Below are 144179 nucleotides of genomic sequence, written 5' to 3' on the forward strand. Positions count from 1 at the left end.
CCAGCTTGGTATTCCAAGCCAATTAAAATTCCTATTTGCTAGCTAAGAGACAACACATAAAAATGATAACTGATTGAGAATGTGTAAACTACAACTACATTTTATGAAAGTGAAAGTAGCGTTCAGCTTCAGCCATAGGGTGATGAAGGTTCAAGGAAACAACATAGGAGACGTGTGATGGGAAGAGTACAGTATCCAGGATTTGCAGTTCAAAGGTCAAACTTCATAGCCATCCGATGAAGAAATATTGAGAATGCCCATTTGCATTTTGCCAAGGACTTATTCAGGTTGGACCGAATATAAGCAAAGCCCTGCAGAGCCCAGATCTTGGTCTCTCGTCTTACACTATTCCACACAGCCCAATTTTCTAAACTGGGCTTTCATTGTCTAACTAGGTTCATCGCCAGAAAAGAAGAACCCAACAAATAAAAATAAGGTTAATTGCAGCTATCCAGCTAAACTAGGGGGAAATGGGCTTTTTGCCCTTATTTTTTTTAATATCTAGCATAATGTCTTAGTTTTGAAATTATTAAGTAGCATGTCTTTATTTTGAAACTCAATTTTAAAAAAATTGAGTTACAAGTGAAACTCGACATTAGCAATATCGAGCTCTATGCATATTTTGTTACTTAATTTTTTTTTGAAAATTTAAATGAAACTCGACATTACTAATTTGAAACTCAATTTTAAAAAAATTGAGTTACAAGTGAAACTCGACATTAGCAATATCGAGCTCTATGCATATTTTGTTACTTAATTTTTTTTTGAAAATTTAAGTGAAACTCGACATTACTAAAGTTGAGTTTACTTAAAAATATACATATAATTTGATTTTGAGGATATCGAATTTTATACAAAACTCAGTTTTGTTAAAATCGAGTTTCAAAAATAAGGACATTCTACTAAATAATTTAAAAAAGGGACATTGTGCTAGATATTTTTAAAAATAAGGGCAAAAGCCCATTTTTCCTGCTAAACTATATAAGGTATTTCATATTTGTAATTTTGACTTTTGTACTGTGGACCTCAAACTTCAAATATTTGCAATCAGCTTCCTAATTCAAAAAACTATCTTCTTGTTTCGCCGTAAATGTTTTTAAAAAAATTAGACATTTTCAAAAAATAGTTTTTATAAAACTATCTCATTTTTCTATGTCTAATAGCAACCTTAAATGAGGTGGAAAAAAAATCTTCTAACTTTCTTTATTTAGTTTACTATGAGATAGATTGATAGGGTTGTTTTCAAAAAAAAAAAAAAAATTAGTGGAAAGTAACCTCTAACAGATAAGCCTTACTTTTTCTATTGACTAAAGATAATTTTCTTTTGACTCTTTTTTTCTTATGCTACTAAACACTAGAAAACTATATTCACACGAGGTTTCCTATTGGAACAGATAAATATAGCCCAAATTAGTGGTGTTCAACGCAAATATATGCATAGTTTATGATGCATATTACAAATTCTCTCATAATTTAAGCTAGATAGTTGTCTGCTAAACCATTATTAATTTTGATACTAATTTTTTATAAACATTTTGATACTAATTTAGAGGTTGAGATCAACGATTCAACAATACAAATTCATATCAAATTAGGTGTTAATTACAAAATTTTGAAGTTTAGGTAATACGTGCAAATACTTTTTATGGTTCAAGGTGGATTAGTGTAATTTCCCCATAAAAAAATAAGTTGAATAAAACATTTTTCTTAGATGCTTACCTGTGTTGATCATTGTCATTGGCGTGACACAGACAAATTAACTTTGTTTGGATGAACTTGCTTTTAGATCATTTAGAATCTTTAGATGAGTTTTATGTTCATCAAGGGTGGCAATGTTTGACATGACTCATGAATAAGATATGATTTTTGTGGGTTAGTGTCAAAACAAGTCAATCCACTTTGTCGCAATTAATAAATTGGTCAATTTTGTGTTGACATATTAATCCAAAATCAACCTGAAAAATTATTTGGCTTATTATTCATGTCAAGACAACCTGTTTATACAAATTCAAAAAATACAAATAAATGACATTATTATCTATCATAAATTTGAATTTCAAATATAGAATTGAGTGATTTAAAAGTATTGTAATGGTTATTTTATGAAATTCTTTACTGAAACTCTGAAGTCTTTAACCTTTTTACTAAAAAAAATTCTCTCTTATTTATTTATTTATTTAAAATTTGTGCATTTCTAAATTTAGATGGAACTTCATTGGTAAATAAGAACTTTTAGATTAAATGTTATTAGTACTTTAATTGATGTTATTATGAAATAAAGCTTGTATGGAATTTATTTGTTTATAATTATTATAACTTATGTGCTTACCAAATATAAAAATATATTAATCATTTTGAGTCATTTTTTTAAATGGGTTATGTGTCACCCAACACAAGTTGCATTACTTGAGGTGTGTTACGTTAACTCGCTTAATATAATAAATAGTTGAGGGCTGCAAAGATAGTTACCTTAAATAACCTTTAAATTTCCTTTCCCCAAGCCAACTCTTTTTACTATAATTTGTGTTAGGGTTGAATGGTTTTAACATGATTACTAAATGGATTGTGCTCATATCAATTTATGTAATCAAATACCCTTTATCTTAGCACAACACAGTTACACAAACACAACCTGATAACATGAATTAACATCCCTTCTCCATTAGTAAAATTAAGTTAATAAAAATAAATTCAACCAAATAAACATTGCTTATTTATTTATTTGGTTTATACATAACTTTCCAAACCCACACTTAGGGTTGTAGACCGCTCAATCTGGCTTGCATAAGATATGTTTATTACTTTTGTTTATTTAGCATATAAACCAAGCTCAAGCTCATGTTTAGATTCAACTATTAAACAAATTAAACTCAAACATAATAATATGTTCATGAAAAAATTCATAAATATAAACTTAATTTAAGTATATATATACACACATACATAAAGATATATTTATATAGGTTTGATATTGAGTTTTGTAAATAATTTTATAAGACATCAAATTATATTTTGTAAGCTATTAAAGGATATAAAATCGACTATTCCGTAATAAAAAGGGTAAAACACAATCAATCCCTTAGGTTTGGTTTTATGTTAGTCAGGTTTAAGATATCTCCAAAACTAACCAATTTGATTCCTAATTACCGTGACCAAGTAGAAAAATAAGTAACAGTTTAGAGACTAAAAGTCCGTTTGAGAACAGTTTATTTAACTGAAATTGAAAACTTTTTACTGAACTAAAAATTTGTTGAAATAGTAACGTGGAACTTATGAATAGTACTAAAAAGTGCAATGAGACCCATAAATAATAATAAAAATAAACTAAATAGTAGTATAAATAAGCTAAATAGTAAAAAAAAAAAACTGTTTTTTTTTTTTTTACCAATGCCAAATGCAAGCCAAGATTGTCACTTTTGAAATATCTTGGATCTTGTATCCAAAAAAAAAAAAAAAAAATCTTGGTTCTGGCTAATATTAGCCAAACTCAGAGATAATCTTAATAAAAATTGTACGTAAATTTTATTAATACAAGTTTATTAAAATTTATTATTAAAAATTGTCACTTTTTTATTTTTTATTTTAAATACCATAAACTAAGTTTGTTTTGAAGTTTTTAGAAGGTGTTTGTTTAGAGGTAAAATAATTGGTTGAATTTGTAAAATATTTTCTGTCAAAAAAAAAAAAAAAAACAAAGGCAAAAGTTTGTAAAATAATTTTCCCGAGAAACTCTCGACACTTTCTCCCCCTCTCTCATCACCATCTCTTCCTAGCACTGTTACACAATCCATCTTGCATCGACGTCACCCTCCACTGGGTTGTTAGATTTTCAGATTAGTTTGTGTGTTCGTGGGAGAGTGAAGAGTAAAGTCCCGCTCCCAAGTCCCAACTCGGTGCTCACCTCCAGTTCTCTAGGTTTCTCTCTAAAATTTTCCCGGAAAATTTGGAAGAGAAAATGGACAGCAAACTAGAAGTTTCTCTGGACAGGCTTCCCGTCAAGCGCTTGGACGCCATTGAGGAAAACGGCCTCGAACATTTCCCTCCGTAAGCTTCTTCCTCTCCCCTCCTGAAACTCCGTTTGCCTTTCGAGAAAATGTTGCATAACAACTTTAAACCTAACTATTTCATCTTAAGATTTCCAATTTTCAATTTCTCAATCCCTTTTCCCCAGCTTTCTCGGCTCCCAAACACAAGGATTAAGCGAATATTATAATTCATGTAATTGTAATTGTGCTTATCTGTTTATTCAGTGATTTTAGGTTCTAAAATTAACCCTAACGAACACAATCGAGCAGTCAAGTAATATTAAAATTAACGAATATCAAATTCTTAACTGTTTGCAGCAGTTTTCTCAGCTACCAAACGGAAAGCTTAGTTTTTTTTTTTTTTTTTTTTTTCCCCTCTGTTATGTAGAGATGTAGGTTATGATGAGAAGAGGCTTTCGCTGATTCGGCGAGTTGACTTTGCTTGGGCGATAGAGAAAGATGATAACAAGAAGCAGAAGAAGAGCTCAAAGGAGAGCTCAAAGCCGTGGCAATGGCAGGGCATGGTGGAGAACCTGCAGTTGGCTCATCAGGAGCTCTCTATCATCATAGATCTCATCAACACTGTGAGTCACTCTCGTATATATTACATTTACAATCTAATGTGGTTTGTGTATTGCATTGTGGATTTTAGAGATAACTGTTAGGTTTCTATTGTTGTTAGTTGAAGAATGAATTTTAGAGCTGAATTAAGAGCTTTGACGTATCTGACTGCCAACGATATGGAAAAACAAGTCCTTTTGCTGATGCAAATAGTGTGAATGAAAGTTGGAACATTGATGTGATCAGCATTCTAATCTTGTGTAGTAACCATGATAGGGATGAGTAGTAATGATTATGTTCACTGTATTTTGTTTTTGAATGCCAATTTTGAGGGTGTTGCAAATTTAAATGACAGCGATTGCTTACCTCGGCGCTCAACCTTGATTGATATATAAGAAGACTTTTAATAGTTGAATGAATGAGACAACAAAGAAACTTTCCATCTGCAACCCATCAGAATAAACAACCCTTAGCATGACAAAGCCACAACCAAGGATCAATGGGTTGCAAGTCCACTTTCTAAAACAAAGAAAACAGTGGATACTCAGTAGTGTTGATAAAGAAAAGCAGCTGGTTAAAAGCCAAAAAGGTGGAGCGAGAACTGATAACCTGGCTCAGTTCATTAATTACCTCAAAACCAGTAGCAACCCACAAGATCTTCACTCAGTTTACCTTCCTAGCTGACAAATGCGTCCTTTACCATCTCTGAAGTCTACAACAAACAAGGTGTTACAGGTGGACATCGCAACATGCAGTATGTCAATCACAAATCAGCTGTTGGGAAGAAGATTAAATACCCATTCAACATTTAGGTTCTATAAATAACAATTTGCATGATATACCCCAAAGTATAGACACTTGTTCTATATGAACAGTAGACTTAATGGCAAAAATTTGTCATTGATCCCTGCCATTTGTTAACATTTTGTTCAACTAAAGAAGGCAGAAGGGAGGAAGACCCTATTATGAGGCTTGTGATTCATGTCAAGCTGGCTCCTAATGACATCAAGAGCCGTCTCTACTGGATCGGTTGCACAACCACAGTACACAGTCAGTGTACTGGGGCTGTTAGAAATCAAATGAAAGTACATAAATCTAAAAACTCTAGCATATCATAGAAAGAAAGAAAAATTAAGATTTCCATCCAGTCATACAGAGTCCAAAAAAAAGAACAACTTCATATCCGAGAGCGAGGCCTCTATCCCTTCAAACATGCAATTATTGCGCTCTATCCAAATAATCCACGTAAGACATGATGGAATCACACCCCAACCCTAAACCCTCTATTTACTTGCCGGGAAAGAGAAATTTTAAAAGTTGATACTGCTGCTTATTTTTGCCATCCATTGCCTTGCAAGTAAATAGAGGGTTAGGGATTTAGATTTTACCCATCAATGCCATAAAGTGAAACCTTAAGATAAATTTTTAGTCAAGTGCTTGATTTTGGTTTGGAGTTTGCTTGATGTAATAGACACATGAGTATTGTGGGTAACACTCATTGTGGGAAAAAAATGATAAATATTTCATAAAAAAAAAAACCCTAGTATACAAGAATGTACTTAGAGAACAAAAATTCAAGAAAAACAACCAACTATCAATGAAAGTAAGCAAAGAAGGAGAGGAGAGGGTGGAAAACACAGCCATCCACTCTTAAGAAACATGCAGAAAAACTGGTTTCAGCTCCATAGAAAGCCTCTGAACCCTTAAATGCTCAATGGTTTTGTTCCCTCCGGACTGTCTACATTAGACACAGAGGAACTGCACACCAACAGTGCCAATACCCTGTTAAACAAAACTCCCTTTCCAACATGCCAATTTTTCAATGATACTCTAAGGCATAACCCAGTGCACCCTGAATAAACAGAAGACCTGGAACCGTAGCTCACTAACATACATACCATGGAAGAACAGATAATCAACAGTCTCCCAAGACTTTTTGCACATGTAACACCACTCGACCACACAGACCTTCCGGCAGTGAAGGTTATCAATTCTGAGAATCTTAGCCAAGGAAGGAGTCCTTGGAAAAGAAATAGTTTTTTACTAGCCATGAAAGATGAATGAGGACTTGTTTTCTGTATATAATTTGTCTTTAAATTAACGTGTGTAGGTTGAAGCTAATGATGCAGTAACAGTGGCTGGAATGACCAGGCCAAAGCCATTGCCAAATGAAGTACTGTCTGACCTTTCAGTGTCCGCAGCAACCAAGCTACAATGCTTCAGGGTATTCTCTCTCCTGCTATACTAATGTTGCACTTCCTGTCCTTCCAATTCGTGTTAAATGTTCTAATGTAATTAGAGGCAAAGTTACATATGTAGGATATGGTAACAGTGTTCTGCAAAGAAATGAATTGATAAACTGCCTTTTCATCTTGATATTGTTTCAGATAATTGTTGAAAATCTCTTTCTTATTTGTTCTTTGTTTCCGATGCAGCATCTTGGTAAATATTTTAAGCAATCTGCCAAAGCTTTGGAACAGCAGGTTGCTAGGGAAGCAAGATTTTATGGTGCTTTAATCAGGTGAGTCTGTCTCAGTTACTTTATTAAACTAGTCACTAACCCATGTAATGCACCAAAAAATTACTGAAAATGAAATCTAATGAATGCTTGTGTTATTTTTATCTTTTCTATTGAATATGATCTTTTTTTTAAAGTAATATGCTAAGCAATTATGCAAGATACCATGTAATTTTTTTTCTTTTTTGATAAGTAACATAAAAATTTTATTAAAAAACACACAGCCTAGTATATAGGAAATGTACAAAAAGGCAAAACCATCAAGAAACCAAATTACAAAGATCTAGCAACTCAGGAAGGGAAAAACAAGAAAAAGATGGTAAAACAAGACACCATTCGAGAAGAGTAAAAAAGAAGAAAGACTTAAGCTCAGGTGCTTCAGGTGGAGGTCAACATGTAGATTGGCTCTACTTAGGCTCCGTGGGTGCTTCAGGTGGGGTTTTATTGATGTGGGACAACAGGGTTGTGGATAAGGTGGAGGAAGCGGTGGGCCGTTTCTCTGTCTCTTGTAAATTCAAAAATGTGGTGGATCATTTTGTTTGGGCTTTCACTGGTGTTTATGGTCCCAATAGTGATAGAGATAGAAGTTGCTTATGGGAGGAGTTAGCTGGCCTACGTAGTTGGTGGGATGTGCCTTGGTGTGTGGGAGGTGATTTTAATGTGGTGCAGTTTCCTTCTGAACGTTCGAGTTCTGCAAATTTCACTTCAACTATGCATTGGTTTTCAGCTTTTATCTCTGAGCAAAGCCTTATTGACTTGCCTTTGGTTAGGGGGAGTTTCACGTCTAATTCTAGAGAGGTTGCTTCAAGATCTAGATTGGATAGGTTTCTAGTGTCACAAATTGGGAGGAGAAATTTCCATCTATTTGTCAATGCCGTCTATCTAGGTTGCTTTTGGATCATTTTCCTATCCTTCTTGAGGGTGGGAATTTACATGGAGGCAACAAACCTTTTAGGTTTGAGAACATGTGGTTAAAGGATGAGGGATTCTTGGAAAGGGTGAGTTCATGGTGGGAGTCCTATTATTTCCAAGGAACTCTTAGTTTTGCTTTGGCTAACAAACTGAAGTTGTTGAAATTGGATTTGAAAAGATGGAATGCGGAGGAGTTCGGCAATATAGGTTTGAGGTTGCAGAATTTATGGAAGGAGTTTAATGCGTTGGAAGTTATCAAAGATGACTAGGTTCTTTCAGCGGAGGAAAATAGGGATAAGGATCGAATTCCTGGAGAGCTAGAAAAAACAACTATATTGGAAGAAATTTGCTGGAGGCAGAAATTTAGGGCTCTTTTTCTTAGAGAGGGAGATAGGAACACAAAATTTTTTCATCGTATTGCAAATTCGCATAGAAAATGCAATACTATCGATAGGCTTATGGTGGATAGAGAGTTAGCTACGGATTAGGGGATCATTGAGGGGTGCATTACTCATTTCTATAGGCAGTTGTACACGGAGAATGAGGTCCACAGACCTCTTTTGAATGAGGTTGTTTTTTCTAGAATTTCTAAGGAAGATGCCACTTGGTTGGACAAACCTTTTGATGAGGAAGAAGTATTTGGAGTGGTCCAAGATTTCAATGGTGATAAAGCGCTAAAAGACAAATATTAGTGAATGCTACTTGTAGCAACTGAAGCTCACAATATAAGTATATTACATGAGGCCAAAAGTCTCTTTAAGTTCCCCTTGGCCTTATAGTCCCTAACATACACACGTCATTAACTATTATTGCTTTTGCAATATGAAGCAACTCCTTCACATTGAAAAAAATACCCTGGTAGTGAAATCGATCCATTTACACATGGTCAAGTAATAAAAATGGCCTAAGTATCTTAGAGGTCCTTTTGAGGTAAACCTTAGGAGCATTGCTGCATTGAAGGGGCAATGGAGCCCTCTGGCATTGGCTTGTATGGAGAAATGAGGGACTTTTTAACTGTATGAGGGGCATTGGCAACCCTTAGATTTTTCTTGTATTAGATTTTGCGTGTTTTTGTATTGAATTTAATTTCAGAGGATTAATTCGAAATTATTTGAATTGAACCTCACAAATTAGGGAAAAAGGAAAAGAAAAGAAAAAAAAGAATAACATTACATCATTGTAGCTGATTAATATACAAATAAACTACCAATTTAACATGATAAATCACTAATAGTAATTTAGAAAGCAAAAATTAAAGTTGTCTTACCTATTTAACCTAAAACTATTCATATTCTAAAGTTGTCAAACACCTATTAACAAATAGCTATTAATATAAAATATTAATCTTGTTGCATGAATTGAAAAGTCTCAAACACATAGCTTCAATAGCTTCACAAAACAGAAAATTAGCAAAAGTTAGAGCATTTGAAGCTTATGCTTCGCCTGGTTGGGACTTGTGAGAATAATGAATTGCCATTGTTTGGGTATAATATAGGATGGACCTGAATTTTTTTAGAAGAAGTTAAGTCAATTCATTCAGTAATCAAATCAAACATCAGTACACCATATATGGTGCGTCGGTTAGAGGGCTTGGTGAGGATAAAATGTGCTGGAACTCTGTTAGAGAGAAGGACTTCACGGTTAGGGATTATTACAATCTCTTAGTGGGCCCTAATGACTATTGTTTTCCTTGGAAAAGCATTTGGAAGCAGAAGATTCCTTCTCGATTAGCTTTCTTTGTTTGGACTGTTGCTTTAGGGAAATGCTTAACGATTGACAATTTATGAAAAAGGAAGGTTTGGATATTAGACTGGTGCTAAATGTGTAAGTGTAATGGGGGAATCGGTTGATCATCTTTTTCTTCATTGTCTGGTTGCAATGGATATGTGGGCTATGGTGTTCGGGTTGTTTGGAGTGAGTTGGGTTATGCTGCAATATGTAGTGGGGCTTCTAGCATGTTGGCAAGGCAGTTTTGGCTGTCATCGAAATGGGTATATATGGCTTATGGTTCCCCATTGCTTATTGTGGTGCCTTTGGAGGAAGAGAAATAGTCGATGCTTTGAAGATAAGGAGAGATCCATATCAAACTTGAAGCTATTTTTCTTTAGAACTTTAATGGATTGGTTGGCTGCATTGCGGAACCAATCCTTTTCATCCTTTCTTGATTTCTTAGATTCTTGTAATTTTTGTTCTTGATTGTTTGACCCCTTGTACACTCCCTGTGTACTAGGGTGTTCCATTTTTTTGAGATCAATAAACTTTTACTTATCAAAAAAAAAAACATCAGTACATGGTAAAGGAAATTGTAAAATGACACCGTTATTTAATTCCATGTACTCCAAAATGCTTTTTTTGATAAGTAATAAGTTTATTGATGTCAAAAAAAACACCCTAGTACACAGGAAGGGTACAAGGGTTGAAACAATCAAGAACAAAAATTACAAGAATCTAAGAAATCAAGAAAAGATAAAAATGATTGGTTCCGCAATGCAGCCAACCAATCCATTATAGTTCTAAAGAAAAATAGTTTCAAGTCAGATATGGATCTCTCCTTATCTTCAAAGCACCGACTATTTCTCTCCCTCCAAAGGCACCACAATAAGCAACGGGGAACCATCAACCATATATACCCATTTCGATGACGACCAAAACTGCCTTGCCAACATGCTAGAAGCCCCATTACCAATTCACCTTTTATTTTCCAGGTACTTAATTGCTACATTGCATTTCAATCACCCATATTATACTAAACACATAAAGAGACAGAAAATTTGTGTCCTATGACTTCTTTTGTTATTTTTTAATGATAAACTTACCTTAATAGAGACATGAAGAACACCATGAACTTTTTTTGGCACATGCTTATGCAAATTTGCATGGTACCCAAACTTTAAAATTAGTATTCAATTTTATATATATATATATATATATATAAGATATAAATACGTGGATGAGTTTAAAATTGATCAATACCAAAATTTAATTGATCTAATGCTCTACATCATATCATCGAGATTATGTGCCCGTTTGTTTCAACGTTTTGGACCCAAAAAGCCCGTTTTGAAGAAAGTTGGAGTGGAAAGCCTGTTTGGTTCAGCATAAAACGCAACTTTTTGGAAAAAGTTGCGTTTTGGCCAAGGTTGAGAACGCACAAACCATTATGGAGCTCTGGAGATCCATTTTAGAAAAAGTCCATGCGCATTCTCAGCTATCTGTTGGACTCTTCGAGCAATTACCAAATTACCCTTCAATAAAGCTCACTCACGCCTCTCATCTCTTCTCTCTGCTCTGCCCTCTCCGTGTTGCTACAAACATAGCACCACCCAACTATCACCGGTTTACCACCACAACCCATTTCAACATTTGATAATCCAGACACAAAATCAAACAAAAAATAACTCAAAATCAACACAAAACAACTTAAAATCAACTCAAACCCTATTCGAAAACCCATCCCAAACCCAACTCAAAATCAACCCAAAACAAAATCAACTCAAAATCAAACCCAAAATCCACAGAAAATCAACTCAAAATTAAACCATTAACTGAAAACCCATAACCCAAACCCAAAATCAAAATCAAATACAAACCCAATGGTGGCAAAGACTTAAGGGATTTGAGAATTAAGGAGAGAGATGAGGGATTTCCTTATGTTTCAATCATCTTCATCTTCTTCTTCATCATCACCATCATCTTCTCTCTTCCTTGATCCTTGTAGCTTTCGAATTGTCAAAAAAAAAAAGATATGCAGAGAAGTGGAACGTTCTGGAGTGTGAAGTGGTAAGGCAAAAGACGAAAGAAGGAAATAAAGAAAAAAAGTAAGGGCACGTGTGTGGAGGAAGTGGTAGGGAAAAAGATGAAAGAAGGAAAAAAAAAAAAAAAATTAAGGGTACTTGTGTGAAGGAGAAAAAAAGAGGGAACAAAAAGAAGGAAATAAGGATAAAAAATAAAATAAAATAAGGGAAACATAAAATAAAGAATAAGAAATTAAAATTGAGAAATACTGTCATAATATTTTCACAATACTTTTACAATAAATCTTAAGTGGTAGGTTATGTTAATGTTGGTGAGAAAAAAATAATTGTAATAGTACGTTCAAATTAAAATCAGTATAAATTATCACAATACTTTCACAATAAATCTTAAGTGGTAAGTTATTATTAGTTAATATTGGTAAGAAAAAAATAATTTTACAATATTGATTTAAGTATAAAATAAACTCCCTTATATATACATTGTCCTTTTTGGTAATTTACCCCTCAAATTGCCACTTTTATAAGTGTTAGCTAAACACCAACTTTTTCAAAAAACACTTTTTAACAGTTTTTATCGAACATTCAACTTTTTGAAAAATCACTTTTTCATTATACATTTTTTGAAAACTCAACTTTTTCAAAAAACCCAACTTCAAAAAGCTGAACCAAACTCACCCTATATACTATTTAGTTTTTTTTTTTTTTTTAAGCCAGCTTCCTTGTTTTGCTATTAATTTTGGTTGGTCATGAAAATACTTTGGAAGCTTTATATATCAAGCAGATGGTCTGCGTCTATGAAAAGTGAAACTATTTTTGCTTTTAGTAAAGTTATCTAAACCTGGGTTGGGCTGGAGGAGAAAAATGAAGAAGAAGAACAGAGGATGAAGCAGCAGAAATTATAAACGGGAGAACTTGGGACCTTTATTCACATCTAGCATTTATGAGTGTGTTTTTTCAAAAAATTTCTCAAATTTGCAATAAAGCTTGACAACAATTTATCAAAACAAAAAATGTATAAACCCAGGCTGGCCAAATTGGAAAGGAGAAGATGGTTAAATACCAAAAACATTTCCGTAGTTGCTCCCAATCATGAGGCACTGCCAGTGGTTGCATTCAATCTGACCTTGGTTGTTCAAGCTTTCAATCCTGATGCGATTTAAATCATGTTGGGTTTGGGTTGCATCATTTCCTGTAGGAGTAGTGTGTTGGAAGTATATGGAGTGCCAATTAAAGTTTAATTCTTTACATGCATTGAAATTGGTTTTAAAAGTAACAATGGAATAAATTGAAACAAAAATCAAATTCTGAAATACCTTAATGAAACAATATTGACTCATTGCATGTCTTCAATGCGCCATTGAGAAGTCAAGGGCTTGTTATGATTGAATGCATCTAGTGATATTCGGATAGTGTTTATTTCAAATTTCTTAAGAGGGTCAGAGAGGATAAAGTTGGAGAGGAAGATTGGTGTATGGATGGTGGCAGATAGAAATGTGGATTATTGTATTTGGCTAGAAGTAGGATATTGTATTTAAATAGGAATATAATCAGAACTTTACCAGTAATGATTCCGGTAGTCTGACGATGGGCAGAGGTTCAGATTTTACTCTATCTCTGCATTATGGTCTCAGATCTCTGACTTTCAACAGCAACAAATATGCAAAACAAAACCAATTCTAACTCAAATGCCTTGATAAAAACCATAATCTTACCCCAAACCTAAATTAAAAACAATCCTACCAAAATACCCAAACCTAAACGTAAAGTAAAAAGAGAGAAAACTTTACCAGTCCTCTGATCTCTCTATTCACACCTTATGGATCTTTGTCTAGCGGTTTCAGTCATCTGACAGTGGCGGTAGGCTGGTGGTATCTCTCTTGCCTCTCAGGATATGAAATCTTCTTCTTCTTTTTTTTTTTTTTTTTCCTCTGCCCTTCAATCTGACTTAGTTTGTTCCTATCATTGTTTAGATTGGGCTTTTAATAGTGATGAAAAGGTTAAAAACCAAATGGTACACCGTTTTGTTTAAACCGTGTTTTATGGTATACGGAAAGGCACAATTTTTCAGTGTTTTTAAATGTAAACGTGATACAAATTTATATAGCCACATGACACAATAAGGAGCAGTCAACAAAAAGTCAAACGTTCACTTTTATATTATATATAAATGATTACACTACATTACTTTAAAATCACCCTGCGGGAAAGTCAAAAACAGACGTTGTACGTTACAGGAGTAATAACTATTTTTCATATATATATATATATTTCAAGTCTCAAAGCTTTGAGACCCCATCTCTTTCTTTAAAATTTAAGAAGCTGCATTTTAGTCCCTAAAAAATTTAGAAGGAACCAATTTCATCATTCTGTTCATCTGCCATTCAAAAAATTGCATATGTGGCATGTTAAAAAGCTGAAATGGCCTGGAATAAATTTAACAAAATAGGCGGAAAGAAAAACTTGATACCTTTTATATATTAACATATTTCAAGGAACAAATTTTCAACCTTTTAAGTTTGACAAACAAAAATTTAACTTGGGCCAAAGTTAGGAATTTAAGTGTGCATTTGGTTTAGCATTCTATTTAGCTTATTTGCTTATATACAGTTTTTTAAATCCTCACTTTTTTAGGTACAATTGTACTTCTACTCATTTTTAGCAAATCAAAATCAGAAGCCAATCCAAACACACACATGTATATTTCAGTATAAATTATTACTATAAAATATAGTGTCACTAGAATACACTATATTTAAAGATGATCTCTATGTCATTTCCTGACAAGCGGATAGATTGCAGCAAAACTGGAAAGTTAAACGGCAGCGTGGGGCTGCTTCAGCTCCCGGTAGTGAAGGCTTCACAATTGATCTGTTTGACAATTCATTGTATGATCCAGCAGCTGTATTCCGTCCATCATCTCTATCTACTGTTCGTGTTGACCATGACTCGGCAGGCATGCTTTCAATAAATTTACCTCCCAATTCATACCGCTCTCTTCAATTTGGTTTTTCTGGTCCGCATACGGATGATTCTCTGAGGGAACCATTTAAAATGAAAACCAGTTCCACAAGGGAAAGTGAGAAAGAATCTGTAAGTGATGATGAGTGTGTTAAAGAAACACATTCACTCCTTCGTGAAGTTCATCAGGCAATCTTTGACGAGCAGGTCTTATTTCTTTTTCTGTTTTCTTGTTGATCTTTAACTTTACATTTCATTGTAACTTTTTTTGGTACTTTTATTTACGCCTGGTTCATCTTGTCCAGGTGTTTGATTTGGTGAGTCGTGAAGCATTTAACCCATCTTTAGGAGTCAATGTGACTGGCATACAAGAAAATTATTTACAGATGAGCATAGGTCAAGGAACCTCTGTATTCATATCTATTACTCCATCTAGTCAAGGAGATCAAACAGTTGAAAGTTCAGGCACCCAAAATTTAGATAATGCAATTTTACCTTTGGATACATTGGATGGAGTGATGTTACCAGAGGAAGAACAGGATACCCCTAAGCAAAAGTGGGGGCTTCCCAATCGTGTTAGCTATGAGATATACCTACAACAGATTTTCCATGAACATGTTTTCCTAAGAGCAAAGGATAGGCCCATTTACGCTGGTAATAGAATATCTGGTCAAGGGGCAAAGGATGGTTGTGGTCTGTTGGTTCATTTCTGTATGTCACTGTCTCATAGAATCTTTTCAAACAAAGTTCTAATGGAGCTGGATACTGTGGTATAGACCTATTTCTTCTTTGACATGAATTAAACGCTATCTTTTCCCTTAATAGAGTCTCAGTAAATTTTACTTGATATCTGTAGGTTTGCAGGGTCCCATATCTCCAGTTGATTTCTCATCCAACCTGGCATTCTCGGACATCTTCATGGACACTGTTTATGAAGGTTCCTCAGTCCATTCTTCATGCAGGCTGCCTAGCCCATACATCAAACAACCATCGTGTGAAGAATGTTATCAAGTCTCAGTTCCGGACTAAGGTGGTGGTAAATGATGATTGCATCAATGTAGAAGGGGAAGGTGCTCCTAATGTTGTTGGCCTGTTCAAAGGGAATTCAGAAGAAATTTCCTCTATGAACAGATATAATTGTGATTTGGCAGATCTTTCTGTGATAATTCTGCAACAGGTAGATTTTTACATTAGAGTTGGTGTATACATGTATGAATCTAGCATAGGAGTAAATGCATGCAAGTGTATTGTATGTAAATATAAACATATAGTGACCATGCACTTCCTCTTGTGTAGTTGGAATAATAGTGAATTTTTGGAACAGGTTGCAAGCCAGATTATTGGTTGGCTTCATGAGGAAGCTCTTTTGGTTGGAATAAAGGTGAATCGAGATTTTTTATGCTTATCCTTTGAGCTGGAGCAGGGCGAAACACTTAGCCTGGTGGCACATGTGGACCCAGAAGATACTCGAGGATGCATTTCCTGGTGGTTGGTTATGGATGATAGTTTCAATGAGGAGAGAGAGCTTCATATAGATATTGCTGATGGTGCATCAGAATATAAGAAGTTTTTAGGCCATTTGTCCCTAGATGTGTTGTACTCAACACTGATGGATTTGGTGAGCTTGTGCTGTGGAGGTGGTAGCCTATGACCTTCCACATCTTTTTCTTGACATTCAAAAACTGGAGAAGCTCCTTGTGGCTTCTTTAGGCGCCAGTTGTTGCATGTAATGTAATTTCAGCTTTATTTTATTAATTTTTAGTTTAATTTCAGATTTGAAATCTCAACCAATTCAGAAGTCTTCGTAAATGACAGTCTATGAGTATTGAGTACCTTTAGGACCACACCAATTTTACGACCATTTTCACAATTATCTTATGTGGTAGATTATGTTTGATTGTTTATTACTTTCACATGAACTCATCACTATTTTTCCATCAATCATAATCAGTCATATAGGATAATTGTGATTGTAGAATTTTTCTTAGTTTACAAATCATTCATAATCTGGAAAAGGTCAGTGTAAACACAAGAAATGAATGTCGCTGACAGCAGAGATTGATGTGATATTTCTGGAACAATTGCTTACAACAAAACTTGCCAGAAAGAAGCTTAACAAAGAAACTTCATTCTTGGAAAAATATCAGGTCAGGTCACTTTCATTTCAATTCGGCCAATGGAAAGCTAAATACGTGGTAAATGAAAATGACTTCAAGATGAGGAACTTACTTTAGATGACAACTCAAGAGATGAACATGATCGTGTAAGACGTGCTTGTTGTTGAACGCAGTCCAGACGCTAATTAAATATCAATTAATTATTATAAAATGTTAGTTTTTAGACAAATTGAGATAATCTGATCTGTAAAACCTTAATTAATGGGTGCAAAAGTGGAAAGCAATAGTTCATAATATTTTGGAAGTAATGTCATGGTGGGCATGATTGCTTGCCCCGCGAAGGGGGGGATACCTCACGGTCCTCGCCTGGTTTTTGTCGTCGAATCCCTCAAGCCTATGTATCTGCATGGTTCCTTTTATTTTACTTTGCAGTTCCCATAAGGCTCATCTTTTTTTTTTCCCCACCTAATCATCTTTGTTGGCACCAAATATTTTAAAGACAATCTTTACCACCTGACCCTTTTTTAAATAATTTTTTTTTATATATATTTTACTTCTCTTCTAGACTGTAATTGCATTGTAAAGCATTATTATATGTCCGATTTGGTAAAAAGATTTTTGTTTTTTTTTTCTTTTTTTCTAAAACTTAACCATACTAGTTTTTTTTTTTTTTTTATTATATAAAAAAAAAACTAACTTTTAAATTTTTGTCTCACATTTAACATAAAGCTACAAAACAATATATATACTACGTATTTTGTCTTATATTTAACGGATAAGCTATCAAAAAACTACGGGATACCAAGCAAATATTATATTATCAATATAACTTATAACATGGGAGAGGATTTGAATTTAGATGTTTCCATTGTAAATACCAAGAAGTGCCATTTGAGCTATAAGGCATCTGGATATTAAGGTTGTGTTTGACATTGGCTAAAAAACTAGCTTTTTTTTACTATTTAAAGATTGTTTAGGAATAACTTCTTTAGTTGAAACTGAAATTTTTTTGTTGAAAGTACTGTAAATAAAGGTAAAAGTTAGCTGAAATAGTATAGTAGGACTCATGAATAGTATCAAAAAGTATAGTGAGACCCATAAATAGTAACAAAAATAAGCTAAATAGTAGCAAAAATAAGCTAGCAAAAATAATCAATGCGAAACGCACACTTAGCTTATTTGTGCTACTATTCATGTGTCTCATTGCACTTTTTGGTACTATTCATGAGTCTCATTGTACTATTTTAGTTACATTTTAGCTTTATTTACAATACTTTTAGTTTTATTTACAATACTTTTAGCAAAAAAATTTCAGTTTTAGCTAATGAAGCTATTTCCAAATGAACTCTATGTGTGTGTTTGGCATGGCTTAATTTTGCCAACTTATTTTACTATTCAGCTTATTTTTACTACTATTTATGGGTCCTACTGCACTTTTAGTACTATTCTTGGGTCCCACTGTACTATTTCAACTAAATTTTACTTTTATTTACAGTACTTTTAGCCAAAAAAATTCAGTTTCAACTAATGAAGCTGTTTCCAAATGGACTCTACTTGTGTGTTTGGCATGACTTAATTTTGTCAGCTTATTTTTACTACTATTCATGGGTTCTACTGCATTTTTAATACTATTCATGGGTCCCACTGTACTATTTCAACTAACTTTTACTTTTATTTATAGTATTTTCAGTAAAAAGTTTTCAGTTTCAACAAAATAAACGGATTTCAAACAGGCCTACATATCAAAACTTATAAAATGTATTATAGACTTCGTTAAATGTTAACCTCCACATTTCTACCTTGTCAAACAACTTTGACCTCTTAAACTGTGTTTAAATGAATTTATTTTTATTATTTTATTAAAAAAAACACAACAAACTTCGTAAAATATATTTATTCCTAAAAAATGAGATGTTTAAAAGCTTAAGGAAGAAAATTAAGTGACATGTTAAGGTAAGTAAAACAAATAAGCTCTATAATAAAATTTGCTAATCCATATCTAAGCATGATTTAGCTATATAATAGCTATCTAAATAAAGGGTTTCAATCATGTCAACGCCAATCAATAATATTATTTTGGATAGGATAGAACTTATCCAACTTAATAATCGAACTCTTTTAAAGGAAACATTCCCTCTTTTAAGGCAGCTTGAGCTGGAAGTAATCCAGAGAGGTGAGCAAGCACTCCTCAATTCCCACCAAATGCCCTGCTTGCTCATAAAAAATGAGCTATAAAAGCACAACATTATATAGTTGCCTTGAAAACTTAGCAAAAAGGTCTAAAATTCTAATGACAAATAACGTACCAAAAACCATTTTAAAGTGCTAGCAGTGTAGACTCTTTTGTTATCTTTTTGTATCCGCCGTCTGTGGTGGAAAGTATAATAGCTTCTGATAAAGCTAGTCTACGATGTAATAGACTTATTAATTATTAAGTTTAATGAAAATTCCATTACTGACCAAAAAAAAAAAAACCATTTTAAAGTTCGAACACCTAGCAAAGTTGCGTGACATGAGCCATCAATTATCACATTTATTTTCCTTAGTTCTTCGAAAAAGTTAGAAAAGAAAATCAAATTTGGAGGCTAATAGAAAACACAATTCATTTTAACTATCACATTTTTGACACATTCTTATCGTTGACTATTTTGGTTTTAGCCACCACCACCAAGCAAACAAATATCTATAGCTAATTATCACCAAAAAGAAAAAAAGAACAAAAAAGTTTAAAAAACAAAAACAAAATTGAAATAGTAAAGACTCTAATAGTTGAATAAGAGATTTGAGATTCAATTCCTGTTTACATAAAAAATCAATTAATGTCTTGGTCTGATGATAACAAACTATAATAAAAAACAGATGTCATAAGTTGAAATTCTCTAAAAAAAAATAATAATAATAATAAAAATGTTAAAAATGAATATTAAATAGAAGATTCGAAATCACACACATTCCTTACAAGAAACGAATCATCAGTTGCACACACAAACTCCCAACTTCTTATCAAAAAAAAAAAACCTTTTAATTATAAGCCGAACATTCCGTCACACAGATCCCTCTCGTCGCCTTACAAGACAAATACAAACACACTCTTTCTTTCTCACCATTAATTTACGAGATTACCCTTCATAGCTTTCATTTAATTACAGTATTACACCTTTTTTTTTTTTTTTTTTTTTTAATAAAAATATATTGGTTTGGTTTCTTCTTATTACTACTCCTACTTTCTTTGCATTGATCAGTGGGAATTTGAAGAAACCGAAGGGTTTGCTTTGTGGGAATTGAAGAGACTCTGATATCGTATCCGTTTAGAATGTGGGTTTGAAGCATCAGAAGCATTCATCTACTTTGGTAGAGTACGTTGGACTCTCTATAACGGGTTTGTCTCTTTTGTTTTCAAATTCTTGTTCTGGGTCTTTGATTCTCTGTATTGAATATATTCTTGATAAGGGTTTTGAGAAAAATTGGATTTTGGATTGGGGTTTTGGAGACTGGGAGTTTTTTTTTTTTTTTTTTTTAAATTCCATTGTGGTTTTTTGAATTGATTAGTTTGTGGGGTTTTGATTTGATGTGGTGTTTGGGAATTTGGTATTGGAGACGTGAAGTTTATTGCAATTTTTTTTTGTGGTTTATGCATTCAGTTCTTAGAGATTATAGTAGATTTTGAAACCTGATAGTCATTGGAGTTATTAAGAGTAGTGAAGTAGTGAACATACATACGCTGGATTTTTGAAATTGGATTTCATAAGTGGGTTTTGGAACTGGAGAGATTCTGTGGGGAGATTGTTGCTTTTGGTTTTCTTGTACTAGATTCCTGAGGAATTGAATTCATCTGTGAGTTTGGAGATAGGAGAGGTTTTGTTGATTCTGGGGGAAGGTTCTTGTGTTGCATGCTGTTTTTTCTAGTTGGCGTTAGTTTGTGTCACTATGTCAGGCGGGACCCCAACTGGGGGTGGATATATGAGGCAGAGGCACAGCCAGGGGTATGCCTCGAGTGGTGATGACCTTGAGGATGATGCATGCTCGAGGACACGTCCTACATCACCTTCAGTTCCAAGAAACCGGACATGGATTGAGATTTTGGAGAATTTCCTTTGGCTTGCTTCAGCAGTCTTTATTATATACTATGGTGATCGGCGCTCCAATTTGATATATCTCTTGTTGCATGATGGCCGAATCAGAAGGTAATCGTTTTTGCCTAAATATTATTATTATTTTTAGTTTGAATCCACATTAATGGTTTGGTTGTTTGGTTATGTTGTATTTCTTTAATGTCAATTTTTTTTATTGCTTGAGAGACTAGGTATCATCTGGCTGTTTTGTTAAATCTTATTGAACTTTTGCATTTGGATCGTACAATGTGTCATTCAATTAGTTTCAAAATGTTTTGGAAATATAATGAATTGCAATTGAAATGGTGTAAAATATGGAATGGCATGGAAAACACTTGAAAAAAGATATTTAGATTTTATTAGTCACTATGAAAATTGAAATGTGGATGTGAGTATGCCTCTCAAGTTTGGGTGTATGCCTAGCTTCGAGATTCATTTAATTCCCAATTGACCAATTCTTAGGCCAAGGCAACAAGGCTGAATTAATATGTATGCATCCAATTAAGAAGTTGTATAACTAGCTGGAAACTCAGATTCAGTTTGTTAGTTTCTATTTGGTTATTGAATGCCCTGTAGATTTGTTGTTTGGGGCGGGGTTGGAGTAGACTGTGTGTATCTATGGGAGTCTTTTTTATACCATTATTGGTTTATTTAAGTTTAATCTAAACTGTATATGCAATACTGTGGCTCTAATTGGATTTTGAAGTCTATTTTATATCAGAAGTATTTGCTATATAAAATATTAGTAGTTGATAGTGTTAGGGTATGAAAATATCAGAATACAAGTACTGTTTTACTTATAATAGACTCGATTGGCTCTGGTAATTTAGTCTTTGCACAATCGTGATATCATTATAACTATGGCATGTAGCTCTGGACAGGTGCTTCCAATAATCGGGTTATTGTTAACTTTATCTACGGTGAAGTTTTGATTATGGGAAGCTTACTTAAGGCCCAATTTTAGGTAAAAATTCGCATACAATTGCATGAGTTCTAGTTGTCTTGAAGTTGTATTTGTTATGATGATTAGTCAGTTGATATGTTAGGATTACGCCTAGAGGCTTGTTTAAAACCAATTACTACCTCTGGGATTTTTGAGGCCTACACTGTAAAGTTTAAAAAATGAGGAACTTTATGGTTCATAGCAGCCCTCGAGGCCTGGATTCTGACTTATCAATGAAGTTTGTAAATTGTACGGTACATGGATACTATTAAGGGACTTTCAAAATCATTATGTACATGCAATTTTTATATTGTATATTTTAAGTTTTTTTAATGGCTCTGTTTCCCAAATTATGTTCATACTAGCATCTCTCTCCCCTAATAATTTGAATGATTTTGCAATTAATATTTGCTTTTCAGAATAAATGGTGGGCTCATGAGGCTCAGATCTCACGTCCAAACGGATGAGAGCTCATACATTCTATACATCTTTACTGGATTGAGTTTGTATGGCCAAGAGCTTTGTAGCTCAGTTGAATTGCTTGGTCTCCTTTATAAGGAGAATCAAGGTTCAAATCCCCCTCCCCCACTTGTAACAATTGTCAAAAAGTTTGTTTTGGACAAATTATTGAATAACCCATGGCTGCATAAGTAGCCTTCTAAAATGGGTTGAAGCACCACTAGGCTGTAAGGCCATTGCTGAGATAGTAGTATTTATTAATGAGCATGGTTTGGCTTCTGTTGTCTGTGATCTTATATGTACTTTATTTCTCTTGCAGAACACCTTTATACCTTGGGATGTTGGGTGTCGGTTTGAATGTTCTCATCTTCGTTTATTCAAGTATGTCAATTTGGAGTGTCAGGAGGTTTGATGAAAAATGGGAACTGACAAGTATATCTGTTTTGCCGTTCGTTACCCTTCTTGGACTCGTCTCATTTTGCTTGTAAGAGGAACCATTGTGCTTAATTTTTTTAAACTTATCTGGTTAACTTATGTGCTTCAAAATAATCCTGTTTTGCTGAGTTTTTCTATTGCAGGTTGTGTTTTGCTTTGTGGCCAATATGGAGTTTCCTGAGCCTTCCTCTTCTGGTATATGACCATGCTTTTGGTTGTGCATGCCTTTTTATGCAATATTTTACATTGGTGGTCACTGTCTAATTATTCTTCATTGCTGCAGTTCACACTCTTTATGGCCGGCATGGTTATATTCCCCCAAATTTTGATTGGGACATTCAGGCCACAATACGATATGTTCCGTATAGATTAAGCCTCCTGGGATGCATGCGATAAAGAATACTGACATAGATGAAGAGTTGCTAACTCAAACATGGGTAATTGGTTGCAGGGATTAAAGGTTGAAATTTTGTCCTCCATTATGTGAAGCATTCCAGCCCTTGTTGGCCATATTGGTGCTACCGATGATTAAGCTGGTTGTTTTTTAATCAGTCAGCTTTTATTTTACACGGTTTACACGGCAACCGGACCCTGATGATTGATACATGATGATGGTACAACCTCATCAACTTTTCTTATACACCCAGAGCTAAAGGTCTCATTGAAATGAAATTAGTTTTCTGCTGAGTTGATACCCATTGCCTAGTCTTCTTCGGTTCTTTCAGATCAATTTTTTAGTATCGCTTTGCATCTTTGTTCTCTGATGCTTTGAGTTTGTTCAGAACTCATCTTTGGAATAGGAGGCTGTGATTTCATTTTAGTTATAAAATCGAGTTTTCATTGTTAGTAAGTTGTTGACTTACTGGGGTCCCTCTAGTCTCAAGGTGGTGTCATTTTTTGTTGAACCATTTGCCTAAATACGTTGAATCTTGAGATTTTAAAAGCTAACTCGATTGAAAATTGAAGAAACAGAACCCAAATGCCTACTAATGAATCAGTGGTCCTTTTTATCTTGTTTCTTTTTTGGGTAGTTGGTGCATGGATTCAGTTTGGGTCAGAATTGGGATATCTTTTCAACTTACTCCTCCAACTTCTTAAGATGAGAAATTTTCAACCCAACTCAAAACGTACTTTGTTTTTCCTTGCCCCATTTTCACATAGGAAGCAATTGTGAATTTTCTTTCACGTGTATGGACACATATGAACATGCAGAATGAATATACACGCACACACACCTTTCAGCGACTTTATTAGCAGACTTTGACTTGTGGCTTTGGACGTTGTGTTCATGTGGCTGTGGCATAGACTGATAGCAGATCATTAATTAAGAATATGACATCTTAGAAAAATCAGCAATGAATATCTCCTCTTTGTTCTTCCAAGCACCCCGTGTTCTTTGGGCAGAAAAAAATACTGGTCGAGATAATTGGAATAACCAAAAAAAAAAAAAAAAAATGTGAGATAATAGAAAATATCTGAAAAAAAAAAAAAAAAAAGAGGATGAAAATTGTTATCCTTTCGTTTTCTATCATCCCTAAAAATCACTTGTAGGTTCTAGATAATGACTCTTTCGTTTTCTATAATCCTTTAAAATTACTTGTAGAGACTAAATAATGATTCAAAAGACGCTAAAGCAAAGAAATCTAAAATTGGAGTTGTTGGGAGTATGCTGAGATCAGCAATAAAAGGATCATTGCATGGAAGATTGGAATTTGAATTTGCACTACACGCAGGGCCGGCCCAACAAAATTTGGGGCCTAAGGCAAAAATTTTATATGGGGCCTTTTTATATGTAAACATTAATTAAATAAAATTATATAATACTAATTAAATTAAGACTAATTTGATGTAAATACAGAAATTGATGAATAATACTAGTTAAACTAAGATTAATTTCATATAGAAGATTGAATATTAAAGTTGAATAAAAAAGAACTTACTTTAACTTGGATATATGATTATGCATAGTTAAGTATAGTTGTAATCTAAATTTTAATTTTATATATTCTTTTTAAGAGAAAGATATAGATAGATAATATTTGATGTGTGGCTTAGTAGGACTGACTACACGACTATAATCTTCGATCAAGACTTCTTTTATTCCTGTTAGTTTTGTACTTAATTAGCATTATCTGATTTTTCCGTAGAGAAATATTAGGGTTCAAATCCCTCACATCAAGCACATTACCAATCCTTTGCAAATTCGTTGATGCTCTCAAGACTAAAGAGATGATTGTCATGTTGCTTATTTGACTTTGAATAGATTGATATGACAGTTTTTGGAGTTTTTAACTTAGAATTAAGTAATTGACCGTTAATATGGCTTCCACTAGGTTTCTATGATTCTTAATGCCTTCAACACGCTTTGGTCCCTTTTTTTTTTTTTTTTTTTTTGGCTAGAACATTGAAAATTAGTAATTACTGCTAACTTAATTGGACTCCTATTCTTTTCAAGGAGAAGGAGAAAATTCCCACCAAGGTAAGGTTGGCTAATCCTTGATTTATATCCACCACTTTTCTTTGTTTATGTGGGTTTACCAATATAAGTATGTGCATGACAAAGTTTAATGTGAACCCCACTGCAACGACTTTCTTAATCCTCAACCATGCCTTGTCCCCTAAGTTGGGAATGACATCTTTCAACATACCACCCCCCTCAAAAAAGAAAAAGTAGCCTAATCATTTTAGTCTTAGTGCTCAGAATAATTTGTAAGTTTGCATGAAATTATTGCAACACACACTGAATTTCTGATGTGTGATAGCAAAAGACTGTTCAAGATATTGAGGCGCCGAAAAAAGAAGAAATTAGAGCATGGGTATTGGTGGTACCAAAAATTTAGTAATTTTGTACTATAAAAAATTACTTTATCTATTTTATCATGTCATTTTATAAAACACCCAACATCAATAGTTTTATTTTAGCTTTTAATATAATAAAATAATATATCCACAGTGTAAACACAATAAATAATCTGATCTACAGTGTGTACACTATAGCTCAACAACAAAAAACTATTGCTTTGGCTCCACCAATGCAACCCCAATTTTGTAGTTTATGGTGTTAAAAATATCAATTTAGCGTTTTAGCACTATTAATACTAATGCTCAATTCATGTACTAGGATGGAGCATTATTTTATTTTATTTTTTTGATTTGATTTGATTTGGTATGGAGCATTAATTGATTATGACTAATTGAGCTTCAAATTTGAACCAACTTGTTTATCTCAAACCGCTTGTTTGTCCAATATACAGAGGATTGAATGGAAGCAAAAGATTGATGACTTTTAGGGAGAAAAGGATGACATTGAATTTAGGCAGCATTTTGAAGTATATTCATATTCACACATGAGCCTTACGTAAGCTAGTATTCTTAAGTTCCTAAAGTAGTGAATAAAGTTAAGCTGTAATGGACAAAATTTAGTTAGGATTGCCATACATGATACATCAATCAATTCAAATGTGTCTTGACCACAAAACAGGCTCTCATTTTTCTTCAGTCAGTTTAACACATGAAAAGCTTTGGTCATTGCTCACTAATAATTTTCTGCTCTCTTCTTTTGCATCATTGGGGATTATTTTTAAGTGTGTATTATTATTATTATGATAACGCCATGCAAAGCAGGTGGTCAAGTAGTTCAGGTAGACACCAATTATAAAAGTACTCTCAAAGTTTTCCTCCTTAAATAGGATAATGAGGAAGTGCCACTCAGATTGGTTTATATTAACATAGTATTAATGACTTTTGTAATTTGCGGAATAAAACTTATTAAAGAACCGTTAGTGGGTCCATTTCAATTACATCATCTGATATTGGTCTGATTGGTTTTTTTGAATTATTGTTCAGAATTGGAATTAACAAAGAAAAAGAAAATGTCTTGATCCCTACAGATTTATATCATAATAAGCAGACAAAAGAGTTTAGACAGATAGTTACTTAGGACTTGCCCAGTTGGGATGACTTTTGGAGTGGAAAATCTTTACACAAGAGATGGGATTCGTAGAAGTAAAAAGAGAAAGCCCACCTCTTGGGGAAAAAAAACGTATTCTTTTTCTTTTCTTTGTTTTGTTTTTTCCCTTTTTTTTCTTCTGGTAAAAAGAGTCCATTTTGTTTTTCTGAACATGAATTTCACACATGCCCCAAAAAAAAGTCCATTATGTTGAATTTCACACTTCCCCACCCCTTTAGAAAAAAACTGACAATAAAACTAACAATAAGAAACTATGGAGGACTTGGCAAACACAGTGGACTTTATTTGAAATGCTACTAGAAGATTAGCATATTCTAGACATTCTGAAAAAGCTTCCCTCTCTTGTAGAGGTCAATTGGAGCACTAAAAATACCCAATTTTCAAACCTAATTTTTCCTAACCACAAAAGTTAAACTTGAGGGCAAATGCCTCATTAACCCAAATATATTCTCTCACAACAAGGAGATAGAATTTCCAAATTTTCCTGATTGAGAGGGTGATTTGTATTCGTGATAATTAAATTCAAGTTAGGTGTGGGAGTTATAATACCATTCCCATATGCAATCATTAAGAGATTTTTTTTTGTAACTCATAAGTCCTATTCAATTAATATCAATTTGTAATTATCCATAGTTTCATACATAAAGATGTGGGGAAGAAACAGATTTCATCAGTGCATTAATTAGAAGCCTCTAAACTGCAGTCAGAACATGACCCATGATTCAGTCAAGCAAATAAATCTATCCTAATAACAGTCAATTTATTTGACCTTGGAGGCATGATTTTTTTTTTTTTTTTTTTGAAGAGTGCATGATTTTTTTAGCTTTGATACTTAAGTTAACCAAAAAATCTACAAAACTACAATTTAATCATACACATTCCACATATAATGTTCCATCAATTTCCATACCCCTCTTCAAAATGGAAGAATACAATATAGACAGTGCCTTGTTAAAGGACTTTTTTTTTTTTTTTTTTTTTTTTTTTTTTTTTTTTAAACTTGCTTTAAAGTTAATTAAGCTACAACCGTTTATGTAAAATGATGAAGTTTTGTTGCAATTTGACCATTCAATATGCCAAGTGAAAATTAAAAATTCAATACTTAATTTTTATTAGAGAATAAAGGTTTTCTTTTTTGGGTTCAAAAAAGATTTACTCTCATACTTTATAGATTGTTGAATGATTTTTTTTTTTTTTTTTAATAAGCGATTGTTGAATGATTTAAACCTATGAATAATATGATTATTATATGTCAAAAAAATTATTAAATCCCTCATGCCTCAATTATGAGATGCCGCCTTATCATAATTTTTTCCAAAAATAATATAAAGAAATATAGAATACATTATTATAATATAATCACATTTAGTTTTTATCTCACCACCCATGGCGCATTTTTATTCATCTGGAAAAGATGAGAGGCCAACTTTACCAAAAAACTAAAGGATAAATGATATGTTTACAATATTTTTACAACAAATCATAAATAGCAAGTTTTTACTAATTGTTATTGTTGGGATAAAAAAGTAATCTAAGTATTAAATTCAAATTTTAACCAATAATAACTAACCACCTATAATTTATTGTGAAAATTTTATAAAAATATTGTGAATATAATACCACTCAAACTAAAAATATCCTTTGCGGAGTGGGTTAACACATACTATAGAAAAGTCTTTTACAATTAATAAGAGTATTTGGTAGAGCTGTGGAGATGTGGGGCCATTATTATTTTATTTTCTTTATTTAAATCTTTTTTCTACATAATACTTTTTACATATTATTATTATGAAAGAAAAAGAAAAAGTCTCACTCTCCATTTTTTAGAGTTTTGTTTTAAGTCTGACCCTGTTTAAAAGGTCCTCAATAAATGAAAGAAACAACAGCTATATTCCAATCTCCAAGTTGTGATATTTTTTTTATATGCTTGTTTATGTTTTCTGCAGAAAAACAAAACAACCACCAAAATGTCATCTTTCAAAAAAAAAAGGCACACGCTTTCCTCTCCTCCTTTAATGGTTTAGGTTTGCTTTTCTCTCTCTCTCTCTCTCTCTCTCTCTTCTTGAACACACTCTTGTGCTTGGTAGGTTGTGCCGTTGAAGTGATGGGCCCAAAACTCCACTGAAGATTTAATGGTGAGAGGGGTCTCTATCCATCTTTCAGTGCTCTCTCTCTTTGCCCCCATTTTCCTACTGTCTCGCATTTGGGTTTTTTTTTTTTTTTTCTTTTCTCTTTGAAAAAATAAGATCTTGGGGTTTTATATTCTCTGTCTGAAGGCTATGGGAGCTGACTTCCCGAGGCTTTGGCACATGCTTTTCTGATTTTTGGACATGGGTTTTGGAGATAATGTGGTAATGATGTTGAGTTTGTGTGTTTTGTTGGTCAACTTTGGTTGACTTTGGTTTATGGGGTTTGCTTCTTCAATGCGTTCAGCTTCTGATTCTCTCCTTTGGTTGGGTTTTGAGCTGTCTGCGACTTCTATTGAGCTTTGCGTTTGATTCTGGAGGTGGGTTTTGGAGGATTCAGAGGTTAACTTTACTGGATAATTAAAGAGTGGATTTTATGTTCTTGTCTTGAAGGTAGAGTTTGGAGCTTGGACCTGAAAAGTGATAGTTGGGTTTTGTGTTGAGTTATGCATTTGGTACGTCTGTGTCTTAAGTTTATGATGATTGAGAGATAGGTACTTGATTTTGGAGGTGGGGTTCTGATAAATCTGGTGTTGGCAAGTCCTTCAAAGAGGAGAAATGGACAGAATGATTCAACCTCCTTTGGTAAATTGTTTATCTACCTCACTTCTAACTTTTACTGCTCTATTTTGCATCGAACTCCATATTCTTCTTCTTTTGTTTTGGTTTTGTTTTGTGATGGAATCTAATGCTAAGTTTGACTATCCTTTGTATAGTTTTTACTCTTTGAAACAGTCATGTTATCATGTTTGTGTGTAAGTTTGTGTTGCTTGATGTTCCTGTTGAATTTTGTTCTTCAATTCTGATTTGGTTGCTGAGCTGCTTGAAGAATCTCAAATGGGGCTACTTTTAGCTTTAAATGCTTTTCAAAAATTGGAGAATGCACTTTCTCTGAATGAAGTTACTTCTTGTACAATAATCATGAACCCCTTTATTCTTTTTTTTCCCCGGAGTTGGATAGAGATGGGGTATTCTAGCTGCACTTCTTAATGTGGGAAATAATGTTGCATACCTGGTAGGGAATGGATTGTTGTTATTATTTATTTAGCGTGAAGCTAATGATATTGGGGATGCTTGTGATGTCACACAAACAAAAGTGGTTCTTTGGAAAAGAAATTAATATATAAATGGTATAATGGGTTGATTCTAAATGCAACCTGAGAGCCCTTACTACCCCATCATCAGTCATTATCCTCCTCATGGCTGTGCCTGGCCATAAAAAGTAAACAATGCTTTCTTGTCTTGAATTCTTTAAATTGGCAGACACTAGATGTCTTGACTCTTGAAGTTGAAAACTCAAGAAAAAAAGTAAAATACATGATCCATTGTGTCCTTTCGCTCCATTTATGGAACTAAAGGTGAGGATGGTAGAGGTAGGAACAGTGAAACGCATCGATATCATTGGCAAATTCAAAGCCTATTTATTATTTCAGTTTTCTCTCATTGCTCCCTTATGTGTTTAGTGAACAACTTCTACTTCAGCGGATAAGGTATTTACTAATTTAGTCCTCTAAGTTTGAGGCTTGAAGTTCTTAAGTTGGCATGATATTCTCGACAATCATTGCCCAGTTACAAGCCTCATCCCATAACCTCCTTTTAAAAATATATATATATATATTATTAAAAAAAATCCTTATTACTTATCCAATAAGTTTCAGATGTCTTTTAAGTGCTGTTTTATCTCATTAATCATATTAGACTAAATGCAAAAGTAACATATAGTTTGATCTCTGTGTAAAATTTATTTTTCTTTCCCAAAAAGGAAAAAACAAAGAAAGGTGCTTCCATTAAACATTTCTATACAAAAATAAAAATATTAATAGGAACTGAAACTTTCAAATTTAGCAATGTTAAGCAAAATATGTTATTCTAAATCTTTTGTACTCAAACTAGAAAATTAGGAGCTTGCTGACATCAGTTGATCATCTTGTTCTTTATCAGAAGACTAAGTGACATAATGATGCATCAAGCTTATGTTTAGTTAAGGGAAAATGGTAAAATACCATATTGAGTTTCCAGTTTCCCTTCATTGTTCAGACAAAGCAGCTAGCGAGAATTTTAATTATTTATGCATGTACTTTGCAGGTTGATACAACAGCATGTCTATGTAGAGTAGATGCAGGCCTCAAAACTGTTGCAGGAGCAAAAAAATATGTTCCAGGGTCAAAGCTCTGTCTTCAGCCTGACATTAAACCATCCATTCATCCAACAAGGAGCAAGCCATCACGCGGTGACAGGAGCCGAAACCAATCCCCTCTGCTTCCAGGACTACCTGATGATCTTGCTATTGCCTGCCTAATTCGGGTCCCAAGGGTTGAGCATCGCAAACTCAGGCTGGTCTGCAAAAGATGGTATCGTCTTTTGGCAGGAAACTTCTTTTACTCACTCCGCAAGAGCCTTGGAATTGCAGAAGAATGGATATATGTCATTAAGAGAGACCGAGATGGGAAAATATCATGGCATGCCTTTGATCCTATATACCAGCTTTGGCAGCCCCTCCCTCCTGTGCCTAAGGAATATTCTGAAGCCCTTGGGTTTGGTTGTGCTGTTCTAAGCGGCTGTCACCTCTATTTGTTTGGTGGCAAAGACCCACTAAAGGGATCAATGAGACGAGTTATTTTTTATAGTGCCAGGACAAATAAATGGCACCGTGCCCCGGATATGCTTCGTCGGCGACATTTCTTTGGCTCATGTGTCATAAACAATTGCTTGTATGTAGCAGGTGGAGAGAATGAGGGTGTGCACCGGTCCTTGAGATCAGCTGAAGTCTATGACCCTAACAAGAATCGGTGGTCCTTTATTGCGGATATGAGCACTGCAATGTTGCCCTTTATTGGGGTTGTCTATGAGGGCAAGTGGTTTTTGAAGGGGCTTGGTTCTCATAGACAGGTTCTAAGTGAGGTATACCAACCAGAAACTGACAGCTGGGACTCTGTTTATGATGGAATGGTTACAGGCTGGAGGAACCCAAGTACTTCCCTTAACGGGCACCTTTATGCTTTGGACTGTAAGGATGGCTGCAAACTTAGGGTCTATGATGAAGAAACTGATTCCTGGAGCAAGCATATTGACAGTAAAATGCATTTGGGGAATTCTAGGGCTTTGGAGGCAGCTGCTCTTCTTCCCCTTAATGGAAAATTGTGTATCATAAGAAATAATATGAGCATTTCTCTGGTTGATGTTTCAAAAACAGAAGATGCAAGGGGGCCGACAGCTGAACATTTATGGGAAACTATAGCAGGGAAAGGACAGTTCAAAACTATGGTCACAAATCTCTTGTCCAGCCTTGCGGGCAGGAGCCGCCTGAAAAGTCACATTGTGCACTGCCAGGTTCTTCAAGCTTAGGGCTGTATATCAGAACCACAGGTGCTCTGAACTTTTTGATGTCTCTATGTATTTTATGGGCTATAACGTGCACAGAAAGCTAAAACCTTGCCTAATTCGTTGTTGTTGATGCACATAGATCTGTTGTTGTAGGTTCATATTGAAAGTAGAAATCATGTTTACCATGAGGGGTTCTAGATGGATGAGGATGTTTGTTTTGCTAGACTTTTTAGTATTACAATATATATATAATATAATACACAGTTGTTTAGATGTTGAAAAGTGAAGACCCATTTCTGACTAACTAGGTATGTTTCTTGCTATTGTTATAGATCTAGTTTTTAAAGGGGTAAAATGCATTGACAGCCTTTGAACGTTTATCTAGTTGCACTAACTTCTTTAGACTAAAATTATAGCCAATTTAGTACTTAAAACGATTGAAAAGTAGCAAATAGCCCCATCATCCTGTCTGCATTCCTTCCAAATTGATAGCTAAAGTTACTATGTGCTAGCCATGGGGCCAGCAGAAGCTTGAACAGTTAATGATTTACATGTGCGAAACTCAGCAATTAATCAAGTTGAACAGGGCTCATACTCGGCTTGGCCAACCCTACTTATTCAAATATACCATATTTCCTAACATTTACCATGTCCTGTTAACCATTCCAGTTACTTAGGCTTAAAAACAAATGTGTACTGTAATCTTGACTACCAGATGCTGTACTCCAAATTCCAAAGCAATATGATTTCTGCAGATTGTTCTGTGGAGTCAAATGTCTGGCTTACCCCTCTCATTAGTTCCGTAGGTTAATCAGAAGTACCTAAACTATCAAGAATCCTAACCTGAGAAGCATAAGAAATAGAATTTGAATAAAGATAATCTCCATGCACATTTTGAGCTAGATTTTGTAGAAACTTATTCTTTAATTCTTCGGATTCATGCAGATAATTAATTTAGTCAATAGTACTGAATATCATATTCAAATTTTTTTCTTATTGGCTTTTGAGTATCCGATCAGAGACAATTAGCAACATTTAAAACGTTTCTACTTATTGAAATTAGTCTATATCCATATCTTATTTATCCTCACTTCCATGTAGTATTAGGATATTGCATAACTTCTTCTTTTTTTTTTTTTTTTTTTTGAGAAACAACATTGCATAACTTTCTTGATACATGCTATCAGATTACTGTTTTGAAACCAGAGTTATTAAAAATAAAGAAAACAAATGTGGTTATTCAATAGAAGTCCTAGGACATAGATGATTGCCTGAATCTAAGACTATCTTATTACAGAGAGGATGCATGTGATATCTTGTCCTGGCTTTGCAATTGAATAATTATGCTCTTTCTACTAAGGACTAAAGGTCCATTTGGGTAGTGCGGTTGCGTCCGCGTTTGGCAAGTTTTGGGCGTTTTTTTTTTTTTTTTAAGTCCAACACGTTATACACTGTTCATTGGTCATGAACAGTGATTTTAAGCCAATGAACAGTGCTGAACAGTAATAAACAAATATATATATATATATATATTTTTTTTTTTTATTGTTTTCAGTTTTCAGTTTTTAATTTTCAGCAAAATAAGCTGTATCCAAACGTAAACTAATTATCATGGATAGATTAAAGAATTTAAGTTTAGTCTTGAATTATATCCTTTTACGGTTTACCTTTTCTTGCACAAGAATAATATATTTTCATTCTTAGTTAAAAAAGTTAAAAGTTTCATTCGTTTAAATGCTTATTCTTAGGTAGTTTCTGTGAGGAATTCTGAATTCTCAGAAGCAGCTCACCAATGTTTTCTATCTATCCTTTTTCATTGTCTTGCATAAACACTACTTTAACCAAGACCAAATAAAACCTTCAAACCCAAACCGAACCATGAAAGGTCAGCAAATCAAACCCAGCATATGTTTTTTCACTTTTGAAAAGACATTATTAGAAATATAGTACTAAACAAATTTTTTGCCTTATGAGTACTTTAAATACATGTTTTCACAATACTTTTTAAATCACAATTTTCACATCATTTTGAACAACAATACTCAAACACTTTTACCAAACAGACCCCTAAGCACCCAAACCGATCTTCAATCTCGACAATGCCCAGAACAAAAAGAAAAATCTAGGGGTCCATTTGGATTGAGCTTATTGTTACTGAAACTGAAAGTTGCTGAAATTAAAAACTGAAAACACTGTAGCAAAAAAAATTTTAAATGTGTGAATAGTGCCGTGGGACCCATTTTTAATAAAAAAAGTTGCTGAAAAGTGATATTTGTGGGTCCGTGAACAGTAAATAGGACCCACTGGTGTGCATTCCGCCCCTTATTTTGCTGTGAACAGTGCATGAGTTGATGAAAAGTGTACAGTAAAATCAGTTGAAAAGTCAAAAACAACGGCAGCCAAAAAAAAAAAAAAATAGAAACACAAATTGGGTTCCAGCAGAGCAAAACGTAAACGCAAAAAAACGTCAGTTTCCTTGCAATCCAAACACTCACTAGATCGAAAAGACCCATACTGGAAAGAAAAACCTAGATCAAGGCTATCCAAATTGAAAAAAAAAAAAAAAAAAAAAAAAAAAAAAACGACTTTGACTTTGCACATTAATCCCAACACTAAATCTCTTTGGTTTCTAGCCGATTTTGGAGTGTTAGAAAAAGGGAGAGAAGGCAATGGAAAGTGAGAGCAAGAGGAGAGAGACAAATCTATATGTATATGTATATAATAATAAGTAAAGTTGAGAGAAAATCCAATTAGATTTCAAATTGGAATTCAATTAAAGTCTAATTTTGCACCACGTATCCCATTTAATCTAAGTTTTAAAATTTTTGTGCTAAGTGTGTTAATTCAATGTAAAAATTGGATTTCAATTAAAGTTTAATTTTGTGAAGTGTCTTATCTAATTTAAGTTTTTTTAATTTTTGTATCAAATGAATTAATTTAATGTAAAAAATGAGGAGTCCAATATAAGTAAAACATATTAAAAAAATCATAATCTTTGAATGATTTTATATTTATGAGTTTTTTTTTTTTTTTTTGGTAGAACTAAAAACAATTCAAGTTTATAAATCATCTATATATATATATATATATAAGTAAAGTTGAGAGAAAATTCAATTAGATTTTAAATCTAAATCCAATTAGAGTCTAATTTTGCGCCACTTTTCCCATTTAATCAAAAATTTTAAATTTTTGAACCAAGTTAGTTCAATGTAAAAATTAGATTTTAATTAGAATTTAATTTTACGACACGTATTCCCTTTAATCGAATTTTTTTAATTTTTGTACCAAATGAGTTAATTTAGAGTAGAAAATGATGAGTCCAATATAAATAAATCATAAAAACTTAATCATATATCTAACACTATATATAAAATTAGAAGAAGAGAGAGTTTGAATAATTTTATATTTATGAATCTTTTTTTTATAACTAAAAACAATTCATTTGGCACAAAAATATTATATATATATATATATATATAAATTTATATTAATAGGTAAAGTTTGGAGAAAATCCAATTAGATTCTATAATTGAAGTCCAATTATTTTTAGAGAGAATTTTATTTCTTAATTTTAAAATCAAATATGGGATCATATCATAAATATTCATTCAAGTGAATTATTGTATACAAAAACTAAAGAGTCTAGAATTAATAAATATAAAAATATTTTAAAAATGAACAATTTATATTTTCTACCTAATAACATTCTTACAAAACTTTTTAAAGAGTTAAAAAAAAAAACTATAAATAATATTTAAATTATATATGTAAGATTATTATACTTAGTGTAAGGACCCTGATTACAGCCCAAGCCCAAGGTATATGTGACCTTGGCCCAATGAGCCAGTACAATAAATTTGTAGAGAGTGGATCGAAGAACTAGGTCCTAATGAATTTGACAACGGCTAGTATGGATTTGGGAGGTGATCAAATAAGAACAAAGGAAATAAAATTAACGAACTCACTGTTCGAGAAGGTCACACTTATATAAATTGATCACAATTGAGAATAAGAACAGTTTAGATTGCTACAGTGTTCTCTCTCTATTTTTCCAATCCTCTTCCCATGGAGGGTTTCTTTCATTATATAACTCCCCTTGGATCATCTTGGTCCTACACCTGTTGATCATCTGAGCCATTACTTGAGTACCTGTTCCATCAAACATTCTCTGGGGCTTCCTACGAGTTGTGGTAGTCAAAGTAGTACTATTCAGAGATCTTCTCCACATAAATGCGGCCAGAAAAATAGCTGCAGTGCATTTAATGTGGTGGTAGCAGCTTTCCCTTAGATATTTTTGGTTTCCTTCCTTCTTGTATGTTCATGAAGCACGTTCCTATTGTTGGAGTTTCTTGGAGGATTACTCTAATTGCTAGAACACGTACTTGAGCTGCACTCATCATATCCGAGGAGGAGTTCTTCCTCGAACCGCCTTCCACTTGTCCCTTAGTTATGAGACTTTAAATTGGAACCCTTGATAACTATTTGTCCCTCCTCAGATCATTCAACATCCTCAAACGAAGCCCAAGGCTCCAATATATGATTTTGGGTCATTATCCCTACACTATGTATCTTAATATGTATCTTTTAAGTATATCTATACATATGCATGAAATCACAAGCTAGTTAAGAACAAGAGAAGAAGAAATGTGTTATGAATTTTGTAAAAGAAAAATCTCACATTAAAAAAAAAAATTATAAAATAAATAAAAATATTTTAGAAATTTTTCTCAAAAATCTTTTTTCAACTATTTTCATTAGTTACATGCATACTTAATGGCAATTTTTTAAACAAAATTGGATGAAATGTTTAAATTGAATAAATTTGAAATTTAGATAACTTAATTGAATGAAAGTAAAGTTGATTGAAATGAATTTCAATCAAATTTAAAGGATGTAATTTGCATTTTAGTCTAAAATTTTAGAGCATTTAATTTTATTTTTCATAATTTTTTAAATATATTTAATTTATATGAAATAATGAAAATCACATTTTGTTATTGGACCAATGAAACACGTGGCATTTGATGTAGCACTTAACAGCCATGTCAGCAAAAAAAAAACTAATGGAGGGACTAACAATCCAAATTATATGTCACAGTAAGTGTAAAATTCAAATTTCAAAGTGTAAAATCTAATTTATTATCCAAAGACCCCCAAACTTTTTTTCTTTTTGGAGAAAGAAAATAGTTTGCGTCATTTTTTTTTTTTTTTGAAAGAGTTTTTTTTTTTAGAAAGTTTTTTTGAAAAAGTTTCAACCTATGGCGTCTACTCCTAATAATAGCTATTTATCATCAAACTAAGACACTAGTCAGTTTTTGATATAGGCAATGATTGAATCCCAGATCTTTTATTCAACCATCAAACACCAATTGGCTCATTCATAACAAATTTTGAAGCATTTTATATCCGAAGAAATTCTACCTCAAGAATATTTGAAGAACATTTGAAGATAATTTATTCAAGTCATTCTTTCAAGCCTTAGAATTCTATTGGAATCAATTTCCAAAAAGCTCCAAAAACTTCAAAAAGCTTCAAATCATCGAAACTTTACGAATTCAAGTCTCTAAAACTTTGACAAAATCTACACAAAAGCATTCGAATATGAAGAATATTGAAAGAACACCGAAAATTTGAAGAATAAAAAGAGCAAAGTGAAAAATTCGTAGATGTTAACAATATTATTTGCAAATGATTTTGTGTTTACATCATTTTTTCATTCTATATGCCATTTTTGAACTTTTTTGTGCATTGTACAAGTTATTGATTAGAATGAAAAATTATATTCTATCTTGTCATAAATGACATATCAACAAAGTTGACAAATCAAAGCAAGACACAATACACATAGGAGCAAAAATTAAAAGTGAAATTAATTATGATATTTGCTTTTTTTATATTATTATCAAAATGATATGTCATTTATATCACTTTTGTGCATTGTACAAGTTATTATTTGCCTGTTTTTTCTGCATTGTACAAGTTATTGATTAGTATGAAAAATTATATTCTATCTTGTCATAAATGACATACCAACAAAGTTGACAAATCAAAGTAAGACAATACACAAAGGAGCAAAAAATAAAAATGAAATTAATTATGATATTTGCATTTTTTTTTAATCAAAAAGATATATGCATTCTTAAGTAGGCATAAAATAGAACTATCACTATATCATGCGATTTTCAAATTTAAAAAATACATATAGTATGATCAAATCAATGCGCCCTCTTATTGTCTTTCAATTATTTAGTCTTTCAAATAAAACACTTTTTTAATAGTGTCTGCTCCATGACGATTGTTCTTTATTATCAAACTAAGACATCGATTGGTTTTTGGGATTAGTGAGTAATGAATCCTAAATCTCTTATTTGATGATAAGAAATGAACTAACATTATTGAGATATTGGAGGAAATTAATAATCAATGATAAGTGTAAAAATTAGTACAAGGATTGACCATTCGTAAATAATGACAAGTGTAGCAGGAGGCAAAATGTTGAACAAGGATTTTATAAAGGAATAAAAATAGTAAATTAATCAAATATGAAAATTTTCAGAATTACAACAGAAAGGATAGCCCTAAACTGCAATTCGTATTTGTTTTCAATTTTCCTATCTTACAAGGAATATCTAACTAGACGAATCAAGGAAGCAACTTCCTAAATCTCGGTATTACAATCTCATAAAATACAACATAAAATAACAATATCTACCTAGTCCCAGATCCTGAAAGGTATGATCGTGCTAGCAAGAAACTCCTTTCTTTCTGCCTTTTGTATTCATTATAGCGCAAGAAGAAATAACCAAGATAATCGAAATCAATTGGAGACATTTTTGCCTATAAACAAAAAAACATAAATATAGTAAGTCATGGATGTTATAAGGAATAGGGATATTCAATAGCAAAGTAGGAATAGAGATACCTGAATTATTCCCCACAAAGCCCAATATAAGTGTGAAGCTAACATATATGTATTTGACTCCACATAGAGAGCTTCAAGATCTTTGTCAGGTACCTGCTAATAAAATTATAATTGTTAAAGAACAAAAAAAAGCGCTTAGTATTAGAACTTTTAAATGAAATCATGAATGCAAGGAGCCCATTATCAAAATTTTATTCCAATGGCTGCCATTGTGAATGTCATGGATAATACCTGGATAGATATTAGTACATGCAGATGATTTTAATTGTAATTTTTAATACAATCAGATTAAATAAAAAGTGCAAAAAGTGTTTACATGGCTGTGATGATTATGGGCTAAAACCAACAGCCTTCATAACTCCAATTTTTAATACCCTAAGCTTATTAATTGTGACTCTCATATAGGACTATATTAAATTCATAAACCATTCTATAAACATTAAAAAAAAAAAAAAAAAAAAAAAAAAAAAAAAAAAAAACTGCATACTAAAATTTTAAGGTGCAAATGGAACACAATGCTGACATACCCCCAGTGGATTGTCAGGTTGTAAATAATGCCTGAAGAAATGGTATTGTTCCTCCTTACTAGGGTATCTGCATTAAAATTACATTGAACAGTTCAGGAATTGTATCATGTTTGAGTCACAATGACAAATGAGAATGAAACAAGCAAAAAACAAAAAATAAAAAACGTACAAGCTGTAGTCACAATCATAGCCTGCATATTCATTAAAGTGATTTCCAATGTCGAAGCCTCTATAGTTGTATGATCCATACTCAAAATCAATTAAGTAGAGTTTCTCTGAACATTCACCAAACAAACAATAAGGTTAAACGATAAAACTGAGAATAATTACAGCTAACTAAAACTCATATTATTCCAGAAGTATTTTGTTATCTTCTATAGACATTGGAAAGCATTTTGAGCCCCAGCATCAAATTTGATTCCTGTTTTGCAGTCCGTAAGTCATAATCATGGGTATGGCAGATACTAGATTCTCAAATAAACAGCTCCAAGGCAATAGATAATTGAAGAATTTAAGCAATGCATCAGACGGACCATAGACATTTCATATAAAAACTATTCAAATTGACCCCACTATCTAATCAGGGTACAAAGAAAGCCCCATTGGCTACAACTCCACATGATTGGCATAAGCAAAGTCTTATTTCAAATCCAGGCAACTTGAATGATAGTAATTCCATAACATTACTCTTTCATACATGTCATACTCTAGTACTCACCATTTAGATTACCATCAAATTAAGAGACAAAAAAACCACTACGTGTCTATAATATTTGCAACATTGATGGAGGTGAAAGCAGGGTGTCTCCACATGTTAGCATGCATGTGTGAGTGAGAGAGAATTTGAAGTGTATTATGAAATTTGGCACATAAATATTGTTACATAAACAAATCAGCCATAGAACATAGTAACAGAAATAGAACTGCAGTCAACAGAAGTCAAAAATACCTTCTTCATCATTAACCATTAGATTTCCACAAAGCAAGTCATTATGAGCAAAAACCACTGGCGCATTAAGAAGGCCTGTCAGTTCCTGTTTCATTATCAGAAAACATATCCATAAAGAGGAATAAGCCTTTCGCCTTAATAAACTTAAATAGCATTTTTCCATGACCATTAGCCAAATTTTTATAAATCTTGTCAGATTCCATCCCACCAAAAACTATTAAGGTAAAAAGAATAAAACTAAGAAAATTCCAACGGATCATTATACATAACTACAAGTCTGGGCACATACTGCATCCTACAATTGTTCTTCTGGATACCGATATGCCCATCTAGCACATTCTCAAATTATACCCCCCATCTGGATATGATTTTACTAAAATAGTAAAATACTCAAGGAATGGTCCCAGATTAATTGGTTAACAAATGGAAAAGGACCATTTATGTGTCTGCTTTTGAGAAATATTTTTTGTCATATGATATCAGTAGTTCAAATTTACCATATCAATGTAAAATAACAAGGTCTCTTCAGCAAGTTAATATGCAAATACTGTATTTAACTGTGCAGTCTCTAGACTTAGTTCCTGCACCTGTTTATCACCAAAGCAGCAAAGTAAAACTTCTTAAAAAGTTATATCTTGTTCTTGAATCAGTAAGGCCAGATAAGTATGGTAGATAAAGAAACAACTAGGTTCATGCCTAGTTAAAAGAAGTTACAGAAGACTGACAACTTTAAAATAGGATATAAGACATCAAAACAAAGCAATCACATGCAAAAAAATCTATGAAAGCAGGCAATACCTTGAGCTCAACAATTTCGTCATGAATTTCCTTATATGAAATCATCTTATGCATCCTCTGCTTCTCACTATCATCAAATTCAAGAACGGATGCTGCAACAAAAGTTTAAATATCAAAAGATTAACATGTGATGGATGGCAACTACAGAACACACACACATCAGTAGGAATATATGTATATTAAAAATAGAGCAAGGATCAGGGAAAAAAGGTCAAACAGTGGACGTTGAATGCCAGGTTCAAGTAAATTAGCTTAGAATGGTATAGATTGACAAGTAAGCAACTAAGCATGGCTAGTAATCCATCAGGGTGAGATAAAAGAACCTTTTTCAAAGAACTTGGAGATGTCATTCCACAGCTGAGGTTCTTTAGAGCCTGGAATTTCCACTTCATGAAACTTGCGTAGTTGCTTGGCAATCTCAGCAGCTAGCTTTGGCTTTCTCATGTCTGCCAAGGGAAATAATGTCAATACAAAGGTTATATATATAAAAACTTTATTGAACGAAAAAAACTAGTACAAGAAAAGCCAGAGTATACACAATGTGTGCTAAGGAAAGCATAGGTTCAAAAACAAACTAAGAAGAATAAAAAATACATCTATCAAGCAAATCAACTAATGAAGAAAAAGTTATGCCCCCCCGAAGCATTAGTCCACCCAAACAAAGTTTGGAAAAAAGACATCTTCATCTTCATATTAGGAAAAAATATATATAAAAAGATAAGTATACTATTTAATTGAGAACAGCCTTCAGCTTTTATAAATTTTTACTTCGGTTGCCATTGAAATCCATGCCTAAAGAAAAATTATTTGGCAGATGAGGATGCTAAAAACATAGGCTTGTCAATAAATGAAGAAGAAAATTGGGGAAAAAATGATGCCGTAATTTAATTTCCAATATGGTTTAAGGAATTAACCAAAAAAAGGCAAGGAAGTTTTTTTATTTTATGCATGTCCTGAAAGAATGGGGGGATGCACATATATACACTTGTCACCTTGGATTTCAGATTAAATGGTACTACGAAATGGCCTCTGCCCTCCTTGCACATTCTCTAATCAATACCCTTGAATTGAATGACAAGAAATTCTAAAAGTGACTACAAAATATAATTTCAATTTTGGGATTATTGCCACTTCAAAAGTCTTTTGTTCATGGGGAAAACCCTTAGCTACTTGTAATTAATGCTGAAATTGGAGTCTGATTTTTAGTGAACTCAGTACAGGGCAACAATGTACACTCTTCTTGCAGTTATCCCTCAAAATCTACAGTGCTCTAAAGATAAATAAATTACTCAGCAGAGAATCACTTATAGGAAAATATAAATATAAATATATATATATATATATATATCAATTAATTTACTAAAATCCATATTAGTCCTACCCTGACAAATATCATTCCCAAGTTTACCTGACTCAACTAGTGTCCTTGCATTGATAAAAGACTGCACCATTCCATTTCCAAAAACTCCAAGCAACTTGGCACCAAATCCTGCAGCCGAGAGGTATTTGATGGCCTAAACACAGTAAGTGATGAGTAATTAAAAAGTGAAACATGCAACTAAAAAGTCATCAACTATTTAGGAAAAGGAAAACGAAGTTTAAATACTGTGTGAAGCATCTTCTAGTAATGCAGTATAATCATCAAAAGTAAAAATTATTCTCATGGACCTACCATTTTTGGTTTCCTTTAGTAAGAATATCATAATTATTCGTAAACGAATTCCCAAAAAACAACTTGCCAACTATGCAAGTTTGTTTTACTAAACCTTAATGAGAATTCCGCATCAAAGCCTAAAACAGATAATTATATAATGCCAGGCACCAGACTAACCTAAAAGCACAACAACAAATTATAATATAGAGATCTAGCAGTGCACACATCATCAGACTTTTCTATTAAGCTATAATATCAGCAAAAACAATACATACACTCAGTAAATTGCTTAACATAACACGCAATCTTCAACTTATTTGATTCAATAGAGAATCATTTCTAACAAAACAAATTAAGTACACAGTGAGTGATTATGGTCTTTCTAGACTAATTACACAAAAATGTCCATGAAGCTTAGGGAATCACCTGCAATTCCCTTTCGCGATTGATAACATACTCGGTGTTAGGCCCATATAATCTGACTGTCACCGACACGTCGTTTCCACTTTCTTCCTTAACAGAAGCCTTCAGCACTATAAGAATTTGAAGACCGATTTCCAGTTAGAAATTTCAATACTTCAAATCTCAAAAAAGCCAATACTGTAACAAAGCAACAAATATTGCTAATTTCAAATTTCAATTTTGAGCTAATAGCGTAATCAAAATCGAGTAAGGAATATACTCACATAGATTTGTGATTCCTCCAGAAACAGTCTCTACGGAGAAGCGAGAATCGTCCAATTCTGACCATCTCTTGAACAGATCCTTGCACAACTCTCTGCAAAAGCCGAAACGAATTTAATTCAAATACTTTCAATTTCATGCTACATCATAAATTAAGCTTCGTTGCATTAGCTCAAAACAACATCCAATTCTTTAAAATTTCCTCTCGTTTTTTACTTATTTTCCCACGCTTTCTCAGCTACCAAACGGCAAAACTAAGCTCGGGAATTCAAATGCATTTGAGAGAGAGAGAGAGAGAGAAGAGTAACGAACATGATACGAGGTTTCATTTGAGGCAGAGAGAGAGAGTGATCAACGGTGAGAGAAGAGGACTGGATATCGGAGCTAAGGTTCGGGTTTTCTCGAGCTTCCTCTGCTACTTCCATGGCGTTCCAGATGTTCACAGCTCCCATATTTCTCTCTTTCTGACTCTTCTCGTTTATATGTAAATATTTTTTTTTTCTTCAATTTGCTACTCTGCTAATATGCCCTCTCTCGTGTGCGAAAAGCCTTAAAACTAGAAAAATTCAAATCATGTTGCTGTGATTTTTGGGGGCGAATCGGGAAGTCCCTATAATCTATATTATTATGTAGGGAGAACGTGTGCGTGTTAGAAGTTGGAACGTGTGCGTATTATAAGGGATTTGAGTAATGCCGAATATGTCCCCCGCTGTTTCAACTCTCATGTCGTTTTCTTGATTTCGTTTCGTGTGCATTTAGCATGTCTTAACAAACAAACTCTTTTTTTTTTCTTTTCTTTTTTTTTTTTTAACTATTTAGATTTTTTTTATGGGTACTATTTAGATTTTTTTTGCTATTAATTATGAGTCTCACTGTATTTTTTGATATTATTCATGGACATCACTGTATTATTTCAACTACCTTTTAGTTTTATTTACAATATTTTCAACAAAAAAATTTCAATTTCAACTAAATAATCTATTCCCAAATAAAACTAATTTTACAGTTATATGTATTACGTCGACATGTGCATTTTTGGTAATCTAAATCTCACACGGAGGTGTGTTGTCTACTACTACTAGATTGATAGATCCTCTAAATTCCTCATAAAAAACAAGAACCTCTAAATCAAAGTCATGGCCGACAATAAACTAACTTTTAATTAAAGCTTTTTTTATTTTTTTATGATAATGATATTATTTCATTATTTGATTATGAATAATTACATATGCTTACTTACCTTTCTCTCAAAAAAGAAAAAAATATGTGTATATGTCTATTTTTTTGAACTTCACCTTTATTATTATCTATTTAGTTAAGAGTTTAGGATTAATAACTAGGACACAAGAGTGGGAAAAATTAAATAATATCACGTAACTCGTATTAAAATTCAATAATTGAGAGACATGTACGTAAAATAATCATATCAGAATTCCACCACTACTATTAATGGTAGGGGTGTTCGCAGTGCAATTCGGTGTGGTTGAGTCATTTTAAGTACCGCACCGCAATTTTGCTATCACATGTGCAGTTTGGTGTGGTGTATAAGGTGCGGTTTGGTTAGTTTTTAGATGGTATATTTTTCAAAATGTCATGGTCAATTTATAATTTACTATTAATAATCATGACAATATGATAATAAGTTTTTTTTTTTTTTTTTTTTTAAAAGATACACAACCTGTGTAACAAAAAAAAAAGTAACTAATTGCAATACAATGTAGTTACTTTATTTTGTAGGCAATTTTGGCCAGTTTGGGTGCGGTTTGAGTAGTTTGGTGAACACCCCTAATTAAGGGTGGTAGGGGATGGTTATTTTTGTGCATATGTCTCTTATTTATTGGATTTTAATACGGTTAGGGTGGACACATAAAAATAAAATTTAAAAAAAAAAAAAAAAAAAAAAGTAGGATTGGAAAGCTCACCCTTTTTCCGTTTGTCCTAAAAGTCTCCTGAGAGGTTTCTAAGAGCTAATACATGAAAGCTAGGCTAAATCGATCTCACACTGAACTACAATCTACGAAGAAGTAGAGGACCTAATCCATGGCACGTGCGTGCAGAGAGAGAGAGAGAGAAAGCCTCTAAGGTCATTAATTTTGAATGTTTGACAATGGATTTATTTGTTGTCCTAATAGTTTTTTTATTACACAGTAAGCTTTCATTAAAAAAAAAGTAATAATTATTTTAAGAAAATCATATCCTTTATGGTATTTTTTTTTTTTAAATCTATATACTATGAAATTTTTAATTGAAATTAATACAAATTTTATTATAAAAAATTTAAGAACTGATGTGGTAAAAAATAAAAATAAAATAAAAATTTCTTGGTATCACTTAAATAATATATATATATATTAAATGAATAATGCTACAAACACAAACTATTTTACAATATTTTTATAAACTGCCAATGTGGTTTTAACATTTTCCAAATAGTTATTGTAAGTAAAAATATGACGTTAGTAATTGGCTCATATTAGAACTAGTAAGAATTTGTCACATCAACAGTTTGTAAGAATGTTGTAAAATAGTTTGTATCCGTAGCATTACTCATATTAAATTATTTTTTGTGATTGATGATAGCTTAATTTATAAGATATATATACTAAAATTTATAGTATTATTGAATTCAGTCTTCCTAAATTGTAACTTACATCTTACTGAAAAGAAAATTAAAAAAAAAAAAAAGTCAGTAATTTACATATATTGTTGCACTCAAACGGTCAAACTGAATACAAAAACACAACTGGAAACAATTGAATACAAAAACACAACTTTGAAGTTTGAATTCAATGAAAGAGTAGGATAACTCATCGTGAATGGCAGTCTTTTACAGTATTTTTTATTTATTATTTTTTTGTGAATCGTCTTGACTCTTGAGTATTGCCCCATCCTGCTAACCTTAAACGGTTAAACGCCTAAATTGATTATGAATTTAATAATATGAGATTTTTAACAATTAATGAATAGCTGGAAATTTTCTCAAAAAAAAAAAAAAATGAATAGCTGGAATGGAACCCCCAAAACTAAATAAATTTCCATTGGATCACGTTACAAAATTCGGCCAATCCAAATCTACACTTTTCAAACGAGGGCCCTTTACACACGCAACCACAAGTCAGGGGTACGACTTAGCTTGCATACAAGGCCTCCGCATTTGACAAAGTCAAAAATCAGATGAACTCATCCATGATGAGAATGCTGCGTGTTAGTGCTTTAATGGTAGGGCACCAAAGAAGAAGAAGAAGAAAACGTTTCCTTGCGTGTTTATAATGTGTTCAACGAGAATCTTTTTTTTTTTTTTTTTAATACGAAATTTCAAGAACTATTTAAAAAAAAAAAAAAAATTTATGGGTTTTGTGGGTTAAGAACGGTCACGAGTACATAGAGGTTGAGATCCTATTTAACATTTTATTTAAAAAGAGGAAAGTTACGTTGTTACCCACATGTATGATCGAGCTGGCTTAATTACCAACCCGTGGGCCGTGAGTTGTATTGGAATTAGGATAAAATATAGGGATGAGACAATATTTGAATTCAAATAAAATACAACAGTTGTAACCAAATCCTTAATTTGCAAACAACCGTATCACCACTTATTAGTTTCTCTGTCGCTAGTGAAAGTTCCTCTCAGAGCTTCTCCTAGGCTATAGAATTCTCTGTCCCTACTTGTAGGTGCTTGAGTCCCTTAGGATAACAAGTTTATCCTTAAGGTTTGTGGTTATTTTCTTTCGGGGTTGGGGAAACACAGTAGTCATGGATGAACTAGCAAACCATTGCAAATGTTTATCACTTTCGGACAGAGAAGGGCCTACCTTCGATCTGGAGGAAGAGATGGCCACACCAGAATTTATCATTGCAGCAAAATTCTTCACAAGAAGAGCGCTGAATATGGATGCTATAGCCTCGACTTTTCAACCTTTGTGGAGATCAAAAAATGGTTTCAAAGTCAAGAATATGGGGAATCACATAGTCCTTTTTATTTTTGACAACAAGCGTGAAGTTGAAACTATTATTGAGAACAAGCCTTGGAGCTTTGACAAACACCTTATGGTGTTGCAACGCTATGATAAGGATACGCCAGTTGAAGAGTTAAAGTTCAATTACACTTCATTTTGGGTACAAGTACACGACATTCCAGTTAGATTTATGAATCAAAAGGTGGCCGTGGGGATTTGTAGCTAGGTTGGTACGGTCATCAAGAAGCCTGAAGCTGAAGGGGAGGGTGGAAGTTTTATGAGGGTTTGGGTTAGAGTGGATATTACTATTCCTTTGAGCCGAGGAAGAATGGTGTCATTGGGGCAAGGCAAGGAAATTTGGGTATCTTTCAAGTATAAGTGCCTACCAAATATTTGTTACTAGTGCAGATATCTCAACCATGACGATAGAGATTATGAGACCTGGTTGGAGAGTGAAAGGTCACTTAAAGCTGAAGACCAGCAGTTCGGCTCTTGGTTATGAGCTGCACTTACAAGCCGGACTAGGAAAAACCTGGTTACTGTTCCAGGTTTGTTCAAGAAAACAAATGGAGTTTCCTCCACTCCTCGGAATCCAACCAATCCAAGGAAACCTCAAGCTCAGTCCACGGTGGTTCAGCTACCACAGGAAAGTTTGGCTGACGTGGAACTAACTCAGACCAAGAATTCAATGTCTCATTTAAGGGGAACGGTTACAAAGAGACACATTTATTCCCCACCCGTTGCTGAACAACTACACGTTCAGGCAGAGCCATTGGGTAATGAGGAGTTTAAATTGAAGAATAACTCTCCAATTAATGAGGCAAGGAATGAATTTTCCTCCTTTTGCAGCCTGGATTCAGTGCATAATAATGAGTCGGATTTAGTGCAACAAGATCCTTTCCTATCCACACTTGTCGAGATTGGTGAGGATTTTTCCAAATTAAATGCCCGGTCAGCTCCTAATAATGAGGATACAAGGATACATAATTTAAGCCATGCAATTAATGAGGAATTAGAGGCGACTAGGGTTTGCCATGCACAAGGGTCTGAAATTCAGGCTATAGCCCAATCACATGTAACTGGGAAACAAGAAAAAAACCCACGCAGCAACAAGGGACCTGGAAATGTGTACCTAATCAAGTTGTACTGAAAAACAAAAACAATATTAACGGCAAGGAAGTTTCAGTGTTACAAACAAAAAGATCTCATGAGCAACTATCCAATCTCAATGGTTTACCAAGTAAAAAACGCATGGTTTCCTTTAAGATTAACTCTTCTACAAAGGCGGAGGCTGATGATCAGCCCCGCCAATCACAATGATTCTCTTAGTGTGGAATTGTCGTGGGCTTGGGAACCCATGTACAGTGAGAGAGCTTGGGGATTACATTCGGGCAAAAGATTCTACTGTCGTGTTTTTAGCCGAGACATGGGCAGATGATGCAAGGCTAGATCAAGTGTTACATAATTTTGATTTCAGAAATAAGTGGTCAGTTGAGAGTGGAAATAGAGGTGGTGGTTTGGTTTTTTTGTGGAAGGAAGAGATCAGAATCACAGGGGAGGATTCATTGAAATATTGTATTGATGTACTTGTCGAGAAAAATACATCACAGGAATGGCGATTCACAGGCTTCTATGGGGAACCGGTGACAACAAGACGACTTGAAGCATGGTCAAAACTTCAAACCCTCAATGATAAACCACACAACCCTTGGCTGTGTGTGGGGGATTTCAATGAAATCACCAGACAGGAGGAAAAGGTGGGTGGAGCTATTCGTGCCCATGGTCAGATGCAAGCATTTAGGAATGTTATTGACGAATGTGGTTTTATGGATTTGGGGTACATTGGACCGAATTTCACATGGAGTAAACATTATACAGAAGGACATTCAATATGGGAGAGACTTGATCGTGGACTAGCTACCAACCAATGGTTCATGAAGTTTCCTGGCACTCGGGTATTCCATCTACCTTGCCTTTCCTCAGATCATTGCCTTTTGTTCATCAATCCTACAGGTATTGAAATTCCATCATATAAAAAGCCATTTAGATTCGAGGAAATGTGGCTTTCAGATAGTAGGTGTGGTGAGGTTGTTGAAGCTGCTTGGAGGTCGTGTATAGCAAGGGATTCAGATAGTGAAATCATTGGAAAAATTGACAAGTGCGGTAAAGACTTATCTTGGTGGAATTATAATGTGTTTGGCAATGTCCGGAGGGAATTAAAGAAGAAGCGAGAATTGCTTATTGAAGAAAAAGCCGTGGCTGTAAGAACAGGTAGCAATTTGCGGATTAAAGCTTTGAAAGAGGAGATTAATATATTGATGGACCGAGAAGCTAGGATGTGGAATCAACGCTCCCGTATTCTTTGGCTGAAAAATGGAGATGGTAATACAAAATTTTTCCATACCCGAGCCTCTCATCGATTTAGGAAAAATGTTATCTTGGGAATTAACGATTCACATGGGAGTTGGAAGGTAGAGCCGAATGAGATAGGAGGGGTCCTCATCAACTTCTATCAAGAACTTTTCACAACCTCTAATCCGCCACTACACTAAGAGGTCCTGGATCAAATTCCACAACTTGTCTCGGATGATATGAATCAAGAATTAATATGCAAGTTTGAGGAATGGGAAGTAGTACAAGCTTTGAAATAGATGGCTCCTATGAAGGCTCCTGGTCCGGATGGAATGCCCCCTTTGTTCTTCCAACATTTCTGGCCTTTGATTGAAGGGGATGTGACTCATTCAGTGTTATCATGGCTAAACTCAGGTACTCTCCCACCCCCAGTAAATCATACCTTTATCACTCTTATCCCAAAAAAAAAAAAAAAAAAAAAATCCTAGTTGTGTGTCAGATTATTGTCCCATTAGTCTATGCAATGTTCTTTATAAAATATTTTCTAAAGTCCTTGCTAATAGGCTTAAAAAATTCCTCAATAATATCATTACTGAACACCAATCAGCTTTTGCTAAAGGACGCCTCATTTCTGATAATATTCTCATTGCCTTTGAAACTTTGCATACCATGAAACATTATAATTCTGGTTCAAATGGGTTTATGGCTTTGAAGCTTGATATGAGTAAAGCATACGATAGGGTTGAATGGGTGTTTTTGGAAAAGGTGATGAGAAAAATGGGGTTTTATGAACAATGGATAGGTCTTATCATGGTGTGTGTCAAAACTGTAACCTATTCCATACTTGTGAATGGCGAACTGAAAGGGTTGATTCATCCCTCAAGGGTCTTAGACAAGGTGACCCCCTTTCCCCATTCCTGTTCCTCTTGTGTACTGAGGGCCTACATGGCCTCATAAAAAGGGCAGCCAACAATGGAGATATCACTGGATTTAGGCTGTGCAAACAAGGGCCTAAACTAACCCATTTGTTTTTTGCAGATGATAGCCTTCTGTTTTGTAGGGCCAATTTCACAAAATGTAGTAAAGTGATGGACTTGCTATCAATGTATGAAGATGTCTCAGGCCAGAAAATTAACAAAGACAAAGCGGCCTTATTCTTCAGCAAGTCAGTTACTGAAGCCAACAAGCAAATCATTAAGGGATTCTTGGAGTTTGTGAAGTTCGACACTATGAAAAATACTTGGGGCTGCCTTCCTTGACCGAGAAAGGAAAAAAAGCGAGTTTCAACTATATCAAAGAGAGAGTATGGAGAAAATTGCAAGGATGGGAAGGAAAACTCCTTTCCCAAGCCGGAAGAAAGGTTCTTATTAAAGCAGTCATCCAAGCCATCCCAACCTATGCAATGGGTTTGTGCAATGAAATTGAGGTGATGATAAGAAAATTTTGGTGGGGACAAAGGGGAGAAAAAAGAAAAATTCATTGGTTAAAATGGAGTGAAATGACGAAATCCAAATATGAGGGTGGTATGGGTTTCCATGACCTAGCTTTACACAATGACTCTCTCTTGGCTAAACAAGCATGACGCTTATTGCAAGATCAAGGCTCTCTATTCTACAAGATCTTCAAACCCCGGTTCTTTCCAAATTGTACAATAATGGAAGCAATGGAGTCTAGCCCTGGTTCATATGCTTGGAAGAGCATTTTACATGGTCGAGATGTGATCAAACGTGGAGCTTGTTGGAGAATTGGCAATGGGAAGGATGTCCAGATTTGGCAACACACATGGTTGCCACGCAAACATCCTACCCGTGTCCAATCTCCAATGCTAGAGGGCTTGGAGGAGACCACAGTGAATGTGTTGATAAATGAGGATAGCCGAACATGGAATGAGCAATTGATAGATGGGCTTTTTGTTCCAGAGGAAGTTGAACTTGTGAAGAGAATCCCTTTGTTGAGACACCCAGTGAATGACAAGCTGTTCTGGCCGTGGACACAAAGCGAAACTTATTCATGTAAATCGGGCTGCCGATTTCTGAAGATGGAGGAAGAAGTGGAAGGGATGAAGGCAGTACAAAACGGAGAGAAGGAGTTTTGGCAAAGTATTTGGGGTTTGCGAGTTCCTAACAAAGTGAAGAACTTCTTGTGGCGTGCTTGTCGAGAGGCCATTCCCACTAAAGCCAACCTGAAGCGGAGACATATTACGGAAAATGATCGATGCGAACGGTGCAGAAATGCAAAGGAAACAGCGCTTCATGCGTTGTGGACATGCAGCGAGCTCGACTTGGTATGGACAAATACTAAGTGGAATTCTCAACAAACTTCAGGTGTGGAAACCCCGGAAACAGGGAGCTCTTTGTGATGGTCACATGGGGAATTTGGCACTAGCAAAACCAAGTTCAAAACAAGAAAGCTTGCTGCACTTTGGATCAGCTTACGTTGCAGCTAGGGTTGTCCACGGGTTAGGTCAGGTCGGTTTTGGACCCAACCCGGACCCGACCCGCCGGCGTCGGGTGGAAGGCGGAGGGACTCGAAACCGACCACCGGCGTCACTCGGTCGAGTCGGTTTTCAGTTCGGGTGGCGTTCGGATCGGTTCGGTCGGTGTTGAGAGTCGCTGGATCCTGCAAACGTCGCCAGAATCTTCAAAAAATTCGTCGGAATCTGCAAAAATCCAGTAGATCTGCACCAAAAATCGCCGAAATCAACCTGGATCTCCTCGAATCTCGCCGGATCTCACCAAATATGGTCGAGATCTTGCTTGAATCTCCTCAAATGTCGCCGGATCTCACCAAATCTCGCTTGAATGTCGCCGGATATTTCCAGATTTGTATATAACGTCGGTCGGGTCGGGTGGCTCGGGTTTTGGAGAAGAAAACCCGCCACTCGACCCGCCGGCGTCGGGTCTTGGGGTCAGAAATCCGTCACCGACCGTCGGAGTGGTCGATTCGGACGGTTGCCGGTTCGGGTTCGGGCAGGTTGGTCGGGTTGGTCGGATTTCGGGTTGGATTGGACACCCCTAGTTGCAGCATAAGAGAGATTTATATTGACCTTTTATGAATCTCATGCATACAAAGTTTTGTTTCAACAAAAAAACAAGATGTTAGGAGCTTTTTCTTTCCATAAAGAGAGAAGAGCACTAGTTGTGTAGGATTCTCAAACCCTTGATAGTTCCAACACAACAACCTCATTTTAGGAAGCTGCTTAGCAGCCTCACCAAGAGAAACTTTGGATTTTGAATGACTATGAGTTTTGGAGAATCAATTGACTAAATAATGGATAAAAAGAGTAAGATTTGGAATATTAATTTGAGAAGGCTTAATGGTAAAATATCATTGAAGTGATGAAAAATGACATCTACACCAATTGTTGTTGTTGTTTTTTTTTTTTTTTTAGGTGGGGATCGAACTCTAAATATCTTATTTGGCGATAATAGATTTTATCAATTGAGTTAACTTGATCCCAACTGTCACCATTAGTTAAGTGAAGAAAAATGTCCTCTTCTTAGAGAAAAAGTATATGAAGAATATGTTGTCATATGCTATGCACAACATATTAATAATACATTGTTTCTAAAATAATATTTAGGGTCAATTATATATTTTGGCCTCCCAAAATTTTGAATTTTTTAAAAATATATATAATTATTTTAATGTTTTCAAAATTAGACTATAAAAATAAGAATTTGCCCCCCAAATATTTGAATTAGTCCAATGATGCTCTTAAAAAAAATAATTGGTCTAATAGATATAGAGATATATTTTTATTTTTCACAATTTTATTTTTTATTGTAAAATGTGCTCTTATATCTGTTAAATATTTGATAAAATTTGACATCAAAAAATGTTTAAATCTATCTTTTTTAACATGTTATGTGGCGATTAACAAGTCATTGACTTATTAAAAAAATCTTATCACTAAAACTGCACATAAATGTGTCTTTAGTTGCCACATAATAGGTTAGAGTAAGATATGTTCAAATATGTTTGAAGCCTAACTTATTCATTCAAGTTTTGGATCATCATGTTTTGGATCATCCATGTTTTTGAAAATTTCATTAGTTCAATTGAAAGGTTTTTTACTTACTTTAGTATAAAATTTGATAATTTGTATTTAAAATGAAACTTTTTAAGAATTTCACTATGAAAATAGAAAAAATGAATTTTATTTTATAAAAGATTTCCATCAAACATATTTTTGAATGAAAATACTAAGTTTTTTTTTTTTTTTTTTTTTTTTATTGGGTGTGTGTATATATATAACTTATCGAATAAAAAAGTTGATGTGTTATATATTCACTTGAAGATGTTATTATAAGTGGTGAAAATCCTTGAGTCCCACATTGGAAATAATAGAAAATATAAGTTTTGGGCTGGATATTGGGTTGGGGCTTTAGGCATGTGTGTGGATTAAGTCCACTTATCCAATTAATAATAAAATTTTATTATTTTATTATTGAGTCAGTGTCTGTGCACAATAGTTATCTCTGAAATAGTGTTTCAGGTTTAAGTTACGTATAGTTTCATTGTCATTCATTCATGAAAAAGAACTTTTCAGAGAAAACTCTCCCAGCGAGAAATTTTTGGTTCATTAATTTTTTGTGTCAAAGAGAGAGAAAGAGGCATTGAGTAGTTCGTAAAGCACGACTCTTCGTGCTTCATCTTCATGCTGTTTGATCATTTTATCTTGGGAGGCAGACGTCTAAGAGTCTCAAAGCACCACAGTGAATGTGTGAGGGGCGAAATCTGCTTTAAGGAGATTGTGTAAAACACAAGACTTGATCTCAATTGTTCATCCTTTCAAGCATCTGGTCTGTGAGTCTTCAATTATTTGCAGATTTCTTATTATTTATATTCAGTATTTGTTTATTACTTTTGCCTATTATATCTATTTTGTGTTATTGTTTAATTTTAGATACGTGTTTTGTTCCTTTTACTTTATCACATCAGTAAATTGTTGAAATAAGTCCAACATATATGTGTGTATATATAATAAAAAAATGTGTGTATATATATATATATGCATGTGAAAATTGTCTTCATAAATATATTAATGTCACAACTTGTCCCAAACAAAAATTCTTGCTATTTATGCTTTTATGCAAAAAATCTGAGCCCAAATCTCTGTGGTATTTAGTAATCTCAGCCCAAACGTACTGTTTTTTCGATAAGCTCAGCCCAAACGTACTGATATTTTTTTTCACTTTTTTGTTTAGTTTGTTTTGTTTTGTTTTTTTTGGGTTGAAATGGGCGAAGAATTTTTTTTAAAATGTAATATGACGTGGCAGGGAAATAATATTTTATTAAGCCGTTGGCCACGTCAGCTTATTATTGGAACTAAATTGACCCAGGTTAGGGGTGTTTAACAGGGATTAAATTCAAATAATTAATTATCCCTAACATTTTAATTTTTAATTTTTTACAACCCTTTAATTCTTTTGCCCCTTAATTCCTCTTCTTCAGCCGGTTACTCTCTCTCCGGTAGCCACACAACCACCAATAACTCAGGTTGGTAAGAACCACCGTCTAGTAGATGAAGCTCTGCTCTCAGTCTCACCTTCAGAGGCGGTCCAAGCTTTGAAGAAACCTTTGGATTTTGGTACTCTCAATTTTTTCAATCTTTTTATTAAATTCAAACCTTTTATTTTTCTAGCGATGGTTAATCAATTGTACTGATAACGTTCATTATTGGTAACCTCTTTAATACAATCTTTAAAATACTTCTGTAGCTGTGGAAATGCTGCAACTGTTGTAGTTCCCTCCAACTGTTTGCAAAAATGCCTCTTCTAGTTCTAGTTGGTCTTTTTTATTTTTGGTTTGTTTTTCCATAGACAAAGCCCTCTTTGCTAAGTTCAACACATAAACACAGAGAGAGGAAAAGATGCTGAGACCGCTTTTCACGAAGCCTACTTTGAAGCTTACCACATTTTCCCTCATCCAATTCAATCAACAGGTACATCATTCCAGCTTTACCAATATCACCTCATTCATAAATCCTGTTTACAGTTTGGTCAATCTTAATTTTTTTTTCTTCTATTTCCTCTCTTATGCAGAGAGAGCTGCACAGTAGGAACAAGAAGGCGATGGAGTTCATAGCCAAAGGATGGAGTGCTCTCAAGGAAGTTGATAGAGTCATCGATTACTGTGAGCTCAATGATCGTCGTCTCATTCCTCTCCTTAGGGTAATGATTACATGAATTATATCTAGATATGTGTTTATTTTGCTTTCCTATCTATATATGTTCTGTAATTGGGAATATAATGGAGAGGAAATAGAAAGTTTGATAAACTACGCGCAATGTAGTCACCATAAAATGGAAGGAGAGGATAATATGTTTGATATTGTTCAAATAAATTAGCATTGAGAGTTATTAGAATACTAGACTTACCCAAATTTATTTGTTTGTTGGTAAGTTGCACATGACGATTTGGATTTTGAACCCACAGTTTCATCCTCCACCTTATTCTTATAAAGGAGCTACCATTATGATAGATTTCATTGGCAACATGCCAAAGTTATTTTAATATTCTTCATTTCTTTGAAAGCCAAGCAACATTGACATGTGTAAGGGCTTCTAAATTCGGTCCATATGCTGCTTAATGAACTTATTGGCTTTGATATTGGTTAATTGAGTTATGTATTATTATTATTTTTATTGGTATACAGAATTGCCGGTTTATCCTTTTCCTTCATCTTTAGTTCTGATTTTCAGTAGACCTTTTTTTTTTTTAATTGTTGTCTTTAATTTATAGGGATAATTTCAATTCTATCTGACAATTCTGTGTTTATTTAAAATTTTTTTTCCTATTTCAATATCAGGCAGCTAAGGAAAACTTTGAGTTGGCTCTAGAGACCGACAACTCAAATACCCATGCCAGATTTTGGTTGTCCAAATTGCATTTGAAATATCATGTCCCAGGGGCATGTAAAGCTGTGTAAGTCAACAGTTAATGTTTTCTAAGTGAATTTTTTTTTTTGGTTATGCCCTGAGGTGGTGTTATTTCAAAATATCATTATTGCAGTAACATGTCAAAGGTGACTAGTTCAGCATAAAATGAAACAAAAAATTATGATGCTTTGTTGTTTTCCTAATTAGATAAGGGCTAGTTTCATTTCAGTGAACTACATGGCTGTTGTTAGCTCCTCAAACAAACATGTCAAAGGGCTTAGAAACTGGAATTTTTTTTGGGCAGACCAAATTGTTTAATTAAACCTCTATTAGCAGCCTTTATATTGTGTACAATATTTTGAAATCAAGTGGGGATAAAAGATCAGTTCAAAAGTTTTATTTTTTATTATACTTAACAAAAAAAAGTTTTATTTTCGATTACCTTTCTTGATTTTCTTTGTGGATATCTAATGTTGCATCAATTTTTATTTAAATAGTTTGAATGGGTGCAGAGCACTGTCATTATTCTTTTTTTTACTGGTTTTAATTATTTAAATGCGCATAAAATTGATACTGTCTTACTTTTTATGATAATAGAGGGGCTGCTTTGTTAGTTGAAGCTGCAGATATGGGTGATGCAGATGCACAATATGAATTGGGCTGTCGACTGAGAGTTGAGGTTAGGCTGCCTGCACTTTGCACTGCAGAAACTATATGTTAAGCAAAGTCATGGGTTTTTTTCTCTTTGGTTTAAATTACACGCACACATACACGCTCAATAGGTCTTGAATCCATGATCATACTTTCCACCTTATTCTTACATGGAGAGGAGATGCTATTTGGGCTAGATCCTTTTGAACTTTTATAGTGAACTGACATAGTCAACCTTATCAATTGGCTTTGAGTTTTCTTAAGTTTTGAAAAGCTTTAATTACTGCTTTGTATTGTTCTTTGGCTTGTCTTTTGGATAGAATGATTATGTCCAATCAGATCAACAAGCTTTCTATTATTTGGAAAAGGCTGTTGACCAGGTATGTTTTCAGAAGGCAGAAGCATTTTAATGACTCTTTTGGATTGTCTCCAAAACCTTAATGGACATTGTTATGTTATAGATGCATCCTGGTGCTCTTTACCTTCTTGGTGCTGTATATTTAACTGGGGACTGTGTGAAGAAAGACGTTGCCTCAGCATTATGGTGTTTCCATAGGGCATCAGAGAAGGTAACGGAAGCCAATCTCATAGATTGATCAATTTCAGTTAATCATCATGGATAACATTTATGTGGGTGAACACTATCTTTTTTACTATAAATCTAATGAGGGTAGGCAAGGAAGTAGTGGAAATGTTAAAGAGAAGATAACCTGCTCTTTATCTAAAGAGTGTCCTTGTATTTACAAGATGTAAAGCTGGAATAAGATTCAAATCTAGAAATTGGTTCACAAATTAGTCTTTCATATTTGCTTGGTCAAAACTGTTATAATGATCAATTCCTACAAACCTGATCTTTCATTCAGGCAGGAACGGATTGTTGCTTTTTTTTTGGGTGGGGGGGTTGCAAAAATTGTACTCAATGCACAAACCTACCACAGATCGCTTTGGATGGAAGACACTTGCCATTGCACCAAGGTCTGACCTCTAAATAAAAGGCATGAAAAAAAATTTTGATCATTCAAAAAAGAAAAATATATAGTAAAATTCAAAACTAAATTAATATATAAAAATTAAAACCAATTCTTAGGCTAAAACCTACCACATATCGCATTGGATGGAAGACACTTGCCTTTGCACCAAGGTCTAACCTCTAAATAAAAGGCATGAAAAAAATTTTGGTCATTCAAAAATAAGAAATATATAAAATTCAAAACTAAATTAATATATGAAAATTAAAATTAAAAAAAGGTAAACAAAAAAAAGATATGAAGTGATTATTTTTAATACATTTCTACTCAATTATTTGTGATATATCAAAATATAATTCAATGTTCTTTTAAATTGCAACAATCATTTATGATTGATTCTAGACTGCATGTTACTACAATTTCTCTTTCAATGTACAAAATCAAATAATCCATTAGAAAAATCGTCTTTTTATTTTGTTGCGAAACTTGGCTTTGACAATATTAATGAAAGAAAATGTTTGTTTCATAATTGCAATAAAAATTGGAAAAAGTAAATAGAAATAAAACTATTTTATAACGGAAATAGTATTAACCAAGAAAGTTGAAAATCATATTTATAATCATTATATGTCCAATATTCTTCTTACTGAAAAAACTAATTAATGTAGTAAAAAATTAAGACAAACAAACACAGACAAAAAATAAGAAGCACTCAAACAATCCTTTGGGTCAGCATCACTTAAAATCCAAAGTCTCAAACTTTTAACGTTGGGTCCCAAACATGAGACTTTAACTTTGGGTCCCAAACATTAAACATATAATAGACATCTTGATATATCATCTATTGAGGGGGGGAGGGGGGGATTAAAAGACGAAATCTTTGCCTTTTTCTTTAGAACATCTGGTTTTTCAAGAGTTGTACTGTTTATTGAGATATAGGTATGGGGGTAAGTTCATAGATTTTTTTTAACTGAATTGCTTTTTATTGGAAAATTATATATATTTTCTAGCAAAGATTGTGGTTACCAGGTGCTTTGCTGTATAATGCACTGCACATTTTGCCCAGAAATTTAATTGAGGGGAGTTATGGAAAGAATACAGATATAATACTCAGGGTGGTGTCTTAATCCAGAATGATTGTCAGAAAATCCTCCCTGATTGAGCCAGTTGTATTGCCTTGTGCCTGAAGGAGAAATGTGTGCATGTGGATGTGTATCTCCTTCCATGTTCTTATCAGCAAAAAATGGAAAATCTATAAATTCAAACCATGAAATTGTAATTGTTTTTTAGACTAGCAAACCTATATGTTGAACTAGTCTTAGTTTTGTACTTCACAACATATGTGCAGGGACATACCGGTGCAGCTATTGCATATGGATCCCTTCTTCTAAGAGGTTAGTTCATCCCACCCATGCTTCTCATGTTGTGTTAATTGTGTTCTTTTGATAAGACTTCTGAAGATTGGCTTCAAATGGATTCCTTTTGTTTTACAGTTGTCTTTTCAGATTGATGTTATTGTCAATAGTTTATTTTGTACTTCCAGATAGTAGAGTGAAGATAAACACATGACCACATTTGTAATTGACATTTATTGGATTGTAGTTGACACCTTATATATGTGGACCTCTTGATTGTCTAACATGCGTGCATGCACATAGACCGGGGGGAGAGGGATGGGGGAGTTATTGGAAGACTAAGCAGTAATCACCATAAGGTTCCTCCTTGAAGGATATTCAGATTAGAAATGATAAATTTTAGTTGATTAGAAAAGAATTAAGAGTATTTTCTGTTAAATACCTTCACACACACACACACACCCACCCTCTCTCTCTCTCTCTCTCTGTGAACTCTTTCAGCTGAGCCCAGTGGTGGCTCACACCCATTGGTAATTTTGCCTTTCTGAATTTTATGCTTAATGGCAAACTGGTGTATCTTAGGTGTACAAGTCCCAGATTCTCTTACGAAATTCAGTGCTAAGAGGGGCTCCTCTGCCAAAACAAGGAAGAACAAAGAAAGCCCCATGATGAATCCAGTAGAGATGGCCAGACAACAGTTCCAAATTGCAGCAAAAGCTGGATGTGATCTTGGCCTTAGATGGTTGGATAGACTTGAGGAGGAAGAGAAACGTCTACTCACTAAATAACATATGTCTAGACATAATTAGTTCTGTGGCACAACTAAACTGACATGAGTACCAACGAAAGGTATGGGCTCAAGATCAACCAATGAAGAAAGTCAGTGTTCCGCTGAAACTCCACCATACTTCTTGTCTGTAATGGTTATTTGTCAGCAAGATATTTCTATAATGTAACATGTTGTATGATCTTGAAATATCTTCAAATATGATTTGGAATTGCTCCATGTGCCAAAAAATTCGTCTTTGTGAAATTTGGATTTACTGTGCCAACTGCCAAGTGATTGGGGGTATGGATTGTTGGGTAAGGGTACTTGAGTTAGCTGAAGAAAAGAAAGGATCCCCGCCACTTGAGGGAAAGGATCTCCAAAAGAATTTTTTTTTTTTTTTTTGGTAAACCAGGAATAATATAAAGAACCCCTAACTGGGGAGAGAAATTTGAGGACGAATCCTCTCATAATACATGCCAATACTATCATAATACAAAAGCATTGAAATGTCCATAGGTGGACTATCAAAAATCACAGTCTTGTTGGCTGATAGGCCCTTTCCTAGCTAGCGCATCGGCGCACTTGTTGGCTTCACAAAAGCAATGAAGCAGCTTGACTTGAGGAATGCGACTGAAAACAGTCTTGCAATCCACAATAAGGGAGGAGAGGTTAAGATTAGTTCTATTACCATTAGTAATCCATTCAAACACAACCTCTGCATCTATCTCAATCTCAACAGCAGGGATGTTTAGAGATAAACACAATGATAGGCTGTCCCTAAGGGCCCATAGCTCAGCCTCCACGCTAGAAGAGACCCCAATATTACGGGTGAAGCCCTTTATCCAACCTCCATTAGCATCACGGATCAAACCACCTCCACCAACTCTACGCGGGTTGCCCAAGGACGAGCCATCCGTTTTTAACTTCACCCATTCATTGCTCGGCCTCATCCAACGGACCCTCCTAACTTCCCTGGTCACCCCCTTGCCTGGTTTACCAACACAAAATATATATTCAATAGCAGCATGAGTAATGGAAGACCATAAATTCTGGTTAGGCCTAACTCCCTTGAAAGCAATATTGTTCTTATGAATCCAAAATTCCACACCACAAATGAAAACAGAACATTCCAAGGAATCATATCTATTCTATGAGTTTTCGAGTTCAAGTTTTGCTTTAGCCACGCATCAAGGTCAAGCCTGAAGAAATCTGGCATATTCGAGGCTATCATAAATTTGTCCCAAACCGATTTGGCAAAGTTACAGTCGCGCGAGACATGAATAATAGATTCCCTTCCATTGTTGCAGGCTCGGCAGTGAGCATCTTAAGTGATACCCCTCCTAAAGCACTTCCTTAACTAGAATGCTTCGATGGCAGCACTTCCATAAGAAACACTTGATTTTCGGCATGGAATCAACCTTCCAAACCCAATCTCCCTCGAACCTGACAGGTGAATCATTATCACCTTTGGTGATGGTGTAGGCAGTCTTTTGATCAAGATCCCTAGAGGGTGAATAACCCCACACCACTTTATCTTCACACCAATGACTAGACGGAAAAGGAATAGCTCTAAGCATCATGATGATCTTATCTGGAAACACAAAAGGAACACCTGGTGAAGTCCCAAAAGAATTCTTCAATTCTTCCCTTCTTTAGCCAAATGTGCGACATATCACAGATGACATTCAAATAAATGCTACATGGCTTACATCTAAATAAAAATTGGAAGGCATCGGAGGATTCAGGGGATCTTATCCCATAAAGATACATGTATTCCTTTTGTCATTTTCAGTGAACAAAGCATCTAATGGTGTGCCAATCTACCTTTTCATGGGGTTGCTTTATAGTATTGTTTGTGCCTTAATTGAAGTGTCACAGGCACAACGTTGCATACTTGGCGCCCACAGAGTTCATGCTTGTTTAATAGTTACTGTGAGGGCAAGGAGAGTGGCTCTTGGGAAGTAGAGGATCAAATATATATATATATATGTGTGTGTGTGTGTGTGTGTGTGTACTTCCAAGAAATATATATTCTCCCAGAGCATTAACAGTTTGTAAATTAGGAAAATCAGGTTAGACTTTGAGTAGTATCACTCTCAACTTATTTACTTATCTGAATGTTATAATTGGATTTGGCACTCATTTTAAACTGAGGGAGTGAAAATGAAATCTACAGGCTATAGTTTTCACTGATTATATAGTTATAAAAAGAAAAAGAAAAAATAGTGGTAATGGTTTGTCATTTTGTTGAATTAGAATGAATAATCAATTTGTAACATTCGTGAGTGATACATGAAAATGCAACGAAGTTGTCTATAACCCTCTACATCAACCCCATGCTAAAGAAAAGTTGTCAATTTTTTGGATTATCAGGCCATCTTAAGTTCATTACCATCGTGACATCCAAGGGCATCTATGCTTATAGAGTAAATAATGGGTAACAACAATGACTCGCTTTGAGCTCCACTTGAATAACAGTTTTGGTTATGTAAAATTCCGTTGCAAGTCCTCTAATAGAGTGTGACAAAAAACCATAATTGGAGTGACCACAAGTGTTAATATAAAAGCTCATTGAAATATACCCGACTTCAGAGCTTGTACGTGAGACAAAAAGCTTCTGTTTTCGCTGATACGATATCCCAGCTACTGGTATCAATGGGACTGATCCGAATCAATGAACAAGACCTGCACCTGCACCTGCCCCTGCACCTGCATCATGTAGTGATGATGTACAGAAATTTGGAGTGAAATTAAAGCTGCCCAAAAGTTAAACATGGGTGGAACCCACCCTTTGTGGCTAGGGGCATGCAATGTTGTACCTCTCAATCTCAAATGAGCAGAGTGTAGTGTAGTGCAGTGTGTACGTACCTATGGAGGAGAGAGAGGTGGTATTGGTACGAGTACCATTATAATATGTGCTACCTCTTTCATCCATATCATATGAGGACAAAAACGCGTGAGATGAGATCCAAAGAATAAGAATTTGGACGAGAGTTTACATCAGAATTACCTCTGAATCTGATGGTAATAGTATTGCTGACCTTCCCAGTACTCCCACTATAATTTGGCTATAATAAGGCTGTCAAACCCTCTGGTGTCGGTGGCTCGTGGGTCATTTTTCTGTCATAATTTGTGGGTTATTTGATAATGTTGTTTTAGTAACATTATTTTTATTTTTTAGAAATATATATATAAATGAAAAAGTATATGAAAATACGTATAATTTTATTTAAAATTGAAAATTGTTGCTCAAAATTTCATACCAAAAGACCTTGTGTTTTTCGGAAAATTATTGTGCACTCTCGGAGTACCATAAATGCGTAATCCCTTCTCTCACATGAATGGTGGGTCCCACTAATTAAATTCATGATGGAACCCACAATTCTTGTGGGATGAGAGAGTATGCATTTATGGTACTCCGAGAATACCTAATAATTTTCCGTGTTTTTCGAGGCTGCTTCCGCTTCCTAATCCCTCTGTCCTAAATAGTTTTCTCACGTGACAATACATACCCAAGGGTATTGATGATCAACATTGATATACACTAGAAGACATCCCTTTAAGCAATACTTTCATTTCTTAAAAGGATGTGCTAGCATCAATTAGGAAACTGCAGAGCAGTGCTTAATATTAACGTGACCATGCTAATTAATTTTCAGTTTTCTCTTTTCACTACAGAAAGATTGTCTCTTGTTCGTCTATACGATTTTTTATTATGAATGTTTAATGCTGTTTTTCATTGGATAAATGGAAATTTTGTAACTCGATCCCTTCTTTGTCCCCGAAGAGTCCTTAGGAATTCTTCTTAAAAGTCTCACTTAATTATAATGGATGGTTTATTTATATACAGTTTATAATGTTGGTGTGCAGAGAGCATAATTGGGGGGGGGGGGGGGGGGGGTGGTTATTGAGGTGTGGACTGAGCCAAGAAAACTCAAGAAGAGAAAGCTTGGTGTGCTATATGTAGAGCAGCAGCCAAAGGTTTTAATAATATAATCATCGAAGGAGACCCGTGGAACGTGGTTGAACCTCTAAAAGAAATCCTGATTTCTCCCTTTAGGGGAGTATTATAGTTGTTATTGAGGATATTCTTAATGTGGCCAAATCTGCAATGTGTTTGCTCATTGGATAGCTTTTTTTGTCTTGAATTGGGCTAGTTGAGTAGTACAGCCCCGGAAAGAGATGGCCCTTAGCTTAGATTCTCTTATTGTCCGTTTGGATTGAGAGAAAGGGAGGAAGAGTAGAGTAGAATTGACCCAAAACTAACATATTTTTAGCCAATTCTACTCTATTCTGCTCCACTCCCTCTCCTTTCTCCCTCAATCCAAACAAGCCCTTAATATTCTATTTTCTTGCTCAATCAATAAAGTATTTATTCAGCAAAAGCAAATCTACTTTTTTTTATAAGAGAAAAATCAAAACTTTCATTATTGTGAAAATGAGACTACATCCAAAGACAATTGTTGATTAAAAATTGAAGGAGAATCCTCAATCCAATAGCTAAGCGAATCTAAGATTTTTGCTTGCTGAGCTAACATATGTTTTGCCTTAACTCAGCCAATATACATATGTGTGTGTTGCTCTATTCCCTTCTATATTTTTGTGGCTTACGGCCCAGGTTTTGAACATTTATTAATAAAAATCTACGGACAAAATGGGCTTCTGCCCTTTTTAGGAAAATTAATTAGCCTTTTGCCCTTTTTCCAAAACTAAATAGGGAAATGCCCCTATTTTGAAACTCGACTTTCTCAAAATCAAGTTAAAAAAAAAAATTTCTGGAGCCCTATAGTGACATTTTCAAGGACCTATAGTGACGTTTTTAAGGACCTATAGTGGCGTTTTGTAACTTGATATCCATGAAATCGAGTTATAGGCAATAAAATTGCCTATAACTCGATTTCATGGATATCAAGTTACAAAACGCCACTATAGGTCCTTAAAAACGTCACTATAGGTCCTTAAAAACGTCACTATAGGGTTTAACTCGATTTTGAAAAAGTCGAGTTTCAAAAGAGGGACATTTCCCTATTTAGTTTGGGAAGAAGGGCAAAAAGCTAATTAATTTCCCTGAAAAGGGCAGAAGCCCATTTTATCCAAAAATCTACTATTTTTAGTAGTGTAAAAATATTACTTCCACAGTAAGCCTATGTGTTAGTGGAACCATATTTGATCACTATTTAGTCTCAAATACCATCTTCTTTCCTTTCAAAAGAAAAAAAACTATAATTTTCTTTTCTTGGTAGATGAAAATTAATCAGGGAGTAATCAATGTGGCTTCCATACTTGGACGTCACCATAGTAGCACTTTAATTGCTCCTAGCCTAAATCCCTGTTGTGTATTCAATACGAGGGTACAAACTACTGAGTTGCTTGCTGAGCTAACATATGTGTTGCCTTACTTCAGCCTTTTTTTTTTTTTTGCCTCATTTCTTTCTATATTAGCGTGACTTGCAACCCAGGTTTTGAACATATATTAATAAAAATCTACTATTTTTAGTAGTGCAAAAAAAGAAAAGAAAAATCATAATAAGCCTATTTGTTTGTGGGACTGTATTTGATCACTATTTAGTCTTAACTATCATCTTCTTCTTCTTTTTTGGTAGAAGGAAAATAATTAGGGGATGATCAATGTGGCTTCCATACTTAGGGTGAGTTTGGTTCAGCTTTTTGAAAAAGTGCATAATGAAAAAGTGGAGTTTTGTAAAAGTGTATAATGAAAAAGTGGAGTTTCAAAAAGCTGAGTGTTTGGTAAAAACTGTTAAAAAGTGCATAATGAAAAAGCTGAGTGTTTGGCTAGCACTTATAAAAGTGGCTTTTTGAGGGATAAATGACCAAAAAGGACAATGTATATATAAGGGAATTTATTTCATACTTTTTTTTTTTTTTATGTGAGTTTGTTTCATACTTAAATCAATTACTTCATCATACTTAAATCAATTTTTCTTTTTCTAAAAAAATTATTTTTTTCTTACCAATATTAGCTAATAATAATCTACCACTTAAGATTTATTGTGAAAGTATTGTAAAAATATTGTGATAAAAATTGATACTAATATTAATTTGAACGTACTATTAAAATTATTTTTTTCTCTTTCTAAAAAAATTATTTTTTTCCGACAAGTGTTAGCTAATAATAACCTACTACTTAATATTTATTGTGAAAATATTGTGATAATATTTCCTTCTTTTTCATTTTTTTTCTCCTCCACTCACTTACCGCATTTTCTTCTTTTTTTTTTTTTTTTTTTTTCCCTCTTTTTTTCCAGTCCACACACGTACCCACTGGCCACTCTTTTCCTTTATTTCCTTCTTTCCTTTCTTTTTCCATTTCACTTCTCCAAGTTTCCAGAACGTCCCAGAGAGCTCTCCTTCTTCCTCTTTTTCTTTTTTTTTTTTTTTTTTTTTTTTTTTTTCTTAGCTCTTCGTCTGCATGATTCTTCCTTCCTCTTTTTTTTTTTTTTTTTTTTTTTTTTTTTTTTTTTCTTAGCTCTTCGTCTGCATGATTCTTCCTTCCTCTCTTTTTTTTTTTTTTTTTTTTTTCTTAGCTCTTCGTCTGCATGATTCTTCCTTCCTCTCTTTTTTTTTTCTTAGCTCTTCGTCTGCATGATTCTTCCTCTCTTTTTTTTTTTTTTTTTTTTTTTTTTTTTTTTTTTTTTTTTTTTTTTTTCTTAGCTCTTCGTCTGCATGATTCTCATCAAACGAAGATAGATGGGAAATCCAAAAGGGAGGAATGGGTCAGATCGGTGCTTGATCTCTGCCTTCACCGCTGCCTGTCTTCCTCTCCACCGTTGCTTGATCTCTTCCTCACTGCCAACGACATGCGGCGGAAATGGGTCAGCTCGGTTTTTTTTTTTTTTTTTTGGTTATGATTTCATTATTGGGTTTCTTTGTAAAATTGTGTAAAATTGGTTTGATTTTGTTGATTTTGTGTTTGGATTATCAAATGTTGAAATGGGTTGTGGTGGTAGATCGGTGATTGTTGGGTGGTGCTTTGTTTGTATTTGGTTGATACTTTCTTGACCGGTGTTGGTCTGTAACAGAGGAGCGGAGAAGAGAAAAGGGCAAAGTTTATTGGTGATGGGTATTTTAGTATTTTCACTATTGCAACGGTAATAATACAAAACGCGCTCTGCGCGTTTTCATTTATGGACCCCTGAGGGTCCATAAGCCATTCCGCGTTTTCCTTCAGTTTTTTCTGAAAGTTCAAAACGCAACTTTTGTATAAAAGTTGCGTTTTGAGCTTACCAAACGCAAAACTGGTCTGAGCTTTTTTGAAAAAGCGCCTTTTGGACTTCAAAAGCTGAACCAAACGGGCACTTAGAAGTCACCATAGTAGCATCCTAATTGTTCCCGGCCTAGACTCTTGCTATGCATGCAATACAAGGGTACAAGGAGCACTACTGAGCTGCTTGCTGAGCTAACATATGTGTTGCCTTAATTCAATAAAAAAAAAAAGTGTTGCCTTATTTCTTTCTCTATTAGCCTGACTTACGCTTAGGTTTTAAACATTTATTAATAAAAAGATAATATTTTTAGTAGTGCAAAAAAAAAAAAAAAAGTTTCATGGTAAGCCTAATTTTTTGTGGAACTATATTTGGTCACTATTTAGTCTCAACTATCATCTTCTTTCCTATAAAAAAAATAATAAAACCTATCATCTTCTTTTTTTTGGTAGAAGAAAAATAGTTAGGGGTAGGGCTATAAAGAAAACTGACAAACTGAATGGACCGATTGAAATCGCCCTAACTGAGTTTTTTTTTTTTTTAATTTTTTTTTTTGGTTTCAGTTTAAATTTTTAAAAAAAACCAAAATTGATCGGTTCGGTCTCGGTTTTAGTGAAAATAATACCAAACCAACTGAAACTGACTGATATATATATTATTATATGTAAAATATGTTTAATATATGTATGTTGCCTTAGTGGTTAACACGCGTGATAAACTACATCGTTTTGGGTTTTATTTAAATCTAGACATCTAAACCCTAGCATCTCTTTCTCATTTAGCCGCCCATCCCTACAATCGTTTTTCCTCTCTCTTCTTTGCAAATACTTTCCTCTTCTCAGTCACTCTATCCCCCCTCTCTCTTTCTCTCTCTCATCCCTTACCTAGTTTTTTAGCCACCATCTTTTTCTCTTAGATGATAGGCCATTGGAGATTAGAAGACTCTCCAGTGCTACCACTCTCTTGGCTTAGATTTAATTTGTTTGGGTTTATATTTCGGGTTTGTTATTTGTTTCTTTGATCTTGTTTTATTGGGTTTGTTGTTTGTTTCTTTTATATGTTTTTTTTTAATTATTTAATTTTATCTTTCTTTGTTTACTTTCTTCGCTTACTTTCTTAGAAAATAGATGAGGTAAGGAAACCGAATAAACCGACCATTGTTTTCCCGGTTCGGTGTCTTGCGGTTTTCTTTTTGTCTCGGTCGGTATCGGTTTTGAAGTTGGCAAAATCAAGGGTATCGGTTCGGGGTAAAATATGGCCTTCACACCGACCGAAACTAACCGATTACAACCCTAGTTAGGGGCAACATAGGGGTACAAGGAGCACTACTGAATTGCTAGTGCATTAGGGGGGACTTGAACTCACATCCAAAGTTGTACTCGCTCAAGTTCTTTACCACTAGACTACCAACCCAGTTGGAAATTAACATCTTTCATATGTAGACAATCAACAACTAAACATTGAAAAAAAAAAAAAAAAAAAGAGGCATTGTAATGGAAAGAGTTATTGAAGTTGAGGTCAAAAATCACTCTGTTGTTTTTATTTATTTATTTTTTTATGGGAGCCAAAATGACTCCTTGTTCACCTATAGTTGTAGTTGTCCATGCATTCAAGTTTTAATTGGAAAGTCCAGCTAGCAAAGGAATTACATGTAAAGAATTTAATGGTGGAATGAGACTCAAAAGCTTATATTGATGGCCTTCTGAAGACAGATGATTCTCCATCATGAAAAATATTTATGTCCTCGGACCATACAAGCCTGTGGGGAAACCAACTACTTAACAGAAAAAATACAAGTTTTGGACAGAACCAAGGCCTTGTATGGTCCTCGGACCCAAGCCTGTGGGGAAACCAACTACTTAACAGAAAAAATACAAGTTTTGGATACAACCTGGACGTTATATGGCCCTTAGACTCTTCCCGGAGAGGAGTTACCCATTAATAGTTGGGTTAGTCCCTAGACTGAATGGAATCCCCAGTCTGCCCTTGGATCCTCAATACCAGGGGAACTGATGTGATTGTAATAGGGCCAGGTGTTATCAAAAACACTGCCAAAGTCCCTCACTACTCAGCAACCCTCTCGGATGGTTTATTCTGAGTTTATCATTCTCGGACGGTTGCCTCACATGCATTACGGAGCTCTCAGCTGTTATCTCAGTTAGTCTCATAAGTTAATATACTGTGAGTTAGCATTAATGTACTTGATAATGTCGATGAGTTCAAATTAGTAGCTTTCTATTTCAAGGTTTCCTATTCTAAGTATCATTAAAGGAAAATACATATGTGGTACCCCATTCACAAAGTAATTGCTGTAGAAAAGAAAAGTATTTAGAAGGAAACAGATCCATCTCTTATTAAAACAAAGAAATAGTACAACGTACAATGAAAGAGCTTGAATAAGCTCACACTGAAAACTAACTACATAAGCAAAAAGAAAAGATACAAGGAAATGAGGAAAAGACAGAAGAAGAGGAACAGAGAAGAGAGATGTAGCAGTTCCAGAACGTTGTCTACGGAAACCATTCCTCAATACTTTTACATGCCCATAACTCAAGCAGCAAAAGGGCCTAACATGGAGCTAGCACCTTTGAAGAAAAGGTGCAGGGAGCGGGGTGTTCGCCGGTGGCCACCCAGGAAGTTGATGAGCCTCCATGTTAGCCACGTCTGCGATAGAGCAGACGGCGCTGATGGCGGAGAACCTTACTTCTGACGCACCAAGAATCTGATGCGACTAGTACCTACTTCGGATTTTGACTGAAAGAGGCAGAGATACCATCCCCGCCTTATCAAAACGGAAGATTATCTTGAGTCTGTGTCTCCCCTGTCTAGACCGCACCACCTTGAGTCTCGGAAGGATCTGGTGCCTCTGTGGCAGGTGTAGTTCCTTCACCCCCACCCGTGCCTTAAACATACTGCACTAAGGGTGGATAGCACTGGATATGGAGACTGTGATTATGGCTGAAGGATTATGATTTTGAAGGGAGCCGAAGGGTTTATATGGAAGGGGAATAACCTCCTATCCTACTTATATAAAGGGCAATTTGGTGGCATTTAATTTATGCAGGTTTCCAAGGAATGCTACGGACAAGACGGTTTTGGCTCGATTTCCAACACCATCTGCAACCATAAGATTTGAAGATCCTCGTGAAGACGCGCCTCGAGTACTGAAATGTCAAAGGACACCGCGTGAGTAAAAACTGAAGGGATGCCTCTTAATTCGGCACATCTCCCATGCAAACGGAAAAACACCAACATCAATAAAGTACAGAATTTGAGCAAGCCATGATGTGGGCCTAACATCACCAAAACCCTCCTCCCCAACTAAAAGTCGGGCAGCAGGATTTTGAGGGGCTATTGTGGGGCAAGAATTCATGGCCCAGGCCCACTCTGCATTAGGGCCCAAGGCCTAAGCCGAGGAGAGCTATTGCCGAGGACGCATAATGAAAGCCCAAAAAAGGCCCAAGGATATGGCCGAGGACGATCTTATGCTCAGCACCTCACAAAACGCCTGAAGAAAATGACAAACTCAGTACAGGGGCAGGACAAGGGAGAAAGCTGCCAACATCGTAATACAGAATCCTGCATCTGACAAGCCCCCATACTCCAAACCATGTTATTTAACTTTTCCAACCACCCCCAACCACTCAAGGTATGGATTGACAGGACATGTCTGCACCCCAGAAATTAAAACTTACACGTGGACACAATAAGGGGAAGGGGGGAAAATCCTACAAAAGGGAGAAGGGGAAGGATACTATGCTCCTCGGACGCTGCCCGAGGACTTAAATCCTACAACCCGCAATAATGGAAGGCTTAGCTAATCAAGCCAAATCCACCCATATATAAGCTTCCATAAAAATCACGACTAAATCGCTGACCTGTGACCAAGGTCCTGCCTTTCAAGCCCATTCTCTACAAATCATCTTGTTAGGGCCCTTTACTTACGAGCCCAATGTCATTCTTGGGCCGTTAAATAATCGTGACCCTACAGGTTCGGTTTCAGTTTAAATTTAAAAAAAAAACCAAATTGATCGTTTCGGTCTCGGTTTTAGTGAAAATAATACTGAACCAACTAAAACCGACCAATATTTATTATTATATGTAAAATATGTTTAATATATGTATGTTGCCTTAGTGGTTAACACGCATGTTTTGGGTTTTATTTAAATCTAGACATCTAAACCCTAGCATCTTTTTCTCATCCAACCGCCCATCCCTACAATCATTTTTCCTCTCTCTTCTTTGCAAATACTTTCCTCTTCTCAGCCTCTCTCTCTCTCTCTCTCTCTCTCTCTCTCTCTCTCTCTCTCTCTCTCTCTCTCTCTCTCTCTCTCTCTCTCTCTCATCCTTTACCTAGTTCTTTAGCCACCATCTTTTTCTCTTAGATGATAGGCCATTGGAGATCAGAAGACTCTCCAGTGCTACCACTTTCTTGGCTTGAATTTAATTTGTTTGGATTTATATTTCGGGTTTTTTATTTGTTTCTTTGATCTGGTTTTATTGGGTTTGTTGTTTGTTTCTTTTATCTGTTTTTTTTTTTTTTTTTTTTAATTTTTAATTTTATCTTTCTTTGTTTACTTTCTTTGCTTACTTTCTTAGAAAATAGATGAGGTAAGGAAATCGAATAAAATGATCATCGTTTTCACGGTTTGGTGTCTTGCGGTTTTCTTTTTGTCTCGGTCGGTATTGGTTTTGAAGTTGGCAAAATCAAGGGTATCGGTTCGGGGTAAAATATGGCCTTCACACCGACCAAAATTGACCGATTACAACCCTAGTTAGGGGCAACATAGGGGTACAAGGAGCACTACTAAGTTGCCAGTGCATTAGGGGGGACTTGAACTCACATCCAAAGTTGTACTTGCTCAAGTTCTTTACCACTAGACTACCAACCCAGTTGGAAATTAACATCTTTCATATGTAGACAATCAACAACTAAACATTGAAAAAAAGAAAAAAAAAAAGGAGGCATTGTAATGGAAAGAGTTATTGAAGTTGAGGTCAAAAATCACTCTGTTGTTTTTATTTATTTATTTTTTTTATGGGAGCCAAAATGACTCCTTGTTCACCTATAGTTGTAGTTGTCCATGCATTCAAGTTTTAATTGGACAGTCCAGCTAGCAAAGGAATTACATGTAAAGAATTTAATGGTGGAATGAGACTCAAAAGCTTATATTGATGGCCTTCTGAAGACAGATGATTCTCCATCATGAAAAATATTTATGTTATTAGAGGATATTAATAGGAGGTCATTAGATTTGTAAATTGGCTTTAAACTTTAAAGAACAAGTTTGAAGAATGTTTATTGCCTCGCCTCAATCTTTTCCAGTTGAGTTTGCATCAGCCTCAAGGCATGTTCGTAATTCTAATTCCCCTAGTCTAATGTGATGGTCTTTCTCGCAAACGCATTTATTCCGGAGTGGTTTGTCGAGAAGGGATAGATTGGTTCCATTTCCGACTTCCTGTACTTTCAAAAATAAAAAATAAAAACACATATTATATGGTCATTATTATGGTTTGGTGAGGCTGTGTGTGTGTGTGTGTTTTAAAAAGAGGGGTTTTGAAAGGAAAGTGAAGAGAGCCACTTTTCAAAAGGGTGCCTGTGAAGCAACAATGGCCGACAGTGCCACCTCTTGTGTGTGAGTTTTTTTTTTTTTTTTTTTTTTTTTTTTTTTTCTTTTTTTTTCTGTGGGTTTGATGGCTGTGGTGGTGGCGATGGTGGTTGTTGTGGCTATGGTTTGGTGGTATGATGTTTGATTTTTTTTTCCTGTGGGTTTGGTGGTTGTGGTGGTGGATTTGCGACTGTGGCGGTGGATTTGTGACTGTGGTGGTGGATTTGATTTTTTATTTTGTTTGTGGGTTTGGTTGTCTTCTGGTGGTGGTGGCGTGGGTTGTATTTTTGGATAGAGAAATATATTATTTTATTGTAGGTGATATATTATTTTATTGTAGAGGATATATTATTTTATTACGTTGATAGCTAAAATAGATCCACTGCTGTAGCATATGTATAGGTATAATAGATAAAGTAACTTTTGGTGGAGCTAAAAAGCTAAATTTTTAGCTCCACTGCTGTGGATGCTCTAATGGAATTTCAAATCTTGATGAACTTATTAATTTACACTAATTAGTAATTACCGTAACCTAATCGCCCCATAATAAATGAACTCGTCGGCACATACATTAAAAACTGTCGCACATTCCGATTCTACCCTCCCGGCCGTTAAGCTTCCCAATTATACGTAACATTCCACGCGCATTCATTGCGCGTGTTGAAACTGTACCCCGTTCCCCAAAGGCACAGCAATCTAACAAATCCCAAGTCGCCACGTTTCACCATCTCAAAGATATTTCCAGGAGACAAAAAATCTCCTACAACGACCCCTTTCTTCACCTCTTGCAACCCCACACTCACAATCTCCCCACGTCACACCCATCCAGGGTCATCCTCGACATATAACATCAACCCACGAGGTCAATTTCGTCCAAAAATAAAAATAATACCCCAAAAAGCGTGTACGTGGGACTCACTGAACTCTATATGACTAAAAAGCAAAACGTCCTTTCCCTTCGTTTCTCCTTTTATAAATACTTATTAGGACAGTTATTAGGGTTTTTCAGCCTCATTGGGAAGGTAAGGATTTCGTGAGAGAGTGACACAGATAGAGAGAGAGAAAATGTAAGCATATACAATACAAATGACCCATTTCTTCTCTCTGTCCGTACACTTCTAAAGGGTTTCTTCATTTCCCAGTTTTTCTATATATATAATGATCAAAGCAAAGCAAAGATACCCACACACCACAACTCATCAGTGAGAGAAGAAAAAAAAAAGGCTCTGTAAAGTTTCTCTGTCCGTACATAGAGTCAGCCATTTTTTTCTTTGAGCTTTGAGTTTTTTGAGAGAGCCGAAATATATATATATATGTATTATACAACAACAACAATGACGTGGTCAGACGGTGTGACTGAGTCAACCCAGAGGCCACAGACTCGCCCAACTCAACTCCCTTACTTGCCTCCACACCTCAGAAACAAGTCCAACAATGGTGCTATTTCCTCCATGCCCACTTCTTCTCTCAACGACGACTATGCCAACAACAACGCCAACTCGTACGGCTTTACTACTGAGTCAACTCAACTTCCACTCGGCCGAGGAGGTCATGGTTACGGCCACCGTGGCCGTGGTGGTGGCCGTGGAGGACGTGGACGGTTCCACCAAACCCAAGAGCAAGACCCGTACAATATCGCTTCCAAATTTGGGGAACTAGAGGTCAACGTTGACGACGACTCACCAGAGTCAACGAATTTCGCCGCCTACGAGGACATTCCGGTGGAGGTGAGTGGGTCGGAGGTACCATCGCCGGCGAGTAGCTTTGAGGAGATAGACTTGGGTGAGAGTCTGAATAGGAATATAAAGCGGTGCAAGTACGTGAAACCCACTCCGATTCAGCGTCACGCTATTCCCATAGCCTTGGCTGGTAGAGACCTCATGGCTTGTGCCCAAACTGGGTCTGGCAAAACCGCTGCGTTTTGCTTCCCAATCATCCACGCCATTCTCAAGCTCAACCGTTCTTCAAAGCCGGGTCGGGTCGCTTTCCCGCTCGCTCTCATTCTGTCCCCGACTAGAGAGTTGGCTTGTCAGGTTTTATTTTCTTTTTCTCAAAATGGGTTGTATTGAATATTGGGGTTTTTATTTTTAATGTGTATTTTTGTGTGGTAGATTTATGAGGAGGCGAAGAAGTTTGCGTATCAGACTCGGGTCAGGGTCGTTGTTGCCTATGGTGGGGCTCCGATTGTTCATCAGGTTTGTGGTTTTTGATATATATATTTTTATAATGTTGCTCATACTTGTGTTGTGAGCTTGGGGCTTTTTGTTTTGTTGGGTTTTTCAAATATGCTTTGTTTATTATACATAGATTGTATTTGCCCTGTGTTGGGTTGTTAGGAAAAGATATGGAATAGAAAATGGAAATTTGAATTGACTTTTATCATATTGAGTATCTTAATAAAATACTCTAGGATGAGTTTGCATTTCAATACCCTCTTATGTTATACCACCCATGATGTCTTATGTTCTGCTCTTCACTTTTCATGGTGGTAGTGGTGGTGGTTGTTTTTATTTATTTATTTTAGGTATTACTTTTCCTGTGATTTTTGTTTCTTTTCTGTCCATTGCATCACGTGGATTGATTGCTAACGTGATATACTGTAGGTGCCCAGATTAGGGAGTAAGGACATCTTTAGAGTTATGTTGTGCTGACCCAATTTCTCCTTATTATGTCATCTTTGCCATCATTCCCCACATTATCGAACCCCACTTTGTGAATGGCTTGTATTTATAAATTTCTTGCAGTATGTTAAGGAACTATATCAAATTTTTCATTAGATTCTTTCATTTTTGTTGTTATGTATTTTTATGCCTTACTGTAGGGACCTCTTGTTGGTTTGTATAGAATGTATTATATTGTCAGATAGTCAGATAGCGCATTGGATCAAGTCCAAGTATTTTTATTGATACATCTTCTGTATGTTGTGTTTGTCAAATGTATTGTTCTGTTCATGTTTTTAAATCGGTTTATATGCCCACAGGGTTTCTTAACTTACAATTGTTTGTGCTTTTATTGTCCCAATTTTCTTAGTACCCGTGGGCTACAACCATGGGAAATTACCCTCTTTCGATCCTTGGTAAATATGAGATTCAATTCCTCATGTTTGTCGTTTCCACTTTCCTTCTAACTTTTGATTCTGCAGTTACATAACTTGGAAAAAGGTGTTGACATCTTAGTGGCCACTCCGGGGCGGTTAGTGGATATGATTGAGAGAGCCAAAGTTTCACTTAGTATGATAAAATGTTTGGCATTAGATGAGGCTGACCGGATGTTGGACATGGGTTTTGAGCCCCAGATCAGGAAGATTGTGCAGCAAATGGACATGCCTCCATGTGGTTCAAGGCAGACAATGTTTTTCAGTGCTACTTTCCCAGATGAGATACAGGTCTGTTGACATTTTTCCCTGCTCATGTTCATATCTTGCTCTTGTGCTTATTTTTGTGTGTGTGGGCAATGAGTTAGATTAGTAATTTTCTGCATAATTCTGGCATATATAAGCCATATGAAAATTGGACATTGTGCAGACAAAACAGATAATTCCCAAGGACGTCTTTTATGTCTGATCTGCTTGTCAATCTCATTTCTGGTTCTCATTGAGCAGATTATTTGGTAAAAGATCATTTTGCATTCTCTAAACTGAGTGCTAAGTCTTCTCTTTGTTGTATATAGTTTGAGAAATGCTACTGGAAATCTTCATATTAGATTGTGCATTGTAATATAATTTGATAAGTGATTTCTGACTTCTTCATAGATATAGACTCCTATTCATTGTAACCCTGTCCATCTTTGGTTTGTTTTTGAATCATTTGCTGGTAAATCTAATCTGTTTGAGCCTTAATTTCTCTTCTTCTTTTTTTTTTTTTTTTTTTTTTTTTTTTTTTTTTAATTTTTAATTATAATTAAAATAAAAATGCAAGGTACTCTTGCATAATAATGAGAATTGTGTTTCTTTGTAGTTCTATTTTATGTACTTGCTCCTATGACAGAGAGTATGTGTCTTAGTTCTGTGAAGGCTGATCAGTTGACTTTGATTTTGGTTAGTGCATTGAACCTGAACAATGTAAATCGTGGTTGGGCCTGGACTGGTTTATCTGTATATGATTTTTTTCATTAATTTTAGTATGTGTCAGGAATGATAATGTATGAATTTGCATAGTGTTTATAACATTCATACTTGCAGAGACTTGCATCGGATTTTCTTTCAAACTATATATTTCTGTCTGTTGGGAGAGTGGGTTCCAGCACTGATCTTATTGCTCAAAGAGTCGAATTTGTTCCCAATATGGATAAAAGAAACCATCTTATGAACCTCCTTCGAGGTCAAGAGGCAAATGGAACCCATGGCAAGGTAGACTGAGTTTTGTTGTTTACAAATTACCCATTCCTTTGCTTCGTAGTTTCACAGTGCTGGCCGTCGATTTGTATACTTTTGCATGGATGGTTATGTTATTTATACGATAAATGTGGCCTCAACTGTTAGCATAAGCTGCTGATCATAAACCATTTCATTTTTTGGTCTGCGCAGCATGCCTTAACCTTAATATTTGTTGAGACAAAGAGAGGAGCAGATGCATTAGAACACTGGTTGTCTTTGAATGGTTTTCCAGCAATTGCAATACATGGTGACAAAGTGCAAATGGTTAGCTCAAATTCTCTTTCTTTCAATGTTTTCATGTCTGTGCATCGGCAACAATGGTAACTGTTGCCAACTATGCACTTCTGTTTATATTTTGATTTAGAGCAATTTTTTATTTTACTATTTATGCAAATAGGCTCTCCATTTGATTCAGGTAGAGAGACTATTACTGTGTTTTTTCTAAAAATTCAATATTAATAATTGAAAGTATATTTTTTAGGAGAGAGAACGGGCTTTGAAATCATTCAAAAGTGGTTATACTCCCATTTTAGTGGCAACAGATGTTGCTTCACGAGGTTTGGACGTTCCACATGTTGCCCATGTCATCAATTTTGACTTGCCAAAAGATATAGATGACTATGTCCATAGGATAGGGAGAACAGGTCGTGCTGGTAAATCTGGTCTTGCAACTGCCTTTTTTAGTGACCAGAACATGCCTCTTGCAAAGGCACTTGTTGAACTCCTGCAAGAAGCAAATCAGGAAGTTCCTCTTTGGCTTAATGATTATGCTAAGAGGGCATCAAATATTGTTGGTGGTGGTCGGGCCCGACGGTTTGGGGGCAGCAAGTTTGGTGGATATGACTTTCGTAGAGATGCCCAATATGAGATTGAGAATGATCCCTATTCAAGCACTTATGGCAGTTTTGATGGTACTACTTCCTCTTATGATCTTTCTCATACTAATTCCTATGCTGCTACTGGTGTTGACTCTTACTCTACTGGTTCATATGGGCATGAATTTAGTCATGAAACTGTTGAAGCCAGTGGTTGGGACTAGACTACTGGAGCCTCTCCCTCCGTCTCTTGACTTCTGTTCTCTTGAAGCAGTATATCTATATATGGTAAATAAAATACGTGATCATAGGTTTTGCATACAAATAGCTTCTGAAGACTAACTGCAGACTGGAAACAGATAAACAGATAGAGTATAATCCTTAGAGCTCCCAATCTAGATGATGTTCATCCAAATGAGAATGAAGCTTTACTGGGTATTTTTTTGTAGGGGTACAAGGAATAGTTCTTACTTGTCTCATTTTGATCAAATGCTGTCTATCAGAGCTTTCTTTTGACTGTTAAACTATATTTCTCACCAGTTGAGTATATCAAGCTTCTACTTTAAGTTGTGAAGGAGCTTTTTGCAATATATGGTAGCTGTTTGTAATGAGGAATATTTTACAATGTGTAAAGCTTCATTACTTTAATATCAGCATTGAGTCCAGCTACGAGTTTAGAATTTCACCCAAGTTATTTTGAATGATTGATTCTCTTGTTTGGATTTGAATTTTTGCTTCAATGTGGTCTGCCATGTTAGGTGGTTTGTGATTCCATTTTGATGATTTGTATCGTGCAATTGTGACATTTCATTAAATTTTCTCTTATGTGAGGCAATGGGAATAGACTCAAAATGAGGGAAAATCATAAGAGAGGGTTTTGATGTACAATTATGACCTAATAAATTTATCTGTTTTCAATCATACAAAAGGGTGTATAAAGTTGGGGTTTATGCCTAATAAGCTTCATCAACGAAAATAGCCAAATAGCGCGCGCACACACACACACACATATATATATATAGATCTACCACTTTTTTGATACCCGAGTTTGGTGAAATCGAGTTTTTCATGGTACTCGAGTTTATAGAAAACTCGAGTACCATACAAATTTTTCAAAATTTTTTGGGAGTATATTTTTCAAAGAATTCGAGTTTTTAGAACTCGAGTTTCACAAACTCGAGTTTCAAAAAAGTAATAGATGTCTAAATATTTCCAAAACAAGGGTAGATTGCTAATTTTTTTGCTAAATAGTGGTAATGGGCCATTTTTGCCCAGCTTCATCTACTAAATTAGCCTGAAAAAAGAGATCCCTCATCTACTTTCATTTTCTAATTAATTACCTTTAAAAAAAATAGCCATTTTCTATTATTGTGGAACATAAGAGCATCAGCAAAAGGCTGTGGAACATTTAATTATAACAGGTCAACATGCTTTGCTAACCAAACCCAAAATGACGACCCCAAAATTGGGCTAGCAGCTAGCTTCATTTCTAGCAACTTCAAGCTACAGTGATGAAGTTTTTGTAACCTACATCTTTCACTAAAAATTTAATATGATTATATATTTTGAAAATTTAATCATTGAATTGTGTGTTATTTATGTTTTTTAACATATGTCAAATTTTGTGTCGATGAGATATTGTTTATGATTTGAACTATAAACTTATTTTTTATGTATAATTCTAGATCACAAAATCTTAAAATTTAAACATTTGTCTGATGACATAGCTATTTGATATTTGATTTTCTAGAAATTTTGAAGCATATGAAAGATATAAGAAGAAAACATAATTTAATGGTGAATTTGTCAAAATTCACATTCATTACATTCAATAAAAAGATATTGAATGGAGTTATAGCATTAGACTGCAACAAAGTTTGTTGTTAAACTTCACCAAATTTAAACAAATCTGACTTGGATAGTAGTCTAGCAAGATATAGATCATGTGCATTGGCTGATCTAGGGTACGTTTGATAAGAGATTTCTAGTAATGTTGTTTAAGTTTTTTGGAAATACCTATGGGTGAAAAAGTGTGAAAATATGTATTGTGGTGTTTAAACAATAGTTTTCATTGTTTAAACACCGTTACCAATCTCTCTCTCTCTCTCTCACAACTAGATTAGAGAGTATCAATCATTGATGGTAAAAATCTCCCGATCTCGACCTTGTCCTTGAGGTAGTAAAAAAAGAAAAAAAGACCCAAAAAAAAAAAAAAAACTCAACTCAACATGGTAGGTGAGGGTTGTCTCACAGATGTACCTTTGACAGTGATAAAACACACTTCTTTCTTCAGGCCTTTCAAGAAGCATTAGTTAGATGAGATGTTGCCCGATCGAGAAGCTAATGGAGGACTTTGCTTGGTTGATTATTTGACCTGATGACTAACTCTTTTAAACTTGTAGACATTGTTGAATATCTTATAATAATTCCCTTTTTTTATTATTAATTTTTTTATACAAGATAGAAATTCTACTCTAATATAATCTAAGTGTATATATGTGTGAAACTCTCTCCTTCCGTTTCAACCTCGGCTCTTGTCTCCAACTCTACAAGAACTTTGTACTTGTGGAGTGACCATCACACCAAGTGTGTGCGATGGTGGGAATTTGAGGACTTAAGATATATTCCTTCCGTCCAAATTGTTGATACTATTTAGAAAATCCAACTTTTTAAAGAAACATCTTTTAATACATTGTCTGTCAATTAAAAACGTACAATTTTTCAAAACATTCCTCATTAATTTAAACTAAGGAGAAAAAATAGCATTGACATTTTAAATAAAATAAAGGATAAGATATGAATTTTATTTATTAATTTATGAAAGATGACCATTTTGGGACATTTTAAAATGAAATAGATGACCAATAATTTAAGATGGAAGGAGTAGTAGTGATTTAAAAATTGACAGTAATTCTTTGACTGTGTGAGCGTTTGGGCTCCGCGTTCGCTGCGTCTGCGTTTTCCAGTTCGCGTTTTCTCTTTTTTTTTTTTTTTTTTTTTTTTTTTTGGCCCGCTTTTGTTGACTTTGGGAGACAAATTTCACTATTATGAACAGTAAATGTACTGTTCACGTACTGTGCTGTTACTGTTCACATATAAAAAATATTAAAAATGGGTCCCACGGTACTATTTACACATTTAAAAATTATTTTGCTACAGTGTTTTCAGCAACAATTTTCAGTTTCAGCAACAATAAGCTGTATCCAAACGGACCCTGTGTTTCAATTTGGGCGACTTCATGGAGGAGTCAAATGCTAATATAATACAGTCTTGAGATTTAATTTTAATTAATAAAAACCTTGAGTACAATTATATTTTTATGATGGAATAAAATATAATTAATAGTAAGTTTGGGCTTGCCATGAGTTGACAAGAGTTCTAAGACCCATTGGAGCTAGGCTTTAATTTTCCCTTTGGTCACATACTCATATCTCAAGCCACATATGACATAACTAAATCCCAATTGGGTTGACCATCTGATTATAAAAGGATTAGTTATTAGTTAATGAAAAAAAAAATGCAAAATGATACTGCAATCAAGGTACGTTAAAAATTAGAAGAGAAAAGTTATCTTTCATTCTAGAAAACCGTATGTTTGTAGAAACAAGAAGAAGAAACGTTCTCCTTCAAGAGTTACTGGGAAGGAAGAGATCTCCCCCTCTCGGGATCCTTGTGGTTATTCAGGTGAAGGTTAAAGTATTCACAAGATCAAGTATTTTCTACAATTCCTTTTGAAATTTACTGCAAGGTATGCATTCTTGGAAAACTCTATCTAAGATTCAATTTTTCATGTGATCCTGACAAATAGAATAATAAGATGGAGTCTTTAATTTGTCTATTCAGCGCTGCAACATAACCTTATTACCAAGTAATAGTGATAGAGACAGTGCTGTCTTGTGAAAGCTAATTAAATCTAAGCTAACAGCCATCTAATCTACTTTAATTGGTTAATCTAGCCCTAAACTTCCATAAATTAAGATTCAGGCTCTCAATCAACTCTAAGTATCTGTTTGGGTACAGTTGAAACAGACATAGCCTCTGCGTTTTGGCGCTTCTTTTTTTTTTTTTTTTTTTTGAGAAAGTGCACTGGCGTTTTTTTGCTTTTCCAGTGGGTCCCATGCACTATTTACGGGACCCACAAATCTCTTTTTTCAACAAAATTTTCATTAAAAATGGGTCTTACGGTACTATTTACACATTTAAAAATTATTTTATTATAGTATTTTCAGTTTTTAACAAAATAAATAGTATCCAAACACACCCTAAGTGTAAGTCCAAGTTGTGGCCTATTAGAAAGTTCAAGTCCTTTTATCCCCTTTTAGTACCCGTTTGGTTTGGACGTTTTACTGTGTTTCAATGTTTGCGTTTTGGGCATAGGACCCACACTACAGTAAACGCGTCCTTCTTCTTTCTTTTTTTTTTTTTTTTTTTTGTGTTTTCACGTGTTTCAGGAGTAATGCGGCTACTGTTCATGCACTATTCATGAACAGTAGCCGCAAATGTTGACTTTTCCACAGTGAACAGTGCATTTGTGCACTGTTCACGGACCCACAAATTCCACTTTTCAGCAATTTTTTCATTAAAAATGGGTCCCACAGCACTATTCACACATTTAAAAAATATTTTGTTACAGTGTTTTCAGTTTCAGCAAAAATAAACTCAATCCAAACAGAACCTTATTCTCTCCCTCTTCGATTGTCAACAAAAAGTACAAAAACATTTCTTTATCTTTTTTTTCTTTTGTTGCTGGTATTTATAAAATATAATATTATTTTAATGAGATAGATTGCAAAGAATGTAATTTAAGAGCACTCACAGCAGTGGTGCTAAAAAACTATTTTTAGCACCACAAACTACAAATATTAGACTGCAGCAGTATAACTATATCTAAAAATTTTAGCTCTTGAGCTATAGTGCACAACCATCTATAGCTGTGCACTGTAGTTCAAGAGCTAAACCCAAAAAATATTTTTTATTCTCCCTTTGCTTTAAAATATTGTTTTAATTCACCCAACATGTTTTACTCTGTCTTTCTTCATTGAGCTTCTCAGACACCTCTCTCTTCTCATTCTCCCTCAATTCAATCTTCATTGAGCTTCTCTCTTTTGTGCCTCTCTGAGTAAATCGTTGCCATCTTGCCGCTGATGGGTTGCCGTCACACTACTGAGGATCGCCATCGTGCTGTTGGATGGATCGCCGTCTTGCCGCTGATGGGTCACCGTCATGTCGCGATGGATAACACCATGCCGCTAGGTAGATCGCCGCCGTGCCGCCCCTCTTTGGGTGGATCGTGGTCGTGGGTTGCTAGATTTTGTGGTGGGTTCGGGTGTGGATGAGTTTGCAGTTGGCTTGTGTTGGCCTTTGATGGTTTGGATTGGTGGTTATTGGCGGTGTGCCGATTGGTGAAGAACATGGGTTTTGTGGGTTTGTGGTGGTGGATCGTGGCTGGTGGCAGATCGATGGTGGGTTTTGCCATGAATTGGTTGTGAGTTGGTGACCGGGTTGGCTTGACATAGCAGTGAGTGGTGGTGATGGTGGTGGTGCTGTGAGGGGCTGTGGGTTGAAGAGAGGGAAGAGAGGGAGAAGACAGAGATAAAGATGAATAGTGAGAAAAAAATAACAAATAGGTGATTGTGGATTTATATTATTTTATCGTGTTGAAAGTTAAAATAGATCCACTGCTGCAGTATGTGAGTAGATAAAATAAATAAAATAACTTTTTGTGGTGTCAAATAGCTAAAATTATAATTTCACTGTTGTGAATGCTCTAAACTATGTTGTTGGCCTAATTATGTAAAATTTCAATTCAAAAAAGAAAATTATGTAAAATTGGTAAAGTGACTTTTTTGGGATGTAAATGTCCCCTCGCCCATCAGAGGTGAATGCTCTGATGGAGTCTAGAAGACTTTCACAATCATGTTCCAAGGCACATGGCTAATTAGCCTATAAGCAAAAAATGATAGGAATGATTTAGGAGGGTTTTATTTATGAACAAAGTTTTTCTCTAAACTAACTTTGACAATTTATAAAACTAATAAGTCACATGACTCATCAAATAAGTCATGTGACTAAAAGTACATACAGTAAAAAGAATTTCGTCAAAAATTGTTAGGAAGAAAAATTCTTCCTTTATCAGCTTTTCTGTGCATGACATAATACCATATTTTTAGTGTTTGTAAAACCCTTTTGCCATCATGTATACATAATAAGACGAAGTCATTTCAGTCAAAAAAAAAAAAAAAAAATGAAGTCATTAATTTGTCTATTCAATGCGGCAATATGATCTTACTACTAATAGACAGTGGTATTATGAAGTCTCAAAATCTCCTCTCTCTCTCTCTCTCTCTCTCTCTTTCTCTCTCTCTCTATATATATATATAGAAAATTCAATTAAATCTACAATTTAAGTCAAAATTTGAGTCATGTTTTAAATTATTTATTTTTAGAGAGAGTTTTATTTCTTAATTTTTGAGTCAGGTGTGGGACTAAATCATAAATATCTATCTAAGTGTATTCATGCATATGCATGGGGTTATAAACTAGTTTTAAATAATGCCAAAACTACAATAAAATCCACAATTTGGCCATGTATCGAGTTATGAGTTGTAGAGTTGTGCACCCTCCATTTTTATTCCACTGCTCACAACTTGTCATGTAGGCAAGTTGTGGTAAATGTTATGGATTTTGTTGTGATCCTAACATTATTCATTTAAACAAGCAATCTGCTAATTAACCACTTGAATTGGTTAATCTAGCACAAATTTTTTCTATCATTCCAGAATTTCAACTCAAACTTCCATAAACAATTAATCTGAAATTTACAAAATTTATCCGATTTTCATCAGTGGTGCGGCTACGGCCATTCATCAATCAACAATCTTCCATGAAAATGATGTGTAACAGAAATTTTTGTATTGATATTTCATTAGTAAGTAGCATTTCATTGTACCAATCTTATATTTTGTAATAAAATTGTTATGAATTTTCTACGGTAACTACTACACTTATTTTTAAAGAACTCAATCTATGAGTGTTGAATTGTTTTAGCAATTAATCATGGCAACACTGTGTAGCTAAATTCAAGAGGAGGAAGAAGAATAAAAAACCAAAACAGGGCAAACAAAACTTTGTTTTTGTTCGAGAAATGGGGTTGTTTAAAACTCTTTGAGCACCCTGTCTCACATCCACCAAATTATTAAAGAGAAGAAATACCAGATTAAAAGCGAGAAAAAACCATTAACGTCCCTTGCACATTTTAATTACCAACCCATTCATCTCAATTCCTTGCACATTTTAATGATTTTAGCCCACTGATCAAGCTCATGAAGTTGGACTGAGATGATCCGCTACTCTCTACAGCCTTTCTAGCTGCATTTCCAAGCTCCTTTGCTCGGTTCCTCATCTCTGCAGCTTCTTCTCCACTTCCCATCAAAAACTTCACTGCCTTCTCTATATCGTCCCTCTTCACTACCTCCTTGGTCTCTTCAGCCCATATACTCCATTCTTTCTTACCCACAGCCACTCCAATTTTCAGTACCTCTGTAACCAATTTCTCAAGGTAAAATTGCTCCGCATATAGGGGCCATGCGATCATTGGCAAGCCAGCAGTCACACCTTCTAGCAATGAATTTGAGCCACAATGAGTCACTTGTCCACCAATAGCTGGGTGTTCCAAAATCAGTATTTGTGGTGCCCAACCTCTTATTATCAAACCCCTATTGCTTTCTTTCATTCTCTTCTCAAAGTCCCCAAGCCAACCTTCACCTTGATCCCCGTCCTTCTGCCGAACTACCCAGATGAATTGGTGACCAGAAGCTTCAAGACCATGAGCCATTTCAATAAGCTGAGCTGTTGGGAACTTGCTCGAGCTCCCAAAACATATATAAAGAACAGAGTTGCGTTCTTTGGCATTGAGCCAATTCAGCAATTCATGTTCTTCAATAGCCGCCTTGTTACCTCTCTCTACCTTGTCTGCTACATCTTTGTTCACCCACAAAGAAACCGGTCCTACACTCCATGTCCTTATGCCCATGCTATTCTTATGAAGCTCCTCATAAGCACCCTCGAGCTCATAAAAGCTATTCGCTAATATTGATCCATAGCTTCGTCGCTCTGACTCTTTGATTTTATCCATCAATTGAGTGTATCCATTTGGGGTTCTAAGCCATTCTGGAAGTTGCAACCTTGTCATCTCAATCTTGTTTGGCAAACCGGGAAGTAAAAATAGGTCGGTATCAGAATTAACACTCTCATGAGGTTTATACTGTTGGACACAATTCTGGGCACATAATGAAAAATAGCATGTAACATATAATAAAAGCCTTGGGATACCGAGTTTTGCTGCAGAATCCACGGTCCAGGGATAGAACATGTCAGAGACAATGCAGTCCGGTTGCATATCCTGAAATAGTTGCTCGATTTGTGGTTGGAGCAGTGATAGTCCGTGAAAGAGTTTAGAGGTCATGTTAAGGGAAGTCACAGTGTTGAAGTTTTCTATGCCTTGAGGTACGCCAACTTGATCAGAAGGGAATTGAAGGACATGGGTTTTGATTTGGTGACCAGAATTAGCATCGCGGTCAATGGCTTTTTGGAAGAGAAGGGCATTGGCTGGGGTGGTAATGATAGTAACGTTAACACCATGCATGGCAAATAGCCTGGCAGTGTCTACCATGGGAATCAGGTGGCCTGGGGCCAAAGAGAATGGAAGGAAAATGACTTTTAGTTCATTCTCCATAATGTGTTTCCCTGCAGCTGAGAAATAATTGGTTCTATAGCTAGTGAAGTAGGGATTATAGGAGCAAGTATACCGTTTACGAAATGTAATGTGTAATCTCCTTTTAAATCCGGAAAAGAGAATCTCATTTTTACTTACACCAGAAAATGTATGCTTGGGAATTCAAATATATTGTTGGAACTTGGAATTGGATTCGCTCATATATCAAGGGGTTCAGAGTTATCTGCATGGGATTTCAAGAAAAAAAAAAAGTATTGTTGGAACTTGAAACCGCTCAATATTTCTAGGAGTTAGCTCCAACTTTAATTTAATTTAATGTATGCTTATAAGGAAATGTGGATCCGAGTAGGAAAATAATACAGAAATGGTACCAAACAAAATTTAACACATCCATTCGTTCTCTCCGTATAAAAACCCTCAACATAATTAGAGTATGTTTGGATATTGCTTATTTTATTGAAATTGAAAACTTATTGTTGAAAATATCGTAGATAATGGTAAAAGTTAGTTGAAATAGTACAATGGAGCCTATGAATAGTACCAAAAAATGCAATGGAGCCCATAAATAACAATAAAAATAAACTGAATATTAAAATAATTTTAATTTTTCTTTTCAATCCAAACGCATGCTTAATATAACCAAACACATCTATCAATGTGCGTGCTAAAAAATATTAATTGTCATTCTATTCTATTGTTGCATATTGATAAGTATTTTGTTTTTAGAGCCATAACTCACTTCTTAGCTAGAATGCACGGACGCGGCTGGGAGGGTGGCGCACCCGAGTTAGACGCGGCGTCCGACGCGGTTGACCGCACGTTGGTGCCACATCTGAGATTTTTTTTTTCTTTCTCAGATTCGCACCGACTCGGCTCGATTCGCGCCGAAGCGGCTCGATTCACGCCGAATCGGCTTCGATTAGCGCCGAACCGGGCTGATTCGGCCAGAATCGGGCCATATCGGCCATATCAGGTTGTATCAGCCGGCGACCGATACTGCCGAAACAGGCCGAAATTGGCCTTGAAACTCGCCGGATCAGTCGAAATTCTGACCTCAAATGTGTTTCTTGCCTTCTTCTTTCTTTGTTTTGTGAATCAAGTATATTAATGTGTTTTTTAAGAATATTTTAATAGTAAAAATATATAGAAAATATAAATAAAAATATTTTTAATAATTTTTTAATCACCGAGTCCCGCTGCACCCGCACCCTAGTTTTTCAAAAATTGCTGAGTCCTGCACCCGCACCCAAGTCCCGAAATGCACCCGTGCTTCATAGCTTCTTAGCTAACTCACCTCTTGCAAGTTGCAAGCTGGCAACCCACAACTAGTGAGTTGGGGCATTACTCATAGGCTGATTTTGGTCATGGCTAACTCTAAGCTCCTATAGGGAAAAATACATGTTTCGGATGCACAAGTCCACCCTCATGTGAGGGAGAAGACTTATGTATCGGATAAGTGATGTACATTTGTTGATGGTCATTTTTGCAAAAAAAAATCCAACAGCCTTACGCAGGCACAACCCAACTATCTTTGGGCTCAGATAACATTTATTTTATTCATGCAAGGCTCAATCCCATACAATTTAAATGTGGATTTAAAATAAAGTGTAATTTGAAAAGTAAGACCCGTTTGGTAAGAAATTTCTAGTAACGTTATTTGTATTTTTTGAAAATACATGAGTGAAAAAGTGTGTAAAAATACGTGTAATATTATTTAAATACTGAAAACTGTTATTTAAACAACGGTAACAAACATGCCTTAAATTTGGATTTATTTTGGTTTTTTATAGACTTAAAGCATAGATTTTGTTAGTGGGCTATGGCCACTTTCAAAATCTATAAATCCATGAGAAAAATTAGGTGTTATTCATTTTCATGAAAATAAGATCTTGACTGGTCTACTCTATATGACTGAAGGTGTAGCTTAACCAATTTTAGCCCAAAAAAGCATGTTTCTTTATTTATGGCCTGTTTGGAAGTTTAGAGAGGGAGGAGAGTAGAGGAGAGTAGTGGGGAGGAGAGTAGAAGGGAATGATTCTCCTTTACCTTGTTTGGATGTTTTTAAAATTAGTAAGGGGGAATGGAGTAATTAGTCCTTCCTCTTGTTTGGATGTTTTAAAAATTAGGATGGAGAGGAGAGGAAATGATTTAAATAGACAAATTTACCCCTATTTGAAAATGGACTTGCAACATTGGTCTATGATTAATTTATCAGTTTTGTAAAGTCTTGAACCTGATTATCATTAGTCCAAATCGTAGAATATGTTATTGAATTTTTTTTTTTTTTGGGAGAAGCATAAATAAAATTAAAAACAAAAAAACAAAATAAAGTACAAAGCACAGTTTTCATTTTCAACGCACAAGCCAAAGCACCGGAGTAAGGTGGCTCAGCCCCTGGCTCCATCTTCATATTCATCACTTGAGTCTCTATCACGTCGACTAGGTTCGACGCCATTGTTGCCACAAACCCCGCCGCGAAGCTCGCCGTCATGTGGGTCCTGAGCCCGTCTCTCATCACTCCCTTTTCCAATATCATCTCCTTGATCTAATCATATGAAGCTAGCTATGAAGCCGTGACCAGCATGGCTTGGTTTATAGTCAGACCTGAGTTGCGCCACAAGTTCGGCACGCCTTCTTGGCTCTGGTGCTTGTGATGAATATGAAGGTGGAGCCAGTGGCTGAGCCACCTTACTCCGGTGCTTTGGATTGTGCGTTCAAAACTGTGCTTACCAAATGGTTGAGAGAGAAAGAGAGAGCGATTGCTAAGAGACTCAATCCGTGTGAATTGGTGAAGGTCAATGTGAGCCGTTGATAAGATGGGAAGGGACGGTGAGGAGAGTCGAGAGAGTGTGCTTACTAGATTGTGCTTTTTTTATAAAAAAAATTTGTGAAATGTGTTTGTGTTTCTTTTGGCGGGTTTGAGAAGGAGCCAATGTGCAGTGAAATTCTTCTGAATCTAACGTCTGCAACAGCACAAAGAGAATCGGCGAAAAGGTGATGAAGCTGTGAAAGCTAAACAACAATGAGATTCAATTTTTTTTTTTCATTCACCTTAAATTTTCTCAAGAAACAAACAAAGATTATTTAAATAATCGGTTTGTAATTTTGTTAATTTAGAAAGGGTAAATTGGAGAATTCATTTGGTCAATAATTTATCTACTCTACTCTCCCTCCAAATATCTCCAATTTGGGGGAATTAAAAATGAGGGGTTAGAGGTAGTTGAAACCCCTCTAAACCCCTCTAAACCCCTCCCCCTCCTTCCTTAAATAACTTCCAAACAAGGTAATTGAATTACTCTCCCTCCCTCTACTCTACTTCCCCTCCTTTTTTAAACATCCAAACAGGCCATTAATGATTTCTAACAATATTTGTCACATGTAGCAAGTTTCCTAGGTGCGGATGTGGCCCAAAGAACTCAACTAATTGGATTTAGTCAATGAATTTCCTCAACTAATTAATGAACTTATATAGTTTATTATTTATTTTCTTGCTAGTATTATGAATAAATTTTTTGTAAAAAAATCATGTGTACCACAAGATTTATTACTTGACAATAATGTAAATTCAAAATAAGAAAAGCTCAGTGATGACCGAAAACGTTTGGCGAGAGCATCAAAATTCCTAAAGAAGAACCTTGAGAAGCTCCATAACCATGAAACATTACAAGAGTGGGAGAATCTTCCTTGGCATCAAATGTAACCGCTTTGATAAACCTTGATTTATTTCTTTTAGAACGAAACTACCTGATTTTCGTGGCGGGTAGGTTAGAAACTACATCATTATTTCAAAATCACACAAACACCACCAATAATTATCATTATCAAACCTACAATTCAAACTACCTAAGAATATGTAAAAGGAACTAAAATATCAGAATTTCCAATAAGAACGTGTAAGGACTTAATTTGTAACGACCCCAAAATGATGTTGGGTTCGCACATTAAGGGCCCAAACAATATAATTTGTAGAGCGTGGGCTTGAAAGGCTAGACCTTGGTCACCGGACGGTGGTTAGTCATGGTATTCATACAGAAATGAACCATGTTTGCTTGAAAAGTCTTTCTCCTTGGCACGACCTGGGAGGCTTTGGTTCTTGGCCTTTTTTTCCCCGCCCCCCCCCTTTGGATTGCTTACCTCTCTTTTTATATTAGCCTTTACTCTTCCTCCAACGTCCACGTGTAGGTTCAGCTCTCCAGGGCTGATACTTGTCCCATCAGCCCATACCCAAAGTGGTTGGGGGTGGTTGTAAAAGCTGAAAAGTATTGCTCTGTCTAGCGCAGAGTATTTAATTGTAGAAATGGCAGCCTTTCCTTTGTTCTTTGTCACCAGATTGTCCAAGGGTCCTTTCTCCATCAACGTGGATGTGTTCGATTTTTCCCTAAACTGTTCCTATACCGTTCTTGCCCTTTCTTTTAGGAGTGCTTTGGGATGCCGAGGACAGAATCATCCTCGGCTATGTCTCAAGGCTATTTGGACTTTTATTATATGTCCTCGGCCATGCCTCTCCTCGGCTCAGGCCTTGGGCCCTAATGTAAAGTGGGCTAGGGTCACAAATTCTCTGGCCCCACAGAACGCCAATTTATATTTCAACCAAAAAAATATTAGTTTTTTTCATCGAATTCAAGCAAGGGAAATTAGGCTTATAGTTTCCAAATTGGAAAAAATTAATTTTCATTTATTTCACAATAATAAAGTATGAAGGTGGTTAGTGTTTCGAGAGAATAGAGTGTAACGACCTAAGAAAAAACACTAACTACATCTACGTTATATCTCAAAAGGACTAGTTACGTACAATTAAAACTTCTTGTGTGTGTTGTCACTACAAGAAAGTTTGCTATTTTCAATGGTTGAAAACGTTGAAAAAAGTATTTTCGATGGTTTAAGTGACCATTGAGAACCGCCACTAAAAACTATGTCGAAATTTTTTTTCTACACCCTATGTGACCGTCGGAAAATGTGATTCATCTTTATCAAAAATTATTAAATGTCGAAATATTATTGAAAACTGTTGAAATATATTTAGTTTTGAGACAAATTTCAACAGTTTGAAACCGTTGAAATAAGTATTTATAAAAAAAAAATTTACCCTTTGCTATAAGTGTCTTTCTTGTACCAAGAGGCCCATATAGCAAAATTCCCTTGGGAGGCTTCACTCCAATATTTTCAAAAAGTTGTGGATGCCTTAACGGCAATTCCACCAACTCACGAATCTAATTTATGTTTAAGAAATCAACATAAATCAGTGAAAAAAATGGAAGACAATGGCTGTGTAACACCAAAGTACTTAACCCAACTTATTTATCCACCATAAAGCAAAAGTATTAGTATTAGCTCCTGTACACTCTAATCATTACATATAGTAGTAATTTCATTCATATGACATCATAGTGAACCAAAGAATATTTAGAAAAGTAAAGAGGAAGTCACATGTTTACTTTGCACAAACTAAAATAGGATGAAAGTTCATACTTTCTCTACAAAACAGACTGATTTTTCTCTTCTATACACTTCCAACAACAACCTACAATGGAAAATTAACAAAAGATTCAATAATTAACTTTGAATTATTTCCAAAACTTGTAGAAGAGTTTCATCTCAAATATCAACATTGTACAAGCATAAGATTGAGCATAAAAAAATATATAAATTACCATATAGTAGTAATACAAATATAGCAGTGAGTTCCCTAATGATCATCCTCATCCCCCCAGAAAAAAGAAAAGAAAAGCCTGCCCTCCCCTCATCTCATAAATAAAGAAGGAAAAGGTGTTGCAAGGGAGATTCTGCCATGCCTATTGCAAGACATAACACATTTTTTTATGTTATTTACCAAACTCATACGAGTTTTTTAGTTTTTGTCAATACTAGGATCGGCAGACATGGCAGGAGAAATTGGGGTAATTTTCAACATCCCACAGCCATTTACAGTGCAAACTAGAAGGCTGTCTCAAGTCATTAGAATCAGTCATCATGATTTCAAGCAATTGGTGCAGCCACATAATGAAGATGGAAAGAAAAGTATCATACAAACCCAGCCATCCAAAGATTACACAAAAAAAGAAGAAGGTAACAAACCCTTTACTTAAAAGAACAAGTAAAGTTAACAAACTAACCTGATTGGTAAAGTTAAGAAGAACAATTAGATTGAGCTAGCTCAAACCAAGTCCAATCCTTAGAGATAAAGATAAAAATGATTGGATTGTAAAGATCAAGATAAGATAGAATTTGTTGTTGCAAATCAACAAACATTTAAAAAAGATTAAATGAAATTGAGTAAATAAAATTGGATCACAAGATACAAAGTACCTAAACTAAAAATAATTAGAAGTTATTTCCAAGAAATTTGTGGTCTTGATTTGTTAAAAAGGATGAGGAAAGTGATAGAGGTTTTATTTAGGGGGAGAAAAAAACTGACTAAAGTAAGAAAGTGTAGAAAGATAAGGAGGGTAGAAACGTATGATGAATTGCAAGAGAAAGAAAAAAAAGGGATTACAGTTAAAGACTTAATAAAGAGAGAAAAAAAAGAAATAATAAGAGAGAGATATTGAGGATGCTATTAATTTGGTAAGTATTTAATGATGTAAAAATGGATAATAGTGCTTTCATTTTAACCGTTTGATGTTCTGGAAATCTATAGCTTAAAAAAGTTGTAACTTAAACTCATCTCATATACATAGAGAGAGAGAGAGAGAGAGAGAGAGAGAGAGAGAGAGAGAGAGAGAGAGAGAGAGAGAGAGAGAGAGAGATGAGTTCAAGTTATACCTTGTGTAACTTTAAGTAATGTTACACCATTCAATATTTTTTAATTGGATGCGAATTTTGACAAAACTACTGTTAAATTACATTATCTTCATATATTCTTTATGCTTGCAAAATTTCAAGGTAATAAAAAATTAATAGTCATGTCATCAATCAATTATTTAAATTCAAGTTTTTGTAGTTTAAAATAATGCATAAAAGATGAGTTTATAGATCGAATAGTAAATAACATCCGATTGACATAAAAAATTGGCATACATGTTAAGAACATATAGAATATGTAATTTAACGGTTGAATTTTCAAAATATTAATTTAATAACAAGTTATTGGGTGGTGTAACATTGCTTAAAGTTACATCAGGTGTAACATTAAGCAACTTTAAGCAACGTTACACCATCCAATAACTTGTTATTGAATTAATATTTTAAAAATCCAACCGTTAAATTACATATTCTATATGTTCTTAACATGCATGCCAATTTTCATATCAATTGGATGTTATTTACCATTCGATCCATAAACTCATCTTTTATACATTATTTTAAATTACAAAAACTTGAAATTTAAACAATTCATTAATGACATGGTTATTAATCTTTGATTACCTTGAAATTTTGCAAGCATGGAAAATATATGAAGCTAATGTAATCTAATGGTAGATTTGTCAATATTCGCATCCAATTAAAAAATATTGGGTGGGGTAACATTAAAATTACACCAGGTGTAACTTGAATTCAACCTATATATATATATATATATCTATATCTATATAGGTTCAAATTATACCTGATGTAACTTTACAAGAGTTACACATTTTTTGGACCATTAACTACTATTAGATCTAAGGGTAAAAAAACACTCATGGTAATGTCATTATTGCTCTCTAGAAATTAGCCAATTAAGCATGAACTCTTCTTACTAAAAAAAAGTGCTTAATTGGCTAATTTATAGAGAGCAATAAATAATGACATTATCATGAGTGTTTTTTAGCCCTTAGATCTAATAGTAATTAATAGTCCAAAAAATGTGTAATTCTTATGAAGTTACACTAGCTATAACTTGAACTCATCTATATATGGATTGGATTCAAGTTACACTTGATGTAATTCTAAACAATATTACACCACTCAATATTTTTTAATTAAATGTGAATTTTAACAAATTAACTGTTGGATTATATTATCTTCGTGCATTCTCCCTTCTTGCAAAATTTCAAGATGATTAAATATCAATAGTCATGTTATCAATCAATTGTTTAAATTCAAGTTTTTGTAATTTAAAATCATGCATAAAAAATAAATTTATGGATTGAATAGTAAGTAACAACTGATTGGCATGAATATTGGTATGCATGTTAAGAACATGTAATCTAACAGTGAAATTTTTAAAATATGAATTCAATAACAAATAATGGATGGTATAACATTGCACACACACACACATATATATATATATATATAAAGTAGGATAAACACTTACAGTAGTAGTGGTGAATACAAGATTTCAACAGTTACAAAGCTTGAACTAGTCCTAGTTACAAGATTTGTAGGATTACAAGGCTTATAGTGAACAAGGATGAACAAGGTTGTAAACAAGGTAGTAGTAGTAGAAGCAAGTGGATTCTCTCTCTAAGAAGGCTAGTTCTAAGGGAAGAGAAATCAGTAGTTAAACTTGACTTGAGAAGCCCTTGAAATTTAAGGGACAACCCCCCTTAAATAGGCAAAATTTCGGAATGAACAGTGTCATGAACAGTAAAAGTGAACAATAATCTGTGAACAGTGATCCGTGAACAGTAATCAGTGAACAGTAATCAATGAATAGTAATCTGTGAATAGTGTTTTTTTCACTTTTTGAAATAAAAACTTCTGAACTTTTGTCATTTATTTGGTCCAACATGTTAGGAGAAGCATGGCAAAAGGCAAAAGGAGAAGCATGCATGCCTCCACCAAGTACGTAGATGCTTCTTTCTTTTCTAAAAAGACTTCAAAGGTGACATATATATATATATATATATATATTCTGCTTATTAATAAGTATTTTGTTCTAAAGTTACCTTGGAAACTCCTTTCTGTTATATCTACTTGACAAATTTGGTTAGCCAGTAATGAACGAATCTTTTAAGGACTTCTTCAAGCACGCATAATCTGTACTATTCCACAATAATACTCAATTTAGGTATCTAGCATTCGAATTTTATCATAATGCTTATCCTATAAAACAAACGACCATGGAAACAATCAAACTTAGTAAATGTGATCCTCCTACGTAGCCTTTTATCACCTTGAACACATATGGTAGCTCCATTATTGGAAACTCTCGAAGTGCTGGGGGTGGTGGAGTTATTTTTATAATGAAATAAAATATAAGAAATAGTAACTTTGAACTTGTCAAGAGTTAATAAGAATTCTAAGACCCATTCCATGGGAATTGATAACGGTGAAGCAATGTTTTGATCATAATTATGAATGGCAAGGCCATAGCCTATCCTTTGTTCTGCCTGACCATATTATCAATGCCATTAAAGCTACTCCGCTATCTTGCAATCAGGAGGCAGAGGATACGCTTCAATGGGCCTTCTCCAAGAACGGTTTTTTCTCATTGAAATCTGCCTACCTTTTGGCAAGGGGTTTAAACCCTTTGAACCTTGAATCGGTTTCGATAGCCTGGGTGTGGAAGGTAGAAACTTTGCCTAAGGTTCAATTTTTCCTTTGGCTGTGTCTGCATAACAGTGTTCCTACCGAGGATGTTTTGGGTTCAAGGGGTTTAAGTCTTGATCCCATTTGTTGTTTATGTAATAAATACTTTGAAACAATTGATCATTTATTAAGGGGCTGTGAGTATGCTCAGTTTTTTTGGCAGCAACTTCATTTCCCACTTAGCCTGAGGGAAACTTTTGACTTGCCGGTTTGTGAGTGGCTCGAAGCTAGCTGCAAAACTGATATCAAGTCCAGATGGATGGGCATCCCGTGGAAGATATTGTTTCCCATGGGTGTGTGGAACTTATGGCTTCATAGGAATAATGTTATCTTTAGGACAGGTAGGGTGGACCAGTCATGTTTCAGGAAAAGCATCAAAGATGGTGCTGAATATTTTTCTATTGGGCTGAATGCTAAGATGCCTAAAGCTAAAACTCTCATTACAGTAGGGTGGGAGAAACCTCCTATGGGATGGGCTAAGCTTAACTCAGATGGGGCTGCTTTTGGTTCCTCTGGTCGTGCAGGTGGTGGCGGCATTATTAGGGACCATGATGGGAATTGGTTGAAAGGTTATGCTAAGCCTCTTGGGTGTACCAACAGCTGCATGGCAGGGTTGTGGGCTTTAAGGGATGGTCTCCTAATAGCTAAGGAGATGGGGTTAAGCAACCTCATCATTGAGTTAGATGCTTTAAGTATTGTTCTACTCATGAATAACAATACCAACAATTTGTTAATGGAGCCGTTGCTTACTGATTGCAGGAACCTGGTGAAAGAGATTCCCAACAAGCAGATAATCCACATCTATAGGGAAGCTAACCAATGTGCTGATGTGTTGGCCAAGCTTGGAGCTAATAGCTTAGACTCTTTAATTTTTTTGTACCTGCTGCCTGTGGTGGATAGTTTGTTAGCGGCTGATAAAGCTTGCGTTCGTTGTAACAGACTTATAAATTCCTAAGTTTAATGATAGTTCTTTGTTGACCAAAAAAAAAAAGATAATGTTCAAAAAATTTCTAGAGAGATTTTGCGTAGCAATGGCAAATTATTGAATCATTACAATAGTATTTCACAAGTTTTCATAATACCAGCCTTGTCTTTTTTAATTAAATTGGGATGAGTCATGCCTGAAATTTTGTATATGAACTAGCTATCACAACTCACAAGTAGCATTTCATAGTACCAATCTTATCTTTTTTGATAAAATTGGGATGAATCATGCCTGAAATTTTGTATATGAACTAGCTATTGGCATGTTCTTTGCACAATTGTTTTAATAAAGTTTTTGTAATAAATAAAACAGATTATAGTGTATATTCAAAAAATATTATAATGAAGCAATGGAAAATGGTTGTTTCTTTTTACATCAAAGATATTCAATTCCTTTTTAATTCCTTTATCATTTTTTATTTTAATAAAAATTTCCCAATTAATCATGGATTTGTTATCAATCTAATAAGGGAAATTTTAATTAGAAAGAAAAATGACATTGGAAAATAGAGTTACGTCCTTATTAAAAAAAAAAACAAAAAGGTTAATGATGGTTATTTTTAAAGAAATTCTTCTAAAAAATGAAAAGCAAAAAAATAAATATAATAAGAAGAAATAAAGAAGTGTGAGATATACTAATACTTAGAGATAAAAGTAAACTAAAATCTAATAATTATTGTCACTCTTCTAATGCACCACCACCGATTAGAATGTTTTCTGATAATAAACAAAACCCAAGAACCGAAAATCATAATCATCAATTGGAACAATTTGGATGTACTCTTTAGATGAACTTTCCTTCACAGTGATATGGTTGATGATGTCAATTCTATTTAAAAGTATTATAATTCATTTAGAAACAAAACATAAAATATGTTAAGAGAAGATCACCGCGCGGCTTTAATATTTAAACTAAATAGTAAATACACAAAAGTCAATGATTCCTAGAAATTGCATTGCAAATTAGATTGGAAGGAAACTGGCCCGTCGCATTTGCGTTCAAGAGTTTGCTACACACTAATACAAATAAGAAATTAAGAAAAATAAAAGTCGACGTCTAAAGTTGAAAGAGCGAAAAAGAAAGGATCAATATAATTTTGAAAACTGATAAAAGTGGATTTATAAGGAAATTTGGATTTAAGCAAAAAAGTCAAGGTAGAAATTGCATTGCAAACTAAATTGAAAGGAGACTGGGGCAAAATGTGCAAATGCCCTTTTCGAAAAATTATACAGTCTTCTACCCCCTTTCCCAAACTAATTAGGAAAATGCCCCTCTTTTGTAATTCGATTTTCTTAAAATCGAGTTTCAACTTAAAACTCAATTTTTGAGCAATCAAGTTATAATAAACTGAAAATTAAAAAAAAAAAAAAAAATTGTTGGAACTCGAGCTCCATGAACTCGAGTTCCATGCAATTTTTTAAAACCCTATAATGGTGTTTTAAAGCCCTATAGTGGCATTTTAAAACATGCAAGTCTTTTTTAGTCTGATTGCTCCATAGAGAGCCCTATAGTGGCGTTTTAACATGCAAGTTTTTTTCTTAAGTCTAATCGCTCTATTAGGGAGCCCTATAGTGGTGTTTTAAATAAATATAGTGGCGTTTTTTATGGAACTCGAGCTCCATGAACTCGAGTTCCATGCAAATTTTTTTTTTTGTTTTACCTATAGCGGCGTTTCATGGAGGCCTATAGTAGCGTTTTTTTATGGAACTTGAGTTCCATGCAATTTTTTTTTTTTTTTTTTTTTTAAGTTTGATCGCCCCATACTCGATTTTCTACAAATCGAGTTTTACATTGAAACTTGAATTTGAGAAAATCAAGTTACAAAAGAATGACATTTCCCTAATTAGTTTGGGAAATGAGACAGAATGCTATATAATTTGTGCAAAAAGGGCATTTACCCAGATTCCCCAAGGAGATTGACCTGTTGCATTTGCCTTCGAGTTTGCTACACATGGATTCAAATAAGATATTAAGAAAAATAAAAGTCCACGACTAAAGTAGAGTGAGTGAAAAAGAAAGGATCAACATAATTTTTGAAAATTGGTAATAGTGGATTTATAAGGCAATTTGGATTTAAGCCCGTTATAATCTTGAAAACTGAAGATGTTGGTAAAATTATCTTCTTCTTTTTTTAAAGTAAGAAAAATATTCAATATAATGTTGGGGGCCACTTTTGCGCGTAGCCATGTGTCATCCACTGGAGGAGTGACCTTGCTAGACTTGGATTTGTTTTGGGGAGTTGATCTCGAAACTCGAAATTGGGCCGAATGAAGATGCTAATGGCTTCTAGTACACTTTTAGGTCTATAAAATAGATAAAGTCCAAAATTTAAGAATCATGATAATGGTTGAAATAATAAATAGCATATTTTGTATAATAACTTTGATTAATGGTTGCAATAATTGTTGAAATAAAGTAATATGTATTTAGCGTAATAGCTTTGATTAAATCATGAGTTAAAAAAAAAAAAAGTAAAACAGAAATAAATGAATAAATTCAATGGTCAACAATTGTAAAGAAACGTACATGAAGGCTGAGACTGATAAACAAAATTATTGTTAAATAAATAAAGAAATTCACTAGTAAACAAACGTAAAAATAAGTACCTAGAGAGTCAGTTTTTTTTTTTTTTTTGGGAGAAATCCTAGAGGTTGAGATTGATAAAAAAAAAAAATTGATGTTAATAGCAAGATGACAAAAGAGAATGAGCATTAAGAAAAGAGACGTGCTACGTCTATAACATTTTCATAATATTTTCACAATAAATCATAGGTGAAAAGTTGATATTGATTCTAATTTGAATTTAAAACTTAAATTACTTTTTACTCATCCGTATATAACAACTAATAACAACTTATCATTTAAAATTTGTTGTGAAAATGCTATGAAAATATTGTAGACATAGCATTTCTCTTAAGAAAACTACCTCTGTTTATGTGTCAGAGAGAAAGAGAGGGAGGGGATTTAACTGACTTGTCATTCAGGAAATATTGGGATATTGGTAGTGTCTAAATTTAAGGGATATGGACGAGAAGTTATAGTAATGATTTTATAGTATGAGTATTTTTTTTTTTCCTCCCTTCAAATTCAAAATAAAGAAGAATTGATTTGAAAAAAAAAAAAAAAAAAAAAAAAAAAACCTTGAGATACATTAGGGAGTAAGGGAAAACTTAAATTCAAAGAAGAAAAGAGAAAGAAGGAAACATGTAAGTGTTGGAAAAAAAAAATAATAAAAAGGGGAAAATCATTGACTTAGTTCGAAGTTAGAAGTAGTGATATCTATATTATTATTTAAGAGGTTTTCATGTTTGAGAACCTCAATTTCTTAATTCAAAAATACTCCTAAACTTTAAATTTAAATAGAGATAAAACTTGAGGACCACTTGGTAAAAATATATATATATCATTAAAAGTTAAAACTATCCATTTTCAAAATCCTAAATTTTAGCCTATATTTCCTTCCAAATTTAAGTTCTCTTTTTTTTTTTTATTAAATTTTTTTCTTGTTTTCAAAACAAATGGCCGCAAGTTCTTAGCACCATTTTTTTTTTTTTTTTTTTTATGGTCTGAAAAAGCATTAACTACTTTTAAAATAATTTTAAAAAAAAATTATCAACAATTACAAAAACACATTTTTTTTCCTAAAAATTAGCACACATTATCTCATCTCACACACTTTTGATGCATCTTTTTTCTAAAAATTAGCACACACAATTCTAAAAAATCTCACACTTCTCTTTTTCAATTTCTTTGCAGTCTTTTATATTGCCTCAATTATTTGCTCACTTCTTCAGCATCTCCAATTTCAAAAAGGTTATTTTCCTTTGACATTATTGAAATTATTATTAATTTATTAGTTTGTGTGTTTTTGTTTCTATAATTTTTTACTAGAGCATTCTCATCAGGTCTTTCAAAAAAAATGCCATTTTGACACATCAAAAATCCACTTTATCATTTTAACACATCATTTTACAACATAGCATTTATCAGATGTTTTATACTTCAATTCTATACATTAAAATAATATTTACTACATATTAAAATAATATATTATTTCCTACTCTTTGATTAATGGCTAAAGAAGCCAAAGCCAAAGGCAATGAGGTGTTCTCCGCCGGCGACTTCCCCACCGCCATACGCCACTTCTCCGAAGCAATCAATCTCCCTCCGACCAACCACGTCCTCTATTCTAACCGATCCGCCGCCTACGTTTCTATCAACAAGTACTCCGAGGCCTTGACCGATGCTAAGAAGACCGTAGAGCTCAAACCAAACTGGTCCAAGGGTTATAGAAGACTCGATGCGGCTCATCTCGACTTGGCTCACTACGACGACGCCGTTTCAGCTTACAAGAAAGTCTCGAATACGACCCTAACAACGAGGCTCTCAAATCCGGCTTAGCCGATGCTTAAGCCTCGGATTCTCGGTCCCGCGCCGGACCTCCGCCGCCAGGAAACAATCTCTTCGGCGATGCTTTCTCCGGTCCGGAAATGTGGGCCAAGCTGACTGCAGATCCATCCACTGGGGCTTACCTTCAACAGCCTGATTTCGAGAAGATGATGCAGACAGAGAGACGGAGAGAGACAAATGAGGGAGAGGAGAGAGAAAAAACGAATTAAATAAAGCTAAACAGTGTATGGCATTTTTGTCTGTACCGTCTTATATTTAAGACGGTACTGTAGACATGTTCTAAATTTTTTGAGATTTAGAACGGCTGATGTGGGCTTGTTTTTATGTTTGGTGTGTCAAATGTGCCAAATATTTGACATTTGGCACATTTAGCACACCTGATGGTAGTGCTCTTTCACAATTTTTTAATCTCTTATTCTATATCTTTTTCCAATGTGTATGCTTCTGAATTTGTGTATGATCTCAACACCAGTTTGTGATCTCATTCTCCATTAGCCTTGGAAATCTATTACCAATTATGTGCTCTTTATTTGGATAACTTTCATTTCAGACTGCTAGTACTTGCAACCAATAGCCAAAGTCAAGTTATCAACACATTGCAGGCCATCCATAACTATCCATAGAAGATCTATTTGCAACTGAGACCAAGTTTCTTCTTTGCTCTCCACCTGATTTATTTCAACTTTCAAGTATGGTATGTAATTCTACATAAATTTTACGACCATCAATTGGTGAGAGAAATAATTATGAGATTAAACTTTCTCAAAGAATTAGAGATAATTTATTTTATGTAACAATTACATTTGTCTCTCTTCTTAATCCCTCACTTTTCCTAAAGAATCTCACACCTTATTACTTGACTCAAAAGCTAAAGACAAGAAAATTAAGATATTAAGATATTTTTGTAATTAAAGAATGCAACAACCCCAAATTATGAATAATGGAAATTATTAAACTTTAGAAAGAAAAAAAAGAAAAAGAAAAAAGAATATGAGCATCTTAGCATGCACGTGAGCTGATGTAGTCCTACTTTGAAACACAAATTGTCATTCATTTTAATTGAAAGATGGATTGAAAGGTCTTTGCAATGGAATTGCAATGAATCTTTGGTTGTGCGATTGTTAGAAACTATTTGTTCTTAGTCTTCGAAGATTTGGAGTAAAAGTTATTTGAGACTTTAGATGCTTAAATCCGTAAAGCTCTAATTAAGTGTCTTTTGAAGTTTCTGGAGGCCTTGCAACTTGATTCTAGTAGAACTCTGAGACTTTGAAGGAGGATTCAAATGAACGTGCTTTGTATTCGAATATCTTGATGTAGAAGTTCTTTGGGGTTTTGGAACTTAATTCCAATAGAACTTTAAGGCTTTAAAGGATGAATATTTTTTGTATTTGAAGATTTTGATGTAAAAGTTTTTCAAGGCTTTGGAGCTTGAATTCAATGGTTGAAATTCTTGGAGGCTTTGGAGGCTTGAAGCTTAATTTTGGTAGAGTTTTGAGACTATGTGCTTCTACAGGACTGATGAGAGCCTTTATTTATAAGAGTCTTTAGGAGGTTTAATGATACATGATTGACTATATGATTAATGACTCGTGTCTTAATTTAATTGGAAGGACTTTAAAGTATACGTTACACTATTTGATTAGCTAAAGTGTCTTAATTTTAAATAACACACCGGAGTGGTTAATTAGATTGCTTGTGTCATTTTAAATTAAATATCAACACATATCAACATGTGATTGACCCTTGAATCTTCTTTTTAATTTTTATTTAATGACACATGGTAAATTTCCATTGATCTCTTAATAATGGCAATGAGACTCACTAAGTAGCACCTGGCGCTTTGCAATTTATCATACCATATGAATTTAATGGTATGATATGACAATTTATGGTTGATCATAAATTTTTCCTTTCTACAACTGTCTCATAATATAATATTTCCTTGAAGAATGGGAAATGGTCTGAGTGTTCAGACTTTCGAGAGTTGTTTTCTAAGTTTGCGATGGAAAGTAAGACACAATTTCAATTAACACACTGACATTTCAAGGAAAATTAACATAGTTTAACTTGAGTAACAAAATAAAGGAGAACTTGTAATCATTACGTACTCCATAAATAATGTTTCCTCTTTCCACATAACAGTGAATCCTACTAATCAATTTTATGGTGAAATTTACCATTATTTTGAGAATATTAAAATTCCATGAGGAAGAGAAGGAGAAAGAGAGAGAGGAAAAAAAAAAAAGAGCAGTGGGAATCGAAATTCTAGACCAATTTTTATTAGGTGAATTTACTCTGTGTCTTTAATTTTTGATTTTTTGTGAATATTAATTTTAACTTTCAAAGCATAAAAAATAACATCAAAAAATTGTAATATAGATAAATAATAATAATAATAATAACAACAAAAACTCTTTTTTTTATTAGATGTGATAAATTTGAAACTATTATCTGTTTTATTAAGTGTGCGTTTGGCAAGCGTTTTACATTTTTCCCAGGGTTCTGTGCACTGTTCATGGACCAGCAAGTACGGAAAAACGTAAATGTAACTTTAAAATTGGGTCCCACGGGCACTATTCATAGTTTAAAAATTATTTTGCTATAATGTTTTCAGCAATAAGTTTTTAGTTTTCAACAATAAGTGGTATCCAAATAGACCCTAAATTCTTTAAATTTTGGACAAAATTCAATTCCAAACTTGTTTGGAGCTCTCTCTTCCAGTCTAACCAACTATATGACGATTTATAAGACTATCAATGTGTATTATTAAACAAGTCACATGACTCATTAAAAAAAATAACAAAATTTAGGTACAAAATTAGTTGTAGTCTGAGACTACAATCTTACTCAATATCATTAACATTACTACACATTTCAAAAATCTAACTATTGGATTGTTCTTTACACCCTTAATACACATGTCAAATTTTGTGTCAATCGTATATTATTTATTATATGATCTATTAGATTATGTTTTATGCATAATTTTAAACTACAAAAATTTGCAATTCAAACAATTTATTAATGACATATCTATTGATCTTTAATTGACAAAATTTAGCTACAAAATTGGTTGTAGCCTAAGGCTACAACCTTACTCAATAAAATAAAAATTACTACATATTTTGAAAATCTAACCGTTGAATTGCATGTTCTTTACGCTCTTAATACACATGTCAAATTTTGTGTCAATCAAATATTATTTACTCTCTCATCTATAAGCTTATATTTTATGCATAATTTTAAACTACAAAACTTGCAATTTAAATAATTTATTGATGACATAGCTATTAATCTTTAATTTTCTATAAATTTTGCAAGCATGGAGAATATAAGAAAAAGATATAATCTAATGGTGAATTTGTCAAAATTCACCTCTAATAAAAAGATATTAAGTAAGGTGGCTACAACCAATTTTGTAGCTAAACTTTGTCTATCTTTAATTTTCTAGAAATTTTACAAGCATGGAGGATATAAGAAGAAAATTTAATCCAATTGTGGATTTGTCAAAATCAATTTCCAATAAAAAGATATTGAGTAGGGTTGTAACCTAAGGTTACAACTAATTTCGTAGTTATACTCTGTCCTTAAAAAAATAATGTGACTAAAAATATACACGAATGGTCTTTCAAATCGTTACATAATAGGTTGGAGGAAGATAGCTCCAAATTGATTTGGAGCTAAATTCTTTTCCTTTAATTGTTTTAATCTATTATTTTTCAATTTTTAAAAATGATTATATTTCTACTAATTTGTAATAAATAAGCAAAAACTTAATGCAAACCCACAAAACAATAAAGAAATTAATTAATTAAAAAACATACATATATGGAATACAAATCACTTATCCCATTTTTGTGTTCCACTTTATACTCTACTTTCTTAATATGGACAAATTTTACCTCCAAACAAATCTCTTCTAACTCATTGCATGGTGATTTATAAACAAGCCAAATATCTTATTAAAAAAATTATGTGATGAAAATACACCAATAATTCTAGGATCACATTCCACATAACTCTTTTATGCATTATGAGTGGTGGAAAAAAAATTGATAAGTCCTTATGAAAATGACAGGTAAATTCTCAGAGTCTACCACATAGGACATTTTTAGAAAAGAATATAATAAAGACTGTGATCCTAGAATAACTCCCCAAAAGAAAGTGTGCTTAGTTAGTATGTTTGATTAAGAGTGTTTGAATCACAATTATCAATTTACAGTATTTAAACATTGTATTTTGAAAACACATTCTAATCAGTTTTTAGTTTTTGAGTAACAATATTGTAAACATATTGAAAATCATAAGACCCAAATAATTTGACCAAACACTCCATAAATGACAATTGGTAGGACCCTCTTTCTCTTCCTTTCTTATTCTATGTCTATCTTTTTAAAAACTCGCATCTATTAATAATTTTACAATTTTACTTTACATATGAAATAAGTCATTATCTTCTTCTCTTTTAAATACATATACATAACAAACACATTTATGTTTTTTTACTTTTAAAAATATATTATTAAAAATATAATAACAAACACATTTTTTGCATTATTAATACTTTAAAAATGCGTTTTTACAACACTTTTTTAGAGCATAATTTTCACATCATTTTAAAAGATGTTTGCAATTACATGCCAAACTTGGCCCTAATCTTTTCCCAACACATCCACACATATTTTGGCTCAACTAACTATAAGAGATAACAATTCCAACAACAACAATCACCAAAAAAAATAAATTATAATTATAATAGGGCAGTTTAGTACTTATTATAAGGTAGGTTACCTTTTAATCCAAAGACGGAGTTTGGCCTTTAAGACCATATATTCTTTAGCTTTACCTATCTATCCTGCTTTGCGTGTCAAATTCGGGCCTTCATTTCTCTCTCTCCCTCTGCAGTACAATTCTTGAACACAGAAAAAGAAAAAAGAAAACTAGGGTTAGGGTTTGGATTTAACTAAGTCAAGCTAAATGTAAGAAATCACAGATGGAGTGAATGCCATGAACCTAGTCGGAGATTCCCACAAGAAGAACCGAATTCAAGTCTCCAACACCAAGAAACCCTTGCTCTTCTACGTCAATGTCACCAAGGTTCTCTCTCTCAAACTACATCTATTATTTTCAATCTAGGTTTTGGGTATTTCATGCTGGTGCCAAAATTAGTATTTTTTAGGGATTAATTGTAATGTTGGTTATGATTTGCCTTTTTTTACACAGTTACATTTGGTTATCATAAAAATGTAAGATGTATACAAATTGAAGGGATAAAACACAATTACAAAATAAAAATTGTAAAACATGAAATGAAGAATATGTCTAGCAATAGAAAATTTGAAACTTGTAGAGATTTATAAATCCCAAACACCCTTTCTCATCACTGGCAAACCAAATCCTAACCAACCCACCAAAAATATATTAGTCACAAACCATCAACATCGACAATTGAATAGTTGAAGAATAACATAAAAAATGAAAGAAATAAAAGGAAAAATCGGCATCAAAGGGAAATTTCGATTATGCTAATATATTGGTGATTTTTACAAAGGAGAGAGAAAAATTGGATATGCTTGGATTCCTTGCCATTGCCTTTGTCATTGCTTGTGATTAATCATGCAAAGCTAGAAATCGTATTGACAAATTAAAAATTTTAGAAAGGAAAAAAAAAAAAAAACTTAAAAAGAAAAAATAAGTGATAGTAAGAGGGCATATTGTAACTGTGATTTAGTCATTTTATTTTATAATTTGAGAAGAAGACCAATTTTTATCACATTAAAGAAAAGAGAGAATCACAGATGGCCTTTAGACTGGTCTTTTGCAATATTAGCAATACAATCCGACACATCCTTAAACTAAATGGAAGGACTATCTAGAAACATTGCAGCCTTGTTAGCTATTCGGTGTGCAGCCTTGTTAACTTGAGCTTGACGTGCTCAAAATTTCGTGCTCATAAATCTAATATAGCAAGCTTTGCATCCTCTTTGAGATGGACGATCCTTTGATGTATTTTCTACTTGACTGCTGAAAGCATTTATAACTGATAAAGAGTCACTTCAAAAATTGTGAGCATTTATAATAGTGATTTAGTCTAGGCTAGAATTATGCTAAGATATAATTGTGTAAAGAAGAAAAGAGAAGGAAATTGAAAGGGGTGGGCAATTGAAGGGTCTGAAATTTTGAATAGCCAATTGAATTGATGGGGGAAGTGGAAAAGAGAGAGAGAGAGAGAGGGAAGTGGAAAAGAGAGAGAGAGAGAGAGAGAGAGAGAGAAGAGTAGTGTTAAATGATGAGATGTAACTATAAAATAAATAAATAAAAAAGGATGGCTAAGTTATCAAAGAAGGGCGCCACTTCGTAAAACCTCATGCTCTCTTGCATGAGGTCTCTGCTCATATATATATATATATTTGATATGATGAAGAGTATTGGGAAATTTAGACCCCAATTTCATAGAATTAACTAGTTTTACAGCCAAGTTGTTAATTAGATATATTATTAATAGTTTTTGGTTAAACAAACAAACATCAATATCATGTACAAAACCTAATGAAACAAACTAGTTTCACTAAAAAAAAACCTAGGGGGGCCTTCCAAAAAAATCAATGCACTATAATAAAGAGAAGTTAATATCTAGTACAAAACCTTTGTCCCTAAACTCTATAATCCCAGTAGATGAACTTACAGTAATAACCTTTTACCGCATTAGAACCTCTGAACTCTTCAATATATGAACGCCTTGACATATGACGCACATGCAATCATAACAGGAACCTCCGAATAACTCTAAGAACTTCTTAAAGTTTTTTTTTTTTACAACAACAAGTCTGTGGTGGTTGCTATGGCTTCAACTTCTTCATCAAACAAACTTCAGATTTACTTTGAAACTTTTTTGTATGATTAATTTGAGAGAACTTGGTTACAAAAACCATAGCTGCAAAAATGATGTGTTTCTCTCTCTTTAAAAATCTTTCTAATAGATGGCTTATAACATCCTTTAAATACTTATTCAAATAGATCTCACTTTGAGCTTTAAACAAACAAGTTATAGGCTTTTTCACGTTACCGATTTTTGTTGAAATGCAAAGCTCGATAGATCAATAGATATCGAGTTAGCTATAAAGGAGGCAAAAGGTAATCTCGATAGATTGAGAGGTATCAATGAGGTATCAAGATAGCTAACGAGAGGTATTGAGCTAGCCATGAGGTACATGCTGAAAATGCACTTTTCTTGGGCAGACTTTGTTTCTTCAACCTAATCTTCAATTTCAACTTTAAAACACATCAAAACTCAATTAAAGAACATAATTTGTCATGGTTTGACAATAACAAAACACATAAACCTAACAATCTCCCCTTTTGTCAATCCATGACAAAATCTCAAGTACAAAAGTAAGCTCAATACAATAATAAACAGATTACAAAGAATGAACCCATATTCAAATAAACTAGCCTAATCTAAAAAAACCAATCCCAAGAAATCATAGCATAAACTAGAATTGACTGTCTTGATTGGCTCCATACTTGTCTTCCTGAAAAGTATTTAACAAACACGTTATGTGCACTATGTGGAAAACAATTACAAATAATAAATAAGTAAAGCTCAAGATTATGTATACAGTATACCAATAAAAAATGGGCACATAACCCCAAAGTACATATTGCTCTCCTCTTAAGCAAATAAAACACATTTCCTCCTTACACAAACATGTATTACTCCCCCTAGCATCTAAAAACTACATTTTCTCCCCCTTTTTGTCATGATTGACATGGGGCACAAAAAGCTATAAAATTTCACAAGGGAAACATAAAGAAGATCAATGGGGCATAAAGAATCCATAAACAAACATGAATAGAATGACAACAAGATACTATGGAAACTAAGGGGAAAATGCATACATGAAATGCAAACAAATAAAACTCCCCCCCCCCCCCCCCCACCACATAAAGAGCAATGGTTGTAAAAACAATTTTTTTTCCCATTTAAAAATGATAAAACAACTGTTGGAGAAAAACATTTTGAAGAGATACATAAAATAAAAAAATAAAAAACACACACACAAAAGAAAAAATGACTCGGGAAAACTAATAAATCAAACTAGTTTCACAGTAAAAAAACTTAGGGAGAAATCTTCCCAAAAGGCAATCCACTATAGTAAAGAGAAGTTTAAGATTTGGTAAAAAAACTTTTGTCCCTAGACTTTTCAAATCCCAATAGATGAATTTATAGTAGAAACCTTTTATCGCATTAGAACTTTTGAACTCTTCAATATATGAACGCCTTGATAGATGACGCACCTGTAGTGCAATCACAATAGGAACCTTCAAATGGCTCCAAGAACTTCTTGAAGGTTTTCTTGATAGCAACAAGTCTGTAGACTTTAGCTTTTTCATCAAACGAACTTCAAATTTACTTTGAAACTCTTTGGTATGTTGAATTTGGGAGAACTTGGTTACAAAAACTCTAACTGCACAAATGGAGTCTCTCTCTCTCTCTCTCTCTAAAAAGGCCTTCTAATAGATGGCTTATAATGTCCTTTAAATACCGGTTCAAACGGATCTCAATTTAGGCTTCAAACGAACAAGTTATGAACTTTTTCGCATTACTGATTTTTGTTGAAACGCAAAACCCGATAGATCAAGAGGTATCAAGTTCGCTATCAACAAGGCATAAAGTAATCTCGATAGATCGAGAGGCATCAAGATAGCTAGTGAGAGGTATCAAGCCAGCTATCAAGGTACATGCTGAAAATGCACTTTACTTTAGCAAACTTTGTATCTATAGCTTGATCTTCAATTACAACTTTAAAACACATCAAAACTCAATAAAATAACATAATTTGGCATGGTTTGACAATGCCAAAATACATGAAACTTACAAAGATGTTGTGGATCTAAAGACATATAAATATAAATATATATATATATATATTGTGAGAGACCGCGCCCCCGGCCCTTTTTTTTTTGGATGTTAGGCTAAACCCACGTGAATGGATAGAGTCGTGTTATTGTCTCTCAAAATGGAGGTTTAACTAATTATATTTTCCCCTTTAGATTAAGGGTTTTACAATGGAGTTGCCACTTATTTAATTATTGGAATAAATAAGAAAACCAAAATTGAAAAATTCTTCATTTTATTGATTTAAAATTGAATTTACATTAATCGTAGGAAATTACATGGCTTTGGTCCTAGATACAATCTAAGATAAAGTACACGGCAATTTTTCCTAGTTACAATCTAGAAATTGAAAATTACATGGATACGCATTGACCTATCAACCCCTGATCAAAGCTTAGAGGCTATGTTACAAGATGGGAAGGTGTTAAGCACCCACCTTGCCCGGTGAAACCGATCTTTTAGACTATGGTGGCCAACATTTATATCACATCATCCAATATGTTATCAATCAATTTGCATGTTGAATTTAATGTGTGTGCATGTGATAAACCCTAATTCAATTTATTATGCATTTCATTTGGATTAAAAAATAAATTCTAATGAATGTATGTGGATGGTGATATTCTAGATTCAAGGATTTGAAAGAATTATTAAACAAACATCTTTTTCATATTTTTTGATGTGGATTTAAGATCAAAACTAGTGTTATGCATAAACATGTAATTAACAATCAAGAACATGTGAAGAACATTTAGGAACATTCAAACATATTCAAGGGAATTTAAATAATTACTATCACGCTTTAATCTTAAATTCTCATCATGACAACATTAAAAAAACAAGTTAGAGAAAGAGATTATACCTTCATACAAGATCCATACGATGGAGGAGGAAACTCTTGGTGGAGGTTCTAAAGGTGGAGGAAAAAAAGAATTAGGAGAGGGAGAGTGAGTCTCATTCAATACCTTGAGTCTCGAGAAGACCAAAATATGATAAGACTACTCTATTTCACTAGAATTCAAGAGAAAAGAAAAGAGGGGGGGGGGGGGGTTGTGTGTTTTGGAATGGAGGAAAAGGGGGTTTATATAGTAGTGGTGAAGAAAATATGAATGGAAGGTTATTTAATGAGGATTGACAAAGAATCATGAAGCTAGACCTTATTTTAGCATTTGGGGAAATCAGGTGCATTAAATTTAGGGATTGGTAGGAGTGAAGAGTAAGCAAAATTCGATTTTCTCGTAGCTACTATAACAGGCTGTAAAGCCAAATTCAAAAAATCATATCTTACTCAATTATGATCGGAATTGTCTCATTATTATGCTCAAATTGAAGCCCCAAATGTCTAGTTTATGGGAAAATGAACCTCATTCACAGATTCAAACTATTTTGAGAGATATCAATGAAATGGTAAACAGAGGTCATTTGTTAGAAAATAATTTCAGTACAATTAATATTAATAGATCCCAAATTAGTTTCCAATTAACATTAATAGTCTCCAATCACTCCTATTTCAGACTTAATTAGTTCCAAATTTACCCTAATTAAAAGATAATTGCACAAATTACTCATTAAATAATTAATACTTAACTATCTAATTAATTAAGGGTGTGCAACCTTATCATAAAATGTAGTCCTACCTAATCAAATTATGACACGTCATTAATCTCAAATTGATTATAATTATAATCAATTGGAATCAATTGTTCATAATCACATATAATCGGACTCAATTTTTGATAGTGCATCTCGGCCATAAAAACTTGATTTATGATAACTTTCAATCCGATAGTTTGATTAAGGCTTATGACCAGTCGATTTGATCGTTACAACGTCAAGATCATTTTGGTGAAATGAGATTAAGGATCTAATGACCAAAATTAAGATGCATATTTTCAAGGTGAAATTACCCTTTTACTCTCCACGTAAAGTTAAATGCGGGTTGCAAAATGGGGTATCAACATATATATATCCACTGTAAGAGCATCTCTAGCAATCTCTTCAAATCCTTTTCCTTTTTTTTTTCTTGGGTAGTTTCATTCTCTAAATTTGGATGAAAAATTCGTTGGAAAAGCCTTTTTGAAGATGCTCTAAAGATTTAGTGAATTGTGATTTGGCTTAAAAGGCCATTAGAGGATTTGCTTTACAAAGATGGGGAAACAATTAACTGGAGATATATATATATATATATATATATATATATAGTATGTCTAGTTTGGACTGCTCTTGGACAATCTGACTGTAGAAGGATTAAACAAAAAATTGTATGGATGTGTTGATGGGTTCCACTCACCAAACAGGTTGTATTTCACACTTACGGAACAAGTTAAAGCTGATTTCTCATATTATTGGTCCACATATTGGTTCTACCCTCCAACTTCATCTTACATGAACTTACCAATAGTTTATTCTCTCTCTTTTTTCTTTTTTTTTTTCTTTTTTTGTTTTAAATAGTCTAGAACCTCATTTTAATTTCCATTTTATCCCTATATTTTACTAACACATTGGAAAGCAGTAGAGGTGTAATCGTGTTTGTCTAGAATCTTCTATGCACACAAAGAAGTCTTGGCCAACGATGGTCTTTTAGGAAATGCTCCATGCCAAAGAATCAAACAACAGTGTTCAATTCTCCCCCCTTACTAAGTCTCTCTACGCATTCTTGTTGCCAAAGTTTCCACATTTCTCTATCAACATTCAATTTCATCACTCTCTTTAGTTTACTCCTTGCTCACCAAGGAGTAATATTCAGCATCATAATTCATAGGTAGTAAAAGGCACTCCCTCTTCTTGTTAGTTTCAGTGTGGGGTAGCTTTATTTATAACTTTATATTATGATTGTTTCACATTACAAAGTTTTCTATGCAATCTCTAGAAATGGGTTCTGCTTGGCCCACAAAAGAAAAAAAGAACTAGTTAGAAATTAGAATTAGATGATTCCCACTTCCACTTGATACCGGGTTTGCTAATTTTCTATTAAGCTTGGCATAAACCAATCAGCTACAAGGATTTGTTTTCTACCATCACTTTCAAAATTCAGGGCATGATGGTTTTTATTTGAAAAAAAAAAGTATAAGTATTATAAGGAATACAATAATCTATAATTGAATAACTTTTTTTTTATACATGTATTTGGTGATAACACATGAAAATAATCATGTCTTTATTTTACATTTTGGTATGACATGATACAATAATAGAATGGAGTAATATTCCGATCAAATTTTTTAATATACACTTATAGAATTATCTTTATACTCTTTATGGGTTTTACTTAACATTCAATTAAGTATAATTTAAATAATTGTGTAATTAAAATCATTACCCTTTGTTCAAAATTACTATCTCCATAAATAATTTTTAAAAAAAATTGACAATTTCTCCCCTAAATATTAAATTTTAAGAACTAACAAAATTCACTTACTTGAATAAAATGATGATATATAAAATAACCTTGAATGGAACTAGTGTTCTTTTAAATCCCGAAAATTGTATATGAATGTATTAAATTTTGCAATAATCTTATTTTCAATGTACAAAAGCAAAAGATCATATTCTTCTTCTTTTTTTTATGCGATACTTAATTTTGATAATATTAATTAATTTTGATAATATTAATAACTAAAAATATCCATTTCATAGCTGCAATAAAAACTAGAAGAACAAGTATAAGTGCAATGACTGCATAAACACATTGATAATCAAAAGAGTTTTTTTTAGCACAATTAAAAAATATTTAGCAATTTTTTGAAACATTATGCCGAGCTAAATTATGCTCAGAATGGTGTGCTTCTCAAGGATTCAAAGTTGAGCATACTACTAAATTGATGAATTAATTATTATTTATTTATTAGTAAAGGGCCCTTTTTTTGTTCTGAGAGGGGCCACTGGTCATAAATATAGGTCACATGATCTTTTTTTTTTTTTTTTTTTTTTTTTTTTTTTTGAGTCTTCAACTTGAGGAAGTAGTTTTCAATAATTTTTGGAGGGGGTATATAAATTTTTTTAGCCAAATTTTCTTATTTTATATTTCTATTTATTATTAAAAAAAATAAAATTTTATGAGGGCATGGTAGGGATGGCAATGGGGAGGGGCAGGGCCGAAGGATGAGATCTTCGCCCCCGCCCCGCATGGATTTTTCTTGCCCCATCCCCACCCCGCCCCGCATGATGGGGAAAATTTCTTGCCCCATCCCCGCCCCTTAAGGCCCCGCGAAGTCCTGCCCTACACCGTAAAACTTTATTTCTTGTTAATTTTCCCTACAACTATTACCATTTTTTCAAATAAAATGACATGTTTCAATAATAAAAATATACTTAAAATTATAAATAAATTTATCCTATCAAATCAAACTAATTTTTAGCAAAAACTAAATAATATTATCTAAATGTTTAACAAGACAATATCACAACAAAAATCTCATAACATGATAAAATAAAATTTTAACAAGTTTAAAGAAACGGTGTTGTTAAGCAGCCAAATGCCCACACAAAATTACAAAAACAATGACACAGACACATATTTAGAGCCACAGACCCGTAACTCATTAAAAAAAATTATATTATATTCATGATGAAAAGTAAGTTGAGAAAGACCATATGAATCATGAATGAAATCATCAATTCAATAGTATATAAATTTGTTTCCAATAAAAAAAAAAAAAGTTAAAATTGGTACCTTATTTCCAACTTTGCTAGAGAGAAAAAAGAGGTAGAGCCACGTTAGATAGAATAAAATAAGTTGATAATATTTTTGTTTAAATAGTAGGAATTTAAGGTAGAATAAAATTACAATTTAACCCTTATTAATGCGGGGCGGGGCGGGACGAGGATGGGGTGGGACGGGGCGGGGCGGGTCTAAAAAGTGTAAATCCATCTCCGCCATGCCCCGTGGTGTGGGTCTAAAATCTCGCCCCATCCCCACCCCACCACCTTTGCGGGGCGGAGAAAACCCGCACGGGGCGAAGTGGGGAGGGGTGGGTCAAGCGGAGAGGGGAAAAATTGTCATCCCTAGGGCATAGCCCTCCTCATTTTCAGGAAGTTCCTTTTCTGTAATTAAGGCTCATTGTGATCTCATACATAATCAAGATTTACCTAGGACATGTTCAATAAGGGACTATGGACATGCTTGAACAACAAAGTCATATAATCTAATCCGATATGATTCACACAATCGTAGGTATCCAAATCTATCATGTAAAAGTTCGATAAAAAATTTATATTATAATTCTAACACTCCTTCAACTTGAGGAAGTAGTTTTCAATAATTTTTGGGAGGGGGTATATAAATTTTTTTAACCAAATTTTCTTATTTTATATTTCTATTTACTATTAAAAAAATAAAATTTCATGAGAGCATGGCCCTCCTCATTTTCAAGAAGTTCCTTTTTTGTAATTAAGGCTCATTGTGATCTCATACATAATCAAGATTTACCTAGGATATGTTCAATAAGGGACTAAGGACATGCTTGAACAACAAATTCATATAATCTAATCCGATATGATTCACACAATCGTTGGTATCCAAATCTATCATGTAAAAGTTCGATAAAAAATTTATATTATAATTCTAACAGTACTCCTTCAACTTGAGGAAGTAGTTTTCAATAATTTTTGGGAGGGGGTATATAAATTTTTTTAACCAAATTCTCTTATTTTATATTTCTATTTACTATTAAAAAAATAAAATTTCATGAGGGCATGGCCCTCCTCATTTTCAGGAAGTTCCTGTTCTGTAATTAAGGCTCATTGTGATCTCATACATAATCAAGATTTACCTAGGACATGTTCAATAGGGACTAAGGACATGCTTGAACAACAAATTCATATAATCTAATCCAATATGATTCACACAATCGTAGGTATCCAAATCTATCATGTAAAAGTTCAATAAAAAATTTATATTATAATTCTAACACTCCCTCTTTTGTAAGGTCCAAAGTACAAAATTTTATAAAACTCAATATTCAAACACATACATATTTTAACTTAAGTAACAAAACGAAGGAGAACTTGTAATCATTATGTACTCAATAAATAATGTTTCCCCTTCCCACATAATAGTGAATCCTACTATTAATTTTATGGTAAAATCTACCATTATTTTGATAATATTAAAATTCCACGAGGAAAAGAAGAAGAAAGAGAGAAAGGAAAAAATATAAGCAGTGGGAATCGAAATTCTAGACCCTTTTTTATTAGGTGAATTTGCTCTATGTCTTTAATTTTTGTTTTTTGTGAATATTAATTTTAACTTTCAAAGCATAAAAAATAACATCAAAAAATTGTAATATAGATAAATAATAATAATAATAACAAAAACTCTTAATTTTTATTAGATGTGATAAATTTGAACCTATTATCTGTTCTATGATTTATTAAATTCTTTAAATTTTGGACAAAATTCAATTCGGAACTCTCTCTTCCAGTCCAGCCAACTACATGACGATTTATAAGACTATCAATGTGTATTATTAAACAAGTCACATGACTCATTAAAAAAATGACAAAATTTAGGTACAAAATTAGTTGTAACCTGAGGTTACAATCTTACTCAATATTATTAACATTACTACATATTTCGAAAATCTAACTATTGGATTGTTCTTTACACTCTTAATACACGTCAAATTTTGTGCCAATCGTATATTATTTACTATATAATCTATAAGATTATGTTTTATGCATAATTTTAAACTACAAAAACTTGCAATTCAAATAATTTATTAATGACATATCTATTGATCTTTAATGGACAAAGTTTAGCTACAAAATTGGTTGTAGCCTTACTCAATAAAATAAAAATTACTACATATTTTGAAAATCTAACCTTTGAATTGTATGTTCTTTATGCTCTTAATACACATGTCAAATTTTGTCAATCAAATATTATTTACTGTATGATCTATAAGCTTATATTTTATACATAATTTTAAACTATAAAAACTTGCAATTTAAACAATTTATTGATGACATAGCTATTAATCTTTAATTTTCTAGAAATTTGGCAAGTATGGAGGATATAAGAAGAAAATATAATCTAATGGTGAATTTGTCAAAATTCACCTCCAATAAAAAGATATTAAGTAAGATTATAGCCTAAAGCTTCAACCAGTTTGTAGCTAAATTTTATCCATCTTTAATTTTTAAGAAATTTTACAAGTGTAGGGACACAAAAATCTAAAAGACCTAAACTCACTTAGAATAGTGAAATTCGTGCTATCTAGTTAGGCCCAAATCAATAAATATTTGTAAAAAGAGTGGGGTAAAGCAAGCTGGGCTTAGCCCGAGGATTTAGACAAAGAATGAATGAGCGAAAGCCAAAGATTAAGTGTATAAATGGTTCTTTACAATCTCGCCCGTGGACAATGTTCTTGCATAAGGATGTACACTCTTCTCTATCTCTCTCTACCTCTCCCACTATTCTTGTTCTAATATCTTTTTCTTGATTTTCTGGGATCCCTTTCATCTGGAAGTCCCCTTTCTTTATATTCTCCCTAGCTAATTGCATCCTAGCCCTCCATCTACAATCCCCCCAACTCTCCTTAGGACACTTGTCACTTTAAACTTCTGTTGAAGGTTGTAGAAGGAGATGCTTAGTTGTGAATTCTACTATTTAGGACACTTCCTCATTAATGCAACTGATAAAGCTGTTGCCAGTCATTTACTGCAGTGGCAATAGGTGAGCTTTCACTGGAAACTTCCTTCACCTACCCTGACTCTCACTAAACACCATCCTCTTCATTTGACTTTCCAGGAGTATTTTGTCCCATCTCCTCCTATCCTCAGGTGGGTCCCCTCTTCGGCCTTAGAATGCTTTTATAATGATAGTCATAACTTGTTGTACCCTTCCTCGGTTCTTGAGTCCCCACAACAAGTATAGAGGATATAAGAAGAAAATTTAATCCAATGGTGGATTTGTCAAAATTCACTTCCTATAAAAAAGATATTGAGTAGGGTTGTAACTTAAGGTTACAACTAATTTTGTAGTTAAACTTTGTCCTTAAAAAAATAATGTGAGTAAAAATATACATGAATGATCTTTTAAATTGTTACATAATAGGTTTGAGGAAGATAGCTCCAAATTGATTTGGAGCTAAATTCTTTTCCTTTAATTGTTTTAATCTATTATTTTTCAATTTTTAAATTTGATTATATTTCTACTAATTTGTAATAAATAAGCAAAAACTTAATGCAAACCCACAAAACAATAAAGAAAGAAATTAATTAAAAACATACATATATGGAATACAAATTACTTATCCCATTTTTGTGTTCCACTTTATACTCTACTTTCGTAATATGGACAAAGTTTACCTCCAAACGAATCTCTTCTAACTCATTGCATGGTGATTTATAAACAAGCCAAATATCTTATTAAAAAAATTATGTGACAAAAATACACCAATAATTCTAGGATCACATTCCTTATAACTCTTTTATGTGGCTAATTGTGAGTAGTGGGAGAAAAAATTGATAAGTCGTTAAGAAAATGACAAGTAAATTCTCAAAGTCTACCACATAGGACATTTTTAGAAAAGAATATAATAAAAACTGTGATCCTAGAATAACTCCCCCAAAAAAAAAGTGTGCTTAGTTAGCGTGTTTGATTAAGAGTGTTTGAATCACAATTATCAATTTATAGTATTTAAACATTGTATTTTGAAAACACGTTCTAATCAGTTTTTAGTTTTTGAGTAACAATATTGTAAATATATTGAAAATCATAAGACCCACATAATTTGACCAAACACTACATAAATGACAATTGGTAGGACCATCTTTCTCTTCCTTTCTTATTCTTTATCTCTCTTTTTAAAAACTCGCATCTATTAATAATTTTACAATTTTACTTTACATATGAAATAAGTCATCTTTTTTTTAAAAAAATACATATACATAACAAACACATTTGTGTTTTTTTACTTTTGAAAATATATTATTAAAAATATAATATTAAACACATTTTTTGCATTATAAATACTTTAAAAATACGTTTTTACAACACTTTTTTAAAGCATAATTTTCACATAATTGGCCCTAATCTTTTTCGACTCAACCAACTACACATATTTTGGCACAACTAACTATAAGACAGTGTTATCCAACACTTCCAACAACAACAATCACCCCAAAAAAAAAAAAAAAAAAAAAAAAAAAAAAAAAAAATTATAATTATAATGGGGCAGTTTAGTACTTATCATAAGGTAGGTTATCCTTTAATCCAAGACAGAGTTTGGCCTTTAGGCCCATATATTCGATAGCCTTACCTATCTATCCTGCTTTGCGTGTCAAATTCGGTCTTTCATTTCTCTCTCCCTCTTTGCAGTACAATTCTCGAACACAGAAAAAGAAAAAAGAAAACTAGGGTTAGGGTTTGGGTTTAACTCAGTCGAGCTAAATGGAAGAAATCACGGACGGAGTGAACGCCATGAACCTGGTCGGAGATTCCCACAAGAAGAACCGAATCCAAGTCTCCAACACGAAGAAACCCTTGTTCTTCTACGTCAATCTCGCCAAGGTTCTCTCTCTCAAACTACATCTATTCTTTTCGATCTGGGTTTTGGGTATTTTATGCTGGTGCCAAAATTAGTATTTTTTTAAAAAATTTTTAGGGATTAATTGTAATGTTGGTTATGATTTGCCTTTTTTGTAATTGGTCTTCAATTGCGTTTACAGAGGTATATGCAACAGCATAACGAGGTTGAGCTCTCTGCTCTTGGAATGGGTAATGTTCCATTCACCTATCATATCCCAGCTTTTGTGTTAATCAAATCCAATGGCAGTTCTGTGTAATCGTATGTATGTATTCTTATAAATTGCACAGTGTTGTATATGAGTTGGTAAATGTGGAAACTATTAACTACTAGCTGTTTGTTTATTTGGGTTTGATTAAGATACAGTTTTCATTTCTTTTACCTAATCTAATTATAGATTACCATGGGGAGGTGTGTAGGGCTGGGATTTAGTTGTCTAAATATGATGTGAATTCTAGTTCTGATTTGTCTGTAATTGTGGGGTTGGTGTCTCGGTAGTTTTGATTGCAAAGCGAAGTGGTATTGTAATTTGTCTACCATGAATTAGAAAATTTTCTAGCCAAGAGCCTTGTAGCTCAACTAGTTGGCACCTTCTTGTTTCCAACAGAGAGTACATCCAGGGTTCAAATCCCCCCAACCCCAACTATCGAATTATCAAAAATTAGAAAATTTTCTCAGATTCAGTGGAGGTGTTCCTAACTTCTAAGCATTCTATTTGTGTTATCAGAAGGCCAGATTATTCCTGCTTTGTTCTTGTAATCTTTTCTTGCTGCTTCTTATTTCTTTAAAATAGCCATATATGCGTTCATGTACATTTGATATGCCTTTTGTATATGTAAGTATCATTGGGGTCTGGTCCTTTAGGTGAGGCTCTTTTCTTTACAGAGTGGTTCCCTTTATGGCTTAGGAATTCATGGTTAGCTTACTTGATGTGTTATACTCCATGTCTATTGATAAATAGTAAATAGACCTGATGTGGCTATGCTTGACTCAGATTAACTGTTATTGTTAGGTTGTGTCTTAGTATTGTTGCATCCTCACATTTAACTGACTAGTCTTAGTATCTGTCCTGATTGCAGCTATTGCCACAGTCGTTACAATAGCAGAAATTTTGAAAAACAATGGATTGGCTGTTGAGAAGAGTAAGATTTTGTCTTCATGTGTATTTGTAATGTTTTGAGCTTACAATTAACTTTGATTCTCATTGAAAATAATATTCACTTTCTGCAGAGATCATGACCTCAACTGTTGATATCAAGGATGACTCGAGGGGGCGACCCATCCAAAAAGCAAAGGTAAAGTTAATGCTATGTGTCACGATTCCCATTGGTATGGCATACTTTGCCCAACATGCATGGAAAGTGGGTCTTTGCAGAATGAGGTCCTTATGAATTTGTCTTAGCCACAATGAATCATCTTGCTTATTTCTAGTTATTCTATGATACTTCTGCTATGTCTGTTATATTCAAATGGTGATGTAGGTATGGGCATCAAAATTTGGTGAAAGTGAAACATGCACATGCGTGCATGCACACACACACAACATGCAATGTATTCTTTGTATTGATATGTAGTTATGATGAATTTCCCACCAAATATACTGAATTCTTTTTTCAATCTCCCGTTGAGAGGTTTATAGCTGATGGGTAACGGTTTATTGTGCTCTCAGATTGAAATATTGCTGGGGAAGACTGAAAACTTTGATGAATTGATGGCGGCTGCTGCAGAGGAAAGGGAAGCTGCAGAGGCCGAAGAGCAAGGTTGAAGGGGTTTGTTTTGTAGTGTCTGGTTTGGCTTGTTCTTGTTGTTCTAATACTGGTGAATGCACTTTATTGTCAATTTTATTTTAGGAGATTTGTAGGTATCTAAAACATTGTGATCCTGAGGAGTTTGTTAACCTTCCGTGAAAATTTTGTCTAGTGTAGAAACCAAAACTGTCTGTTATTCAAAAGTTGATTCTCTTATCTAAATTTTGGCTTCTGTTTTGTCAAGCATATCTAATTTGACACTTTTGTTTAGAATATGCATCATAGTTGAAAGATTATTGTAGAATTGTACTTTCCATATATTTGGATATTTGATTTGGGGTCAGTTCTTTGCATCTACATTCCCAGCATGGTAATTTCAAGTTACGTATATGTACACTTTTATTTTGGGGGGGAGTTTCCTGAACGCCTTTTGATAAGTAAAAATGCTTAATTAAAATAAAATGAAAATAGGGTACACAGTAAGTGTATTAACAAGCCTTCAGAGGGTCAAAAACTATGATGCATGGAAAGTACAACTATTTAGTAAATCAAACAAAGAGCAAGAGGGTTTGATATGTTTTTTACTGTTTCTGTTACATATATGTGTGTGTGTGTGTGTGTGTGTGAGAGAGAGAGAGATTTGATGTCCAAGAAATGTTGAAGTTTTCGGGGGGAAAAAAAAACACAATGCGTCTGGTTTGATCAAAATTTATATCGTGCTTCATGTTTCGACATCCATGGGGACTGGAATCAAATGTATCGTCTAATTAAAAATTACTGTATTGCAACGTAATCTTTTTATGAGGTTGCTTTGCTGTCTTAATCAACAAATTTACAAATTATGCAATAAAATATCCCTAAAATTATTTAGCAAAATGCTCATGGTTTTAAAAATTGATTTTTACAAAATCAAGTTTTATGTAAAATTCAATATTCTCAAAATTGAGTTTTATGTATATTTTTAAGTGAAACTTGACATTAGTAATGTTGAGTTTCACTTAAATTTTCAAAAAAATTTAAATGGCAAAATATGCATAAAACTCGACATTGTTAATGTCAAATTCTATCTGTAACTCGATTTCGAGTTTCAAAAAGAGGAATATTTTGCTAAATAATTTCAAAATATTGGTATTTTGTTGCATTGTTTGTAAATTAGATATGATTCTTAATTGACTCATTGGAATTAGATATGATTCTGTATTCATCCCTTAAGATAAAGGGTACCATCAAAACGAGATGGGCATCCCTCTGAAATCATTCTGTATAAATTTGTGGTTTCAATTCTAGTCCATCTCAATGTGGTGAAAAAACAGTCTAACTACTCACTTGTGAGATGTGGGATTTTTTTGCAATTTAACACCAAAATGTTAACAATTTCGTTAGTTAGCATCGTTTCAAAACTATTTAGGAAACTAACATCTCAAATCTCAAAAACTTGAGTTTTATGTGCTGTTAGTGCTAAGGTGGAAAATTATCCACGTGGAACTCCCCAAAGAAATAATGCAACATCAACAAAAACAACAAAGCAATAAACCCGAGAGATCAGACAAAAACAATGAAGCAACAAACTAGAGAGATCAAACAAAAACAACGAAGCAAGAGATCAAAAATAGAAACCATAAGGTGGAAAATTATCCGCGTGGAACTCCCCAAAGAAATAATGCAACATCAACAAAAACAACAAAGCAATAAACCCGAGAGATCAGACAAAAACAATGAAGCAACAAACTAGAGAGATCAAACAAAAACAACGAAGCAAGAGATCAAAAATAGAAACCATGAAGAGGGCAACCTTAGACCTCCCTAACCCAAACCCCTCAGCTCGGACTAAACCTAGGCAGCAAAGGCTCCAAGCAACGACAGCGAAAGCTCCAGTGAAGGTTTTCCTCTGATTCCTTCATTTTCTTCTACTCTACCAGTACATGCAACTTGAACCTCTAAGACTTAAGTTGCTATAGTGAACTCATGTCTAAAAGACTCGAGATGTTAGTTTGCTAATAAGTTTAGAAAAGATGAGAACTAACGAATATGTTTGAAACTTAGTGTTATATGGCAAATTTGACCATGCGATGTGGGTGAATGGCATTTCCAAGAAATGACTACTTGTGTGGAGATAATGAGAAAACGTGTGGAAATGTGGCCTTTGCTCATATACTAGTAAACTCTTTTATTTTAGGCTTATAAAACAAAACAATATAGATTGGCACATCCTACGGTCATATAATAATAATAATAATAATAATAATAATAATATCAGCTGGTCTGAGTGTAAAAATGAGTAAAGCTAGATTCACATTAAAAATTCACAACAATTTCACCCCTTGCATATTAGAAGTCAACAATTTCACCCCCAAATTTGCATTCCACCTTACAAATGGGCCATTAAAAAAATTAATTCCAGATTGTACTGGGTCCAAATGTGAGTGAGGTGATAGGCAAATCACGTGGTGCAATAAAATTGTTGTGAGTTTTTGTTGCAACCAAAATTTTATTGTGTAAGAATAAGATGGTTGCAAATTAGGTAAAATAAGTTTTTCAATTAAATTCAAACACTTGACTGCATTGATTAATAAGATAAGAATAACGTTACCTTTTCTAAGAATAATTAAATTCAAAACAACCAAGTATTTGAATTCAATTGAGAACCCAATTCTCTCTCCAAAAAAAATTAAGAATCCAATTTACTGCACCCAAGGTAAAGTATTTAAGTTTTACCTTGTAAACTTATATTTTATTGTGTGGCACATTTTTTATATTTTAGCAACCAAAAAAAAAAAAAAAAATTGTCAATTAGTTTTGGTTCAAATGGCAACATGTCATTCAGAAGTAAGTTGGAGGGTGACATTACAAATTCAAAATCGACTGATTGCGTAAGCTACTAATTGGCAATAACCATATGTATATACAAAAATCTTTTGAGCTTGTCTCAAGAAAACGGATTCTAAAAACTTTAATCAGAAATTTGAAGTCTATTAAATGGCAATAACGACCCCTTGGATGCTTGAATGGACCACAGTTTGAAAAAGCCACTTACATGCCTTTCAGCTCTTCACTGCATGAAAAGCCAGTCTCGTATTGGATTTGTTAAAATAACAAAATTCATAAGATTAAGACAATGGAATTTATAATTCATCCAAGTTGTATCGTTTGGGGTCCTCCTCTGAGTTTCATTTTTCCACCTTGACTTCCTGATCAAAATACCAAATCTAAAAAAAATGTCAACCACGGGCGTGTGGCCACACTTTCCACTTTCTGTAGCCTAGTCAGGGACTCAGGGTGATGGGAAATAGCAACCGTTGCTTGGATTTAAAAATTGTGTAAATTGGTCTTACATTGAAGTAAATAGGCTAAACATCTGATCTGAAACAAATTGGCAATTCTAAAAACACTTATAATGTAAAAATATTCACTCAATCTATCTTAAATGGAGATTCTTGAGCTACATCCTTGTAATAAAAAGAAATGCAAAATGGATGTAACATGTGACCTGTGAACCAATTTCGCCGACAATAAACCTTAGTTTTCCCTATCTAGAAACTGTTAGAACTCAAACCATCTATTGTTTATTCAAAAAGGTAAAAATAAAGTCTGCCACTTCTAAGGTTAATCATCTTCTTCTTTCTCAAACAGTATCCTCTTGCATGCCTCATAGCACATGAAAGATATCCCAGCAGCGGGGACCAATTTCACACAACTTGGTCCCAACCCTCTATACAGACCTGGAAGCCCTTCATTTTCAAATATGCTCACGAGAGCATGAAGCATGCTTTGATACTGTCTCCCATTGATAGCTCCAGCAGCCTGCATATGCTTGCGAGCCACCTCAAGTGGGAAAGTTGCAGTACTGGAGATTGCACCAGCTGCTGATCCAATTAAAAGAGTCATAATACTCCCAATTTCCTCCTTCTTGAAAGCTTTCTTGTAAGCTTTCCGTAATGTATCATAAGCATAATAATTGGTTGCAGCATATGGGATGACGCCAATTACACTTGGGGTGAGGCCTCTATACAATTCTGCAGGCCCCTCCTCTTGCACAATTTTTATAAGTGCATCCAACATATTCTTGTACACTCCTCTCTACAATTAGACACACAAAGCACTATTAGGATATGATTTGAATTTTAAAATGAATTCATATTGAAGAGGAAGACATTGTAGTAGATTCCTTAATTCTTTTTAAGGCTTGAGTTACCTGGACAGTTAATCGGGTTTTGAGTAGCTCAAGTGGGTATGTAACCAAGGTAGAGCTAACTCCAGCAACAGCACCTGCAATTAATGAGGCAGGAATAGGGATTTGGGGCTGCATCCCAGGTTCTGGAGTCAAGTGCTTCTTAACTGTTTCAAAAGTGAATAACTGCAGAATTGTTCCAATCAGAAATATATCAGTGTTAACATACATGGTGAATTTAACATATCATGATAAAATATTCAAAGTTCTAGTACTATATTGCGATTTCAGAATGAGAGCCTCAATCCTGCTGGACCAAGGTAGATTTTATAAATTAATATAAATAAACAATAACATGTTCAAATAGAAGTTGTGAGATATGTAATTGCTGGTATGTGGCAAAAACAATCCTTTGGCACCATAGGCGTGTCACTTAACATATTTCTGTAAGATTATCTCTACGAGGAGACTTAATGTGAATCACATATAGATTACTCTAATTAGTTATTTATTTTTTACATATTTGGATTCATTTTATTATTTAAGAGTAAGAGTGATAGTAAAGGCTCATCTTTTTAGGAGTCCATTTGTGAATAGGCATGTGAAGAACAGTTTCCTGTGTTTCATTCATCAAAGGGCTTTCTAAATGTATAGACTATGGCTAGAAGCTCTTTCCCATTATTTGGGTTTGTTCTACCAATTACTTGAACAACGATAGTAGAAGGTCTATTTAAATTTCTTCGCTGTTTCAATTTCTCAATGTTTTCCCCAGCTAAAACATGACCACATAGAGGGTCTATTGGCAACTCCCTAGGTACTTACCTAGGGATTGAAGGGGAAGGGAGGGGTTTGGGTAGTGATAGGAAATCCTAACCATGCTAAAAATAAATAAATAAATAATAATAATAATAAATTTAATATTAATGAAAGCTGTGTTGATGTCATAAAAGCTTTCAGAATCTTTCCACAACACAATCAGAGTTGTTAGATTGCTGAATGTGCTTCAATCAAATATAAACAAAAGGCTAGAAAATAAGAGAAATAAAAATACTATCAGGACTTGAACCTTGTTTTCAAATTGAATATGATCATAAGACCACAATAAATTTGTACAAAATCTGAATTATTTGATGCAGAGCAGAGATTTCATCATCCAGTTGATTTTTCAAGGGAGAATAGAAATGAATGAACGAAAGGAGTATAAAGGCATATATGGGATATTTTACTCTTTTTCTTTTCGGGGGGAAGGGTAGGGGGAACTAAACAGTTATATAGACTGATTCAGAAAATGTAAGCAGGGTTTGAAGAATTATCCTGAACTAATGAAAAAAAACTGGTATGAAAAAAGCCAACCAGATATGTTGGAATTGATCCTTGCTAGATAGGATTTTAATCCAATAATGTCACAAATCAGATAAATAAAAAATAAAAATAAAAAGACAATGCGTGGCAAAGAATACGGGAATAGGAACGCAGGAAGATGATGATAAACGAATGACTGCCCTGGTCATATTAATAAGATAAATGGTCCCAAAGGCAAGCATGGTAGAGCATCAACCAGTGCCGTAGCAGGACATTGGTACTTTGAGGTTAAATAGCACTGCAAACCCAAAGAAGGCTATCACCTTGATTCCAAAAAGGTTACTCTTATCAAAAAAGAGGGTTGAGATATTATTGGACCACAAACAATAAATTACCAATCTAAACCCAAGACAAAATGAAACAAGCAACTGAATCTAACAAGAGTTTCAAGCTGAAAATTTACCTACACAAAGTGTCCAGGACAGCCAACACATTACACCCAAAATTCAAGTCAATATTTTATAATAAATCATACAAATATCAATACAAACAGGTAATGGTTAAAAAAAAATTAGCAACCAAAACAACTACCAGAATATAACATCAAAAATTATCACCCTGTGCATTGACATCCAAATATATAATACAACTTTAAAAATTATGAACAGCACGACTCACCTCAATAGCCTTGCTTGGAGCAACCCGGATCACATTAACAAAATTGCCCCTAAACAAGCCCTTCCATCCATCAATTTCCATAATATTTTGAAATACCTCAGTTGTCGAGTGTCCCAAGCTCCCAATCATCAAATGAGTCCTTATTGTCTCCAGTGGTGCAACCACAGTCCTTGATACCGCACCCGCGACTGCCCCACTGATCAACCTCCTCAGTGATGCATTACCAACCTTAATTTTCAGTTTAGGACCACCCTTTTTTATCTTCTTCACCAGCAATTCCACTCCAACATCCACTGCCTCAAACGTCATATCCGAAATCTCATTAAACCTAAGCCCGGGTCCGACCATTGGCACAAACATCATGTGTGAAGTGCTATAGAGAGACTTAACCCCATTATCTTTAGTATTCGTAGGATTTGGTGGAATCCCAACCCCCATCCCTGCTTGACCAACACTTGCAAATAAGCCACCAGAACGAAAACTACCCTCTTGAGGACTCCATTGAATATTAATTCCAGAACTCAAAACCACAACATCTTTATTACCCTTTATAACACTTGGCAGTTCTCTTCTACCCATGAATACCAAACAGAGTTACTCTCCTCAGGTTTTTTCAAAATACCCAGAAACGCTTTTGCTTATAAAATTAGAAAAGTCGGAATTTTGAGAAGGAAAAGAACGATTCTAAGCAAATGGGTATTCAAAAATCTCAACTTTATAAAGTGGGCATCAAAATAAATAACCAAGAAACGAATATTTGTGAGAATATGAACAAACAAAAAAATAAAAAATGGTAGCTGTAGAGAGGAAAGAGAAAAAAGGTATTGGAATATTCGATGAATAGAGATAACCAGATGGTTTTGGTGAAGAAAAAGCGAGAGGGGTATGTGTGTGTGTTTCTTTACACACTCTCTGTCTCTGCCTCTGTAAAACAAAGTAGAGAAGAGAGGGTGGCGAGATCTTCAATACTATTGGCTTATTGTATGATGCGTTGCTATTTAAAAGCTGTCCTTTGTGAGCAGGAGAAGTCAAGTGTTACCGTGATATACCGACTTTGGAGGCGGAATTACTACTTGGATTGCTTTTAGATTTTGACCTAAAGTAACGTAAAAGGGTTTTTTTTTTTTTTTTTCTTTTTCTTCTTCTTCTTCTTCTTCTTTTTAGAAAGTATCTAATTTTTTTTTTAGTATTTGAATTTTTTTTTTAATGTATGTAATCCTTTTATCTCTCGAACACCTAGTAGTAACTGTTTTAAGTACTAAGTAGTAACATCAATTTTATATAAACTCAACACTAACATTATTTTTATTATGTATAAATTATAACATGTTAATCATTCTTGAAAAAAAAATGTATAGCTCAATTTAATGTTTTTATTCCAAAAAAAAAAAAAAAACTCATTGTTTTCATAATATGAAATATCATTCTTCATCCATTATGAATTAAGACGCATATTTAAAATACTAACTTTACATATTTTTTACTTTTAATTATTATGTTCCTTATTATCAGACCAAGATACCGACCGACTTTTGGTGTAGGCGAGAATTAAACCTCAATATCTTATTTAACTATAAGAAACTTTACCAATGGAGCTAACATGAACCATAATTTGTCTCTTAAAAATAGTATTTTTATAATTCTTTCAATACTTTTACTTGGGGCATATTGCTAAAATTGCTTTATTATGCATCAATCACCACAAATTTATTGTGTTTGTAATTATTTTGATACTTTTTTTTTTTGTGGTCCTTAAATTTGGTTTACAGAAAAAATAGTAATATCATTACTTTTCTTCAATTATGAACATAATTATAATATTATCAATGACCTTTAGGTCAAAGAGTATTTTATGATGTTTACAACGGAGACATTTAGAATTTAAATCTCTCTTAGTCTCTCTCCACTTTAAGATGTATCCAACAAAAATAAAAATATTAGTGCACTATACTATTCAACTTTTCTTTTCCTTGTAAGTAAAGTAAAAAAAGATAAAGTCTTCAAATCAAACCATGGAAACCAAGCTTTGCTCAATGAGGGAGCTCAAATTAAGTTTAAAAGACTAACAATATATTTCACCCTTCTCAGGTTTTGCAATTCAAAATTTGAAAAAAAAGTTGAGATTTACATCTGTAGGGGCACAATTCTAGTGGCCCAATCCTTACTAGTCAAGTCTTGGTCCAAAAAGTCCCACATAATGAATTTTTTGTAGAGTATGGGCTAAAGAACTTGGTTTCAGTTAGCTTAAGCGGTTTGTTGCATGGGTTAAGAAAATACAGAAAGAAGAACGAAGAAGATGGACATGAAGAGAGATCCCTCTTAAGTGATCAGGCTCGAAACTTCATTCCTAGGCATATATTAATACAGTAAAACTTCTCTTCTGTGTTCCTCCTCTCCTCTTTTTTCCGTCCCCCTCTCTTGGGAGACTTTTACATATTATATAGGTTCTCTCCTATCATCTGGGCTTTACACTTGTTGATCATCCAAACCCCTACTTGAGCACCTGTCTCATCAGACACCCTTGTCAATTCTTTGTGAGTTGCAGTGGCCAAGGTAACACTGTTCAGGAGTCTTCTCTTCATTAATGCGGCCAGGAGAGTAGTTGTGATGCATTTAATGTGGTGGTGGCAGCCTTTGCTGAGATATTTTGGGTTTCCTTCCTTTTTACGTATTTGAGGGATGGACTACAGTGGCTTGGACGCACCTTTGATCTGGATTTTGCAGTGTCCGAGGAGGAATTACTCCTCGGACATGTTCTCTTTACCCCAGTGGGCCTAAATAAGGATTGTCTGGGCCACGATGTCTCCTCGGAAGAATTGGTCCTCGGGCGGGCCTAGGGCCTAGCCAACTTATTATTTTGGGCCGGTCTCCACAACATCTATTTTTGTAATTTGAAATTATCGATAAGTATTCTTGTTTTGAAATTTAAATATTTTAAAATTTTAGAAAAAAAAAAATCCCCACCCCCCCCCCCCACCCCAAAAAAAACACTAAATTTTTTTTTTTCTTTTCTTTGGAAAAAGGAGGGGGAAAAAAATTAAAGTATCGTGTTTGACTTGCCTATCATCAAAGATCCAAAAAATAAATAAATAAATAAATAACTTTGATGATACTCAAGCTGGAGAAATTTTAATGCAACATGTGCACCTACAGTTAGGGGTGTTCACCAAACCGCACAAATCACAAAAACTGCACCAAAATCATCCACAAAATGGTATAACTGCACAACACTGCAAGTAACAGTGCACCGCACCTCATGGTGCAGTGTGGTTTACGATTTTATAATAAGAAAACCGCACAAACCACACCGCACCCTCTCTATATATTAATATATTTATTTATTTTTAATATTAAATATATTATTAATAGTTTAATAACCCTAGTTTTCAAAAAAAAAAAATTGATAACCCTAGAAAGTGTTGACTAGGAAAGCCAGCCCAAAATAAAGAAAAATTAGATCAATAGTTTAAAACTTGTCCCAAAACAAATGGAAAAATTAGTTTTGGGCTAGGTAGGAAAAGCCCAAGATTTGAAAAATATACCGACTTCAAGTCATTCAAACCGCATCTTATACACCGCACCGCACATCTGACCGCAAAAATGAGGTGTGATGCGGTTATGGCTTTGGCTAAATTCTAAATCGCACCACATTGCACATGTGACCGCAAAAATAAGGTATAGTGCAGTTATGATTTTGGCTAAACTGCACCGCAAAGTAAAGTGCTAAAAATGACCCAAAACCGCACCGCACCGCAAACACCCCTACCTAGTACCTACAGTAAATGAATTTTAATCATTAATTTGCATTTCTTGTTAAGGAAAATTATAGAAACTAAAATTTTAACGATAAGAGAAATGTTTAGAATATTATTAAATTTTATTACAAAGAAGTACAAAATTGACTACTTATCGTCAGTGATGCATGAATTTACTCATTCCCATCCATGAATTTAGTGTTGAGTGAGTTATCACACAAAATATCTCAAATAAATGGATAGATTTATAGCATATGATATTATGAACAAACACAGTCTGCTAGATATTAATATATTATAAGTTAAAAAACACATTCAATGTCTATGTTTTGCCTAGCATTCTTGGTATATATTTATCCAAGTGTTTTTCGTGTTCGTAAATCGTCAGTGAAAGTCTCAACAAGGCTGCTAGTGAGTGTACTTGTAGGCACTTTTGGCCACAAGGTTCAGATAAATTTGATATTTTTGTCCGACTAACCCCGAAAGGTTACGTGGAATTCATTCCACAAAATTGGACTACTAAAATTGTTTTGTGCCACACGTAGAATGGGATAGAGTTCCGTACGTAGATGGGATAGAGTTCCGTTGGGAGAACTCTAATGCCACCACATGTGAATTATGTGACCCCTTGCTTACATGGGAAAGTGATGCATGACCGACTGCTTTGAAGAATTATTTTTTTGAGCAAATTACAACTTATCCATTGTGGTTTGACAGAAATTTAAATTGTCTATATATAGTTTGAAATCCCCTAATGCAAGTGTTCCTCTGGATTCTTTTTTATCTTATTTGATATTGTATTTTTGAAGAAGAGAAACATAAAAATGAAGCAAAATTACATATTTAATCCTGTTTTTAACAAAAATAAATTACAGGACTCTAACTAAGTTAACCTCAGGTAAGTAAAGTGTCAAATTTCAAATCACAAGTAGACAACTTAAATTTCGACCAAATCACAGGTGAGTAAATTGTAATTTACACCTATTTTTATTTAGATTTTGGAGCTACAAAATGTTACAGCTTCTAGTATAATGTTAAAAATGCCTACTATTAAGGCAGTATGACTTGTTAATGAGAAAAATACCTTGAATAAATATACAAGAGCCATGGTATATGAAAGCTGAAGCATCACTGGAAGATGGAGATTTCCTTTTTCAGATATCACTGATGGCTGTGACTAGCAAATACTGTTACATTGATTATTTGGTGTGACATGAATTCAGCTGGACTCGATGTTTTTCTTCACCAATCACCATGATACCTTCTGAAAGTTTTGTTCAGAGTCCCACAGGAATAGCTCCCATAATAAAGAGCGAGCAGCACTCACAGTATGCTTCTCTTTCTTTGGTATCATGGCCTCTAAAGAGTAGAGCTGGATACTAGATGTTTACCCACTGGGACTGAATTTTAGAGTGAATCATACGTAATTTTAACTCAAAAATTCAAAATCATATCAACAAAGACTGCATGTGTATGCGAAAGAGAGAGACGTCATGACTCAACCAATAGAGCAAATTATGCAACTTTCTGCCTGAAAATAGAATAATCTTATACAAAACAGTTGTTCCCAATAAACAAACTTGTAGTATCTGATCCAAAACTCTACAAGCTTCTTGGAATTGTTACAATCAACTAATTTCATTTTGCCTTTTCTTTCTTGGAAGATCCCTTCTTTGAGAACTTCTTCTGAGGTTTGGTCTTTGGTTTCAACTTGCTTGAGGTTGATGACGACTTCCCTTTCTGATTCTTTCGTTTCTCTTTCTTCACATTGTACATCGAAATAGCCTAAATTCCAAGCAATACATGTTTTAAGTGATCAGCAAAATTTTATTATACTAACAAAGCTGAAGATTAACCAGTAAAGAAACTCTAACTGAATGGCCTAGTTTACCTTATCAACATTGAGTATCTCATGGGAATTCTTAGAAATTAGACTATTCAGAATTCTCTCAGTCTGACTTCTCTCTTGTGAGCCTATCCCCGTTCCTTCTGCGACTGGTAAGAACTGAAAGGATATAAAGAATAAATGTTCTGTAGCACTCTATTGCTAAGCACAACTTTTATCAGAGAAGCATCTACATAAATAAGAGTATAAACCTTGCGAAATTTTTTTGGTTGTTGTGCAGGCTTCTCTCCTTGCAACTTCTTGTCAAATTTCCCACCACTGGCTGTTGCAGTTACTGCTATTCCAGCTACTTTCCCTAGATCATGTTTACTGGCTTTCTTAGGTGCAGCCTGAGTGCCTGTTATAGGCAAAGCTGTAGCAGCTAGTTGAACATGACTGCAGGTCCAGTGATGCAATATAAGACGAATATAATACATGATGCCACTGAAATATTCCTAAAGCAAATATATACATATATTTCTTTGTATGCACATGTGTTTGTGTAATATACTGAAAATCTAACAATAAAGCACAAGCTCTCATCACTGCAACAAAGTGAGCATGGACTTCTTGTACAAGTATATAATAAGAAAAGAATGCTCTTCCAAAGACTGGGGATAGCACCCCAAAAATATTCAAATTAACCTTCAAAAGACAAAAGCACAACATACAGGCCTATTTAACTCATATTCAAACCAACTAGTAAACCCTAAAGCATTGTCAAGCTGATGGTATTTTCCAGGAAAGAGAAGAAAGGCCAGGATTAAACTGAAAAATAACTTGGGAGTACCACCAATTAAGGTCAAGATAGATGTTCAATTGCAATTGCTAGGCCATCAGCAAGGAGAAGACGCAAGGTATTTAAATTGATACTCAACAAGGCACTGCCAGTAGTCGTCAAAATAGTTGGAGAAAAGGCTTTATGGAGTTCAGATGTGGTGATGAAGGCAATTTGAAATTTCACAATTTATTAATAAAAATCAAAAACAATTGAACCATATCTTAATCATGTACTAACTATCTGAGAAATTCATATTATGTAGAAGAAACCATAACTAAGATGCCAATCAAATACATTTTATCAACAAGGGCAACTAGTCTATAAGCCCTATCAACCTTGACAATTGCATAATCAAAAGTTCAGTCTTAAATCTTATAAGTGAAACCTTGATTAGCATATAATGGGACTCCAGTAGAGGGAAACATAAGCTAGAAGGGATCAATTAAAGACAATCTACATGATATAGATGTCATTACTTTTCGGAATTGATGAGAGTGACAGTTTCAAAGAATATAATCTGGTGCCATGAATTAATAAATTTGATATTTATGTGACAATTGGATCAATTAAGAAAACTTCCATGCTTTCAGAACTATAGAAAGGTGATAAGAGGATATACCTTGGCAAATTACCAACTTTTGCTGCTTGTTTCAAGTTCTGCATCCGATTTTTCTCTTGCTTTTCAACTCGATTCTTCTTATCTGATAGTCTTTTAGCAAAAGGATCAAACCCTGGCTCTGCATAAAGGTGATGAGCATAACTCATAATGTCATTTCAATATAGAACATAAGGACATAATATGATATTTTGAAGCTTATAAATTAGCGGATAGAAGTATTTACTTAGATTTGAGATCACTCAATTACCCATGATTTTTCAAAATAGTATAGCTGTTTTTCACTTTAGATTAAAAAAATAGTACAATAGAAGGTGATAATTGCAGCAATTGATTATTTATAAACAATCTAAGGGCCTGTTGAATTACTTACCGTCAGTCATCTTGGCCTCAATGATAGGTATATTTTCCTCATCATTTGCACGATCATATCCATAACGACGCTTCCAAGTACCACTTTGTTCATCAAGAACTAACTTGTCCCTTTTACGGTTCTTTATACCTGCAAGATATCTCAAATTATAATATAACCAAGAACATCTAACATCAGCCGTGAAAACCAGATCTAACAAATAGAAATTAGAGGCTGAAAGGGAAAAAAATTAAAAGGTCTTGAATAACAAATATGTGATTATCCATAGAGAGAGACTGCATATGATTATAAAGACACTAACCTCTTGCTTTGGCAAACTCTTCCCATTTTGTAGGAGCTTTAGGCTTTGGCAGCTGAAAACAAAACATATTTGAGATAATAAATTGAGTGATTATTCAATATAAACATAATAGTAACTGCAATAGCTTCACACAATATAGTTCGAAAATATGATAAGATGAACAACAGATTCCTACTAGGACTATGTGTATTGCTCCTATTGTAATTCTACTATCATGTGTAACATAACACAGATTTCCTTTCTGCTCCATTCATGATAAACTGGCTTATCATACAATTTAGTTCTAACAACACAATAGTACTATGTGTATTGCTCATATTCAGATTCAATGTAACCAAATATGCACGGAATAGTAATAGCTACATGGTAAAGAAGTAGCACATATCTGGAAAGCTAATAGACAGAAATATAAATAGAAGGAAGAACTTACAGGCTTCTCCCTTGGCAATCTTGTTGTTGGTGGAGGCAACTTGATCAGGGGACCATCTACCGATTCAGTTGAAGGTAAATTGAACAAATTATTTGCAATAATTTGAACTAATTCGGTGCCCTTCTCTAGACATTCCTTCACTAACTCCTCCCTATAATTTTGACAAAATCAAGTCAAAAACACATACTCTATGCTCTCCTCAAGCCAAATATATTACCTCTCCCACGCGGAATGAGGATCTGAAAAATAAAAAAACCTTTCGAAGAACTCACAAAAATATTCAACAAAAAACAAAAGTCCTTCAAATGATTGCCAAGAAATCTTCATATTTTACTTATCTCAATGAATACTGTACTCCAAAAGCTTGAGCACATATTTGCATTTTTTTTTTTCAATCAAAATTTAAAAATCTCCCGGAAATTGTTTCAGTCAAGAACAAACAGAACCCACTTACTATAAACATCAAATTCAAGCATCAAACCCATAAACAATACAAAACAATCGCTCAAATACTAACCATAACAAAGAAAGAATGAGCTTTACACACTAATAGTTGTAAGAATAGCTAAAATAAAAAAGTCAGCTTTGGTAAAATAACAAAAAATTAGAAAATAAAAACAAAGACCCAGAATCAGAACCTTCACATAGATGCTTAATAACCGTATCAACTGAAATAACAACACAACCTTTATATAGCCAAATTGATAGATTTATTTATAAAACAATAATAAATAAAATAAAACCAGACCTGGAGGAAGGCTTAGAGGGAAAGTGGTGGTGAGGATTGAAGCACATTAGATTACCGAGGTCCACCGTGAACTGCGCTTCGTTCTCCATAGCTCTCTTTTGTGTATCACACAGTGTTCAAAGATAAAAGCTTTAATATGAAAATTGGAGAAGGTTTGGGTTTGGGTTTGGGACAAATAATATTTTATTTATTTAATCTCAGAGATAAAAGAATTGCATTTTCTTTGTTATGGAGAAAAGGGGGCTAGGGATTTTTGCTGAGATCGAAAAATTAGGGTTTAAGGTGAAGCAAAACTTCGGAAGTAGCAGCAACAACCCTAGACTAGAATAAAGAAACGGTAAAGTGGGTCGGACTGAGCTTAATATTTCACAGATGGGTTTTAATTTTTTGGGCTGAGGCTTGAGTGTAAGGTTTTTAGAATTTTGGCTCAGCCCGGCCCTTCTGGCCTCATGACGCTTCATTTGTAAAAATAATATAATTTAGGGACAATTATTATAATTTAGTAATTTACCTTGCTATGGTTGATATTATAATTTGGAAAAATCTAGTTTGTAGTCGGTAGCTACAACTCTTACTAAAAAAATTTACATGACTACATATAATATATTTTGAAAATCTAATAGTTGTATTACACGTTTTTTATGTTTTTGACATGCATATCAAATTTTGTGTCGATCAAATGTTATTTATTATTCGATCCATAAATTTATTTTTTATGTATAATTTTATATTATAAAAACTTGAAATTAAATTTTTTTTTTTGAAACTAAATTTAAATATTTAATTGATGACATAGTTATTGACTTTGATCTTTTGAAAATTTTTCAAGTATGGAGAATATTAAAAAAAAAATGTAATCAATAGTGTATTTACAAAATTTATATTTATAGATATTAAGTGAAGTTGTAGTCATTGGCTACAAACTCAAACTTTTTCCTTATAATTTTCACCACATAATTTGGTTAATATCCTAATTTAGTTCACAAATTTTAAATTGTTATATTTGACTTCTTAAATTTTGGTGTTAAGGTTTTGTCTAAAATAACAATGTTTTCATTTTCTTGACAAACAATTCAGTCAAAATTTAGTTTCACAAATCTTTTTCCAATTGTTATATTTTGATTATCTATAATTTGGATGAAAATAGAATCATAAGTAGTTGTGGGGCCCAATAGTTTATGGGCCCGGCTCGCTCGCTTATAGGGAGTCCACAGGCCCCAAACTAAAGGAGGCCAGGGCCCAAGCCCAAAAATAGTGAGCCTGATGTGGCCCAAAGATACGTCCGAGGACCGCTCAGTCCTCGGAAGACCCAGAATCCCATTGACGAAAGTGGAATACAAGCAAACTTAAAAGATCAGAAAATATCTCAGGGAAATAGTCCTTAATACCCTTCATTGACATGACACCGCACCTAACAGAGCCAGATTCTTAGGCTTTATGGACCATCTCTCACAATTTCGGGATTAGACTGATGGGACAAATCTCTGTCCTGGAAAAGTCGACCCTACACGTGGACGGGGGATAATGAACGTAGGCTAGTATAAAAGAAAACGCAAGGTAACAAAGTAAAGGGGGGGATCCATCTCACTTCCTAAGAAAGACTCCAGGAATGAGAATGCCCGGAAAGTATATACGCTCCACCAGGGATAACCCATCGACGGGTAACCGGAGAATACATTAGTGTTCCTCGGACATGATCCGAGGAGCCCAATCCCTCAATTCATAAAGTTAATGGCTTAGATAACCGGACTAAAGCCTTTTCCAGTCTAGGTTTGTCTAATGTCCGGCCTGTACTAACGTCCCGTGACCCAACTCCAGCCTTTCAAGCCCACTCTCTACAAAATTTATTGTGAGGGATCCATCACGCGCGAGCCCAACGTCATCGTTGGGCCGCTTGAGAATCGTGTCCCTACAGTAGTACTTTGGACATATCTAACAATTTAATTTTAATCCAAACCTTCGTCAATCAAATTTAATAACCTAGTTTGATGTGTTTTTTAATCATAGTGAATCGTACCAATACCAATCCATCATGTGTTAGAAATGTTATATCAAGTCTTTTAGTCTTAAACTTTTATATATATTCATACAAGAATGTTATTGATTAGAACTCTTAAAATACATGTTGATAATCATAGTAAAATACCAATACCAAACCCTCAAAAAGGCATTGATGTGTTTTTATTTTTTTATAATGTCTGTGGTAGCTATTTGTTTTTTGAGAGTTTGGTATTGGTATTTCACTACGATTATCAGAGCATCTCCAGCAGATTAGGTAAATTTTTATACTGTTTAGAGAATGAATAGTGGCTTTTACCTTTTAGTTACCTACTTTTTCAAATACACTTTCCAACAGATTCTCTATCTCATTCTCTATCTCATTTAAATATTATTTCTTCATTCATAATTTATTCTTTTTTTAACAACTACACATCTTCCAAAATTTTTTTATTCAATACCTTATTATTATAATAATAGAAAAAAAATATTTGAAGAATGAACAGTAGCCCATCAGACTTGATGAGCTACTGTTCCAAAAAAAATTCAGGATATAAAGAGTCTGTTGGAGACATATTTTGTGGGTTTACTCTCTACAATAGAGAGGATTTTGTGTTTAAAGAGTCTATTGGAGATGCTCTCAACATGTATTTTTCGATGGTTTGGTATTGGTATTTCACTATAATTATCAACGTGTATTTTAAGGGTTCTAATGACTAACACTCTTATATGAACATAAATAAAAGGTTAAGATTAAAAATCTTGATATAACATTTCTAAACATGATGGATTGTTTCTATAATGAAACAATGATGAAGAAAAAATCACTAACTTTTCTCTTTTATACAATAGATGTAATACTTTAATTTTTTTGCCAATATTAAATTTTTTTTTTTACACAGATCTAGAAGGGTGTAGAGCCATCATTTGTGCTTCACCTTTCACATCATGATTGTCAGGGAATGTAAGTTTTATTTTCTCCAAGAACTATCCTTTCTGCTTCAAGGTTTTGTTAGAGCATCCACAGCAGCTGTGGCAAAAATTATGCCATTTTGTCACATCAAACACCTACTTTATTATTTTACCACATTATTTTACAACATTTCATTTATCAGATGTTTTAACCTTCAATTCTATATATTAAAATAATATATACTACACATTAAAATAATATATTATCTACTCCCTCTCATTACCATCAACAACAACGGCACATCACCACTGCCGCAACAACAGCCACCAACAACCACTACCGCACCAACAGCCACCACCACCCCACCATCACACACACCCAACAAGGCAGAAACCACCAACAAAACAGGAAAAAAAAAAAAAAAAAAAAAAAAAAAAACCAATCACCAAGCACAACCACCACCCAAATGCCAAACCAACACCGATTCAAACAAACAAATAGCCATTGATTCAAGCAGACAAACATAGTCACCGATTCATCATTTCATCAAACAAACACCAACAGCAACCTTCACCGATCCAGATCATCCGTAGCAACCTTCATCAACCTTCACCCATCCCAAATCTCACACCCACAACGTCGACCCAAAACCCACATCAACGCCGACCCAAAACCCACATCGTAACCCACATCAACGCCGATCCACAAATCTCAGCCAACCAACAACAATCAAAACAACAACCACCAAAAGAGAGAGAGAGAGAGAGAGAGAGAGAGAGATCGGTGAGATTGGATAGCGATGGCGATGGCTCGGTGCTCGTGCGCCGTGAGCGGCGAACTTGTCACCCATGCCGCTTGCACCTCCGGTGATAATGGCCACCGTCAAACTGATCTTAAATTAAAAGGAAAAGAGAGAATAGAGGGGATCGGTGGCTGAGAAGAGAGGCAACCGGTGAGAGAGAACAGAGGTGAGAGAGAAGAGAAAAGAATAAAATGAAAATGAAGAGAGAGGAGAGAGAATAGAGAATAAAATATGATTAAAATTATACCATTTTTATTCCGTACCGTTGCAAATTTGCAACGGTACTGTTCACATGTTGTAAAAGTTATAGGATTTGGCACATCTGGTATTTGGTGTTTTTTGTGTTTGGTGTGGTAAATGTGCCAAATATTTGGCATTTGGCACATTTACCACACCTGCTGTGGGTGCTCTTATGGAATGAAAATCCCATTTTGGATTCATGGTTTGTTAGTTCCAATTTTTTTTTTTTTTTTTGGTTCATTTTTCTGATCATTTATCTTATTAAGACTCATAAAAATTTAATTTTGAAAATAATTCGTAAAATGTTCAACGAAGCCAAACACGTGGAACATAAAAGTCATGTATGGTTTTTATTTTAATTTTTTATATTGGATATGTCATATTGTTTTTTTTTTTTTTTCTTCTCTCTCTCTATTTTTTGGGTAGATTTTACTTATCTAATCATTACAAGTTATGGAGTCATAAATGTTGTTGAAACCCATTCGAGGAGAATCTAGCCTTTTACTCCTATTTGGCAAAAAATTTGGCAATATACCCCCGTTTGCAAATTATATAGGTGCGTGCCCCTGTTTTGAAATTTGATTACCTTAAAATCAAGTTATGCCTGATCAAACTTAAAAAAATAAAAAAATAAAATTGCATAGAACTCGATTTTATGGAGATCGAGTTCCAAAACGCCACTATAGGGCTTTAAAACGCCACTATAGGGCTAAAAAAAGCCACTATAGGGCTCCCTCAACCTACCATAAGACAATCACATTTAGAAAAAAATTTGTAGGAAAACGCCGCTATAGGGCATTAAAATGTCACTATAAGGATAAAAAACGCCACTATAGGGCTCTCTCAACCTGTCATGAGACAATCACACTTAAAAAAAATTTGCAGGAAAACGCCGCTATAGGGCTTTAAAACGTCACTATAGGGCTTAAAAAGGGGTAATCACACTCATTTAAAAAAATTTGCAGAAAAACGCCACTATAGGGCTTAAAAACGCCATTATAGGGCTCCCTAAACCTTATATGGGACGATCACACTAAAATTTTTTTGCATAGAACTCGATTTCCAGGAACTCGAGTTCCATGCAATTTTTTTTTTTTTTTTTTTAGTTTGATCAGGCATAACTCGATTTTCTACAAATCGAGTATTTAATTGAAACTCGATTTTAAGGTAATCGAGTATTGAAATAGGAACACGCTCCTATATAGTTTGAAAACAGGGGCATATTGCCAAATTTTTTAAAAATTAAGAGTAAAATGCCAGAATGTCCAGATATATATATACATATATTTATAGATTTAGCTAGTTACTAGAAACTAGAAAGTCATGTGCTTTAGGTGTGAAGAGGTAAAGTGGTTATATTATTATAAACCAAAAATTGTGATTATTAAGAATACCTCCTAAGAAAGTGTCATGGATGTGATCCAAAATTTTGACAGCAAACAGTAATGATTTCCTGAAATCCATTTCTAAATAGGTAACTAGTGCCTAGTGGTGGTTTATTCTTATTTTTACATTCAATCTCTGCCTCATTTTATGAAAGTTGTTATGCTTATTAGTTCTTTGACAAAATGCAAAAAGGACCCTTCAAATTAGGGTAAATCATCCTTTTGTCTCAGTTTTATTAGGTGGACTGAAAGATGTCCTACTCCTATAATATTGGTCTATTTCTACACGATGTCAAAATTTTATTGTGCATGGGAAGCTTAATGAATTGATGAGCTCATGGAATGAGAGGCACAATATTATGAATTTTATCATCTAAAGCTACAAGTAAAACAAAATTTTATGAATGTCTTAACTTTTAAGTGTGTCAAAAAAGAAATGGAGACATTGATTTTCTTGTCAGTCAGTGTTTGTGCCTTTTAAATTCTTTCTAGTGCTGGCCAACTTTCTTCAAAATATTGTTTCTGATGACGTCGAAAATTGTCACCAGTGGGTCACACCGTACTCGCGACTCGAAGCGAACCTGCACGACAGAAGCAATCGAAAGAAGTCCTTCAGAGAGCACCGGTGTGGTGCCGGCCAAAAGCTCTCCGACGGTCAAGTTAAAATTCTTCTGTTTTACTTAGAGTGTTAGAGAGGGGCAATTAAAGCGTACCTCGATTTCTGAGGGTGGCAGGCCTTTTATAGTGGCGAAGGGTTGACTTTTCTTCTTGGTTTCCAAATCTTTTCCATGTGGGACTCTAATACAAATTCCTCTGAGCGTGGTGAGCAAGGATTAACTGATGACGTCGAAAATTGTCACCAGTGGGTCACACCGTACTCGCGACTCGAAGCGAACCTGCACGACAGAAGCAATCGAAAGAAGTCCTTCAGAGAGCACCGGTGTGGTGCCGGCCAAAAGCTCTCCGATGGTCAAGTTAAAATTCTTCTGTTTTACTTAGCCGTTATAGAGGTTAGCTCCTCAGCTGGTTGTCCGATGAAATTGCTGAACCTTTGGCATTTGTCGCAGCTTTTAACGTAAGACTCGGCATCCTTCTGCATGGTTGGCCAGTAATACCCAGCTCGTACCAGTTTGTGCACTAACGAGCGCAATCCGGAATGGTTCCCGCATATTCCTTCGTGTACTTCCCTCATTACGTAATCTGTCTCTTCAACCCCGAGACATCTTAGATAAGGACGGGAGAAACCTCTCTTGTAAAGAATGTCTTTTATCAAGAC

General features: G+C 34.2%; 11 protein-coding genes and 1 long non-coding RNA gene across 15 annotated transcripts; 8 read left to right on the top strand and 4 right to left on the bottom strand.

Moving 5' to 3' along the window:
• Window positions 1-3679: 3679 nt before the first annotated feature.
• On the top strand, window positions 3680-16520 carry LOC126715352 (mediator of RNA polymerase II transcription subunit 17). Its single transcript, XM_050415924.1, has 8 exons — window positions 3680-4044; window positions 4414-4609; window positions 6697-6810; window positions 7022-7107; window positions 14564-14936; window positions 15035-15499; window positions 15586-15906; window positions 16054-16520. The coding sequence occupies exons 1-8, from the start codon at window positions 3956-3958 to the stop codon at window positions 16378-16380; spliced, it is 1971 nt and encodes a 656-aa protein (XP_050271881.1). The 5' UTR covers window positions 3680-3955; the 3' UTR covers window positions 16381-16520.
• A 3514-nt stretch (window positions 16521-20034) lies between these two features.
• On the top strand, window positions 20035-23641 carry LOC126715353 (uncharacterized). Its single transcript, XM_050415925.1, has 4 exons — window positions 20035-21030; window positions 22680-22844; window positions 22939-22990; window positions 23079-23641. The coding sequence occupies exons 1-4, from the start codon at window positions 20774-20776 to the stop codon at window positions 23166-23168; spliced, it is 564 nt and encodes a 187-aa protein (XP_050271882.1). The 5' UTR covers window positions 20035-20773; the 3' UTR covers window positions 23169-23641.
• Window positions 23642-28681: 5040 nt separating this feature from the next.
• On the top strand, window positions 28682-32478 carry LOC126715354 (F-box/kelch-repeat protein At1g55270-like). Its single transcript, XM_050415926.1, has 2 exons — window positions 28682-29536; window positions 31037-32478. Exons 1-2 carry the CDS (start codon window positions 29510-29512, stop codon window positions 32294-32296), a joined length of 1287 nt encoding a protein of 428 aa, XP_050271883.1. The 5' UTR covers window positions 28682-29509; the 3' UTR covers window positions 32297-32478.
• A 6280-nt stretch (window positions 32479-38758) lies between these two features.
• Window positions 38759-44420, bottom strand: LOC126715355 (probable ethanolamine kinase). Of its 2 annotated transcripts, none has more exons than XM_050415927.1 (11): window positions 44122-44420; window positions 43812-43903; window positions 43552-43658; window positions 42880-42985; window positions 41795-41917; window positions 41472-41563; window positions 40674-40758; window positions 39894-39999; window positions 39725-39791; window positions 39198-39293; window positions 38759-39112 (listed from the first exon to the last, which is right to left on the bottom strand). In XM_050415927.1, exons 1-11 carry the CDS (start codon window positions 44259-44261, stop codon window positions 38984-38986), a joined length of 1143 nt encoding a protein of 380 aa, XP_050271884.1. In that variant the 5' UTR covers window positions 44262-44420; the 3' UTR covers window positions 38759-38983. The 2 variants fall into 2 exon arrangements, with proteins under 2 accessions (XP_050271884.1, XP_050271885.1); XM_050415928.1 differs by having other exon boundaries at window positions 39198-39290; window positions 44122-44419.
• An 11080-nt stretch (window positions 44421-55500) lies between these two features.
• LOC126715356 (uncharacterized) lies at window positions 55501-61027 on the top strand. 3 transcript variants are annotated; one of them, XM_050415931.1, is made up of 9 exons: window positions 55501-55710; window positions 55841-56064; window positions 56165-56293; window positions 56932-57047; window positions 57599-57680; window positions 57973-58032; window positions 58114-58221; window positions 59969-60014; window positions 60558-61027. In XM_050415931.1, exons 2-9 carry the CDS (start codon window positions 55993-55995, stop codon window positions 60761-60763), a joined length of 819 nt encoding a protein of 272 aa, XP_050271888.1. In that variant the 5' UTR covers window positions 55501-55710; window positions 55841-55992; the 3' UTR covers window positions 60764-61027. The 3 variants fall into 3 exon arrangements, with proteins under 3 accessions (XP_050271888.1, XP_050271886.1, XP_050271887.1); XM_050415929.1 differs by having other exon boundaries at window positions 55943-56064; XM_050415930.1 differs by having other exon boundaries at window positions 55981-56064.
• Window positions 61028-66877: 5850 nt separating this feature from the next.
• LOC126715358 (uncharacterized) lies at window positions 66878-67822 on the top strand. Its single transcript, XR_007651850.1, has 2 exons — window positions 66878-67577; window positions 67785-67822. It is a non-coding gene; the product is annotated as an uncharacterized LOC126715358 (long non-coding RNA).
• Window positions 67823-74566: 6744 nt separating this feature from the next.
• LOC126715359 (DEAD-box ATP-dependent RNA helicase 37-like) lies at window positions 74567-79494 on the top strand. Its single transcript, XM_050415932.1, has 6 exons — window positions 74567-75609; window positions 75688-75771; window positions 76719-76961; window positions 77757-77924; window positions 78102-78215; window positions 78433-79494. Exons 1-6 carry the CDS (start codon window positions 74890-74892, stop codon window positions 78988-78990), a joined length of 1887 nt encoding a protein of 628 aa, XP_050271889.1. The 5' UTR covers window positions 74567-74889; the 3' UTR covers window positions 78991-79494.
• Window positions 79495-85939: 6445 nt separating this feature from the next.
• Window positions 85940-87562, bottom strand: LOC126707366 (soyasapogenol B glucuronide galactosyltransferase-like). Its single transcript, XM_050406978.1, has one exon. The coding sequence runs from the start codon at window positions 87498-87500 to the stop codon at window positions 86043-86045; it is 1458 nt and encodes a 485-aa protein (XP_050262935.1). The 5' UTR covers window positions 87501-87562; the 3' UTR covers window positions 85940-86042.
• Window positions 87563-102012: 14450 nt separating this feature from the next.
• LOC126704340 (hsp70-Hsp90 organizing protein 3-like) lies at window positions 102013-102342 on the top strand. The gene has a single exon (XM_050403334.1). The coding sequence runs from the start codon at window positions 102013-102015 to the stop codon at window positions 102340-102342; it is 330 nt and encodes a 109-aa protein (XP_050259291.1).
• An 18161-nt stretch (window positions 102343-120503) lies between these two features.
• On the top strand, window positions 120504-122771 carry LOC126715360 (uncharacterized protein At2g34160-like). Its single transcript, XM_050415934.1, has 5 exons — window positions 120504-120764; window positions 120923-120971; window positions 121860-121922; window positions 122011-122075; window positions 122450-122771. The coding sequence occupies exons 1-5, from the start codon at window positions 120645-120647 to the stop codon at window positions 122543-122545; spliced, it is 393 nt and encodes a 130-aa protein (XP_050271891.1). The 5' UTR covers window positions 120504-120644; the 3' UTR covers window positions 122546-122771.
• Window positions 122772-125889: 3118 nt separating this feature from the next.
• On the bottom strand, window positions 125890-129695 carry LOC126715361 (adenine nucleotide transporter BT1, chloroplastic/mitochondrial-like). Its single transcript, XM_050415935.1, has 3 exons — window positions 128677-129695; window positions 126721-126882; window positions 125890-126605 (listed from the first exon to the last, which is right to left on the bottom strand). Exons 1-3 carry the CDS (start codon window positions 129253-129255, stop codon window positions 126132-126134), a joined length of 1215 nt encoding a protein of 404 aa, XP_050271892.1. The 5' UTR covers window positions 129256-129695; the 3' UTR covers window positions 125890-126131.
• A 4242-nt stretch (window positions 129696-133937) lies between these two features.
• LOC126715362 (ribosome biogenesis regulatory protein homolog) lies at window positions 133938-137896 on the bottom strand. The gene is made up of 8 exons (XM_050415936.1): window positions 137566-137896; window positions 136818-136968; window positions 136388-136439; window positions 136087-136215; window positions 135717-135834; window positions 134529-134712; window positions 134323-134436; window positions 133938-134216 (listed from the first exon to the last, which is right to left on the bottom strand). Exons 1-8 carry the CDS (start codon window positions 137652-137654, stop codon window positions 134070-134072), a joined length of 984 nt encoding a protein of 327 aa, XP_050271893.1. The 5' UTR covers window positions 137655-137896; the 3' UTR covers window positions 133938-134069.
• Between the last annotated feature and the right edge of the window lie 6283 nt (window positions 137897-144179).

This window comes from Quercus robur, chromosome 2 (assembly GCF_932294415.1).
Source record: "Quercus robur chromosome 2, dhQueRobu3.1, whole genome shotgun sequence".
Classification (NCBI taxonomy): Eukaryota; Viridiplantae; Streptophyta; class Magnoliopsida; order Fagales; family Fagaceae; genus Quercus; species Quercus robur.

Excerpts from the sequence above, each read along its gene's own strand:
- LOC126715359 (XM_050415932.1), top strand. The coding sequence starts at position 74,890 with ATGTATTATACAACAACAACAATGACGTGGTCAGACGGTGTGACTGAG. Across the intron at positions 75,772-76,718 it reads GGGCTCCGATTGTTCATCAG|TTACATAACTTGGAAAAAGG; the intron begins GTTTGTGGTTTT and ends TTGATTCTGCAG. Across the intron at positions 76,962-77,756 it reads CTTTCCCAGATGAGATACAG|AGACTTGCATCGGATTTTCT; the intron begins GTCTGTTGACAT and ends TCATACTTGCAG.
- LOC126715352 (XM_050415924.1), top strand. The coding sequence starts at position 3,956 with ATGGACAGCAAACTAGAAGTTTCTCTGGACAGGCTTCCCGTCAAGCGC. Across the intron at positions 6,811-7,021 it reads CCAAGCTACAATGCTTCAGG|CATCTTGGTAAATATTTTAA; the intron begins GTATTCTCTCTC and ends TTTCCGATGCAG. Across the intron at positions 15,907-16,053 it reads CTGTGATAATTCTGCAACAG|GTTGCAAGCCAGATTATTGG; the intron begins GTAGATTTTTAC and ends TTTTTGGAACAG.
- LOC126715361 (XM_050415935.1), bottom strand. The coding sequence starts at position 129,255 with ATGGGTAGAAGAGAACTGCCAAGTGTTATAAAGGGTAATAAAGATGTT. Across the intron at positions 126,883-128,676 it reads CTCCAAGCAAGGCTATTGAG|TTATTCACTTTTGAAACAGT; the intron begins GTGAGTCGTGCT and ends ACAATTCTGCAG. Across the intron at positions 126,606-126,720 it reads AAACCCGATTAACTGTCCAG|AGAGGAGTGTACAAGAATAT; the intron begins GTAACTCAAGCC and ends GTCTAATTGTAG.
- LOC126704340 (XM_050403334.1), top strand. The coding sequence starts at position 102,013 with ATGGCTAAAGAAGCCAAAGCCAAAGGCAATGAGGTGTTCTCCGCCGGC.
- LOC126715362 (XM_050415936.1), bottom strand. The coding sequence starts at position 137,654 with ATGGAGAACGAAGCGCAGTTCACGGTGGACCTCGGTAATCTAATGTGC. Across the intron at positions 136,216-136,387 it reads AGAGTTTGCCAAAGCAAGAG|GTATAAAGAACCGTAAAAGG; the intron begins GTTAGTGTCTTT and ends GATATCTTGCAG. Across the intron at positions 135,835-136,086 it reads TGAGGCCAAGATGACTGACG|AGCCAGGGTTTGATCCTTTT; the intron begins GTAAGTAATTCA and ends ACCTTTATGCAG.
- LOC126715356 (XM_050415931.1), top strand. The coding sequence starts at position 55,993 with ATGCTGAGACCGCTTTTCACGAAGCCTACTTTGAAGCTTACCACATTT. Across the intron at positions 57,048-57,598 it reads CCAGGGGCATGTAAAGCTGT|AGGGGCTGCTTTGTTAGTTG; the intron begins GTAAGTCAACAG and ends TTATGATAATAG. Across the intron at positions 60,015-60,557 it reads TGGATCCCTTCTTCTAAGAG|GTGTACAAGTCCCAGATTCT; the intron begins GTTAGTTCATCC and ends GGTGTATCTTAG.
- LOC126715360 (XM_050415934.1), top strand. The coding sequence starts at position 120,645 with ATGGAAGAAATCACGGACGGAGTGAACGCCATGAACCTGGTCGGAGAT. Across the intron at positions 121,923-122,010 it reads TGGATTGGCTGTTGAGAAGA|AGATCATGACCTCAACTGTT; the intron begins GTAAGATTTTGT and ends CACTTTCTGCAG. Across the intron at positions 122,076-122,449 it reads GACCCATCCAAAAAGCAAAG|ATTGAAATATTGCTGGGGAA; the intron begins GTAAAGTTAATG and ends TTGTGCTCTCAG.
- LOC126707366 (XM_050406978.1), bottom strand. The coding sequence starts at position 87,500 with ATGGAGAATGAACTAAAAGTCATTTTCCTTCCATTCTCTTTGGCCCCA.
- LOC126715355 (XM_050415927.1), bottom strand. The coding sequence starts at position 44,261 with ATGGGAGCTGTGAACATCTGGAACGCCATGGAAGTAGCAGAGGAAGCT. Across the intron at positions 42,986-43,551 it reads ATCGCGAAAGGGAATTGCAG|GCCATCAAATACCTCTCGGC; the intron begins GTGATTCCCTAA and ends TACTGTGTTTAG. Across the intron at positions 39,792-39,893 it reads TATGATTGTGACTACAGCTT|ATACCCTAGTAAGGAGGAAC; the intron begins GTACGTTTTTTA and ends ATTTTAATGCAG.
- LOC126715353 (XM_050415925.1), top strand. The coding sequence starts at position 20,774 with ATGTCAGGCGGGACCCCAACTGGGGGTGGATATATGAGGCAGAGGCAC. Across the intron at positions 22,845-22,938 it reads GGACTCGTCTCATTTTGCTT|GTTGTGTTTTGCTTTGTGGC; the intron begins GTAAGAGGAACC and ends TTTCTATTGCAG. Across the intron at positions 22,991-23,078 it reads TCCTGAGCCTTCCTCTTCTG|TTCACACTCTTTATGGCCGG; the intron begins GTATATGACCAT and ends TCATTGCTGCAG.
- LOC126715354 (XM_050415926.1), top strand. The coding sequence starts at position 29,510 with ATGGACAGAATGATTCAACCTCCTTTG. Across the intron at positions 29,537-31,036 it reads GAATGATTCAACCTCCTTTG|GTTGATACAACAGCATGTCT; the intron begins GTAAATTGTTTA and ends TGTACTTTGCAG.